At 41.4% G+C, this 101,197-nt stretch overlaps 1 protein-coding gene and 1 non-coding gene across 2 annotated transcripts; one reads left to right on the forward strand and one right to left on the reverse strand.

Annotated features, from left to right (window-relative positions):
* Positions 1-4,288: 4,288 nt before the first annotated feature.
* Positions 4,289-83,702, reverse strand: nkain2 (sodium/potassium transporting ATPase interacting 2). Its single transcript, XM_034580940.1, has 7 exons — positions 82,309-83,702; positions 45,030-45,167; positions 43,785-43,865; positions 23,845-24,045; positions 13,594-13,654; positions 9,002-9,083; positions 4,289-5,645 (listed from the first exon to the last, which is right to left on the reverse strand). The coding sequence occupies exons 1-7, from the start codon at positions 82,360-82,362 to the stop codon at positions 5,636-5,638; spliced, it is 627 nt and encodes a 208-aa protein (XP_034436831.1). The 5' UTR covers positions 82,363-83,702; the 3' UTR covers positions 4,289-5,635.
* On the forward strand, positions 30,064-30,136 carry trnat-agu. Its single transcript has one exon. It is a non-coding gene; the product is annotated as a tRNA-Thr (tRNA).
* Positions 83,703-101,197: the final 17,495 nt, after the last annotated feature.

Below are 101,197 nucleotides of genomic sequence, written 5' to 3' on the forward strand. Positions count from 1 at the left end.
GTGAGTCCACAAAACACTTTTGGAGTTTCAGGGGTAAACAGCGTTTCAGCCAAATCCAATACAATTGAAGTAAATGGTGACCGACGTAAAAATTAAACAGTGGGTCAGAAAGTTAGGATCTTACTCTGTGAGGTCTGGGCTCAAAATGGTCCCTTTACAGATATCTGTGCACTCACAAACAGTAGTGTTTCCCTGACCTCAGAGGCCATTTCATTGACTTACATCCATTTCCTGGAGACTCACTCTCAGCCTTAACCATATTACTTGCCTAACCCTAATCCTAACCTAAACCAAATTCTAACAAACTGGTGATTGTCATAGTCCTTAGTGTGGGTGTGTTTTGGCTGTAGGTGGAGTGGGTATGACTTGGACTGCAGTTCATAAATGGGTGATAATGTTTTTGATGATTCACATCAATGAAACCATACGTATGCCGTATGTGGCCCAGACATTAACCTTGAGCAATACATTGTGTTCCTCTATTTGAAGGACAATCACATTTTGTACCTATTATTTTAGCTGGTTTTATTATCACTAGTGGTAGTAGTAGCAGCTAGACAATCCTAGGATACACACAGTATTTGAAAGGCTGTTGAGGTATTACTTTCTATTGCATCACCCACTCGATTCTCATCTACTCTGTAACGTTCCCCTTTTAAACCAAATCCCATTTCATATTTGATGGAAAAGTGACACTTCAACAGAGAACAATGAAAGTAATTAGGACTGACACACTTTTAGCTGAGGCGCTGTTGGCACAGCTTTCAAATAAACCTTACCGGCGCGCCTGTAAAATGGGTTGTTAGGTCTGCTACAACTCCTAATTAACGCCATAGGCCACACAACCACAGTAATTAGTTTGCTTGTCCTGGCTGTCCCCACTTCGTTTTAGTGGAGAATGCCAGCAATGTTAAAAACAGCCTTTACAAGTGCGAGTCTCTGCTTATTACATAATAATCAAAAAAGCCATCAGACGTTCTCGGGAGTGTGTAGTTCCTCGCTAAGCAGATAAAAAAGTGGAGATGGTGTGCCGTCTACGAATAAATATTTAAACTACTTCCAACCGCGAGCGTTTACTCTTATCAGGAACACAGCAGAATGCATCTATATAGAGTTTTATACACACGCTCAAGAGGTTTTTAGTCTTAATTGGGTATTTGTGTCTTGTTTTATTTAAACACTCTATTCTCATAACAATGAATTTACCTCAGAGCACCGGTATATTTCCTCAGCAAAGGAACGAAAGTGCTTCCTGGCAATGATCTGGCTGTGTGTAGTAAAGGAGACACTGATGTCCTTGTCAGGATGTCTGCAATCAGGGTTTGGATTTTGCCTGCAGCAGTCTTTCAGGCTCTTGTTTCAGTGGGGGACAGGTTTGGCTTTATTTCAGTCATTTTAGAAAGTGCATTTTCCTCAGAACTGAAATACCTGGAAAACACTTGGCCGGACTACAAAGACCACCCCAACCACCCACAATAAATGCAAACAGTCAATACTTTAGTCATTTGCATGCATAATGTAGCAGGCATAAATCATTTGAGGACAAAATCTCTCTGCAAGGTGTCAGAAAACAGAGGACACAAGTGTAGACTTGACTTCTTCACTGTCTACTTTATTCCCAACTGTCTAGTTTATGTACAGTCAGTCACCTGTGGGAAACCATCAGAAAAAGATGAGGTAAATCAACGTAAATGGTTCTCGTCAGTGGTGAACGTTAACAAATCAACCCAGAGTCACAGAGGAAGATTGGAGTTTTTTTCCACTGGTAGTTCGTACTAGCAGCATAATCCTGCATTAGAGCACTGACAGTGGGGTTGTTTCTTAATGTATCAGGATTATGTGTTATTGCATTCTGAGAGCTGATTTATATTAATCGCAGATTAAATGAAAGCAAATGCACTTTTACAAAGCGTGAAACGAATGCTTTTATACTCTCTACAATTAGCACCAGGTTGCTAAATTAAGAAGCTAAGCTGGTTGGAGTACCTCAGGGTTCATTCGTGGGTCCCAAACAATTATTTTTCTTGTGCGTAGTCATGTAGTGCAAATTATTGACTTAATACCCCTTTTCCATTTACATCTGTATTCCCATAGTAAACCACTTGAACAAGCACCATTGGCAATACTTTGAGACCCTAAAAATTCAGCTTCTTTAATTAGTGATAGGGATGATGATAGCTAACAATTCTGAATTCAATTCATAAAATGCAAATTTAGTTTTCAGACTAGCAAAATACATAGTTTTCCATTCCAAATATTATTAATACATTTACTCCATACTAAAATGCACTGTAGGTCACAACTGTCAAGCTTCAGAATGGAGTAGTTAGATATGGATAAGATAAATAAGAACAATGGTTTGAGTAAATGTTTTTAACAAAATAATAGTTTGGTTTCATGTTCTTGAATTTTTTTTTTTGCTCTATGAACAGAAGTGTATTTTTTTCTTTCGACAGACAAAAGCTGTATAGATAGTGCACAATGTAGATTATAGCTTTATCATCACTTATGTTGTTATTGCTCCTCAATGAGTTCTTCCTCTAGTTGAAATGTGTGTTGAGTTCAGAGCAGGTCATTACTCAGGAGGTTCTGGGTTAAGAGTCGTTGAGTTCACCAAGACACAATAAACAATATCCCGTGGTCTCACACACACACACGCACACACAGACACACACACAGTTGGGTCACATCATAAATCTGAAATGCTTTCTGTTTAGGTCGATATTCCACAGTGCCAGGTAATTTTAAATTGATCTAACCACATTAAGACTAATAAATTCACTAATAAATTCACTTTCAATTCAAATAGTGTAATTTGCTAATGACTTAAACAACCATCTTTTTCAATGAAGCCTCTTAATAACAGACCCTTTTCACAGTTGCTGATTTGAAATTTCCAGAAAGACATTACCGTTGCAGTGATTTAGTTTATTAAAAAGTAATGTGTGTTTAACAATTTTTATATAAATTAATAAATGTTAATTATGGGCTGAAGTGACAGAACGTTTAATGAAAATATCATAGACTATAGTGCAACTAATTCTCTTACCTCCCATTCTCCTCTTACTCTCTCCTTTCAAATAACTGTACAATTAGAAGAAATTAAACATAGTAGTCCCACTTGTACACAACATCATACATTAGTAGTCAACTAGAAAAAACAGTAAACACGGCCACATGTTATTAAAAAACGTCTAGAAGTTCAAAGTTACATTTTGTGTTTGTTTTACACTGTCGTAGCTATTTTCCTCCGTTACTCGACGGACATTTTGCGACTGTTATTTATAGAAAAAAATCACAAAGTTCACATTTAGGACTCTTTGAAGAGAGCTGAGGAGCATTCAACAAACCAAACAGTTCCCATTTTTAAGTAGCTAGTTAGTCACACGCAGCATGAGATTAAATACGCGACAGTTTTGGAAACACCTCATGCAAACACACAACATGTTGTTTCTGTCCTCCAGAGCGACCGTCAGTGGAGCCTCGCGGGGCAGCGGCTCAGATAAAACTGTTCAAGATAACTGGCAGAGGAAGGTGGACGGTGGACTTTGATATCAGTTGGAAAAGGGAAATGCTCTGTTATTCTGTCCTGTCAAGAGCAGCCGCTGTTTTCCCCACAAAAAAATGTTCCTCTGTTGATGAAGAAGGCCTCAAATGTTTGGTCCAGTTATCGCAACACAAATGCAACATGTTTAGCCTCCTTTCCAGAAGGACTCGGTTGATTTTCAGAATAGAACAAAACAGAAACAGAGGATCTACTTGAATGGAAAATTTTAGATATCCTCGTTTTTTTGGGGGACCAGAGAAAAAAAATGAACTCGAGACCCATTATTTTAGGACCCAGTCTGTGATGTTCAGAATCCAGGCGTCACAGATGTCCATGTGGCGTTTCAGTTGGCACTTTCGACATTATAATATGAGTGGAGAGGGGAACAGGGGTGGAGCCGCCACGTCTCTGACATTTCTCTGGTATCGTTTTTGTCCTTGTGAGTCTGCGGGCGAGGGTGGATCGTTACAGCCTCTGTCTTTTCCCTTTCCTTCACCAGGGGTTTGAGTTGCATTATATATAAACAATGATAAATAAACAATTGAATAATTGTCAAAGTTGGAGGCGTCTGTTCCCACATGACGACGACAATACTCTTCAGCTTTTTCGTTCAATTTTTTAAGATAGAATTTCAAATCCTTGACGAAACTCAGGCCGCTTTGACTGTGATTGTCATTTGTGTAGAAGGTGTGTTTTTCTCTATATGTGAGCATTGCCTGTGGATGATTTGGGCTGTGTTTGAGCTATTTCTGTTATTCAAAAGAGCTGGATGCTGCAGATGATAAGGCTGAACAGTTTTATCTGGCTTCCAGCATTTTTATGGGGAAAATGCTGCTGAAAGAGCTGGTTGAGATGTCTCCAAGAGGGCCGAGGTGGACGGGGAAACTACTGCCTGACCTTGGTTGCTCTTCAGCGGCTGTCACGGTTTGTCTCTATGTACCTCTACCCGTCTGTCTTGGATGGAAGACAAAATATTAAGACAGTGAAGAAACACGTCTGGAACAACGGTCCTGTCCTAAACTACTGTGAGAGAAAACACCCACTGGCCTTTTTGGGATGCTGCAGCTAAAAAGTGTCTCTTCACCTCCTGCCTGTCTCTCAGTCGTTCTGTCTGTTGTAAACATTAAGATTCACATTAAAAAAGTTAAGTGGTTGTATGTTATAAGCGTGTGTGTGTGTGTGTGTCTTCATGCATGTGTGTATTCACATATGCATTTCTTAAGGTCTATCTGTGTGTATGTGTCTGCTGTACACATGCACATACTGTATGTGATGATATTTAACATTCAGAGGAAAATGTGTGGTGTGTACTGACGATCGTGACTCCAGCCGATTCTCACATCAAGCCTCCATCTTCGCTGAAAATCTTCTCCAAATGCACCGTGAAGTAATCATAGAAAAATGAAGTCTGACATTCCTTGATCGGTCGATCTTTTGACAGAGATGCTCAGCCAGTGGAGTTGAAGTCCTGCAGTGTCTAATCTATGAGGCACAAAGAGTTCCAGAGACGGTTAAACAGGCTCTTTTGTGCACACAGGGATGTTTCTCTGGGTGTTTTACTCTTTGGTGACGCATATCTGCACTTGAGAGCTGCTAAGATATCCCAATAGTAGTGTGAAGGAACAGGGCTCCATGTTAACGATTCTCTGACTGCAGAAATTCTCACTGGAAGCCTGAGGAAAACACGTCACCGGAGAGCTGCGCCCTCTTTGCATCCCTTTGGTTGTGCAGATATCCAGCGGCACAAGAGGAGAGACTAGTCATTGGCTCCACATTGTGTCACCCAGAGTAAGGAAAACAACTGAAAAAAACATACATCCTGCAGTTACCACGTCCAACCACACGAGGCCAGTGTATCATCAGGAACCTAACTGCAATTAAAAACAACAGGCAGGCAGATGAGGGAAGCCTTACTACGGGGGGGGGGGGGGGGGGGGGGGGGGGGGGGGGTCATTGAGTGTCATTGTATCCCGTCTACCGGAGTGTGTCTCACTCTTAAAAACAGTTGGAGTAGTAAAAGCAGTAGTAAAAGCAGGATGTTGAGCGGTGGTGGTTGGTAAGGCAGCACTCCTGGAGTGTATCCTGGGTTTACTTTGACCTGGAGAGGAGGAGAAGAGAGGAGAGGAGGGGAAGAGAGGACATTGTTGAGTATTGACAGAAAGCCTTTTATTGCTTTAGTATAGATTCATGATAAAATTTATGTTAACCTCTTAAAGTGCAACTGTTCCTATCCTGCTGGTAAGTCACACATCTGTGTATGTGTGACCAGATCCTATAATTCCAGGTCTTCTATGTGTATGTCACCTCGTTTTCATTCTGAGATATCTGTATTCTTGCAGTTTCTGTGTTTAAAAACGTCATCAACGCTGGTTTGATTTCAGTGTGTGTCTGAAAGCAGCTTATGTGAAGTTGTGACGTTGTTGTACGATACAACATGAGAAATATATTTGATCTAACTTTAAAGGTACTTGAGATTGTTGATGTATAATTGAAACCACTGAAGGTTCAGGAGTTTTGGATGAAATGTGAAGCCGTGCTTTGCTCAGAATTGTCCTTGATAAAGTCACTGTGAAACACATAATAACACTTGTCCTGTGTATTTTATGGAACAAAATATCACTCAATAGGCCGATTAACACTCTGTCAATATACTGGCTCTCTGATACCTTCCATCCAAAATGATACAGCTGAATACTACACAAGAAGAATATAGCTTTGTCTGTTTGTTCGCCAAACAACCATAATCGGTGTTGACACAGTGTAAATGACAGAGCTTTACAGACACTCTCTGTACCTTTATTGTGAGGATATTGTTTATTGTTCTTCTTACGAATGAAAAGTATGTTCAAGAGGGATAAAACACTTAACAGTATTTCGTTTATTTATTTAAGTGTGTCATGAGATGGCGGCATTTACTGCAATTGTGATAATAGAAATATAAATGTCAATAATAGGGTTAGTTAGTTAAATGATAATACTGTGAAAATAATCCAGTGCCTCTTAAATGATTACTACTACTGCTGTTGATAAAAAATAAAACAATAATAACAATGATAATAATAATAATCATCATCATCATCATCATCATCATCATCATCATCATCATCATCATCTCTATTAGAATAAAGTGTTTCATCTCTGAATTGTTAATATTGTTTTATTATCAGTTATTATTATTATTATTATTATTAGTAGTAGTATTATTAGTAGTCGTAGACTATTTTATTGTTTTCCTGCTTTGTTTAGTATATATAATAGCAGAAGACAATGTATGTGTTTGTAAATTAGGGGTGTTTTACTATCACAAAAAAAGGATGGGGCCTAGGAATTGGCATGACACAGAAATAAAAAAATGATTTGTATGTGCTATGAATTATGCTTCACTGCAAAGAAATGCATATCTCTACAATAATCTGGATGTGGTGATTGCTGTGGCATTATTTATGTGATTTGTGTGTGTGAGAGAGGTGAGGTGGGAACACAGCTGATGCCCTTTTATTGGTCCCTGTGGCCGCAGCCAATAAACACCAAAGTAGGGACAACAGCTGGAGAACAATGATAGCGTATTGATGATCTTTGTGTTGGTGAGTGTGTGTGTGTGTGTGCGCATATTCATGTGTGTGTACATTAATGTGCCTATAAGCACAACCCGTCTGTGTGTGTGTGTGCATACTGTAGACATGTATATCCGTACTCCAGCTCTTGTGTGAGTGTGTGTTTGTGTTGGCAGCCATTATCTTGGGGGTCGATGATTTATGATCTATGTTATAGCTTCCACTGGGGACGTATAAAAGTACAGAATGGCCCTTTATTGCCTTTCTCCTTTGGTTAGTCCTACGGTTCATCCATCACTCTGTGTTTCCCATCATCCTGTCTCCCCTCTTTCTCCTTCTCCCTCCCTCTTTCTGCTATTATTTCTTGACCATCTTGATCTCAATTGCTCTTTGTCCGTCTCTCTCTCTCTCTCTTTCTCCACGTTCAACCATATCTCTCTCTCTAATTCGCCCCGGCTTTTCTTTCTAATAAAAACAGGTATCGATGACCTGTCGGCCGCACATCAATGGAATCACCATTATTCTGCCGTGTTGTTTGTTACAGTGGGGAAGCTTTTCTCCGTATTGTTTGCTCTCCACAGGACAAAGCGAGATTGAGAGATTGATGCAGGGCCGTCGGAGCCCAGACTCAGACTGATTTCGTGTTGTCCTACTGGATCTTTGGGCTTAGAGTAACTGCGGATCTTGTCGAAACTGGCATCCGAGGTTTGACCGTCAGGAAATCCCCATATTGGATACAAAATAAAACCCATCTGAACCACAATCCATTTCACAACGCAACACTTAATCCTCTGGAGGATACCTCTCCATTCACTGTGGGGTAAAGAAGTTAACGGCTGATTCTGAAAAACAGCTTGAGCGAGATCGAGGATACAACGGTTTTCCTTACACACCCCACCATTATTGGCGACGTGTGAGGGGAGTGATAAAAGCGCTACAGCAGTGATAAGTGATGAGACCTTGGGCTGATAAATGGTGAGACCTTGTGCTGACGCAGTGAAAATGTGCTTATATCATTTTATGCAGACCTCAAGGTATCAAACACTGATGAAAATTAGTCCCCAAACACAGTTCGCTGTTGATGGTGGGGTTGGATTTAAGAGCGAGAGATATGTCAGCCTCCCACACTTCAAAAACTAAAGTCAACTTCTTTGCTCAGCAGGATTACAACTGGATTTTGTTGCACTCAAAGCAAAAAGGTTCCCTGTTTGGAAAGATCGGATTAGATCGAGTTTGCATCCTCGTGTCTGATGGGGTTTTCTCTGGATACTACACCTTCATACACACAGTCCAAGACATGCAGATTGGGGTTAGGTTAATTGGAGACTCAGACACAAAGTGTGTTTTTCGAATAGATATTTTCTCATTCCACACGACCTTCGTTTTACAAAATATCTCCAGTCCAGGCGGGAACTGCAAAAATGGCTGTGAACAAGCATACCAGTAGGTGGAGATAAAGTCTACATCAACGATCAGTCAAATACCAGAGAAGAACATTGTGAGTGGGCTCAGTGAGCTTTTTATTTGTTTATTTATTATAATATAATATTTTTCTGGGGCATTTTTGCCTTTATTTAATAATTGAGGGGGAAAGGGAGAGAGAGAGGGTAAGTACAAAGTACTTATAAGGACTTGTAAAAGTCTTAAAACACTGTTAGACAATAGTAAGTGAAAATGGTTGTTTGTCTCTGTATGTTGGCCCTGTGAGGATGACCAGGGTGAACCCCACCTCTCACCCACTGTCAGCTGGGATTGACTCCAGCTCCCCCCACGCCCCTCAAGAGGATAAGCGGTATATATAATGAATGTAAGGCTAATGTGTTCATGTATTACAACCACCAGTGAAGTATTTACACTGAGCACTTACACAGACATGCTGATGGAGAGTAACCAAACTTACATGTACATGGGCTGTAGCTGGAGGTGGGAGGTCTTCTGAGGCCCCTGGTAACCGTACGAGTCGAACCCGCCTATAAAATCAACTTCACGAAACAAACAAACAGAACAAACAAACAAACTTAATTAGAGAGGATGTATGCTCATGTGGGAACCTCCCACCACAGATGATTCACTGCATTAGGCCTCCCACACCTACACAGATCTCAACAGTTGTTTGTACAAGAATCACCGCCTCTGCCTATGTGCTAATCAGAGTTGTCGGCATGAAACGGCTTCCAGTGAAAAATCTGGCTTCATCTTCATACAAATCCCGCACTGAAAATCTGATTCCATTTAAAAGGAGGAAGACTAAGACTGATGCAGCTGTATATTTATGTCTCGAGAATACGCTTAACTCCTAAATTATCCAGGATAGCGGCACATATTTCCCGCGCTGTGGAGCTGCCAGCAGGTGGTTGCCTCCCACCGACTGAGGCTGAGAGTCTGGACTTTTGAAGAGAGGAAGCCGTGATATGATTTTTTTTTTATAACTTTGATGTTGTACAGCTCAGAAAAGGGCACTTCCTCGCCTTGATCAGCAGCATCCACTGGCTGCCACTGCAGGGATGAGAGTCACTGTTAATGCAATGTAAATGTAAAAAGGTGCACAGATTACCCAGATTAGTTTGAATAAGCCTATATTGAAAACATCATAACTTATATAAATTAAAAATATGTAAAATGTATCCTTTTAAAGGGATAGTTTAACATTTTGGGAAACATTTGTTTTCTTTTGAAGATTTAGATGAGAAGATCAATAACACTCTATTTACTTTTCAGCAAGACAGCAAACAAACATGTTTACCAGAAGAGAAAAAATGCAAACAAGTACATTTTTAATCATACGAAGAATCATACGACTGAAGAAACATTTCAAAAAAATGTATTTAGAAATTTTGCATAAAGATAGTTTGTCTTGTTTTATCAAAGTGTTGGAGGTGTCGCTACTGTCATACTTTACTTTTTCTTTGAATTCTGTTGGATTTATTAAGATAACTTTCTAATATAAGTGTCAAAATCGTATCTGTTTGATTTCACACAAAACAAAAGATCTTTGTCTATTAGCAGTTTTTCTGCACTGCTGCAGTAGAGTGATAGTTTATGATCACGACGCTAATAATTGTTGTTCAGACAGACAGTGCAGAGCTATTGTCGTCTTTACGTATTGCTTCTTTGTGCTGTGACAACCTTGATTTGACCTGTTTCTGCTTCCCTCCTTCAGGTTCCTCCTGATCACCTGACTTCCTCCCACCTCTCTGAAGGACCTCACCTGTTTGGAGCCTAAATAAACCATGTTGGTTAAAGATGGCTCCTTTACTTTCTTAACTTATACCACTACTGGCCAAAAGTCCTCTGCACTAACATTGGGTTAGTTCTCCTGTGGTTATTGCCCTTGCATAGTTTCAGATCTGGTTTGTAGTGAATTAGAAATTGTGTGTCTGTTGCTTGCTGGCAATTCAAAGTGAACAAATTATCCTGGGAAATGACTTGGCTGCGGCGAGGGTTTGGAAAAGACGCTCCATCGCTGTTGGATGTGAGTTCACCTTAACTGGAATGTGAAGAACCAGATGAAAGTGCCAAACGGCCCCCTGAAGTACAAGGAGCAAAGCTAGGTGGGAAGAGTTTCATGTCTCGGAACAGAGTCAGATGCATCAGACAGAAAACTTCTAAGTGAAAGGAGCATTTTTAATTGTTTTCAATCCTGCTCACTTTCTCGAAGAGTGTACTAAAGAACAGGCTGTGGATCCTTCATTGATATCCTGACTAATAAGTGAATGTTATATTTCTTATGTGGTGTTATCCTTAGTATTTTCTCGTTTACTCAACTGGTTGTTGTGTGGACCGCCCTTCTTTGTTATGTTCCTGAACGAGTCGGGCGTAACTGTGTGAATACCTGGGAGGAAGAAATTACCCGGTGTGAACGGTAATTGTTTCCTGCTGAGTCATGCTGTTGTGAAATAGTCTCAGCAGAGTTTCTGCCACACATGACCCTTTGAACACAATCGGAAAGAAAGTCCCTTTACCTTTTACCTTTTCTGTGTGTGATTGTGTCCAAAACAACTCATCTACGAAAGGACAGATTTTCACCAAACTTGGAAGGAATATTAAATTGGAGGGTATCTCCTGATGATTAACTTTTGGAGCTGATTAGTCAAAGGTCAAGGTCATAGGCCAACCAAAAAAATTATCCAAAAACACATTCTCCAAGATATCTCAGCAAATAAAAGGGTTACAGAGACAATCTGAAGCTTATGGAGATCAGAAAATGGTTCCTCATGAAATTATGTGATATAATAAGTGACGTCATAAAGAAGTCACAAAGAAGATGATGTCATGCATGGTTCAAATATGCAATTTTCGAGGTATCTCTGCATTCTATAGGATTATAGACACGGCCTACACCTTCTATAGATTGAGAAATACTGTCTGATTATATGGTAGTAATGACATCATCATGGCATCACTATGATATCAGAATTTTTTTAGCACTGCCCCATTCGATGCCTTTTCATTTTTAAATTGTGAATTTTTGCTATTGACTAAAGATCCCAAACACATCTGTTTACACAAGGATTGATTGCTTTAGTAATCTTAGGGTGAGCGTGTGTCGGTTATGTGCTCACGAGAGTGTGTGAGACTGTCTGACACATTTGAATAGCTGTGAGACATAAGATTGAATATAATGATTAATCTCCCCACACAGACGGACTCACACTTGCACATGCTCAGAATAATTATCAGAGTAATTAGCTTTCTCAGCAACTTAAAGTCTTCATCGGTCCTCAGCGAGTACTTGCTTCTTCGCCCAAGGCACTTTTCCCTACTGAGCTCCCTGCTTATTGTTTAGTCTCCCACACTGCATTATTGCTCGGCCACTTTCCACGGCCACATTCAGAGGGTAACACTCGGCAGCATGAAGTTTACAATGGATCACAAAATTATTCGGGAGAAAATGATCCTTATCATTATGTGAAAATGACGCGTCTGACATGATGCTACCATTGTGTGTGTATTCATTAAGCCTCATTAGTGGCCCAAAACCTCAATTTGAGTCCTGATTCCTTTTGATAACATTTGTCCCATGAGGGGAGGAAGGAAAATGACTCATGTAGCTTATTATCGCTCATCAGTGTGTGAATGTTTTCCCCAAGTCTCACTGTGTGGTCTTGGTTACTCCCATTGTCTGTTTGTAAAGATGGATGACATGACAGTGAAGCAAAATATTTCTTGATCGCCCCCTAGTGGCTGGCTGCAGTCTAGGGCATACATTCTGCCTCCTCCATGTTAGTGGATGGGACATGGACCAACCTAAAAGTCAAATACAATTCTCTCAAAGATGTCATATGAAATAACAAAAATACATCCATTAAAGAGAATAACATAATAATAACTGTTAGTTAGTAATTATTTAGACAAGTGGCAGTTGAGGTTTTTTGTCATCACAAAGCCCATTCAAATGTGTTCAGTGTTCAAAATCTCTCCATCTACCCTGAATCTCAATAAGTCATAAATAACTGATAAAAGTGGAATACATTTAGTGTTGTGAACTGCTCTTTAACTTTAATGATCATAAACTTTAATACTTTACTGTGACCTGGATGAACACGGAGGTTGTTTGTCACATAAAGAGCCTTTAGAAAGTAGCTGCTCTTCCAGTGTAGTTTTACACTTCCATAACAGCTGCTGCTCAGGAAATAAATTAAAATCCTTCGACAGACTCAACCCTCCATTTGCTTTAAGCAGGATAACTTGTCTACTCTCGGTCTGCTTTTATTACCGTATCAATATTTCTGTGTTCGTTAAGAGCATCTTCAATCCGGTGTTGAATGAGACATGCTTAGCTATTGATTCCCCTGCAGAATAGCTGCAAGTACTTAAGTGGAATAACTAACTGGCTCAGGTAAAGGGGCTTATTCAAGACCTCACAAACACACACGCACACACACACTGCGACTGCATCACAGAAACAACGTGTTGATTTGCCTCATTTTCCTCATTTGTTACTGGTAGGTGCACTTCAAATGCGATTCATTTAGACTGTCAAAATGCCTCCAATTAACTCAATGATTCCTTTCACTACAAAAACTGCACACTTCCCATTCCACACGCTCCAGTTGATGAACTGATGCACTGATAAAAGGCTGAATAAAGGTAAATGATGAGTGTATAGGTGTGTGAATATCTGTTATTGCTCTTTGAGGCTCTATTCTATGTTTGATGGTAGTTGAACGTTTGTGGGAGAGACGTACAGATGAAAGGAAACTTTGTTTGAGCGTGAATCTACGCAGCTCTAATCGTCCTCCACTCTCACATTCTTGTCTTTTATGCCTCCGTTTATTTCTGAAAATGAATGAGCGCAGCTGTGAAACCTGGAGGCTGTAAGTGTAACATTGAATTGAAGTATCTGTAAAGGCTGTCAGTCCAGGACGGCTTCATTCAAACCTGCTGCACTATTACAAAGAGAATAAAGAACAGGGCGAGCCAGGGTGGAGAGAAAGAGGAGCTGCAGATTAATTGTTAGTGAATTGTCCATGTTTATGACTGTGTACTTACAGCTATCCTCTTCTTCAGAAATGAGCTTGACCACATAGCAGGCGTAGATGAACCCCACCAACTAGAAACAACACAGAGAGCAGAGGAAACAAGCCATTATTTTGGATAATGGATGGATGGATGGATGGAGAGAGAGAGAGAGAGAGAGAGAGAGAGAGAGAGAGAGAGAGAGAGAGAGAGAGAGAGAGAGAGAGAGAGAGAGCATGGATACTGAACAATTACTTGGAACACACAGAGAAAACAGGTGTTGGTGTAAGCGGAGCAGAACAACACAGTGGTATTCTGAGCACTTGAATCAGTGGCTACACACATACACACACAAAAACACACACACTTGGACGCTAATCATGTCTACTACTTGCCTCTTTTAAACCCAACCTTGGACCTATGGACCAAACTTCAGGACTTGAGGATTTAGATCTAGGGAACTTTCTTTGTGGCCTCATAAGGATGACAAGTCCCCATAATGTCCCTACAACATGAGTAATAGCTAAACACACACACTCTGGCGTCATCAAAGACAAACACAAGGTTACGGTTTTCAGGCTGCACTGACAAATACACATCTTACAAGAAATAAGAGAGAGAATCGTCGAAACCTCCTCTCTGTTGTGGCGCTGTGGGTAAACACGAGTGAGATTGTGATCACTGAAATTCAATTTTCATCTCCCTCTGTTGCTTTGGTATTTCGATGTCAGGGCGAGATAGTTCCATGTTCGCCGCTGTTGTCGAGACCAAAAGCCTCGCACACCGCCACCCACTCCGAGAGGGCTTTGTTGTGTCGGCCTCACATTGTTCTACCTCATGGTCTCACATCTGTTTGAGGCCACTGACAAACCTGAGAGCAATGCTGGCTGCGGAGTGAACTATCAAAGAGGAGGGTACAGTGCTGCGATTCTGTGTGCAGTACTTGTTACCAAAAAATACCACATTCAACACGTGTGTGTGTGTGTGTTTGTTATTTAGACAGTGATGTAGCAGTCCACATTAGCTGAACACCTTTGCTCTCTGATCCACTCTATCATTGGCTGTCTGTTACCAGGGCAACGGATAAGAGGCAGCTGATTGGAGCAAAGATGCAGGAAGGTGCAGTCAACTTAGGGTAAGCATTTTGAGGACTTTATTACCCCGCATTGATACAGGAGGAAAGAGAGGGAAAGCAATGTGGGAAGAGAGGAGGATACGGGCAGAAAGTGATGGAGTTAATGGTGTGTGTGTGTGTGTGTGTGTGTGTGTGTGTGTGTGTGTGTATGTGTGTGTGTGTGTGTGTGTGTGTGTGTGTTAACATGTTATACTGAATAAATAAAGCCTTATTGCTGCTTAAGTGTAGGAAAAATGACATTGACTTTGTTGGTATTCTATTGACTACATGGACACGCACACACACACACACACCAGCACGGAAATGCACAGCGAGCCGCGAATGCAGCATTTGAGATTCAGTGTATATCTCAAGGTCTTGACCTCATTTAGTCTAAATAATGTTCCGCTCCCGAAGCACATCTCTCCTCCATCCTTTTCTCCTACTCTCTCCCTCGCCCACTTCCAGCTTCCTACATTTCTTCCGTTCTCTTTTTCCCCCCCTATACATCACTGATTTCCTTCCTGCACCTTTTCTTTTCATTTCTCTTGATCTCTTCTCTCTAGTCCCTGACAAGTAAATGAGTCACAGAAATATAGTGCTTTTCTTAGTGGGGGGATGAATTTACCTTAAGCTGAGCCAAATGCTCTGAGCCGACAATGCTGCCAGCAGCACGGTGATCGGCGGTGATGAGAAAATCAATTTGGATAAAACAGGAGACTTTATGTTGCCGAAATGCCTTTGAGAAATTACCAGTGGTCAAAGATGGCGATAAACCTCCCAGGCTACAAAATCTTTGATGTCAGAACTGTTGAGAGGAATTTAGCAGAACACATTCATTGTGAAACGTTAAAGGAGACGTATTAGGCTTTTCAGTTTTTTTTCTCCTCTAGTGTGTTGTTTGTGTATAAAACCCCATAGTCCGCGGTAGAGGGAGCTCCTCCTTCCCACAGAAAACTCTGCTTCTGACATCACAATGCTCCACATTTGCATAATGCACAGCTAGCAGCTAGTCTTACATGCCCTCTAACAAAGCCAGGTAAAGCGAGAGCCGAGTCCCACCATAGGCTGTGATGGATGACACGACTCCACGTCCTCCAACTATCCAGAAATGAAGCTTAAATACCCGGGATACGAGCACCACCATTTTGCACATTTGGAGCCGGAGCCTGCGCAGTAGGGGCCGCAGCAGTGAGGTCCCAGCGATCCACGCACTCGACCAATCATGAGTCAGTCTCACCTGTCAATCATGATGTTTCAACTCGTTTTTATTGCATCAAATAACTTTTTGAAGAAAGATACGACACACGTCCCATTCATTTATATAGAAGGGGCATCAAGACGCTTTGGCTTACTTTTTGGGGGGCTCTCATGTCGTCTAACTTTATCTTTTATGAGTGGGCCAGCTGGCCAATCGGAGCAGAATGAAATTCTTCAGGAGAGGGGTCTTGAAGAGACAGGAGCTAAAACCAAGCGTTTCAGACAGAGGATGAAAAGAGGAGCTGCAGCAATGGACAGTATGAGTGAGTGAAAATTAGAGCCTTTAACATTAGAGTGCAAGTCTTTTCAAGTAATAACCTAAATCAAAATTATGAGCCTGAACATGTCTCCTTAAAGATGGCCTCACTCAAGCTTCAGAGTGCCTCCCCTTGTCCACTGCCACTCCAGCTAAAATGAGTACGACCATTCATTATGAAGGAGACTTTAACAGGTACAAAGTCAAAACATTGTTTAAAGGACTTTCAAGAGTTGGGAGACTTTTCAGTCACACGGAGTCAAAGTGGATCCAGAGCTCATTCTGTCTTCAGCAGGCTCATTGCCCCTGAAAATGGCTTTTGGGTGCAGTTTCACTAGCACCACTGAACAGAGAGCAGAGAGCAGGGAGCCGTGCCCACACTGCAATAGAGAACATCTGATCAGCTGTGACAGAGCGTGTTCCTCTGCACATCAATATCCTGTTAATATTCAGGATAGTCAGGAATTCAGTTTTGGTGTCGATGCATGTAAACGTAATATCCTGTTTACAATAACCCTGATTACATCTTCTCCCGATAACTAGGCTGCACCAATATTAGCTATGACGTGTGTGCTCTGTCCCGTGCTTATTGCTGGAGTTCCGGGTCTGGGTTGTTTTGGCTCCTGCACTCATATCTGGACAATCACGCTCATGACAGACCGTGAAAAGCATTTAGCATTCTGAGCAAAAAAGTTCCCCAAAACATATCTCATATCTAAACGACATAACACCGTCTCCAGGAACAAGTGCTGATACAAATAAGATTTAGATCAAAATACATCCAAACAACCATCCGCAGCTCTTTGCCCACAGCGCTGTTTTCAGACGACATTGACATTCTCCTTGAAGGTAACTTAATTTATTTCTTTTCGTGTCTATTTTACTCACAGTGACTCACACATTGAAGCTCGCAGCATTCAGACCTTTATATTGCTGCAGAGTGAAATAAGAAAACAACAAAGAGGTGGAGTGAAGGTTTTATCAGGTTTTATGCTCGGGGAAAAAAAATGCAGCAGTGAGAATTAACTGAAAGGCTCATCCTCTTTAAAATAATATGCTTCAGCTTTGGGTGTATTTGAACTTCGGCTGCTGCAAACTTCCTTTTAGTCTCAAACTATTTCTGTCGAGTAAACGAGCAATTGACGACTACAGAGTGCTAACAATGGCGACTGACTGACAGTAAAAGGGGTTTGTTGTTACAAACATTTCCTCGCTGGTTTGCACAATCAGACAGACGGAATTAAAGTTTCTCAGAGAGACACTGGTCCTTTTTCACATTTTGTCCTTGGGTTAGGGTTACCTAGTCAACGCTGAATAAACGAAGGATGTTTGGTGCGAAGAGCGGGAATGAAAATAGCACAACTTCAGCATGAACTCAGACAGGATCCCTGACCCGACGGGCCTGACCAAGCAATAACTTGTATAAGTTCACCACTTCACCTCACAGACGCATGTACCTAATTCACAGCGGGAACTGTTTTTATAGGGTTTTATGTGCACAGTGTCACACTCTATTCCAGGAGGCAGGAAGACCGTCTTTATCCCATTTCTTTAATACCCTGTACAGCCGTTGCTTGTTGCCATGGTAAACACAGCAAATGTAGATAGTTATGCAACAACAATCCAGCAGAACCAAGTGACATTTTCTTAAGGCAACAGGAGAGTAATGGTATGGAAAATCATCCGTCAAGTGTTCATGTTCGTGCCTCTCCACAACAGACTGCAACATATTTCCCATTCAGAGCTTCAGAACAGAATGTTCCGGGCAAATGTTTGCAGGGATGATGGCTGCAAATTGGCCTTCCTGCACTTCAGTTACACTTTATCAATGTCTTCACACTGTCTTCTTCAATTATATACTGAGGCATAGTCCCTGTTTTCAGCCTCCACCAAATGGCAACTCACTGTGACGTGACCCATTTATTTACCCTGAATTTTGTATTTTGGGCAGCACCATCTTGGAGCTCAAGGATAATGCAAACCCACCTGGACCAGCACCCATTGGACGTTACTAGCTGTCAATCACACAATATCCACTCCCCAATGCCCACGGTGCTTTAGTGTCTGTTTTACTCTTAATGGGACCATAATGTAAAAAAAATAACATCATGCTGTATTAAAGAGGACTTGAAACTAGGGCTTGAGACCTTAAACTCCATATGAAAACATTTACTGATGTTGTATATATCAGACAATGCAGGTTTCAGGCACTCCCTCATTGGCTTCACTTTCCAGAAACGGAGTCTACAACCATTTTTATAAGCAATTTATGGTGCCACCCCCCAAAGTCCATATATAGCTAGTTAGGAATGGCTCCCATTTGCTTTAATTCCCCTTTTTGTCTGCTATAACGGTAATTTGATAAAGTGAGTGTATATATACAAAATCAAAGATAAGGATTTAGGCTATAGTGACAGGATACTTGCACAGATTTATTACTAGATTTTCCTACCATCTTGCAGGTACAAACTCTCCTAAAAAAACCTTACAGATAACAAGGTGCCCAAAATGATCAAGAGGCCCATAAAAGCGTAGGGCTACATTACCCAAGTAGAAAGGGAATGTCATTAAAGTAGAAAAAGATAACTGAATCATCATTCTCTCCTACAATAATCAAGTCCCAAATGCTCCCTGAGCAGAGATCCCGAGAACACCTGGAAGTTTGGAAAAAAGGAGCTGAGGGAGAAATTAGTTGAATGTCAAACAGCTGGTGTTTGATAAGGAAGGGAAAACCTGCGCTCTGTGCTCTGCATAGCCTCAGACCAATGAACCCGGGGAACACACCAGGGGAGGAGACCTTTCAGAAGAGCAAGGACAGATGCCAGGGGAAGGCAGCTATAGGTCAGTCACCCAGTGACGCAGTTTGTCCTTCGCCGAGGAGGAAGGTGAGGTTGCATTTTGCCAAAACAATCATGGTGCAAAGTGCTGACGCCGCAGCAATCGTCTCCCTCAAGGTCTGTAAAACTTGTAAAACTTAATCAGCTCCCAGGTTGATCTACGACGAACATTTCCGTAGATCGTGACGTTATTTAGATCCATAATTAATTCTGTCCCATGTCCTTCCTTCTTTCTCCAGGAAATGTAGACTTCTTGTCTTTCTGTATGACAATCTTGCTTTGTATGGAATGCATTGTTTTCATCTGAAGTGAAAGAATCCATTACTGCTGCATCATTCTGCACCAAATTGTGCAGTGATGAAGGTGTCACCTCCATTAGATCAGAACTGTTCGTGCTGATGACGCCCAGTTAAAGGACCAGTATGTGGGATTTAGGGGATTTATCAGAAATGGAATACAATATTCATAATGATGTTGTAATTACCGTATAATCACCCAAAACTAAGAATCATTGTGTTTCATATCTACATGAGGAGTTGACCCTCTTCTATGACATTTGCCATGTTGCACCACCATGTTTCTACTGTAGCCCAGAACAGATAAACCCAACACTGATTCTAGAGAGGCACTTTTGCATTTTTATGCAACCTGCAGGCCCCTGTGGGTTCTCCCACACACTTGAAAAAGGAGAGGTGAGGGGAGGGGTATCAATTGGTTGCAGTCAACAACTAGAACAAACTAGAACCCAACCCACTTATCGTTTGGCCGATAATAATCACAGACATATCCGTATCTGTATTTAATGTTTGCCGATATGCTCAGAGATGAACTACTTTACAAAATAAACAATGCAGAACAGATGTATGTTTACAATTTTCATAAAAAAATCTTGACTAAACTTGTATATAATTTGTAATATTTGTGTTTATATCTGAGTTTATGCCATTGGAGGCAAGTACACACATATTACAGCAACAAGTATCAACCTCACTCACCCGCGAAGGATGTTTATTTTCAAACTATGTCACAGCGCTAATGTACAACAATTTCGCAGCTGACATGTACCCTCCCTGGTTGCACTCCTCTGTTTAATTGATTTAAGAATTGCAGTGTTACCTGTCTTAATTTAGAAAAGAAACACACAAACAAAGGAGAGGTTTTACTTATTCAGCAGATATGGGATTAGTGCTGTAGAGCACAGCGGTGGCCTCGGCTGACTGACATTCAATTCTCATACATTGTTCTTTTCCCTGAGCAACAACAGCTATGAAAACCAATCTGGTCCCAGTGCTGCCTCCCTGAATACAATTTGAACCTTGCATGACATCACTGTCTGGTGTCAATGACAACAATGTCACATTCAATTCAGGCAATAAAAATGATAATAGAAACAACGCTTCATATGCTAATGACTCAATTTCTAACTTCACCGATGATGAATGAGAAAAATATAGAAACGGTTTCAGTCACCTTTTCTCTAGATTTAAAAAAAATGACAATTTATGAAAAGATTATCTGTTGATATAATTTGAGATGGATTAACTGACTGAATGATCAGAATGCGGAGTGTGTTTCCTTTTCGTTCAGGACCTGAGAAACCACTGCCACCACAGACCTCAGGTTGTCTACAGCTTTTCCCTGGATTCTTCTAAATGAGCGTCACACCTGATGCTTCATAGTTGCCTGAGAAATTAAATCATTAAATGAACAATGTAAGTGTGAAACTTTTTTTTTTTTTTATCTCCAGAGAATAGAGAAGAAAAGAGACCTAATAAAGTTTTTACTGACAGCTGGTTACAGCCTATTCTGACAGAACTATCTCGACATTTTGGATTTGACACCAGAAATATGTCAAGGACGTGAGCCAATTTGGAGCACAATGTATGTGATGATGGATGTTGAAATTGTAAAGTAGTTCACAGTCACTGTAATCGGTGCTTGTTCTCTGAGCCAGTCAGCTCGCTCGGTGTGGATAAAAGGTGTAGCATGCAAACAAGCAGCCGTAGCTAATGATAATTTTCTTCATGTGAACCCGTAGCGTTTCAGCTACAAGGTTATGTGGACTGCATGCTTTAGAGGGCTGAGTGTATCCAGGTTTTCCTTCCTACCAAAAACAACAGTAGGTGATTTCACTGATTAGTTTTTCCACTCGAGTTGAAGTTATGTAAATTACTGTAATTACTTGCTGCCATGCACTCTAGACCACTGGGCCAGCAGGAAGCCTAATCATTGATGTTTTTTGTGAAATACCATTTAATTATCAGTCGATCTGAGCTATTAGCAGGTAGAATAAATCTGAAAAAACTGTAATCGCAGAAATAATTGTGCATTCCCCCACATTCCTACAGCCTGACAGAGGATTCTGTATCTCTACGCTTGGCTTGAGCTTAGATAATCATACTGTGCACCAAACTGAAAACAGCAGAGATTGTATATAAAGCTGGATGAAGCATCTCCACTTCATCCCACTATCAAGAAATGAAGCCAAAATAATATAATTGGGGATGTAGCTCTGGTATCGAGGCCCCGCCAATACATGCGCTCAACCAATCGTTAGTCAGTCTCTGCTGTCAATCATGACATTTGACCCTGTTTTCAGGTAGTTCTTATCACATATATCAGTGTGATAATAACAACCTTAAAAGTTCATTTGACTTGTAGTTTGACCTTTTTCGTTTTTTGGTCCATATGCCATTCCGATTTTTGAGATTTGAGATTCATGACCTATGCTGCCAGTCACCAGGGGGTGATCAAGATGATTTGGCTTTACTTTTGGGGAGCTGTCATGGCATACATCTATGTCCATGGTTTGGACTAAATTTCATATAATCTATCCATTTAGTTGTCATGTACTTTGACTTTATGGTTTGGTCCATGTCCCACTGAGGAGACAGGGTTTATGACCTACAGTGGAGCCAGCCACTAGGGGGCAATCTAGATTCTTTGGCTTCACTTTTGGGTTGTCCATATTTACATACAGTCTGTGGTAGAGTCAGTTAACTCTTGTTACAGTAAGAGCACAGCTCTGTCATTACAAGTCAATCAATCAGCTAACAATTCAACATGTATCCCGTATGAAATACACCAACCATACCTATTGTCTGTAGAACCTAAGTGTGATCTCCTCTTCAGATAGATGTTCTTATCTCATGCAAAAATAAGAAAAGATTTGGTTCGTAGTCAGAGCTGTGCTCCTGCAACACAATAATTTGTAAATCAGTCAAGCAGAAACACAATCACACAGTCAGTGACCCAGTTAGACAGACAAACCAGTCCATCACATACACAACTGACCACCCAGCCAAACAAAACCATGCTCTGCTGAGGACTTTGACAGCTGAGGCGCCTCAGAGCCTGTTTTGATCTTCATTTGAGATTTTTCTTTTTGATCCTGCCCATCCAAAACAGATTTATCCTAAGTAACTACCCCACCAGTCAGAACTGAGTGATTACCCCTCATTTCTTCACTACAGGAAGCAGTTAACCAAAAAAAAAACATAAAACCAGTCACTTTACATCCCAACCCACCCAAACCCTCATTTAGTCAGCCAGTTGCCTGGCTGGACGACGTATGTTATTAAGCACCCTGACAGTGTTTCCACCAATTACAGTAAACCAGGCAGCCAGTCAGCCAGTGAACCAGTCAGACTGCCGGAGTGTGTGCTCATGGAGCATGACAGTGTTTCCACACACCAATTACAGCGAGACAGTGGTACAGCTGTGTGGTGGCTTGGCACTACGCCACACTAGAAGTACCAGTATCGATTGACAGAGAGACGCAGCGAGTGGATGAGGAGAGGGGGTGAGAGAATGCTAAGTGTGGAGGGGAAGATGCAGAATGAACAATAAAGGAGGCAGGCAGACAAAAACTACCAAAATCTTTTCTCTCTGTTTTCTGTAATGGTATAATGATGCATGCAGTCACATATAAGTGTCAGTTTGTTTATCGCGTCTGTATTCTATGTGTAAATCTGGAAAAAACTACAGTGCAGAGACGACTGGGATGAAAGTGACAGGCCTCCCTCACTCCGGCTCTTTATTTCCCCCTCCGCTGTCGCTCTCTGATCCTGCTAATTATCGCAGTTTGACAGTGCAGTGGAGGAGGAAATTCGAGGGCGAGGGTAAAAGACAGGCTGAGGAAAACAGAGAGAACGAAATATTGTTTGCAACAATGAAATAAGACGAAGAGAGAAAGAGAGAGACACAGAGAAAATACTGAGATATGCGAGGGAGAGTCTCCGACCCATTCCGTGTAAATGAGGGTATGAAGTCATGATGCTTTGTTCTACTCTTAAACAGATCCTGCAAAGTCGCACAATCAGCCAACATTACCTGACCAGTTGCAGGAGACAAAGAAGTTGGCGTTGGTTGTGTTACACATTACAGAATACATTAAACTAGTGAGTGTAACTGTACAGAGCATCAAAGTGCATTCATTCGAAAGCACTATGTCACACGAAGAGTGGAATTTAACTCTAAATTAAGTTAATTAAGTGGAATCTTTATCAATAGCAAACTTTAGAAACACTAAAGCTAAAGTTCCTTTTTTTGCTTTGTTCCTGAATATTAGATTATGTCATTATTTATGAATCATCACTCATAATGTCAAATATGAGTGAAAAAGCAAAAAAGAGTATATTTAAAAAGTTGCAACTGCAACATACGTTGTATTAACAATGGCAGCGACTGTGACTAACAGGCATTCCGATTCGTTAGAAGGACATTTAAAGCCGTGAGCCGATTCTTTCTACATTCGGCTACTTGAGTTTCAAATTACAGTGCATACCAGAAAGTACTCATTCAGGTCAAGTACTTACAGCCAGGAGTATCTGCAGCGAGGAGTGGGCCACCTCTATGAACTGGAAATCCATCAGACAGCCAGCTATTGATATATATCGGTGGTCCTCAGGTGCCCAGGATGGCGGAGGGGTGATGGGAGTCACCCTGCACCCGGGGCCGTTCTCCATCCACCAGGAGCGATGCATGGAGAGGTTAAAAGTCAGCACAAGGTCAGAGTCCTGGCAAGAGAGAAAAAGAGAGAGAGAGAGACAGAGTGAGTTAATTTACGTCATCTGAGGAACAAGGCCGGGGGTTGAATATCAGGGCGGCTTCTAACCAAGTTTTAATTAAAACCAAACTGTTTGTCATACCCAGATCTGAGAGCGAGAGAGAAGGCTAGAGCCAGAACTAAATATAGATCTTAGATTTATGATCCCAGTGATCTGGGATTCCTCAGATTAGATCTGAATCATACACATGCAGGGTAATGATGAGGACAACGAGGGGGGGAGAGAGAGGAGGCTAGACAAAGAAAGGAACAGAGCGAAAGAAAGGATTGGGAGACGTATTTTGTACGATGCTTCCCGCCTGAGAAAGAGAGAGATTTGTGTTGTGGTGTCATGGAAGGGTCAGTAACTAAAGTGTTGATGTTGCGGTTTTAGGCCACATAATTATAATTTGTTCTTCTTTATTTCTCATTAAGCAGGAAAACCACAAAACTATGGGAGCTCTAAAAAAAGACTGGGAGGTAACATTAGGAACGGGGTTTAGAACCAACTCAGTTAATCTACCTCCTTGGAGATTGAGATTTAAAGAAATTCAAGAAATAAATTACCATAGAATCTTGTGAAGTAAGTGACTGGTCCCAGAAGATAAATCTTTGTTAATCCCTCCACTTTTACTTTAATGCTGACGTGATGCTGACATTTCCGGTTTAGAGTGACAACTATTCTCAGTCTATTACACGCTAGTTAACATTTAGTTTCGACTATAGAATGTATATAAACAAGGACGACATTTAACGGCTCCCCAAAAGTGGAGCCAAATCATCCTGATCACCCCCTCGTGGGTGGCTGCAATATAGGTCAAATATCCCTCCTCCTCCATGCTCGTGGATGGGACATGGACTAAACTAAAAAGTCTAAAGAAAAATTCCAGGTATCACACTGATGTTTGTTCAAGTGTTCATTTTGCTGCTTTAAATTATATATTTGATGCTATCAAAATGGGGTGAAACATCATGACTGACGGCTGACTCATGATTGGACGATTGCTTTTTTGGCGGGACCTCGATAGAGCGGCTCCACACCACCATCAACGTAGACTTTGAGTTCTCCTTAAAAACTTTGCTGTTGTATACTTTTATACAATTATGAAGACATTTTATTTGCTCATATTGGCCATCACAGCATGAACAACCCCGTCACAGAGAGAGACAACTTCAAATTACAACCAGAGACTGCAAAAACTAGCACAACTGACAACCAGTAAATAAATCAACACTTTCTGTTCCTCAGTGTTTGAGTTGTACTTCACAGCAGCACAGAGAGACCCCATACAGTAGCAAGGGCCCCTGCAGTTACAGTGTCTGCTTTGGTTCCTCCTCAATCTTTTTAATTCTCAAAGATGAGAGATGCACAGTAAATCAGTTATGACAGTCGTCCTGGTTTCAATAATGCACATATTAACGACTCCACTTAGCAAGGAGAGACACAGATCGTTCATCAGACGTCCATGCAAACCACCATGGCAGTAAATACACGCCTAAATACACAGGTCCCCTCCTATGTTGCTTTGGAATGTGTCAACAGAAGAAACTCTTTTAACGTGGGCAGAATGAAGAAAGTAGTTTTTACAGTACAAAAGTATTTGTAAATGTTTGATTTTCCTGGGTTTGTCCATCGAAATTAGGTCCGAACATTTTCCGCAGTCTGTCTTTTACATATGAAGAACAAAGCAGGAGATTGTCCGGGTCAGACGGAGGACAACATCTGGGTAGAACATGCAGGAGGCAGGACATGTAATTTCTAAAATCAAGTTTTTGTTTACAGCACATCGACACGTCACGGCCGACCAAAAGCTTTCAAATCTTGATTTTCGGATTTGACATCTTTGTTGGTGCTTCTAAGTGTATGGCATGTCTTCTCCATCCTGAGATATTTGTTGTGTTTTTTCAGTTGTACGTCCGTCACACGTTACAAATGTCATTAATATGCCCACTCGTTCGATGTGATTTTTCCTACTGTACTCTCACATGGCCACTGGCAGTTAAAGATCCCTAAAATGTGAAAAAAGGGTACAGGCCTTCTGGAGAATTTCAGGAAAATGTAAGGGCTCCAGTGCGCGTCTGAAAGCAGCTTTACTGAAACTTAATTGAAGAAAGCACCTTTTTAATGGGAGTGACTCGTAACTACTACAGCATACTAGGATTAATGGGCAAATAGTCCCTTAAATGCAGGGCAGATCACTTATTTTCATCCGGAACCACGTTGTCAGTGTTTAACTTAATCAAGTGACGGACACAAATCTTTAAATAGAGCTTTATATAGAGACGCTACTCTTCCATCAACACTGAGTCAATACGGTCTGTTTCCACACTGTATATCCCGCTTCATCTTTGTCTTTACCTTATCCTCCCACCACATCCACCCTGCACTCTGTCACCTCCTTCCACATTGCTGGTTAATTCCCCCTCCCTGTTCTCCTCTGTTAATTTATATTGTGCTCTCTCTCTCTCTCTCTCTCCCCCCCCTCTTATTCTCCCCTCTTTTTCTTCCTTGGCCTCTCTCTATTCCAGCGTAATGAGTAAATGCCTCATTAGCACAGAGCTCTGATTAATGCCATCTCCCCTTGTTGTGCTCCTCGTTTTAATGAGTGAAATCTCCTTAAATTTCTCTCTCGCTCCCTCTCTGCCATCACTCTCCCGCCGTCTGCCTCGTACCGTTACTCTCTTACTCTCTCTCTCTTTTTTATTATATTTCTTTCCTTAACCTCTTTTCTTTATCGCTCTTGTTTCTCCGCAGTCTTTCACCGCTCTTGCCATATGATCGGGAGAGGGGTAATAATTATTTCGGTGCAGTGTGTATCAGTACTTTACTAATGAGGCTCTGGAACAAACATAGTTTTGGTGAGTTTTCTGTTCCGAATGCTAATCCGAGCTTCGTGTCTCCTCTCAACTTTATTGTACCTGCACTGAAACAACGTCAAGGTGATGTCAAACTGTCTTTGTGGTTACACTGATCAACGTCAATAAAAAACCCACCGTATCTAACAACAGATGAGACATATAAAAGCAAGACAGAAGATTTTCTTTTCCATTCCACTGTCTGTGAAGAGTTCGCTGAGGTTACAGGGTCTGTTATATAGCTCCGAAATAGACTGGTGCTAATTTGAAGAAAACGCTTATCTCCTTTCTATTCATCCAGCGGCAGCACAATAAGCCTCCACCAGCACAGATAGAGACAATGTGATAAAAAAAAAAAACACACACACACACATTGGAAATTAAACCTATTTTTCTAAAAAGCACAAGTGTTTAGAGGAAGTTGTTTTCGTAACAACAAATAACCCAAATACAGGGAGTTGTAGGATTTGGGGGCCAAACTGAAATTACTCACCAGTGGAATGAAAAAACATGAATTAAATTGCTGCTGTGAGGAGGAGTTGATGCATGATTTTAAATCGCAGGGTTTCTTTAGCATTGCAGAATCGAACCCACCAGGATGATGAAGCCATAGCGCCAAAATAACTTTGAGATATTAATCTGCCTGGTGATGAATGGCCTGATTGGCTTGTAGCCTTAAATAAAAACGGTCAGCGAGACTTGTGTTCTAACTCTGACTGTGTGTGTGTTTTGTAAGTTTTGACTCTCTCCACATCTTTCCTTCATATATTTCCTCTCCTTTTGCCTCCTTTTACCTTACTTGCTCTCTCTTTGTCCCCCCCCCCCCCTCTCTCTCTCTCTCTCTCTCACACACACACACACACACACACACACACACACACACACAGTGTAATTTCGAGTGTGCTAGTTGAGGATCATGCACTCATGCTCTCAGGTCTTTGTCTCTGGCTGTGGGCTAGTGACGCTTCACTGAACCACGTCTGCTTTTCCTCTGCCTCTCCCTCCTCCTCTGTCTCTCCCTCTCCTTCTGCTTCCACCCTTCTCTCTCTCTCTCTCTCTCTCTCTCTCTCTCTCTCTCTCTCTCTCTCTCTCTCTCTCTCAATTTCCCACATCTCTATTTTCCTTTGTCTTCCCCTCCCAAGAGATGCAGGGATGGAAGGAAGGGAAAGGACCACTCCTCTGATGCTATCATCAGCACAGGAGGAGTTGATGCCCTTGTGAAGCTACCTGAAGCTAAATTAGAGACTAATTTAACAGTTACAAAATACACAGACTATTTGGGGAAAAGTTGTTTAAAGCAAAAAATAAATAAAGCTATAAACCTCTGCTGTATAAGAAAAGGGGCACTGGGAAATAAACGATTAAGCTACATGGTGTTCGAATTATATATATATTTGTGTCTGTTTGTGTGTGTGTGTGTGTGTGTTAAAACAGTCCAGTCTAGTCTGAAGTAATACTTGTATTACTTAAGCAACAATGTTCAAGTCAATTATAAAGGAAGGGAATTTTCTTTTTTGTCTCCAAGGAAGGATGGATGGATGGATGGATGCTCGGATGGATGCATGGATGAATGCATGGTTGGATGGATGGATGGATGGATGGATGGATGGATGAATGCATGGGTGGATGGATGGATGGACGGATGGATGCATGATTTTCCCCATGAGTAGCTTCAGCATCTGCTCCCTGGACACACAATGCCCACAATTTATAACACAAAGACTAGCAGCTTTTTACCCACAACCCAAGCTCCGTCAGTCATTTAGTGAAACAAACAGACAGCATATTCAACATACAGACTGACATGCAGACAGACAACAGCGGTTTCGGTCCATCCAATTGGCTCCCACAGAGATCATCAAACTAAAAGGCAGAGAATCAGTGAGGGGACAATATTAGCTTTATTCTCTCTAAAGTCAGTTTTTCACTCTATTTAACTAAACCTCTATCTGTGTCTTCACCTCCTTTTCTATTACTTTCTCTCTCTCTGGCCCCTTTCTCTGTGTCACTCTGTCTGTGTTATTTCACACCAATATCATCAGTCACGGTGCATCTCCCTACATTGTTTTGCTGTGATTTCCCATGGGTGTTAGATGAGGCCTTAACCCATAATGCCTAAAGCACTTTTCTCCTATCAGATTGGTTGGGGGTATGTTAGGGAATTGCCTGTCTGTGTGTGTGTGTGTGTGTGTGTGTGTGTGTGTGTGTGTGTGTGTGTGTGTGTGTATGTGTGTGTGTGTGTGTGTGTGAGTGTGTGTGTGTGTGTGTGTCCGTGGTGCATAGAGATGAAGTCCACATCCTAACCCTGACCGTAACCACACTAAACCCATTACCAATTCTAAGCAAATGCCTCCGCACAACATTTTAACCCCTACGATCTTGCGGTTGGCAATTACAAGGTTTCTCCCCACAACCCAGGTTGGATGCACAAATTGCATATGGGGGGGGGGGGGGGGACTACTTCAAGCTTTCAATTGGTTAAATGTTTTTTTGTAAACCCTGCAGCCACACCATATGCAGTAAATCAGATCCCTAGTGCACTGGTGTATATTTGGTACATTGAAAAATTAAAAAGACACACACACACAAAATATCTTTACATTTACAAGTCCTCATATAACAGTGTGTCATGTGAAAAACAAGAAGTTCAACCTTTCAGAGCATTTTAGTGTCTTTCAGCTGGTTGTATTTGTTTTACAACCTGTAATGTTACTGTTTTTGTCCACTTCATAGACTGTAAATAATGATGGACGGCATGATTGCTCCAATAAAGTGAAGTGTCTCGATTGCCCCCTGGTGGCTGGCTGTAGTATAGCTCATAAACCCTGCCTCTTCTATGTTAGTGGATGCGACAAGATTAAAAAGTCACAATACATGTCAAATATTTTTTCTCTCGAAGATCACCATCTGGTGGCTGACAGCATAAAGGTCTTTAATCCTGCTTCCTAAATGTGGGTGGTTGGTAAAAGGGCCAAACTAAAAAGACGATTTCCGCCATTTTATGTATAGCTCTAATCTCTTAATGTTCAAATGTTCACCCGTACCAAGGGTATTTTGTCTTTATATACTCTCATGAGTGTATTTTTGATACACTCATGTTTGACTCCAAAATGCCTACACCACATTGATATCAGGTGCTGTGGCTTAGTTGGTAAAGCGCCTGTCTAGTAAACAGGAGATCCTGGGTTCAAATCCCAGCGGTGCCTCAAAACTGAATTACCCCAGTATGTTTTTTAACAAGTTGTATCTTACCCCAGTGTGTTTTTTTAGCAAGTTTTATCTTATCTTAAATGTTCACCCTTCATGTTCTCCTCAAAAATTGCTATTTCGTTGACCAATGAAATGTGAAACCTCACGGCTGACAGCTGAGGCTGGCTCACAATTGGTCATGGGTGTGTATCATCAGCAGGACATATTGCTACATACTTTGGCTTCAACTGCATAAGGTGGGAGCGTTCGTATCTGGGATATTTTGGCTTCGTATGTGGATAGTGTGAGGAAGTTCTTTATATACAGTTTATGGTTCACCCTTTCCGCTATCATCAAATGTGTCTGCAGCCAAAGCAGGCAGCTCTAACAAACCAGTTTTAAACCAGTTGTGCTACATCTCCTTCTTGTGTAGAATGAGATAAAACTGTGCCGCCACTTGTCTAGATTCCAGCAAAGCAACGATGCCAATGATGGATTAAAACTTTAAAAAGGGAGCCACATTGTAATGAATCAGAATTATCCTCTAATGTTTCAATCAAAGACTCTTTTCCTCCTCAGCTCTGAGGAAGCTCATTCGACCCAAATCCTCCGAAAATACACATTAAACAGGTTTTATTGTATCAGCAGTTCAGCAGTTTCCTCTGGCTTGTACAATAAAAAACATTACTGTGATCACAGCCAGGCTAAATCATCGCAATCAAGCCTTGAAATTAATACCAGCTATCATCCAAAAAACCTGGAGCAAGTTTATAACTGTAGCAGTCAAGTCAATCAAATCTATTATCTACTGCGGCAACACAGACAATCTCTGTTAAATCACCTTGTTCCATTTTGGACAAGTAAAAAAGTAGAAACCTCTGCTCGTTGCACATGAAACTATAAATGATAACAATGAAAAATCCAAAACGACTTATCAGTAATAACAGCTCAAGGCTAATGTGATCAAATTGGCTGATGGGAATGTCCCACTAGAGACGTGTTGATGGGAAAAAAAAGACAATTTCATGCCATGATTTCAACAAATGCATCCATTGATCAAACACAGCCAGAGTTGATGCATTAACTCTGAGAATCGGGGCGGAGGTTTAAACCGGAGCTTCTATGATTAAATGTGTGGGATCCTCTCATTCATCGTCTCAATCGTTGGTGGATGAATAGTGAGGGGAGTCAAATTAAGTGACTATTAGCATTCAGACTGGCCCCGGCAATCTGTTTTTGTTTTTGCTCTCTTTGGGGATGAATTGGGTGGTTTGCCGTTTGATTTACTGTCATATTTCTCCTACAATTTATCCCGCGGTAAAAGCTCGCCCTGCGTTGACATCAGCGACTATTGATGTTGATGTGAAGTTGATATGAAAGGGATTTTTTTTTTCTCCGTCAGATAAGCAATCCTATCTTCCCGCAAGGCTTTGTCATTCTAACTTTCTCTGTTTCTTCCACTTCTTTCTTTTTCCCTTGTCCCCTCTCCCCCTCTCTTCTCTCTTCCCTCTGTTGAAAGCAACACTGATTCACATGTGGCTCCATCCCACGGCACATCATCCTCTGTAGCTGCTATCATACCTTTACCTGTAGAAACCTCTCTCTCTCCTCTCCCTGTCCGCCCCTGATGCCTCATTCTCTACCTCCAATCTTTCACTATTCTAAAGTTTCTCCCTCTTTCCTCTTTCCTTTTTTCTGTTCTGTCGCGGTTCCATTGTGGATGTGCGGAGTGAGATGAGATGCATGGACAGACGTGGGAATTGTTTTGAGACTGTCTAGATTTGGTGCGTGTATATATTTCAGCATGTGTAGGTTCTCTTGTCACAAATATCATGATTGACAGGTGCTCTAACTTCCGACAGAGCAAACAGACACCAACGCAAGCACACTCACACTTACAGACACACATTTTCACACATACAGTATGCCAAACGGCATTCGGGATCTCCCGCGCCGCACACCCCGCAATAAATGACTGACGTTAGTGTGTATCTATGTGTCTGTATCTGTGCGTCATCCGACGCCCAGGAGGTGGGTTGCATCTTTTATATGACACAGTGGACTCCCGACAGATAGCTGTCTAAGACTGTGAGAGAGTTGATGTGAATATCCAAGTGTGTTTGTGTGTTTGCGTGTGTGTGTGTGTGTGTGTGTGTGTGTGTGTCTGTGTGTTTTGCACCATAGTGACAGTTCTCTCTCCACAGGCTCCTCTCCAGATCTGTCAGGAATGGCACATCAGAAATCTTTTTAAAGATTCATTCTATGGCATCGCTGCTGCATTAGATAGCAGCGGCAGCGACTGACAGGGAGGTTGGGAGTGTGACAGACTGATGCTATATGGTATAAATCTTGGGCCTAAACTCAAATTACTGTCAAAAAAGTATGTACACCTTATCTTGCCTCCGTGGCTCTACAGGAGCTGTATGGAAGGCAAAGATACACATTTGATAGAAAATGTCTACTAAACAGAAACGAATGGGAAGACAAACACATCACAACAAGACTGATGTTGACAGAATTTAGCAAACACTTGTTTGGGAGAAAATCTGTATTTCAGTATCAGTATTTTTCAATTCTTTTAATTAGTTGACTCACAGATAAAGACGGACCATGAATGTCCACTTTCCCCCACTATCAAGAAATGAACCCAAAATATCCCAGATCAAAAACGCTGCCATGAGTCTGTGCAGTAGCGATCGGGGGATGGAGCCTCGGTATTGAAGTCCCGCTGTAACTCCACCAATCCGCAGTCAATCGTAGCTGTCAATCAGGGCGTTTCATCCTTTGTTATAGTATCAAATATCTACTTTAATCCAAACTTACCAGAAAAAATTAACACATTTATTTGACATGTACTTTGACCTTTTTAGTTTGTCCCTCTTGTGAAAGAGCTCCTGCACACTGTCTAACACTGATGAAGGTCTAGTACCAAAACGTTGCATAAAACATTTCTGATTGCAAGTTAGACAGTGTTCAGGAGCTCTTTCACAAGTTTTGATCTACTTGGCCTCACTTTTGGGGAGGTCTCATGTCTTCCATATTTAAATACAGTCGATGGTTAAACTCTTGAAATTCCTAAAATAGGTAAAAGCTTCAAACACAAAGAAATTATTTTATTCTGTCATCATAAAAGCTGTTTTTGTCGCTGGTCTACACCACATTAGCAATTCTAATGGATTATGAGTTATGCTGGAAACAAACTAGTTCTTACATCGTGTAGTCTGAAAATAACTGCTCTGAGGGGTGGGATTCAAAGGCACGGTGAAAAGCTTTGACTTTCAAATGAGGATTCGCAGTGCACAGCTGTGGTCTCTTCTCAACCACAAAAAGTTGTCATATGAGAATGGAACAATAAAAGTTCAGGTCCAGCGTAATGTCACACCTCCATACACCGGGTCAATCTCTGCCTGGAGTGGGCGTTCGTGTTGTACTGTCACTTTCGAAAAGATTTTCAGACTCCAGAGCCAACGCTGGTAGGCTGGAGGGGGTTTTATAAGCTTTCTGACAGTAGATTTCATTCCTTTCTTATACTGTGTACATTTCAAGCAGATAGTATGAGATTCTTAAGATGTATGATAATACATACAATAAGTACAGTGATAAGTACTGCATAGATATTCTTAAGATGGGAGGGTTTATGTTTGATGTTTCATGTGTTGTACTGTCCTACCTGAAATGTGTCACTTGTGTTTCTCTGTGTTGAACTGGCTGAGAAAACAAATTTCCCCTCTGGGACTATAGAGTCTCAAGTCTTAAGCTAAGATTAGTGCTGCGATTAACGATTACTTCCATGACGGAGTAATCTGTTGATTACTGTCTTGAGTAATCGATTAGTTGTTTGGTCCATAAAATGTCAGAAAATGGTAAAAAAAAACACCATTCTGTGTTTTTCCAAACCCCAAGATGGCCTCTTCAAATGTGTCGTCCAAAAACCAAAGATATTAAAATTACTGTCATTAAAGGAGCCAAGAAATCAGAAAATATTAAATATTGTTGATGATGAATTACTGATTGATATATCAGGTTATTGCTGCAGCAGTAGTTAAGATCTCTATAATGCTGGTCTATATATCTTGTATTTTGTCATTTTTATACCCAAATAACTCACAATACAATGCAATGGAATTTATGAATGTGAAAATTGAATTCGTCTCATACTTCAGCTTTCAGAGAAGATATAAAGTGTTGGAGATGTAAAATGGCCGCCGCTGTCGATCGAGTGTCTGTTATAGACGGAGCAGTGAATTAGTGAATGAGGGAGTATTGTTGGAGACAGATGCTCAGAATTATGGACGGTCTGGACATCTGCATGTCTGTGGCAAGTGACAGACGCAATCTGCTGAAGAGAACAATGAGATATGGTGAGAGCGGACCTCGAGATGAGGTCCTCGTCAACTGCTGCTTCTAATCTCAACAACAACCTGTCAAGCTCAAAATAATTGACGAGTGAAAAAAGTGAGTTACACATCAAACTTTCAGCCCGAGCCCCTCTGCATGCGTGGGACACTGTCAGTGACTCATCGCTGACATGCAACACGCTCCTCGCTGCGTCTCGTTACCTCAGTGTCACAATGTCTCATCGAACCATTATCTTAACCGCCAGCATACGTCCATCTGCTCCACTCTGACGTCTGGACTTCAAACAGCGCTGACAAACTCTGACACATATTCCCCCACCTTCCTCGCTGCCTCCGCCAACTTTCCTCTCGCCGTCTGGGATTTACTTTCTTTATCAAGAAGAAATGTTAAAGTTGAAGTGTTTGGCAAACCTTTACAACCCTAATCTTTCTGGATTTCCCGCTGCTGTGGCGCTCGCAGTGCTCAGCACACTTAAATTGATGCATTGCACCACAAACACGTCTGCCACCACGTATTAAATTGGATGGATTTGTTGTCTTTGCCTGCAAAATGTCTGCGTCTTTAATACAATACAAATGTTATCGCATTGATTTTTAGTCCGAGCCTCCACTTACTAGCCTGACAGTGTGATCATTGTTCTAATGAACGTATACTGCTGGCAGTTGGGATGCACAGTGTGGATATCATGTCTATTCATGGATAAAACAGGACTGGAAAATCCTATCAAAGCTGCAGAACAAATCCAAATCACAGATAAAAAGTAAATAAATCAAATGAGGGTGATTTTCTGCCTCTTTCACAGAATGACATATGTAAATTTCTTCCCTGTGACCCCAGAGTAAATTGCCAGAGAGTGTAAAGTAATGTATTGAACTGGCCCACAGCCCTCCACTATGAATTCCTATTGACTATAAATACAGCAGTGCCTTCTCAACAGGGACACATTTCCTCAAGTCCTCACATTGAAAGTATTGAGGAAGTGAGTGAATGGAAAAGGAGGCGAGAAGGTGAAGAAGAGCGCGGGACGGATTCGCGCGGCACTTTGCAGAGCAACATAAAAAAATACTTGATTATAGGCTGAGCAGAGGGAAAGGAGGGATGAATTACATGGATATGAAGAGGGTGAGACACCGGGGGGAGGGAGGGAGGGTGAGGGACCAGAGAAAGAGTAAGGCAGCAACAGGAAGCAACAGAGAGGGAGACGTGAGAAATTTCTATCACAGTTATTCTTGAAGCGGAGAGCACACCATCATCTCCCTTATGAACGACAGCGAGTTATTCTGATCCAGGGAGGAAGATACACAGGAAGAGGAGAGACAGGAAAAACATGCCACTGTGGTCATGGTTAAAAAGCAGCACCTGCCACTTGTCAAATAAAAGTGAAATTATTCTCCATCGGCAGGTTGATGAAATAGACGTTACAACAAAGCTGTAGCTCGAGACGTGACGATGTGAAAGTGTCATTTCTGGGACTGGGGGTTAGCAGCGAGCGCTAATCCGTAAGAGGGTTCACAATTATGTGGCAGCACATTACCAGTCTCTCATCACAGTTAACATTTGTCCATGATACTCGGCAGGGCAAAACCTTAGGAAATCAATCAAGCCAATCGATGCCTTGCCCAAGCAGGCGTTTAGTTCAGTGGGAGGTGACGACACGTCTCTCTCCTCGGCCTCTCAGGGTTAGCTTAGCTCTTATCCCGGATTTATTCCCCTTCAGTCACAACTCAACAACCACCTGAGCTAATCTACACACTTTACGGCTGACTGAAGTAACGTAGTAATGGGATCAACGTGCGGGTACTTCACTCACAGCTACTGAATCGCATAGATGCGATTGCAGAGATGCAGTGAGACTGTTGCTATGTTGTTGAGTGAAGCAGTGGAGACAATGGTCATACCTATCCTATATTCATTCATATAATATATACCTCCATAGACAGAGGCAGATTAGGGACTGAAGATGAATCTTGAGAATGAAAAGATGAGGAGAGAGACGAGAGGAGACAAGGAGAGCAGAAGAGATGGGAGAAAGATAAGACAAAAAGAAAAGCTCAAAATATAGAAGCTATGGATGGGGCCCGGATAGACGATTTTGTTTATGACAACTGTTTAAGTTGGCTAACATTACTGGCAGCTACGTAATGTTGACAAGATTTAAATGGAAAACAATATTACGACTATTGACCTTATTCTAGATAAGATATTATTTCGATCATGATATTTACATGAGTTACTAATTGAATATTTCATTCATATTCCTGTTCACGTTGAAGAGCAAGGTCTGATTATGACTCAGGTCAACACTAAGACCTACTACTTGTTTACACTTGGAATCAGGTCATGTGTGGTCAGGCAGATGGTAATTGCCATATGTCGATTTTGTAAATTGCTGTGAAAAAAAAGCATACATGTCTACATAATGCGCCTAAGGTCAGAATACTCCACATGTCTTAATTTGATTATTGCTTATTGTGGGTATGACTTTATTCGGGTTAATCAGAAAATGCTGTTTAGATGGTAGCGGTAGCAGATGTTTTTCTTATTATTGTAATTATTAGAATATTAGTGTCCTTGTAAATGTGTCAAGTCCTGGAATAAAATGCTTTTTATTATTACATAAATCCTATCAACCCTAATTTTCAAAGTATTATTTATTTATTCATCTGGTTTTGAACTCGTAATAATTTTGATTCTTGTTTTCGGAGGAGACTTTTGTTGACTTTAATCTTGTTTTTGTTGCAAACAAGTATTTCAATTTATTTTTTTCATCATAAAATTAACACTGCAATAGTAAAATGGTGCCAAACTGAACACAGGCACAAAACTAACAGCAGCAAAGCAACCTTTCTAATTTGCAGCAGAGTGTAAATCTGGTTTTGTCATATTTTGCAGGGAATTTTTGTTGTTGATTTTGAGTTGAGTGACAGGCACGCTTGTTTTACATGTGGTCCAGAGTAAAAAAAAAGCCCCACGAAAGGCAGGTGACGGATTTGTATCTTTACATCAGCTGGAGAGAGAGAGAGAGAGAGAGAGAGAGGGGAGGGGGCATTCGTGGCTCACGTCTCCCTCAGTAACTGGGTCAAGGTTGATTTGCCCTTGAGCGAGGAGCACACTAACTGTTCCGGTCATAAAACAAGCTGTTCAGCATCTGGTTTGAGCTGGCTCCTCTCTGATTGGCCGGCAGTTAATTGATAATGGTGTTGTTAATTAACTGGCCGAAAACCAGATGTGTTGAATTCGGTTGGGGAAAAATGAGACCTTCAACAGCAAATGAGGAGAAATATTACACTGAAATTGTTTTATAATGAGATTTGATTTCTGATTGTGGCGATATTATTAATGCCATTCTGTTTAATTAACCTGTGACCAATCGTTAAGCTGCTTTTCCAGATGTTGCCGGCTTGTTCGCCGACTTCCTCCCAAAAATGGCAGACAGTTGTATTGTCAGTGTGAAAGAGATAAAAACCCAAACAGCACTTTCCAGCTGTGGCGGCTGCTGTAACTGCTAACGCTCGTCCTCAGGGGCAGTGAAATATGGAGATGTATCATTCAAATGAGATTTCAGTGAAGGTGGAGAGTGGTAAACAGAAGGTGGATGGGTTTTTATATATGAAATATGACTGTTGACTTGCTGTAAAACTTGCGGCGATAGCTTGTACGGCAACAAAACTTTAACAAGGCTCACCGTCAGTGTGTGTGTGTGTGTGTGTGTGTGCATGCAAAGAGCATCAACAGCCTGTACCCGAGGAAACAGAGAATCTAGCTGAAGATTATGCACCAATTACGCTTCAGTCCAAACTAGCGCTGATGAAGATTGAAAAGCTGGTGATACCAATGAGAGGAGGATAAGTAGTGATGATATGTGGTGCTGTTACTGTTGTGAAATGGATAGAAGGTATGTTACATAACTGTCCAATAGAAGGAGTAATTACCAGCAAACTGTGGTGGGAAAACACGACGCCACAGACTGTAATCATCCACAATCAGCTCCCCCGTCAACTGATTTCTTCTGTTTATAATAGCACTGATTGGCCCTGATTAATTTTCCAAGTTGATATAATCGACAAAGTTGACTTTAGAATAAGCCACACTTCTGCAGAGACTTTAACAGACTTTGATATGTTGTGTCTCATGTCGTATGTTAATGTATAACGCCAATGCAAAGTACTGACATGCTTACTGTATATACATCAGTGCAAATCCGATGGTGCCACACTAAAGCTGCTTACAGGCACGTTCTGCACTCCGGATAATCTCCTGACATTCTCCGTAGGGGCTGGAGGTTAGAACACAAATGCCAGATAAAGTCCAGATCCTCCAGAGGATTCATTGCGAGCAAGTGGATGTGTTGATGACGTTTTTAACACGAAGATGAAGAATAAGCCTTAGATGTTGAAGACACCTTTGAAGCTGTCAGAAGAGTTTTTGATGGTAAAGGCCGACGCCAGTGTTGATGTGCAGTAAACAAAAACACGTGATCTCCGCAGTGGAATTAATACGTTACGTCCTGCCTCCTGCGACAACCCCTCACCTAAACGCTTAGAATTCTGTGTTGTTGTGAACACGTCTGAGCAGAGAATCTTCTGCTTTATTGTTCATATGTGAAAGGCAAACAAAGTTGGACATTCTCTGGAGTTTGAATCGCACTGCCTTCTGGTGGCAAAAAAAGCCAAGAGTAAATCCAAATAACACCGGCGAAGGGCAGCAATCAAACTGCTCAAATTACCAGATTTCCACTAGATGCTGCAGATGCTTAAAGGGATCCATCTTTCCGAGCTGCACACCTCGTCCTCACTCCTCTCTTATGTAACCATGTCAGCGAGTGGTCTGTGGAAGTCGCCCCTGACAGGGTCTTGCTCCCATGATTATAGTCGCTGAAGTCACACTAAAATTGCTCTGGTATTATGTGACCCTCACTGTCAGAAGAGACAGGAAGAAAAGTCGTTTCAGAGATTTCAGCACTCGCGGTCAAAGTAGGGACATCACGCCACAGTCTTATATACAGAGAGGTCTGTGAATGACAGGAACACACACCTTGCACGTGCAATTGTTGTGCAAGTGAGAGTAGGTGAAGACACTTCCCTTGCAAAAATTACATTGCACAAAGGCGTAATGTGTCAGTAGAGCGCATCACTCTGCTAAGGCCTTAGACACTCATAGATATCAGCAAACTATTGATGCCAAAAGATCCTTAAATTATCCCAAATATGAATGTAAAAAAAAAAAAGCACATCTCACAAAATGTCACAATGTTAAACAAAGTGAAATAAATTCCCTGGATTCGCCCCTTTCTTTGAGTCCTTGCAAAAACGTCATGGGTTCCTCCTTGACCCATCCTTGATCCTTCCGACATGTCACCGGGTAATGAAACTCATGACAACCCCGGTGTTACCGATTACATTGGACATTTTACAAGAGAAGATTGTATTAGATTTCGCTGCGGGCAGCTTCACTCTTCTGTTATACCGGATTTCCCATTAACTTTCTAGACTGTGCAAGTCGACTTGATAATATCTCTAAGAAGTTTTGCTCTGTTGCTTCGTTGAAGAGTGTGCGGCGCTCTGCACCGCTGTCTCTTGCTCACTCACTTGCTCGCTCTCACTCTTTCTCTTACACTCTCCAACCCGTTGACCCGTCTGTCTGTGAGCCGGTGGACCTTTAAAACGTCCATAACATATTTACCTTCTTTCATCACTAAATCCTTCCCCATAATCATCCTTGTCATGTCGGGAAATACACAACGTGAAACTTTTAATAGAAAAAATATTTTGTGATTTGCATCTTAGCAAGTGGATCAATACATAGGCTAGCTTATATTGAGGGAACGGATTTGGTGCACTGACTGCATTCAAACTTTATATAAGATAGAAAAAAACTTAATCATACAGTCACATAAATGCCACAACCGTCAACTTTGCCAGCCCGCCCACCTAACGTTAGCTCGCTGATCACTGCAGAGATGGGATGGTAACACGTCTGTTTCCTCACGCAGTGAAAAAAAAAGAATTTCATTACTGATAATGTTGCTGTGTGAAAAGAGGATGCTGACAGCGCGTGGACAGACAACAGAGCAGCGCAGCCCTACAGCCGCCAGTTATTGAGACCATCGGGGGAAAGTTAGAAATATCAACAAATGTGTTAAATTGTAATTTCTTCCTGTACATGCAGCTCAGAGAGCGGTCAGCAGCGCCTCACTCCCTCACTCGCTCACAGGCAGGTGTGTGAGTCAGTTACTATGGTTACTGGGATGCTCGTCATTCCCAATAACAGATTACAGAACAAAGAAATGAATGATTGTGACTGTTTTTCATTAATCTCGTTATAGATAAGATAAGATAACACAACACAACAGATTAACATATCTTACATATGTATAAAATAATTAGAAAACACAACATGACAAGACATAGCTGAGCATAACGCAAGACAACATGAAATAAAATAGTATAACACAACAGAACATACCATGGCATGGCATAGCATAGCATAGCATAGCATAACATAGCATAACATAAAATTACATAACATGGCAGCTTGATTAGCTTATTTGGGACCTATGACACTAGAAACGCAATCAAAAATTTGAAGTTGCATTTAGCATTTAGTGTCAGAAGATGAGTTACCTACCTATAATCTAATCAGTGAATATGTGTGACAGCTCAGATAGAATCAATACCCATTCAGCTAGGACCTCTTCTTATCTATTTCTAGGCCGGCTTTCCAGTTTAATAAAATCTAGTTTGGTTGCCAAAACTGTCCAGTGGGATCCACTGTCTTCAAATAATGTTCAGAAAATGCAACAAGGCAGAGGGCAGAGGTCCATTGAAATTTCACAAAACCTATTGTCCTTGTTATATTCAATCAAGCGAGAGAGACAGGAGGAGCCGCAGAGAGGGAGGTGAGGGCAGAGAACAGCGAAAATATGAACAAATGCAACTGGGTGATATTTGAAAAAGCTGCCATATTGCCCTGAAAAACATCAAGACCACCACACAGTGACCGAAAGCCTTTGTTTTCAAACGCTCGGAGTCAACCTGCGTTATAAGATCTTGATTCTTCACACTCCAGAGATCTCCATGCACATCAGCCCCTGTTGCTTTCAATACATCGAAGACGACAGCAGAGCAGAGCGGGGAGTCAAATGAGATGCTGCTGTTAAGTGCAGGGTAACTGCATTGAGGCTTGAGGCGGAAGCTTCAGGCTCATTCCTACACCTAGTTTAAAGTACGATTTCTCTACCTCTCTCTCGCGCTCTCTCTCTCTTACTGCATGAGTTCATTACACACAGTGCTGTTGCGGATGATGTAGAAACGTTGCCTCGAAATGCCCCAGTAGCTTTATACTGTGTTATAACAGCTCAACAGTTCATTATTGAAGGCATCTCTGTGTTCCTCAACACTGTTGCATTCACTACATGCACCACAGCGGAGGAGGGAGAGTTAAGGGCCAAGTGTTTCATTTTAAAGCACATTCACTGTGGCGGGAGAAGGAGCTACTGACTCAGCCCCAAATAATTGGAGCATTTGGACGCATCTGCAGAATCAACAAGAGTCGTGAGTGATCTGCAGGCAAGCAGAAAGGAGTAAGAGCAGCGACACTATGTGCAAACGTTGCATGTTAGAAATGTCATCAACAAACCTACTTGTGTGCTGTGAACTTTTCCTGGATTCTCATAAGGTCTCACTCAGACAAAAGTTTGCGTTGTCACATACAGCCCCTCAGGGACATTGCATGAAAGTGTCTGTACTTCAGTGGATGCCTGAAAGCAACTTAGTGCAGACTTAAGTGTATGGATGCTTGGTTTTAATTGGTTTTCATAGCTCCCTTAATCTTTCCAATCTAGAGGAGTGACTGATTCTTATCTCAATCCAAGAGGCTTGGAGGTGTAAAAATGTAGGATATTCGTATCTTTTCCCTATTTCAAAACATATCCAGGTGCCAATGTGTGGGCTGGTCTACATTGTGAATGGAAAAATCTACACAGACACTGTACGATTTGTCATCTGGCTGAGGAAGGAAGCAAAGTTGTGGATGAATGTAAATAAAAGCAGATTTAAAGGGATAGTTCACCGAAAAATGAAAATTCATTCATTATCTACTTACCACTATGCCGATGGAGGGGTGGGTGAAGTGTTTGAGTCCACAAAACACTTCTAGAGTCTCAGGGGTAAACAGTGTTTTTCAGCCCAGGCGACCTCTTCTTCAGACGTAATAAAACAACAGAAAAAACATAAAATGTCTCCATACTGCTCCTGTGGTGTCATCTAAGTGTTCGCAAGCCCCGATAATCATATTCGACTCAAAACAAGGTCATTTAAACCGTCTTTTAAGCATAAATGTCCTCTGTGGGAAGTGGTGATGCGATCGGACGTAGCCACACGATGGCGTGCCCGAGGGTCCGTGAACGCACCATGGTGTAAATGACGCCGTTTCGAGTCAAATTTGAATGTCGGGTTTTGCGGACAATTGGATGACACCACACGAGCAGTATGGGGGCATGTTTGGTTTTGTTGTTGTTTTATTATGTCTTAAGAAGAGGTCACAATTGACTTCAATTGTATTGGATTCAGCTGCAACACTGTTTACCCCTGAGTGTTTTGTGGACTCAAACACTTCACCCACCCCTCCATCAGCATAGTGGTGAGTGCACGGATAATGAGTGAATTTTCATTTTTTGGTGAACCATCCCTTTAATGATTTGGCTTTTTTAACTGTCAATAAATCCTTTTAGAAGGAGAAAAATAAACATTTATGGAAGATGTGACTCTTAAAAAAGATATCATCTAACAGGCTGAAGCAGCTGGGCCCCGTAGCTTTTAATAAATATTATTCAAACAGCAGTGAATGCATGAGTGCACTTTTGGGTTACTATTTTTCGCTGCAGATTAATACACATCAGACTCGCTAATGAGTATTAATGACAGCAGGACAGCGAATGTGGGATCGACTCAAAATACACTGCAGTTCCCACATTCATAGTAATGAGGGGACGAGTCACTAGGTGCAACCGTTTGCCTCACTGGAGAGTTTTTAATAGTTTTTGGACTATAATTGGGGGGATAGTAACCTATATTAGGCTTTAGCTGCAATGTTTTGCTCAGTTTTGGGACTTATAAAGGGATTTGTGGACCAGAGAGACAATATAGATTGTTCCCAGCCTGGATTTAGACACTTGGAATGCAGGTGTAAATGACAGCCTCAGAGATCGAAAACACCTAAACTCCTGCCAGAGGTTGTGTTTACTCTTGACATGCACAGCAGAAAAGTTGACAAGGATGCAGAAATTGCAAGAAAATGTTTTCTTACTCTGGACAGATCCCCAACCTCCAGGTAAAAACAGATGATGAAAACATTCCAGGTCATCCACGCTACGAGCCAGGCTGCGTACTGCCGAGAGACACAGGGAGAGAGAGAGGGGGGGGGGAAGTGAGAGGCAGACAAGGTTTGACAGGCTTTTGCTGGAGAATTATAAAAGCATGTTCATGTCTTGCATTCGGAGCGAGAGAGACGGAGAGGAGAGACAAAGGGAGGCTTCACTTTTGATGTTGTTACGATGTAGGGAAACAAAAACAACGGCGGGGAGAGCAACCAATCACCAGAATCAAACCAGACAGGGAGAGAAAATGGAACGAGTGTGTACGGGCGTCAAAAAGGCAGGAAAGGATGAATGAATGATGTAAGGAAGGAGGCAAGGCAGAGTTTATAAGCTATAGAACTTTCATTATCTGAAGATCCTCACTTAATATTCAATGTATGCGCACGTGTGTGCATGTGAGGGTCTTCAGCAGGGGTCTTTGGACTGCATGAAGCCCTGCAGCCACTATGGGAACTTAAGTTTTCTGAAACATAAATTATTTTATCGACGAGCCTCAGAAACAGAAAAGTGAAACCCATAACTCCCCTCGGTAAAATATTCCTACTCCCACTCTGTATCGCTGCTCTTTTATATTCAAATTGACATTGTCTTCTTTCAAAACTTGGACCCACCAGTCGGAAAGAAATCAATAATTAATGAAGACAGGCTCGTATTCCTTGTTATGTATGAACAGCTTTGCTCTAGGTATGAATGAAGTGTTTCCAACATTGAGGAGAGGATCAGTTGTTTAGCTGTTGCACTGTATAAAATTGTTCTATACACACAGTGCAGTTAAAGATATGAGAATGATACAGGTTTCATGAAAGCGATGAAAACGACAGATTCACACTAATGCATATATTTTGCAAAGATCATTTTTTTCGCGAAAGACGTTTCAAGTCACTAAAATATATATATATTTTTATTATAAACACTTTCCAAACTGTAGATTTAAAAAAATGGAGCATTTAAGAATCGATGACACTATTCGTTGCTTTGTGTCATAAGCATGCACCAGAAACAGCAACAATGCCGGGTACACACAGTTGCTTAACACTGGATAAGTCTAATTAAAAGTTTGCAGATAAATTAATTCTCTGATATTTGATGGATATGGAAAATGTCTGTGACCGCAGAGAGAGAGCGAGAGAGTGTGTGTGTATTTTAGTGTGTGTGTGTGTGTGGGTTCAACTCACCCCAGTGACATATCTCGGCCTGAACTGAATCGTGCCGAACAGGCCCAGGATGACGACGATGATGTGGAGGAAGTTGGTCAGGATGGGAGCCCACTGGTAGCCCAGGAAGTCTATCACCTGACGCTCCAACACGCTGACCTGAGAGGAGAAGAGGTGGTGGGGGAGGAGGAGGAGGAGGAGGAGGAGAGGAGATCAGTGGCAAGAAAACATCAAGTTCCTTTCAACAGTTGTGGGTTGCCAGGGCAAAAACATCAATTCTAATAGAAATAATAAAGGTTTGGTTGAACAAAACATGCACTATGAAGATCACATAGGCTTTGCAGTACATATTATATAAACACACATAAATCTAAATATTATGTAATGTCATTTAATTGGTTGTCATTGATTTTAGATTTTGTATTATATCATTTACTATACTTTATTAATAATAATATTAATAAAAACATGAGAATATACACATTTCGCCAGTTGAAGACAACCCTGTTCCCAACAAAATATATTCATTTATTATTTTAAACCTATTTTAGATTTTCAGAAACCTCAGGGTTAATTAGAATTCACATAACATGATAAGTATATTCTACAGCAGTAGACTTAGTAAAGAGTATGTGAGGTTAAAGAGGATGTATTTACAATTAGCCCGTTAATCATAATGAAGTAAGATGTAATCAGTTATCTATGCATTTGTGTCAAGATCCCAGTGCTCTGTATGTGTGTGTGTGTGTGTGTGTGTGTGTGTGTGTGTGTGTGTGTGTGTGTGTGTGTGTGTGTGTGTGTGTGTGTGTGTGTGTGTGTGTGTGAGAGATCATTATCATTCAGGCTCTGGCGCTTCATGCTGAGATGGTTAATGAAGTCAGTGCAGCATATGATATGGCACTGCTAAATATATTAACACCAGGGCTGACCCAAATGCGTCCAAGCCTCCATCGTTGCTATGGTGATAGCTGTCCGATTCAGTGCTCGAATTATGCATTATTGGTATATTAAGGAAGGAAGGAAAAAGACATTTACATTTAGAGATATTAACTGTTCACAAGTAGAAATGTTTAAAGACCAACAGCTCAAATCAAGGCCTTTGTTTCCTGTTAGTCTTACTGCTTCACTCTCTCACACACACGCGCGGCTAAGTTTTGAGTGTCCTAATGTGAGACCATATGGCAACACTACAGCCCTTCGCAGCCAGATACAAATACAAGGTACACACACATAAAGACACACACTGACTAACACAGGAAACACACACATTACCGGTAACCTTGTATTTAACTCTACTAGACTTATGCAACATTAACTTTTAAAAGAGGAAGCTGAAAGAAAGGGTATGAGGTATGATGACATATGTGCATGCATGCATGTGTGTGTTTGTGTGTGTGTGTGTTTCCGTGTCATGGCAGGTCGGCTGGGCGTGCACTTGACAGCACCTGCTGTTATTGGACACACATGGGCTCAGCTGGCACCACAATGTTCGAGTGTGAGACACACATTGTGTTTCTTTGTGTTTGATAGGCTCCATCTCTCTCCCTCGCTCTGTGTGTGTGTATTTCTTTGTTTCTTTCAGTTTATTATGTAAAAGTGTGTCCTCCTTTTGAGAATTACATAGTGCCGCAATTGTGCCGCTCTCACAAACACACACACACACGCACTCACATACAGAAGCCATTATAAGAAGTCAGAGGCCTCCCAGTCCATTACTAAGGCCCCTGGGGGCCCCTTTTCCATCACCAATAATATAAACAGTCTTCACTCCAGCTGGGACACACACACACACACACACACACTACCCCCACAAATACACAATAAATCACATGAACACAATTGGAGGAAAGAAAATGTGATAGGAAGGATAAAGAAGTAGTTTGTGCAGTACAGGTAATAACCATATTGATTTCTCCAGGTCGTTACAACACACATCCTTAATGATCAGTCAGCAAAAATCTCTTTTTTGCTGGAGTGTGAGTTCAAACTTGAGTTAATATGGAGGCCAATAAAGAGCAATATCCAAAGCCAGACCATCTGTTCCTTCACACCACTCTCAGGTTTTGATGCGAAATTCTCATTACATGGCTCAGCTGCAAAACAACTAACCTCAGCTGCTTCAGTACATCACCCCTGCTAATTAAGTCACTGAGTTCTCCTGACATACAGAACACAGAGCATGTGTGCAGCCCCCACTGCCGTGAACCCAGCATCCTCTGCACGGGTCAAACTTGGAATAAAGGTGTGAAATCGCCCAGCCTTTCAACGGCTATGACTCTTGGGGGAGAGAGATGGAGAGGTGCGCGCTGGGAAAAGTTGCGAGCAGCAGCTATGTTAGCAGAAATGGCAGTTTTGTGATATGTGCGGCTGATGAAAGCCTCAGCGTCGTACAGGTGGAGCTTCAAGCTGGCGAGCCGGGTCCTCTGGGATCTGCAGCGACAGGCTTTGATGCTGCTGACAGAGACGTTCATTTCAGTTCCGCTGCTTAGAGCACAAGAGCAGAGGGATGTTCACATGCAGCTCGTCGATCTTGGTATATACTGTGCTGTGCATCCACCTGTGGACACAGTGGGGCTTCTTTTTTTTTTTTTTATCCATCACGAAGTTGGCGAGGCTGCGGTGGCAAGATAGAACTATATTAGAGATAAACAAATACTGAATTTCACCATGAATGTCTTTAAAGCATCTAGCGCGCCCACTCTGTCGAACACACTCCCTGAGGAGATCAGACTGACTGGCTCCTTATCTTCTTTTTAAATCGTGCTGAAAAACACATTTTTGTAAAAGTGCTTTAACTGTGCCTGTGGTCGTTAATCTTATTTGATTATTGTATATTATTCTCTTTTCTCCCTTTCTTTCTTTTTACATTTGACATTTAAACTATTGTTAAATAGCTTGTATCACTATTTCTTGTAAAGCACTTTGTACATTTGTTTTTAAAAGTCTGATATAAATTAAGTGTTTTACTATTATTATTGTTATTATTATTAATAATAAAGATGACATGATAACAACTATGAATTATCTATGAATTCATGTAGTGCAGTATGGAGGCCTCTGTGTGTGTGTGTATACGCTTTATAAAAACACAGAAGAGGTTTGCAGCCTTCTGTCAATCTGTCTAATGCCAGAACAGAATCCCTCTGGGGACCTGTGTTTGTTCCTCCCACGGCTTTGTTAGCATGCACTGATGCTACCGCTCGTGTTAGCATGGGTTTCTAAAATGCAGTAGTTAGCTGAGGGACTGACTGAAGAGCTACAGTGGATCCATCCCTGTATCGTCACCTGCTGTGTTGTCCATTTTCACAGCCAACCCCCTGAATTGGTCTAGTTTGTATCAAGTTTAATTGCAATAAAGAAGAAAAAAATCCATGCTTTAAAGGGCAAAAGAGCAATAATCATTTATTTATTTTTACCATTAGTTTCAGCTACATCTGACTAATGATTATTTTCTCATCACAAGAGCTACAACTGTATTTACATAATTAAAAGTGTGTTAACAAACTGTAGGTGGAAGGTTTGGTCATTAACAATGTTTCCGTCGATGTAATGACATATTTAGCCATCTGCTGCTAATTTGATTGTATTGTTCTAAGATAATCACCTTAAAAGCTCTGAATCAAGACATCAACAGTTCAGGGCTATGACAGAGTAAGAGAATGTGAGCTTCAGCAGCAGAGCCAGCAGTCTCTCTGTCATTGTTATCTCGGCTCAAACTGAATATATAAGGATGGACAACGCTTCTCCACTTTCTCCCACTATCCAGAAATGAAGCCAAAATAAACTGGATACAAAAGCTGCCATCCTGTGCCAGAGTCTGCAATCACCAGTGAGTCTCAGTTGTCAATCATGATGTTTGAACTTGTTTGTATAATATCAAATAACTAATTGAAAACCAATTTTCCAGAAATATGAACACTTGAAATTGAATGCCATGGAATTGGAGGTGTTAGTGGAAGAGGCAAACAAACATATTGTTGAGCTACAGCAAAGAAATATTAATACAACTCAAAGAAACGCGATATGGGAGAGTATCTGCGAGAAAGTAAATGCTGTGGGTAAAACAATAAGAGCACCCGATGAAATTAAGAGAAGATGGCAGGAAAAAATAGCCCATAATAAAACCTCGGCAAATAAAACAGGTGGGGGGCCGGTGGAAGAGATGCCTCTGACCAATATTGAGCAGCAGGTGCAGTTCAATTTCTGCGATGAGCAAAAAAAAACACGTTCTCTCCGTCTTCTTCCATGCCGTCTCCTCCTCACCACAATAACTGCAGCCATCTGTGATTAGCACCTACCTTTCAAACGCATTAAATATAGACACAGTCACAATCCCTGCAATTATCTTCAGGCTTTGTGAATCACAATGCGTGTGCTAAATTTAAGTATTTGCATCTACTCTTTCCAACATTTTGCGCACTCGAGAAACGCCCGGTAATGTATTTTCATTAAGGCAAACGTAATAAAAGGACAGGGCGTGTTAAATCAAGATTGCAAACGTTTTTACAGTCGCAAACCTTTAGAACATCAGGCCCTAAGATACGATAAAAAAATACACCTGTAGCCTGGAGTGCACATCTACATCACTGCATCAAGGTAAAGCAGGAGAGGACCAAAAAACCTTTGAAACTTATAAAGGTTTCATATGAAAATCGAAATAAAAAATGCAAAGAGAGACAGGGATTGGTCGTTTATAGCGTAGAAGCAATGGAGCGTGAGCCAACACATTCACACATACACCGACACATTCAGACAGACATAGAGCTGAAGTGATAAAATAAGACACTCAAACACTTAGGGAACAGATTGGCAGCAGAGAGTTGAGGGTGATGAAAGGGACAGTGCAGCGAGCCGGAGGAGACGGAGTTTGGGAAAGATTTTGATCTATTTGATAATGAAAGCTCAAATGATATCAAAGAGATATTATTGGAGATATTATCGCTGCGGACAGGGGGACAGCTGCACTGTGTGACCATTACGAGACACTGCAGAGTGATAAAAGTGTCTTTTTATCTTAAACAGGACAAGTGGACAGAGAAGGGGGGGGGGGGGAGACGGAGAGAGAGAGACGGGCCAAGAGATCTGATGAGAGAGATGGAGAGGTGATTATGATCTGACTGTTACTCAGCAGAGTGAAGAAGATGACAGAGAGACAGTGGCGGAGAGAAGTGAAAATGTCTCATCTTCCTGTCCCGCTGTCACTCCATTCCTCCCTCCTTACCTTCTCCCCTCTCCTCCTCCCACGCTTTCCTACTCACTCTACTAATCTTCTCACATCTTCTCATTTCCTCCCTACTACTCCCTTCTCCCCTCCTCTTCATCGTCACCCCCTGTTCCCCGTCCTCCCCTCCCTATTTGATATGCATGCATTTGTCACCAAATCTGTTGTGTCATAAAAAAGCAAATTACCTCATCTTCCTCCCCCTCATCTTTACTGCACTTCCCTGTCACGTCTTTTATTTCCTCTTCTTCTTCTCTGTCACCACCATCTCCATCCTCCACCTCCTGCTTCCCTCTCCCCTTCCCTCTCCTCCCTCGACTCGGTCGGACTGATATCTCTCTCCGGCGTGCCTCCTCCCTTCCTCAATCTCATCCTTCCCTCCCTCGTTCCCTCGGCTCTGTGGCTGCGACTTTTCGCTTGGTTCTGTGACCTTTAAAAAACTGCTGATCAAATTCTGCTGCTCATCCCATTATAGACGACAGGGAGGGAGGGATGAAGGGGAGGAGACGGAGGTCAGATGGGGTAGGGTGAGATAGACAGTGAGGAGAAGTGAGGAGAAAGAGTTGGTGGAGGAGAGGAGGGAAGCAGCAGGGATGGCGCGGAGAGAGAGAAAACAGGCAGAGGAAGTGAGCAAACATTCAACAAACCCTTTCACTCAGATGAGGAGCACGACGAGTGAGTAGCGACAACAGGCAAATCACACATCGACGTAAATATGAACATATTTTCCCTCCTTGGAGTTCATTCTGAAGCCATATTTGTTTCTGTCTCTGTAATCGTCATAAACTTTATTGTCCCAATAAAACTCAGAAGCGATCGTGGTTTACTGTTAACTTAATTAAGGCCACCTGCCTGTGCAGTATCCCACTGTGTACAGCAAAAGCAATCTCCTATCGATTCAGTTCGCACAACGATCAATTCATCTCCATTGGAGGCTATTAGGGACCATTTGTGGCTACTTAGGGCTCGGAGAAAGAGGAAAGACGGCGGGGAAGATGGGGCGAGCGAAGCAAGAGGGGGGCAAAGATAAAAGGATGTAGGGAAGAGAAGACGTGGGAGGGAGAGCGAAGGAGGGGAAGCAAATGGCGGAGAAGGAAAGGGGGAGATGGAAGAAGGGCTGAGATGGAAAGAGACAATGATGATCAAGGGTGAAAATCTCTCCATTAAATATCCAATTTCCTCCATCCAGGCCCACTCATCGTCATCGCAACTGTTCAGTCATATCTGTAATAGCCATAATGTCCTAAGTCACTCTGCTATAGATAGACTGCACAACTCCCAGTGAGAGTCTGACTTATTAAATTAACATCACAGGATGGCCATTAGGCTGGTATACGCTTGCTTGTGGTAATAAACCTTAAAACAGTGCTTTCACTGGAACTGGCACTGGTATAATACCTGTGACTCATACAGCGGATGAGTTACCTTTGCATGAGTTTGCTGAACTTTTCAGAAAGTTGTGTTAAGCTCCCTCTGAACCCGGTGGTGCACACATTTCAAATTCCTTATCTCAAGGGCTTCCTGGGCTGGTGAAGGAGATTGTTAGGATACAGCTTAACATTTTGTTCTGCGCTTGCATTTCATCGTATATAGCTCGACATGCTAAAAAAACATACCCACACTACTATGGGTGTTTACAAGCACCAATGTTTCATGGCAGGAACAAAATGAAGTACAAATTTGATCAGAGGACCAAAGAGATCTACCGTCATATGGCTGAGGGGAAATTGCTGTTTATACCATTAAACTATTCACAAGAAGATTTAAGAGATGTCTTAATTTGATGGGAAGACAATGTAAAAGCATCAAGATCAGTGTGACATGAGCTGGTTAACTAAGATTAATTTGTTTGCCAAGAATTCTGAAACACCAAAGATTTGATTTTGTCTTAAAATATTTTTTTAAAGTGTTTAATGCTTAGCTAAGGTAGAACAGTTGTGTTGATAAAAGGAAAATGCAAGGGAATTTGGTCAAAGGCTTTGGAGTAGCATCTTTGATCACTTGCAAACAAGGAGGCCTGGAAGTGAAAAGGGATTTAAAGGTGTACAGATGGGATACAATAAGCAAGTATAAGTAAGCAAAATACTCAGGCTGCACATGCTGGTCAAGAGAGAGTACCGGATCAAAGATGAAACTGAAGAGGGAATCACACCTTAAGCTCTTTGTTTGCTGGAAACAATCTACTCTTGATCTACCTTGCAAATAATCTGATAATGGCTCACACCACTAGTTAGAAAATGAACAGAAACAAAGTGTTATTATCATGCAACAATGTCTAGTTTTCTTTCCCCCATAATAAACGTATCAAAGTTTCTATATGTGAACTTCTCTGATGGTCTGAACTGAAGCTGGACATCATCTATTAAATGATGTGTTAACATAGAGGTTCAATTTATCTTACAACTTCTCACAAAACTAAATTTAATATACAAAAAAACTGATGTGATTAGCTCAAGAGGTCAAACGTTGCCTGGTATGATCTGTTTAAGAGTGAAGTTCAAGCATGTGTTAGTCAACATGTGTGAAAGGTGGAAACAACAAGCAGCACAGTCCATAGGAGGAGTTTCAAGACCAGTGACCAGAGTCCAAATGGTCACTGGTCTTGAAATTCCCTAAACAAAGACTTGTCATGTGGAACAGCTGAGACGGATGGAGGTGGGCGTCTGGTACTGAGAGCTGTGTTAGGTTGTAGGTCACATCATTGTGGTCCCTCATCTCAATACTATGGATTTACTTGGAAATATAATAAGCAACTGCTGGCCCACAGGCAAAACCCAGTTTCTCCTCTCATTCCCAATACCAAGCTCAGGCACCTGAACAAATTGTAATTACAATTTAAGTCCCACAGACATTCAACATTCTCAAAGGGGCATTACGACTACTTGGAAAAAGCCATAAAATAAATGGTATTTCCGATGTATTGCTGGTCCTGTCCTGGTTTCCCGAACACCAGTGGGTTATGAGGATCAACAAAGGAGGATGAGACTTAGAGGATAGTGATTCAAAAGTCAACTAACATCTCAAAATACTGTAGTTCCTATATTATTTTGACATTGCCGTTAACTCCAATACCACACCACACTTCCAATGCCAAGAGCACCATGGATTCATCTCACATCTCCTTCTGAATTAACTGTAATGATTAATATTCCCAGGAAACATTCCTTTATGTAAACGTGGCATTTAAATGTCAGAAACACTGGCTAATCAGTTTGGTATTTCGACAGATCTTCCCTCTCTGTCTGTGACTGTCCACCCCTCTGTCTCTATCTATTTCTGCCACTTTTGTTCTGTGTCAGCTGGATGCTGCTCTCTATGCTGGGAGACAACAATGAAAAGGAAGTCTGGCTGGAATGTGATTCTTTAACTTTAAATAATGGTCGTGTCATTTGAATTTCTTTCTCTTCAACTAATTTCGTCTTTTACTGGGCAAGAGTTGCATTTGGATAGGATTGACATTTGTCACGTCAAGTTCCCCAGGAGTTGAGCAAAATGCTTTGTAGAAGGAAATTTTTAATACAGTAAAAAAAATATATAAAAAAAATTAATGATACTAAAATTAAAGGGGACTAAAAGAGCAATTTTTTAAAGGTTAGTCTTTTGTCAGAATTTTGAGAGGGAAAGAAAAGCTTTATATCAACTGTATGTTGGATTGGTAACTATTGGAGGGAAGCCAGTACAGAGGAGATATGGTGCCGTGTCAAAACTTATAATTTGGTGCTATATAAAAAAAAAGGACTTCTCTTAACTTGACAAGACAGGGAGGACTCACAGGCTCCCGTGAAAAAGGAGTTGCAGTTGTCGAGCTAAGAGTTGATAAAAGCATGTGAAACAGTTTTCAAGATCTCAAAAAGAAGGAAAAAGTTCTATCTTTGCCGCGGAGACAGAAAGAAAAAAGACCTCCTGCTAATTTAATTGTCTGTTGAATTCTAACACAGTGTCAAAGAATTATAGTACGTGAGACCCCAGAGAATTTTTAGGAAAATTGTCAGAACTAATGAGAAAATGTTTTTTTTGTTTAGCTGAAGGAGATTTTGGCCATCCAGAATTAAATATCCCTGATTTAAGATTAACTGAAAAGTTAATGAAGGTTAGGCATATCAGTGTCAATGAGAAGTACAAGTTCATGTCATCAGTGAAGAAGGGATAAGGAATATTGAATTTCATAAAGACAGACCATAGTTGAAATATATATAATACACAATAGAGTTGTTAAAGTTTTGAAGGATAATTGAATTATAATGATACTAAAGCTTTGTGCAATTTTTATAGAATAAAACCTTATTTTGGACATATCTTAAGTCAGAGTTGCATTTGTATATGTCGGTGTGGGTGTGTTTATGTTGATGGGCTAAAATTATCGGACCAATCATATTTTCAGTAGAGGGTATCATAACAGACTTAAAGTTCATCAATCCATTCCAATTAGCTGTAGCTTGTCAAATTAGAACTGAGTAAACCCTCAAACTCTGAAACACAAATAATGACACGTCCCTTTCCCAAATTACAAATATAACAGTTTCATCTGAATGGTGCACACACAATAGTACACACATGTTCACACAAATCCAAATGCACACAGTTGAGCATGCACTCCAAACAAAACTTGAATACGTAGGAAGACACACTCGCACAGGGCTGGAGGACATCCTTTCTCTGCAGACTATCAATCAGACGAGAGGGTGAGCGTGTGTGTGTTTGTGTGCGTGTGCAGACACCGAGCTGAATGTGTCATTAGTAATAATTGCGGGTTGCAGCAGAAGCTCTTCACAGTTATTTAGCATGATTGACTAACTGATGATGATTAATATCATACGCACCATTCAAAGGAATGCACCTGCCCTCCTCACACCGTCTCTCTTTTCACGCCACTTCCCTCCTATCTTCCTCTTTTTCCATTTCTTTGTCTCCCTTGCCCGGTCATCCTCTTTCTGACGCTCTGTCTCTGCCTTGTTAATCAAACTATGCGGCAGCAAATTTATGTCTTTGATGGAAAGCTTGTCCATCTGTTTGTCTCCCCACTGCTGCCTTTGATAGCTTCCTCCGTCTGTCTGTCAGATTAGCTTTTTTTTTCTCCATCCGCGATCCGACCAAAGAATCGCTGACATTATCACAGGAAAGCGGAGAGAGTGAAATGCTCGGCTTTGTCTCGATATGTTTTATCTGCTGTGCTGCTTTGAAGTGAACTGGACTGAAAGCACTTATGCTCGGAGAAGACAGCAGAGATGGACAAGTTGTTGTTTATGTTGTTTTTTTCCTGTCTTTATTTAAGAGCATGCACAGTTTGAGAGCAGTGCTTATTGATTTCACGTTCAGATTTTGTAATGCTTTAACTCAAATCCCTACGCTCACACTCAAATATACCCTACTTAGATCGCCAACTGTTCTCGTGCTCACACTGCACCTGTGCGCAAATGAAAACACTTGCTCTTGGATTTTTCCTTTGCTCCCGCATTTTTTCTTCTGCATCAAGTCCGTCGACATTCCCCAACCAATAGGATGCCATGTGTAGAGATGACGAATGAAATTGTTCGCAAAGAAGCAGCGCGAGCGCAAGGGGAAGAGCTGAAGCTGGATCCCAGGAAATCTAAGCACAAGCAGGGGATATTTGAGTGCGAGCGCAGGGTTTTGGGTGAGAGCATTACCTTACGCTCTTAAATGCAGATAGAAAAAAAAAAGCACATTTTGTCCGAATGAGATAACTTTCTAATCATGTTTCTAAAACAAAAATGAAAAACCTTGTGATAGACTTCTGAGCTCTTAAGGGTGAATACTTGTGGTTGTATATTAAAGAATTTGCAGTAAAGCCACAGTGAATTCAAACAGGAGTTGTGCAAACGGCTTTGTTCTTTTGCTTTTCCTTTGCCAGCTCCTTAATGGCTCAGGCTCCCTCTGCTTGTTGCCTTTTCCCTCCGTTTTTATCTCCCAACCCTCCAGTGGCGCTCCCTTTCTCTCCTCTCACTCCTTTTTTCTTCCCTTCATCAAAACCTCTCCCTCATCTTGCTTCTTGCTTGTCTTTCTTTTTCCTTTATCCCTCTCTTCTTGTGCCATAATTTCTCCTCTTCCTCCTCCTTTTCTGTTGCTATCATTCCGTTTCTTCCCCTCTCTCCTTCTGGCCCCCACTTCCATTATCTCTCCTTCCTTGTCTCCTCCCACCCCACGCTTCCATTCTTCCCTCACTCACTTAATCAGTTTCTGTGTTACTATTCGCCACACACACACAGAGACACACACACACACACACACACACACACACACACACACACACACACACACACACACACACACACACACACACACACACACACACCTCTATGAGTGAGTTTTCTGTGTATACACAGTCTGTTTGATAGAGAGAGAGCGAGTGAGGGAGAGGGTGTGTGTGTGTGTGTTAGAATAAGTGGGGTTCAACTGCTGCATGATAGATAATAAGTATTAGGAGGCACCTCTATTGTACCCAGGGGCTCTTGTTTTGTGTTGAGCAACTGTGTCTGTGTGAGCGGGTGTGCATTAATTTATGTGTGTGTGTGTTTGATTAGTGGTTCTAAGTGTATGTGTGTGTGTGTTTACTCGTTTGTGGTAGGACCTTTTCCAGCATAAACACTGACCTTGACAGGACCGGGACATAGCCCAGTCCTAATGAAACAAAACATCATGTTGGAGGTCCTGGTTAAGGTTCGGGGTAAGATTTGATTTGTGGTTAGGTTACGGTTAGTAATGGAAATCAATGCAAAGTCCTGATAAGAATAGTTGCGCAAACGTGTGTGCGTGTGTGTGTGTGTGTTTGTGTGTGTGTGTGACCACAGCACTTCACAGTGTGTGAAGTAGTGGGACATGAAGAGTGGAAATGACACCAGACAAACCCACAGATGGAGGCCCAGCAGGCTAAGAAACATTACGGCAGCACAAACACATTAACACAAATTAATACACACACACACACTGACACACACTGACACACACACATACACACACACAGAAAATGGTAAGTAGACACTGGCCTCTCCCTCTCCCTTAACAACCTCATGGGAGCCAAATGAAATCAAGCACATCATTGGTGGTTGTGGTGTGTGCTGCTGCGTCTATGTACAAGAGCAGAATGAAAGTGAGTTGTGTGGTGAATAATGTGAGCGTTTCGTTGGGATTACTTTGAAAACATGTACGGGTGCGTCTCACATGGAGGTTTGTTGGGTGAGGACCGACTGCAGCCTGGAAACAACACAAGCTGCTTTCCCAAAAAACGTTTCATCTCCTTCAGTGAGTCGGAAGACAATGGAGTTATTGTGTCTGATTCCCGGGCCAAGCTTAAATTAACTTTGTGTCCCGGGCTGAATGGGAGACATGAAAAGAACCTGTGGTGCTGACAATAAACTGCCAGCCAACTTTGTCACCTCATTTAAATGAGCTCCATTGTGCCTGCACTGCTCATAGCATCAATGGGCGCCGGGCACTTTATTTCCTCCTGCCAACTGTTGTGAAGCAGAAAATGTGGCCATATTTCCATAATATTACTCTGGGTGCTATCACTGAGACCACATTGCTGATAGTGGAGTACATGCAGCCAGCACTTGCTCCCCGTGCATGTGGACAGAAAGGCCCGTCTGTGTGTTTACTGTACAAAACACCCACGAACAAATTGCACTTAAGTCAATAATGAGGGCGTAAATCTGGAAGCCTCTGCATCTTTCCCATCGGCAGGCTACCTGCTACTACACCACCAAACAAACAGCCCTTTCCAATAAGGCCAAACATGTCCTCAGTTCAGTGCTGAGCTCAACCCGCCTGATCTCTGCTTCCTTGACACATTTGGCCTGGTTTCCAGGGCATGGGCCAAAGTGGGTCACCCGGAGCTCAACCCATTATGTCTGCAAATCCTTAATTTACCTCTGATTTATTTTGTACATGGTTGCAAGCATATATTCACAGAAACTGATTTATAGTACTTGTAGGACCGAGTAAGGCTGGGTGCTTACTGAGCCATGACTAAAGACTGTATACAAAATGGATGTGGCCTCCAGGTCTGGAAAGTGAAGCCAATGCGGAAATGCCTGAAATCTGTAGTCTCTCAAAGGGCGACTTCACTTGTTGGCAAAAATAAGTATTTTTCTTTAGTAGTGTCAGATAAAATGACCCGGCATCTCACTTCTTCACAGAGTTTATGGTCGCAATCGCTAGGTTCAAGTTCTTATCAATACAGCATGATGTTCATTTTATAAATTATGAGTACAGTATGCATTGGATTAGGATATCGTGTGATTAACAGCTAGTGTGGTCCATTAGGTGAAGGTGAGCAGTGTCCTCGAGCTTTCAGTGAGGCTCCACCCCCATGCCCCTCCAAATATGCTTACCTGTTGTTTCAAAAACCCAAGATGGCTCTGGACAATATGCCAAATGCTGGGTTGTGTCACAGTGGGTTGCCACTTGGTCATGACAAAATAAAATGAAAGCGCTAATAAAAAAATGTAATTGACCAATAACTTTTTTACTGTTGGTTAGTGATTTGATTTACTGAATGTCATTTAGGTAATAAAATGCTTGAACAACAGCCAAACACAACTGTTCCACAGCTCAAGGTGACGTCTTTATGTTGCTTGATTTGTCTAACCAACAGTTCAAAACACTAAAGTATTCAATTTCATTTACAAAAATATACAATGGAAAGACGCCAGTACAAAGAGAACAGGTGTGACCTTTTTCCAAATAAATTACTATCAATTGTTAATATTGTTACTTTTCTCTCAGTTGACTGAATAAATTAATTTATGTGTGTGTGAGAGTATGTGGCTTCATGCACATGATGCCAGAGCTGCTTGTGTGGTCCTCCAAATGTAATGAGATTTAACAGCCAATTCAATCCATCAAGTGTGTGTGCGTGTGTGTGTGTGTGTGTGTGTGTGTGTGTGTGTGTGTTTCAGCATCTGTGCCCGTGTTCATCCTTCCAAAGCCAACGTGCCACTCCGACTCTCACACTACTTACAGATATTGCAAAGACAAAAATCTCAGCTTCAGCATCGTCCGCCTGCACCAAACAAAAGCTCTTACAAATTCTCTTCTCCTTTTTTTCCCCCTCTAAGAAACAGAGAAAAAACTGAAATGACAAAGTGTATACGTCAGCATTTGTGTATGTGTGTGTGTGTGTGTGTCTGTGTTTGTTTTTCATTAAGTTAATGGCATGACAGCACTTCCGCTTGGTGGCCTTTGGGGATAAGAACAATATGGGAGTGATGTGATATTAAACTTTACCGATTTAAAATTAATGCGGTTATCATGATTAAATTCTCTGCTTTTTGAGGGGACTTTGGCACCAGTCTTTGTTTCCACTCTCACTGCTATCTCTGCCATCGCACAGATCACTGCGCCCGCTAACTGCTCGGTTTCCTCTATAGCCGATCATAACGAGGCTAAATCACTAATGTGTAATACCACTCAGGATGTTTATCAAGGAAATGTCATGCGTATGGGTGGAACATGCATCTGAGGCTTGTAATAAGCTCAGTGGAAATCTTTAAGTCCTCCATTAGACTGTTTGTTGTGCTCGTTTTTTCCCTTCCACTATCTAATTAAAATAAAACAATCACAGCCGATATAAACTCACACCAGCTTGCAGCCATTACAAGGAGTCGGAAGGACAATCTTTAGCCTGATTGCTGCATGAATATTTAGGTACATAAATTACATACAATATACACAAATCACTTTCCCGTAATGGGCACGTGTCGTGTTGAGCTGTGGATTGTGTGCCAGCACTGGGCCACTGGTTCTTAATGTTAAATGTTTCCCACATCAGTAATGATAGAGAAAAACTGCACAGCAACGCAAACTTCAGCAAAGTCAGTTCGGTATGAATATTTAATTTAAGGGTGCAGAATCTGGGGCTCGACTTTTGAGAAAAGTTTCAAAAAGATCTCATTTCATCTCCTGAAAATTGGAAGCTGAAAAAGTAGTGAAATGAATCCTGCCTGAGCCCTGACACACTGATATAAAATAAAAGAGGAAAGAAAATTGTGCAATGTTTTTCTCCCCAATATGCAAATGTGTTGCTTCTGGAGCACCAACAAGAAGTGGAGCTGCTAAAGACCTCGGACCTTTCACGATGACAGATTTCGGAGCGCATTGAGAATGGTGAGGATGCAATGTTGTTGTTTTTTTCTTAGCTTTTAGATAAATGTGTATTTCCTTAAAAATGGGGAATGGTATGAGATATTTACAAGAAAAATAACTTAATTTGAATGCGGAAACATTCACAATAGTTATAATTCTTCTTTAGTTCAAAATGTATTTATTATTAATGTCTTTATACGTTTTTTGGGGGGGCTCTGCATTTTTATTAGCAGATGTATTTTTTATATTATATCTTGATAAGCAAAATGCTTCATAGCACAGTTTTGCTATTCACACACACACACACATTCATACAGTGCATCGTTCTCTGTCACATATCACTCAAACACTGACGGTAGAGCCATCAGGGGCAATTTGGGGTTAGGTATCTTTCCTAATAACTCTTCGGCATGCAGAATGAGGGAGCCTGGGATCGAACCACTAACCTTTCAATTAGTGGACGACCCTGTTCTTCCTGAGCCACAGCCGCCCTACAATATGGTAGTGACACTGAATATGATCCACTGAATCCTAACTGATATTTAAAGTGTTGATTAACACACTGGAATAAGACAGCTGTGGACAAGTTAATCTCACAGAGTTTAGATATTTACATTGTGATCCAAATACTGAAGGTCATGGTTCAAATGTAGAACATTTTTACTGATATGACATGAATGAAAGTTCACCCTGATGTACAAAAGTACAATTCTCTCTCACAAACTATGACAAGTACTTACAATGGCGTACAGAGACACACAAACCACCCAGTTTAATTAGTTCATTAGTTAGTTTTAACCAATAACGCTTTGAAGCAGCTGAAATGTTTTCCACTGATCCAGCATGGATTATCTCTCATTGGAACGAAGTGAACCTGTGGATCTTTCCTGAACCCAGTCAGTCAATGCTACAGCCAAATATTTTACATTTGCTCATTTCAACTTATGCAGCAGGATGCAGCACTGTATACAAGAGTATAAACTGCATGAACACCACTATGACAAAAGAGCTATTCCTAGTTCTAGATGCCACAAATCTTGTCACTGTGTCAACAAACTTGGAGAAACAAATATTTCAATGGGTGCAGATTAATTTCGCCGCATCCCTTTCTGGTGTTTCCAGACCTTGAGTGGTTTTTGCCTGGTTGTCTGCTCTGTGTTTGCTCAGTTACAAACAGGGGAAAAAAATAGCAGCACACCCATAACTGCAATGTACATCATCAATAACTCGTTTATCAGAACAGAGCTGCAGAAGGGTTTTGTCCCTTGGTTTGAACGCAGATGGCGCTGGGACCCGGGACGACACTCACTTACCCGCTCACACACACACACACCCACACACACACACACACACACACACACACACACACACACTAGTTAAGTGGCATCTCACCTATCCTGCTGTGTCCTCTTGACTCTGCTGAAAACCATACCACACACACACACACGCACACACACACACACACACACACACACACACACACACACACACACACACACACACACACACACACACACACACACACACACACACACACACACACACACACAACGGCCTTCATTAGCCTTGTGTTTTCCCTGTCACATACCCTCTATCTGAAACCACAGTCGGGGACGAACCCACCCACACACACACACACACACACACACACACACACACACACACACACACACACACACACACACACACACACACACACACACACACACGCAAAGTATCTGAGGAATTAATGCACATACACAATCACTTTGAGGGTTAAAATTTGCATTTTTTTATAATACAAAAAGAGAATCTAACAAACGTTGTGAGCTTGAGAGTTTAAAGTCAGTAATTATTCCATAATTTTTCAAGGAAACATCTGTAATGACACAAAACAACAAAGTGAGTGTAACTTTATAAAAACAGAATGTGGACCCTTTATTGTTAAATATGCTCAACAGTCTCACATTAATGAAGTTCAAGAAAAGGTGTATTTTGGACTTCAAATAAAACTCATTAGTCATTAGAGATGTTACATACAAGGAACTTTTTGGTTGAGACATATTGTGATTTATCTTGCTTTTGTTAGATCCCGACAGTAGAGAGAGACGGAGAACACTGTGAGAAACAGGAGTTGGATGAGATGCAGGTGGTGGTTCGCCCGCCAGGCGCCTGCGCCAGGCCATTGGGCATTAACAACGGAATCTGTTGGCAGGTTGAGCCCTTAGATACAATACTAGGGCATTCACAAAGTCTTTTGTAAAGACATTGTTTAAAACAAAAGAGTTATAGTTTCAAGTATTGAAGTTGCGAGTGGGCGAATTCTTTACCGCACTTTAGCAGCTATACGGTGGTGTGAATAAATGGGTCACCAAAACATAGCACAAGAGACCAGTGTTTGTTGTTTCAAACTAACATGTTTTTTTTTGTTATTCCATAATCTCAACTTTGAATTTATTGCTGTAACCATGGCAACACTAGCTCTAAATGGACTTATTTTACCCCACACTATGAAATCCTGAACCAAACTAAGTTGTTTTAGAGCCTCAAAAATCAAATCTTATCCAGAGCATTTGCACTAGAGCTAAACTAAGGGAGTAAAAAAATTCAGATACAGATATATTGGCAGAGGCTTGATACTTAACAGCTTAACAATAAACTTAAATATAAATAAATACACAAAAGAATTCATATATTGCACTTGAATAAACATTTTTTCCGTACAATATAAACCTAAATGTGTATCTTTTCTGCATTGTTTATTCTGTAAAATAAAAGTTGTCGTATCAGCGCATATCAGCAAATATGCACATGACCAATAACAAATTGGTCATGCTCTACTTGTCATATCATAAATCATATGTATGTCTCTACAGTGGTTTGTAATTTGTTTTGGTGGCACATATGCAGATAATAATAAACCATTACCAAAACTGAAAAACCCCCCACATCTAAAAATGTGGTTTTCTCATTTCAGCAGAAATGTCATTCACTCACTTTTTGTGTGACAAAACAGGAGGTTAACTACACCAGTGGCAGTAAAGGCAGCTCTGACGCTTCCCACCCATGAGCACATATCCCATCTCCTCCCCTCCCTTTCTCAATCTCAACTTCTTACTCCCTTCTGCCACTCCTTAATGTGTCCTTCACTCCTTCCTGTACATTCATTCCACCTCCCTCTGTGACCCATCTCTGCTCCAACATTACTCCTTCCCTCTCTTTCCTTCCTCCCCGTACACTTCTGTCCTTATCCCATTTGTTCTATCTTCCTCCCCTTCACACCACCTTGTCTCTCTTTCACCATCTGCTGCAGCTTTATTTAACCATCCATCCATCTCCCACACCTTCCATTTCTTCTTCGGATTCGCGCGCTTCTTTTCCCTCAGTCCCTGACTTGCTCCTCCCTCCATCATCACTATAGCACTCAGGTTTCCACAGCAACACACACACACACATGGACAGACTGCACCATCACCTTTACACACACGCTCACCACCATAATCAACCCCTCACTTTCAGACTCACACACACAAACACTGTTGCTCGATTCCTCTTGTTCCTACGTCTCTCGTACACACTCGCTCTGACACACACACACATGCACAATCACTCTCAGATGTAATCACAGTGAGTGCTGAGAGTGCAGTGCAGAGGTGTGAGACTTCTAAATGCTACTGCCTGCCATCAATCATAAAATCCTTTCTGGGGATTCGGACAGCTGACAGTGTCAGCATTACACATCGTCTCCCTTTATTTCAATCCATCATGTCGCCCGCGCTGCAAACGGCCTACAGATTGCAAAATGATATTGGCTTGCTTTCGTCAGACTCAGTGAATGATTAGGTCGGATTCAGAGGAAAGACCCGCTTTGTGTTAATGTTTGTTCAGATTCTGTCTTTTCATTTGAAAGTTTTTAGATCGGCTGCCTCTGTCATGCAGTGTCATTACGACTGCTCCCGCTGCGATATGGATTCAACTGCACAGTTTGTGTCAGTATAGGATGGATTTCAAATGTCACACCGCAAACTGCTGCTGCTAATGTAATCAACTTCACTGATAAGTCAATAAAAACAGGCAGTGATACACACACACACACACACACACACACACACACACACACACACTGTGGTCTTGTATCGCCCATGTATCTGCAGAGTAGGCAGACAGTTATTACGATGCAACAGCACAACCAAGATGAAAATTAAACATTGCTGAGAGTAAGAGGGGAGTTTAATAAAGCTCCAGCACATTTGAAAAGGTGAAAAAAAAAAAATCCAGGCATTGCCGTCTGAGCCACTGATTAGTTGCTGCCCTTATGTCCCCAAGAAATACCAGGATGAGCGAAGGTATTTGTGTTTTTAATTTCAAATGCTATAATTTGAGACGTTTCAAATGGTTTTCTCCTGAATTCTAGCGGTCTGACGGCGACCTGAGTCTCTGCAGGTCTTCTTATGAAAGCTGACATTTGGCAATAATTGAGGTGGACGCACAAAATAACTCTCCCACTTGCACCTCAATGACATCATGTCATCATCCCTGTCATCAACTTTGTCGTCTCAGCGGCAAGGTTGGAACGTAGAATTACACTGTCACCAGCAAAAGTCTTCAGAAGATGGACGACATGACAGCTCCCCAAAAGTAAAGCCAAATCATCGTAATTGGTAGGTCATAAACCCAGACTCCTCCATGTTAGTGGTTGGGTTATGCACAAAACGAAAGAGTCAAAGTGGACATCAAAGATGGTTTCTGTCGTTTTAGGGTAATCATTTCAAAATGTTTTTTGCTATAAAAATGGGTGAATCATCACGATTGAATTTTGAACAGGAGGAAGTAGAGACACGTTATCCATCAATATATACAGTCTATGGTCAACACCAGTATCTTGCTTTAATGTAGTGGTTGATCAGTGTATATTCATATACAGCACATCGTCATTTATGGTATTTTTGCCTTGAGCGTTTCTCCACGATGCCATGGATGTGCCAGTTTTTAAACAGGTGGCGCTGTGGGAGTTAAAGCTCCAAGTCTGTCACTGTTAATGGCATGGAGCACAGTGTTGTTCTATACATAAGACAATGTGTGGACACACCCACACACACACAAACAGAAAAAAAACCCTGATGCTACCACCGTCTCTCCCACATTCCAAAACATTCTGTGCTTCTATTTTGGTTTGACGTGACTGCAGTTTGGATGATATGCTGATACCGAGCAGAGCTGAAAGCTGAGACTGTATCTGTATCTCACTTTAGCTGCCGTATTCAAAAATACAAGAGATTGCCAGATCTGATTACTGTGTCTGTGTGTGTGTGTTTGTATTTGTGTGAGTGTGACAGAGGGAGCAGGGGAAGAAAATAGAAGGTGGTAGTATGTGTGTGTGTGTGTGTGTGTGTGTGTGTGTGTGTGTGTGTGTGTGTGTTTGTCTATGTAAAAGAGGGAGAAAAGAGTGGAGCCAAACCAGAGAGCAGGTGTGTAAGGTAATAAGACTGAATCAATTCATACGGAGAGGAGAGGAGAGGAGAGGAGGATGAGTGGTGGAGGGAAACTGATTACAGGTTAACATGAATGTATAATGTTGAACTCTTGAGTCTCTAGTCCTTAAAGCTTCCTCCATGCAAGGATATGTCAGTGTGCCTGGAAAATAAATTGTGGATTGCATGACAATGTGTGTTCATTTTTGTGTGTGTGCGTGTCAGAGAACAAATACCCAAGTCATGTATTTTTGGATCAAAATATTAATGGTAGCGTTTGGCAAAGCGACAGGAGACCACCGCAGGAAACAGCAATTTTTTTTTTTTAAAAAGACCCACCAAAAAAAGCATCTGTCAAATCACTGTTGTGTCATTATTTTATTTTTGTATTTTTATAGATCTATTTTGGGGATTTTTTAGAACTAAATCCAACAAAACAATGAGTGATTGCCATTTTAAACTAATCCCTGACACTTAGATCCAACTATTTCATTTGTCAGTCAGAAGAAACAAACATAGGTACAAGTAACTAGATGTAGAAAACCAGAAAAATGTAGTAAAATAAATCAATTAGTTTATTCTATTAGCTTAGCTTAGCATAAAGACTGGAAGAGGAGGGGAATATGCCTCTACCAGTAGAAAGTCCAAATCTGTTGATCGGTTGGTTGATTGGTTCTAGTCAGTTTCTAGTCAATTTGAACATTAATTTGAACGTAGGGGAAAGTTCTTAGTTTTAAGAGCAGCTGTTGGAATTCAAAATCTACAGCGCATTGGACCATCTGGAGTTGTTTGTCCCGTCTAGCAGAGGCCGTTGATTATCAGCTTGACCTATTGCACACCTTCTTGACCCATCAGCGAAAAATAAGCCAGTAATGTTTTGCTACGAAAATGGAGGACGCTAGCGAGCAAAGCCGTCCTGAGCAGACATTCAGGACGCCAAAGCATCTGATAAGAGGCGTGTGGAAGTGTTTGGGTTTTTATACTGTAGAAGGCAAAGAGACTAACAAAGGTAAGGCCGTGTGTCGACTTTATAACATGCAGCTGCCTTAATCTTCGATGACAGCAAAACTTTACACCCAAGTGATGCAGCGGAGGAGGCAGCACAACTTCAGATGTTCAACCTTGTCTGACTGCATGCATAAACGAATTGTGTCATGTCAAATTCATTTGAACTAGACTTTTGGAAAAAGTGACAGCCCTGTAATAGGTATGTGGGCATCAATCTTTTCATCTAACTCTCTAAAAGGTGAATAATAATTGCGCTGTACTATACTATTCACTTTAAAGGTCCAGTGTGTACGATTTTGGTGAAATTTTATATTAAAATAATCCTAGCGATGTTTTCACTAGTGTGTTTCATCTAAATTGTATAAATTGTTGTTTTTCTTTACCCCGGAATTGGCCATTTATATTTAAATACTTTATATTTACATCGGGAGCTGGTCCTCTCTACAGAGGCCACCATTTTTTTTTACAGTAGTCCAGACTGGACAAACTAGACACCTTTTGAAGTTTTTATGACAACTGAAGGCTACCACAGGTTCTCTGTCATGTTTGGAAGGGGAGGGTGAGGTGAGGGGTATTCAGCTGCAACACACAACTTCACCACTAGATGTCCCTAAATCCTACACACTGAACCTTTAAACCTGGCTACTTAACTACTGGTATAGCTTGAAACACAAGCAATTACACTGCACACACAGGGGACAGTGTGGTCGACAGACAGAGCAAGGAGAAAAACATTAATGGGAGGGATGATGACCCGGCTCCGGGCGAAGAGCACACATTCTGATCCCTCATAGAAGAGTCAAGGCAAAAGTGTACAGTTAAAAAAAGGACATGTTTTCACAGGGAAAGTCTTTATGTGTTTCATGCAGCTTGTCTCTCTGTGGATGTTCCTGTAAACATGTTGAGTCGGCCATTTATTGTGCCAGCGGACCAAAATGTGTTGGACACACACAGTCTCAGCATTCATTATTTATTCTAGTCCCACTTGAGGGTGTTTTTGGCCTAGTTAAGAAAAGTTTATTTGTATAATGACAACTCCAACTCACTCTGGTCCAGATGTTTGAGGCGCTCTGGCCAGAAACATGTGACATAGATAGGAAGCAAGCGTGGGAACTGGAGAAACTCTGTGAGGTGCATTTTATCATTGAGATACAGAGGCTTATTAAACCTCCCATATTCGCAAGTTGAAGGTTCTGTGCAGAATGTAATTGTGCCATAATGAACCCATCTGAGAAAAATGTTTCCACTTAAATGCTCCTTCTCACCGCTGCTTCACACACAAATTGAAATTAGAGGGCAGTCCAATTCCCTGACTGCAGCTGCCATTAATATGATCTTTACAGCCACAATATGACGTAATAAGCATGAGAAGCATCCGATTTTAAATTATCCTGCAAAGTAAACTCATGATTATGACTTTTTAAGCATTCATTGTTTTAAAAAAAGATGTATGAGGTACAAAGAGAGAGTGATGGGTAATACAACATTAGGGGGTGTTGCTACACTACCTTGGGATTACATGCAAACCATCTGTTGTGCTGCTGCACTGAAGCCCAAAGAAGTGCCAAAGATAACCAAGACACTGAAACATCTTGACGTTTAAAGTAACACGAGGAGGAATAGGATTTTATTGTGTTAAATTGCATCTCAAGAGAGCAAATTTTCAACATAACACACATGCATGGATGGTGCATCTTCACCAGATAGAAAGGGTCGGTCTCCCTGAATCATATGATGGATAACACTTAATACTAAAATATAGAACTAAGCCCAGGACAAGGACGTATCAGAGTGTGTAGTTTCTTCAACAGCCTGGGGATGGATGTAGTCGAGGCTCAAAATGAGATCTTTGATCCTTGTGTGAATCGTTCGATCCTCTGAACCTGAGGAAGAGTCCGTATTGACCAACTGCGGGTAAATCTTTAGTAGGTAAAAATCAATAAAGGTCACGCACACCATTCTAGCCAGTAACTTTTTCAGACAATAACGCTCGGTCTTGGCCCGCTCTCAAAACTTTGTCACTTTTTCTGGCTTCCATCCACTGCCTCTGACTGTCAGACAATCACATCAAAGCAAAGGGAAAGGCTTCACATCAGATGGGAGAGAGTTTTTGAGCGATGGAGACGAGAGAGTGGTGTGAATAAATAAACAGCTGAAGGCATCAAGAGGATACATCCTGTGGTCTGGCTCAGTGGTTCTTAACCTCTTTTAAGGCGTGACCCACCGGCAGAATCAGGCCGTTGCACAAAGTCACGCAGTAATTCTTAAACTGAAGATCAACTTTGACTATTTTATGATTGTTTTTTTGAGTGTTATCTTGTTTGTCAGTATTAATGTAAACCATTCCTAGTGTAAAATGTTTATGTATATGTTTAATTTGATTTTGAATTAGCAGGTACAGATTTCGTGTGACTCCTTTCCCGTTGCCAGTGGTGAGTTACATATCACAAATGCGCCGGAAACTGAGAATCTCTCTTACCTCTCTGTCTTGCATAATATGAAGAAAACAAAATCACTATTGCACATTATTCCCAAGATGTAAAAAACTATACATAAACAAACATTAATGGTTATTTACGCCCAGAAGTACAATGCACATCCTATAACTGGAAAAAAACAGAAACAGCTAGACTAAACTGCCAAAATAAAGAAGACAAAGAAAAAAGGGCAATTGAATCCATTCCCATTGCAGACAAAAGCCAGATGTTACAGTGTGCTACTGGGGTTTTTGGCCAGTGGAAAGAGGCCTTTGGATCATAAGGGTCAGTGGGTTCAATTTCTGGCTCCTCCAGTCCACATGTCGAAGTATCCTTGGGCAAAACAGTGAATCTTTGACAGCTGTGATAAAAACTATATATAGAGGCACAGCATGAATGTGTGTGTGAATTTGACTCGTAGTGTAAAAGTGCTTTGAGTGGTCGTTAAGACTGGAAAAAGCACTATATGGATGCAGTCCATCCATCAGTGATGAAGTACTTAACGTATCTGTCTCTGCAAAATCAGCACCGCTCTCCACAGCGGAGGGTAAAATGAGGTAAAGCTTGTTAATCAACCAGATGTGTTTCTCCTCTCTTTCACCTCTATTCAGTTTGGCAACTGTAAAAAACCCCGTCACTGTCATTTCAGCAATATAAGCAACACTTTCCAAATGTATTAATATGATTAGAAAACAAACCATCCCTTCAATGTAAGTTAGTCACCAATTTATTACAGTCTGTTACCCAGCAATATACTTCCAAGAGCTCTATTCATCTGCCTGGAGAGAAATCTGAATATGAAGAGGTCATTTTCAAATAAAATCTCATCATGAAACATTTTCAAACCCACGGTGTAAATCTATTAAGGCTATAAAATCAGATAAAATAAAAAAGATGTGGCTTGAAGCTTTGCCGAGGCAGAGTGATTGCACAGCCACAGTGGTAAAGAAGTTTGGGTTTGTGCACACCATTGTGGAAATGGGTAGTGGACAAAGTTAGCAGCATGCACAACCTTTAAGCCATGTGGATATGCTTACCCTAATAATAACAACAAGAATAATTAGGACTTGCATCTAGATAGCACCTTTCAAGGGCCACTTTGCAAAGTTAGGGGAAATGAGAAATGAAACAAACGAAGGACAGATAATTAAAGTAGAAATACCCGCTGGGGATAATGAAACAAGTGGTGACATGAACAGGTTTATGAACAGGTGGGTTTTGAGAAGACTTTTAAAGGTAAAGAAGAAAAAAAGAAAAAGAAGAAGGAATGGGACATTGCAGATCTTTGAATGGAGAGTTCCAGAGGGTGAGGGCGACCACACTGGAGGCCCTGGCAATTTAGATTCTCAGGCTGGTACAGTGGACGGTGAGCAGACTCATATCTGACAATGGTATGTTTCGGTGTATAGCGGTGGAGGAGAGGGGGCCAGGGCATGGAGGGATATATAAGTCTGTTTTCATGTCAATTTGTATTTCCCTTGACTTTAACCCAAACCCAAACATATCCTACGTCCAACCACCACTGTCACAAAGCCAACACCCGACTCACCCATTGGCTCTTACCACTGCCAGCCATCCATCCCCATTTCTGAAAACTTTGCGGTGTTCAACGACCCATTCGTCTATTAATCATCTGTTCATCCATACATCTTCAGTATCTATCTGTCATCGATCCATCCTCTCTCGTTATCCTCTGTTCCTCCTCTGCTTCCCCAAATCATCTTCCCCAGACATCTTCTCTCCATTGATTCGTCCAAACTCTCGATCCCTCCATCCCAATATCGATCCACGCACAGACATTCATTTATCCTCTTAGAGAACATCTATCCGACCATCCTTTCTTCCCTTCCTCCCTTGGCTCCTCATCCCAGTTGAAGGGCTTCTACAGCAAGACTTACCACGCTCCACTACCTTCGCTGTCGCAGACACACAGACACAAAGGCACTCCCAACAGGATTCAGACGCAAAGACACACAGACATCGTTTTCACGGCTCTTCACAGCTCCCTGACCAACTCAAATGGCCCGGGAGAGACTGTGCACAGCAGCGAAAGAGAGAATAAAAGAGAGCGCTAGCCCGTGAGAAAGATTGAGAGACACAGAAAGAAAAATTACAAAGCAACAATGATAGAGAAAGAAGACGGCACAGTGGAACAGCAGAAGAAAGACGATGCATAGAATATAACAATACATAAGAGACATTTACAAGTTTCTGACCATGTTTATCTAACTGTGGACAATGTGATGATCTTTATAGAATGTCTATGAGGACAAGAATATTCAACTTAATGGGAGCATAACTCCATTGTTTGAATATAATTCCTTTCTGTAACGAAAAAAGCGAGACAAGTGAAATTGAAAGAAATGAAAAATATTATCACTGCTCCCACATGACAACCCTGTTACTCACTTCTCTTGCTTTTTCAGCTAAATTTAAAGTGTCAGTTATGTCATTCTGTGCTGAGCAACTTTTCCCCCACCCCCGAAAACCTGCTCAACAAAACATCAGTGTCATTCAGAAAACGCAGTTGTTTTCGCTCCAGATCGCAGGTTATCATCTGACACCAGTCATTTCTCCGTCTCGTGATTATGTGTAATGAAGCTCGAGGCATTGCCTTGCAGTCGCTCGTCATTATAATTCAAGCACCCCTTTGATGTAATAAGATCAAAATGTCTGCGCAGGCGGGATATCAGAATTCGCAGCAAAAACAACAACGGCAACAACTACATCAACAGGATATGAGTTCTCTGAGAACAATAGAGGAGTGTTTCACCTTGAGGGGTAAATAACAATACAGGAGCCAGCAAGGAACAGGAAGTCAGCACCGCAGCAGCTGAAAGTGCATTAAAATAAAACAGAGGGTGTCTGTCGATATGTCTATCTGTCCACCCTTTTTGTCAGACCGCCTGTCAGCCTGTGTGTAAATATTGAGGCAGCAGTCTTTGGCCAAACATCATCCCAGCTCATCCATCAGCAGTGGTCACGCACAAGGTCGGCTTCCAGCGCCGCTGATGCACAATTTAGCAGCTCGGCGGGAACATACACACACTCCCTGATGTGACCTTTGTTGCATGTCATCACCTCACTTTCCTCTCGCTCGCTGCTGCCGAGTGTCGATACGAAGCCGGCGGCGATTTTCAAAGATGGGGTCGGGACTCGGGGAATATGATGCAGGAAGATTGAAATAGGCCACCAGATTGCTCTGAAGCAACAAGCCAACGAGAATAAGACCGGCTGCAAAAGTGAAGTCAGTCTCCCCCACAGCTGCAGCTTAAGATGAAAGCATCTGAAGATTTTGGGGACGTCGTGAACATTACTTTGAAAATTTACATCTATAAAAACGCTCATTAATGACATGAAATAAAGGCTTTGAAGGATTCAAAACATTTTTTATTTCCAATGCTTCAATGCTTGGTTGTTTTTTCCTCTTTAGAAAAACACATACATTGATGTGTTTGCTGCCTCTTTGTTTTTTGTATTACAGATAAAATAAAGATGAACTTGCTGCATCTGAAGTGCAGAATCGTGGGAGACGGTAAACACTAATGAACTGCTACTCATTTTTGGAAAGTCTCATTCATTTTCTAGACAATAAGAGATGACTCGCAGTAGGAAAACATTAAACTCTCCCAGTTCATCAATAGCATAGACATGACTGCTCCCCGAAAAGTGAGACCAAAGCATCTCACTTGACACCTGGTCATAAACCTTATCCACGTTACTGGACGGGACATAGACCAAACCAAAAACTGAAAATACATGTTGAATGAATTTTTCTCATAGATGGTTTCTGTCATTTTCTTATCACACTGATAAGAAATCATGAAACCACGACTGACTGACTCAAGATTGGTCGAGCACGTTTATCGGCAGGACCTAAATATCGCGGCTCCATTCCTCTTTCAGGATCTGGCTCCAAATAACATCAATGGCGCAAGATGGCAGCGTTCATATCGAGGATATCCTTGCTAGATTTCTGGAAGATGGGGGGAAATGTAGATGCATCGTCCATCTTCATTTATGGTTTATGATCAATTCAAAATAAGAACCTAGGAAACTTTGATAACAAGGTTTCTGTAACTGCAAACATAATGTGAGTTAACTACAACTCCCAAGGTGCATGTTCCTTTTTTATCATTAAACAAATCTTTAACCAAACCTTATATCTTTTCTAAAAACAATTATCAGCAGAGGAATTGAAAACATCGAACAGTAAAATGAATGACATCACTGGTGGAGGATTAGATCAGTCATAGCTTATAAACGTTACCTCTGTAATATACGAAAATGAAAGGTTTGGTTGTTCTCTGGTTGAAGTACTCTCTGCAGCTGGTGTCTGTATCTGAAGAATGTTTGTAATAAAAACGATACCTCAGAGTGGAACACCACTGCATGAACTGGAGCAGGGAAAAATATTTTCAGAAACTGCTGCAATACTGATTTGTACTTCGTAGGAAGAAACTGCAGCAACTGAGGTTTGAAAGAATATAGTTAAAGTCCAGCCTGCCCTAAATGAAAGCCTGAACTAAGACTGCATCCACACTACTTAGTGATAACTAACCGTATTTGCTGTTAGATAACATTGTGTGCTACAGTCCAGATTCGTGCCACTGCCACATAGAGTCACAACAGTGGTCTGCACAGTGGATGTGATTTCACACCATGTGTGTCAGTATCACTGAGACTACACAACAAATAATCCAACTGTGTAAGGGTTTCGGTTTACAGCCTCCACTGAGCTGTGGAGGAGTGTAGATTGAGTCAGCTTCTCCAACTCAAATAAAAAAGATTTCATTTTTTACCGATTCCACTCTTCCACACACTGTTTTCACAATGACAGTGTGAGTTGATACAGTATCATGGTTTTGCACCCTCTCTGTGAGCCTGAATGCTTTAACAACACATCCCACAATCTCAACCGAGAGAAAAAACTGATGTTGTTTTTTCAATAAAAACATCTAGAGTGGAAAATTGGAGTTTATGAGAAAACTTTCAACAATACTAGTAAAGTGGTGAGTCTGGTGCTGGTGATCCCATCTTGTGCTAAGAGTTCTTCAACTTTTGAACGCAACAGAGACATTCATCACACAACCACATCTCACAAACTCTCCTTTTCATGCTGCAGCTAAGACCACAAGACTCCAGAGAATACGAACCGGCACTCCAACAAGAATTGCCACTCACATTGCGGTATTTGTGCTTCTGCCAAGAAATTACCTATTTGCTATCTCGTTGAGTTTACAGCTCCTTTATGGCTCCAAAGTAACTCGTACAGTAAATTATTGCAATCAAAATGAGAATTGCACAATTTCAGCCATATAGCAGTAACAGATTGTCTTGATAAAATGTATTGGCATTCATGACTCCTACTGACATGGGTGGTCCTTTTACTTTTACTCTAGTGCTGTGAGCTTTATGAAGCCATTGGATAAACAGTCATTAAATCTCTTACAGCTGCTAGCTTAACTGATGACAACGGATGTAAATTAGCATTCTTGCTATACTCTGAGCATTCTTACTTTTTTTTTTATATTACCGTTATTAATGTGCTCTGTCCTTATCAAGTTAACATATTAATACATAGTCTAGTAATGCATTATATCCTTAAGGCCTTGTTCTGAGGAACCCACACTGAAAATGACTTTCTTGACAAACCTGTTTTCCTGAAATTTCATGACCTTGGCAAATATTTAAATTGAAATAATGTTCATGTAAAAAAGATATTATGTTAAATAGACAGAAACCGCAGGGACATGTTTAAGTCTTTAAGATAAGGCAAATGTAAGGAAATCTCTATACGTTAAAAGATATTGAACAACAGATGCTAATGGAACACACACTAAGACATGTGAAGGGTCTGCAGCTCTCAGTGGCACAAGCGACCAATTGACTTAAATATGACACCAGGAGCTAAGAGTAGACGCACAAACACTGGACAACCACACACTTCCGTTACTCTATCTGAGCCATCAGAGATCAATTGGTGAAGGGTCATGGGAGAGAAGCTCTGTCACCTCCAGATGTTCTGTGATGCACCTTGTCATCAGGCTGCTGCAGTCAAACATCCAGGCTGGGACGCTCTAACTGTCCTCTGCACGTCCCTTGGACACATTCCAGCACAGAAAAAATACTCTTTACCACATATTTTCCATTTCAAAAGTTGGTCTTTTCCAAACCCTAATGTATTGACTGAATTTAAGGAGTCCAGGTTGTGAAGAAGTGTGCGTTGTTTGCTGACAGCTTTATGATGGATTTCCTTAGGCTGATTGATTTTTTTTTTCCAGCACAACAAAGTATGGTATTACATTTACAACACAAACAGCATGAGTACTGCCGGCAAGATTTCACATTGTACAGCATTATTTGCTCACTATGTGTCACAACTCCCGACTTTCTAGATGTAAGAAGTTTTCATTTTTGACAGCTTTTCAACAGTCAATTTTTGACAACGTGATACAGCCTAGAAAGGTTTTCCAGACACAGTCACTTTTGATTATGCCAAACTCAAACTTTAGTTTAAAGCAAGTTTGGTGCGCCGCATAATTTTTTGTTTTAGTCTTTTCAAATCCAAAAATATAAGAGCGAAGGTGTGAACTGCCACCATTATCATTCACAGTTACCTGAAGGAGTTTGCTTAAGCTTACTATCCGTAACTGATAAAAAATCAGCAAGCAACGGCCTAAATTTCCGCCACCAAAGGCATACACCTACTTTGGTCTGATTCTATGTGAAATGAAGGTCTCAATGTTTAAAATTACATTGCTTTTTGTTAAAAGTTGAAAGGCTTTTAAGTCTAATACCCCTTATTCACCAAGAACAACCTGGACAACACGACTGCAGCTTGTGCGGATCTGTCTCAGGTCTGATGTTGGACTAAGTTGGCGAAATGGAACCACCTGAACAGGACCAGTAGGTGAAAGCTTGTTTTGTGCACAGACTCTATTGAACACGTTGAATGAATTGCTAAACAAGTCTGTGTTGCCAAGGTGTGATGACTGCATTTCCTCTGAGCAAAAACATAAAGAAACAAGAAGTGGATCCGATTAAGAACTGAAAAAGGCCGAAAAAAGACATACACAGAGAAAAGGGGGCATACATAAAAAAAGAAAGAGACCTGGGGGTAGAGAGACTGACAAATTAGAGACTGCGTAAAAGACAGCGCGACAGAAAATCTATAGACGCGGAGCCGAGATTGTGTGTGTCCCTCGTTGAACGCGGCATTTTCTATAAAGGATAGCAAAGCCTTTTTATCTCACAGAGTTGAGCTGATGAGGACGGAGGTCTGAAGATTATGTTTGCTGTCAGAGTGCAGGAGCCGCCTTTGCTTTTAACTGAAACTACCCCCACATGGATTTGCTTCAAAACTCTGAAAAAACGACAGCAAGTGATGGAAGCGTATTGCAAAAATAACAGAGACTGAACATTGCTAATAAAATGATATGGGGGCTGAGCAAGAATCAGACAGCGAGGGAGACATTTTTTTTGCAAAACAGCAATGATAATGGAGAATTTATGCCAGTGGAAACTGATTCAACATATATTATTAAACCAGTGTCACCAGTGGATGTTTTTAATTTCATATTTTGATTTGGAAATTGACGAGTTGTGGATTATTTCCGAGTCAAAATAACTTTTAACTGTGTTTCTTGAAAATCCAACATGTCTTCATCGATTGATTCTGCCCCCCCCGAAACGCCATCATGATCGGTATTGACTTCTGGGTGTCAATGTCTGCACAGTCACTGTTTTGCAATCAGGTACCACACGGCACACATGCAGAGGTACGATTTCTGCATTCATGGCACAGCCTCCATGTGGTAAATTATTCATTATGTCCCTCAGTGGTGGAAATGTCACAGGAACGTACTGCCACAGACAGACAAACACTGTGTCTCAGATAGCCTATGGCTGCTGTATGGTCAACCTGTTCGGTCAAACTTGTTTCATGTAAACAACCTTTGCCTTCGACACTTGTACTAAGATCGGTATTTTAAACAATTTGTCTCATGATAGATGTTTCTGAAAATGTCCTTTTGGAAAATTACCAAAATTGTATTTTTACTCCACTGGATAATTGATTATCATCTCACCATGATTGTACGCCACATTGAATCATGAGGCTTTACTTCTGCTCCAATCTATTCAATTAACTTACACACCAACAACATAATTAACATTGCATCAACATTAACACCCACCTACCGTCTGCACAGGCTCCTCTGAACCAGCCAATGGAGCGAGGACACCAGTTGCCATCCTGTTACCTATCACGCCATTGGATTATTTAGTCATCATCTTTGTGACAGCAGCCAGTGGGTGTGCGGACTGATATAGCAACAAGGACCACAACCATTGCCACAGCAAGTGAGTCACCAGTGACATATGTGTATCTATCTGTGTGTGTGTGTGTGTGTTCAAAGGTGTTGGTAAAAACAACATCTAACATGCTGCCATCATCATGCTCTCGTCTTTTCTGTGCCTGTTCCAACTTTATAACCTCCCCCTCTGTTCTGCTCACCGCACCATGACACACTTTGACATGACACCCTGGGTATGTGTTTCATCTTTCTCCCCATAATATCACTGTTGCTGCCTTGGAGGTTGAACTGAAGTAAAATTAGTATTGAAGAAAATTGCCACTGCTATTTTCCAACTCATGCTGACTTCAATATCCCCTTTTTCATAAATAGGACTTTTTGAGAAAATGTTCAAAATTTTGGGACCCACCCTTATTGACTTGGTTGTCAAGACTGACTGTAAACAACAATATGGATACCACTCATTTCTGTATCATATCTTTTTGGTTCAACTGTTTGGGACTATTTCTTGGCCAGATACAGGGACTTACTGGAATTTTTCACTGGTTGCCTGGTAACCTCACATTGACAAAAAGACTGATGTCATTGCCAAAAAATATTAAACTGGCTGTCAAACTCCAACTTGTCATTTTAAACGAACTAGACATATTGTGTATGTAAGCTTTAGAGGTTTTGTTTCCAGTTTTCATGCTACACTAAGCTAACTGGCAGTAACTTTGTATTTGCAGTAGCATACAGATACGAGAGTGGTATTGATCCTCTCATCTAACTCTTGACAAGAAAGCAAATAAGTGCATTTCTCACAATGTCAACAATTTTCTTTCCGTGTATGATTTTTTTAATATTTGGTCAACATGTCCTTTGAGATACTGACATTGAGGTCTCTATTTTTACAATCTGAGTGCATGGGCTGAAATGCATTAAGAGCGTGTACAAATTCACTATTGCTTGTTAAATGGCAGAAAACACCAAGCTCGTGGTTCTGCAGGGTTATAATTGTTCATGAGTGCGTTTGGGATGTAACATGCAATAAACCAATCAAAGTGTCATCTGCTATTGCCTTTAAAAGCCAGGTATGCTCGCACCTTGACAGATTGCAATTAAAATGGAAGATTTCCCAGATGGGAAAGGGAATTTGTTCTTTAACATGGTCACTGGACGGGAAAATTACAAATGCGTCAGTGTGAAACTAGCAAAGATACTTGCATCAGATCCATAGGGCCTAAGTCAAATTGTCATGAACTACGTAAATTCATAAACTTTAAACATCAATGTAAAGCATTAGACTTAAATACATATATTTTGTTTAACGATGAAGACAAAAATCATTCATTGTTTTTAAATATTTAAAGCAACAAGGGGGTAAATCCAAGCCTGTAAATAACCAACACCAATAGCTATTGTAGCAAAGCAGACACAAGTCTTTAAAATTGACTGGTGAACTAATAAATTGAACTCATGCACATCATACATGGGAATACACAACATTTGATCTAATTTGAATTACAACCCAGCATAATTTCCTCTGGTGGGACTAATTGACTTGGCACATGGTGACGTCAGCTAGGAAGTAGACGTACTTTTTCTCCAACCTGGATCATTGATCCCTGCTCAGCTATGGTGACATCAGATATCTCTGCAATTAACTCGGCTAATGAAGCAGGAGAAAAACTGCTGTTAGAAGTGACATTAGATATCAGTTCCGCTACATAAGACGCCGCACTGACCTGCATTGTTTTCTACACTGTGAGGTCAACTATTAATGTGGAAGCTCACGTGGCAAAACCAGTCACCTCCAACTGGGGGTCTCCAGCAGAGAAAAGGGCTGAATTATAAATTGTGGTGAAAATTGTCTGACTGTTCGACTGGGGGCCGGGTGGTTTCCTGTGAGTAATAACAGCAATGACAGACCTAGATCTTGCGTAAACAATTTAACAATATCTGTAAAATTGCATCTTCACAGTCTGCAGAATTTGTGCGTCTTGTGAAGACACCATCAGGAGGCCTGTGTCTAAATGGTTTCAGCTATAACCGAGCTAACTGTGCATGGCCAAACTGTAAAATACAGTAGTGTTAGACCTCCGGCTCAGCCAGCGGTGGTATCAGCTGGCTTAGCTATTACAACAGTTAGCAGAGCAAAACATGTTGTTGACTATGGCATAGCATTAGTTCCACCACATTAGACACAATGACTATCACTATGACAGCATCTCATTCACAAGCACAGACACACACAAACACAGACACACAAACACACTCCCTCTATTTCGCTCATGGAAAAACCCAGCATCTCCATTTACAGCACAATGGTGTGTTTCATGCCTGTACACACATGTGGAAAATCTCATTGGCATTGGGAATGTGGACATGTTGACTTAAACAGCCGTTGTTCCATTTTTACTTTTTATGATAATGTGCGCAGCAATGTCCCATTTCAAAGCACAATGGGCCTTCCTCAACCGTACACTTCCACAGAAAGGGTCATTCACAGCAAATTAGGTGCCTTTCATGTATCTGTTGCACTGAATGCAAACACACATGCGTGCAGACACACACAGGGTATTGTGTCAGCTACAGTGCCCTATTCAACATGACAATAGGTCTTAAGTTTGCACACACTTACTGTACATGACTCCATGAGCTGAGAATGCTACGGCATAAGCACTCTCATGAATAATAGTCAGTGCACATGCATGGTGTAGTCCCAATCTATTTTCTAAAACACCATCCGTTGTTGCTGTGCACACTTGGTTTGAAGAAATTCAGGATATATTTTGACATGAGTAGTCCCTCTCTGACAAAACCTCTTTCCTCTTCTTCCAATTGAGGCAGCGATTTCCTTTATTTCCCAGGGCATCCTCCAGAGAATCCTGCCTGGACTGATTGCTCTACAGTCGCAGTTATTGGTCTCGGTCAATGTTCAGCAATAATGCTAATTTGTTAACAGGTATTCAAGGAGAAGAGCTTCGCCGTGATCGAAGAAGCAACAGCAAGCAAGCAACTTTTCACAGCCGGGAAACAAGCAGTAGTCGTGTATCTTAATCTAAATGTCTTGTGTGTCCTAGATATTTTTGGTTTATTAAAGCTGCACTGACTAAAATATTTATATGAATAATGGGGCAAATTACTGCATGTAATGTGAAAGCTGTTGCTCATAGTGACAAGCCCGAACAAATGTATAACCCAACCCAACAGAGGCAGCGTTCTGAGCCAGTGAACGCTACCTGCCCAGCAGCCGATGACGGAAAGTCAAAGTTCGCATTTAGCCTGTGAACATAAGGGAGAATTTCGCAGTTGAAAAGCTGGATTTTTTTTAGTAGATGATGGAGACCAAAAACAAAGTTAAACAGAGCAAACACTGGTGCTTGAGTTCTAAATCCTAAAGTGTATGCAAAAATGGATGTAGACTTTGAGTCTGTAAAGTCAAACCTGCTTTCTCTTGAATGGCCAGCAGAGGGTTTCTATTGACGTCTACTCTACTTCTCACTTGATTCACGACGTCAGTAAACATTTTCCTACGGAGTTTATGGTCTTAATCACTAGTTTAAAGTTTTATTCAATACAGCATGATTTTCATTCATTAAATTATGGTGCCATTTAGAGTAAAATAGACAATAAAGGACAGTATGCTGTGGGGCATGGATATCATGTGACTAACTGACGGCTAGTACCGTGCAATGGCTGCAGGTCGCACGTGGCATCTGCTCCTCCAGATAGGATTACTTATGATTTCAAAAGACCGAGATGGCGTTGGACAAAACACCAAACTTGAGGCTTTCAAATGACAAATGAAAGCAACTCAGCGACTGCTAGTAGATGTGTCTATATTTGAATATCAACTTTATTCGGCCATAATATGTTAGGGTTGTTTTTTTTTCCACGTAGCCTAACCACAAATATCTACTTAGGCTGCTGAACACAGATGAAGAGTTCTCCGTTACTCACATCCACTGAACTACATCTGTCCTTGAAAATGACTAACCTGCCACAAGATCACCTACATTTGGTCACTTTTCTTCGAGAAAGCAAAAAGGGACTCGCCATCGATTATTGAGAATTTACAGGACTGAATAATCGTGAAATAATTGTCGTTCGATCTCGCCCATCCTCACATGCACCTACAGACCCATCCCTCCCTCCCTGTTGTCTTGCCTGGCACCAGTTGCCATTGACACAGATGGTGAAGGGAGACGGAGAGATACAAAGGGAGACAGGCACACAGAGAGAATGGCAGCAGTTGATACCATCAGTAAATATCAAGTCTATTCCTCCTGTTCGCTTAATCCATACATTTCTATCCATAAATCACATGTACCCGCTCCGTACATCTATCTGCCATCCATCCAACCATACCTCTTTTTTCTCCAGTGTCTCCATTCATCACTCCATGCCTCCTCCATCTATCTTAGAGCTCCCACCAACAGCCATTCATCCGTTCACTTCACCTATTCGTCAATCTATCCCTCAACGCAGACCCTACCTGGTATCATGACTTTTTACACGCCTATTAAGTTCTGAAATCTGACCTCTCACTCATCCATTTTTTCCACTCCATCCACCCGCCCCCTCCTTCGTGTCAAGTCACCGGGGTTAAGATGTCTCTTTGTTGTTTTTTTTCTGTTGAATTCTTACAAGATTTCTTTAAAAAAAAAACTTTTCTTTCTCTTGATCGATTTTCCTGAATAGCTACCCTCCTGAAGGATCAATAGCAATCTTAACACTTACCAGCTGCATGCCACAGATGAAGGCCAAGGTACACCTGCCACTACAGCACCCCATGGTGTCCGCCTCCTTCTTCTCTCCCGTGGCCCACGTGGTGAGGAAACTCTGGGTAACTCCCAAATCTCCAGCAGGACGTTCGAAATCCAAGCCCCCGGAGGGCCGTCTGGTTGGCCGGCAGCCCAGGCAAGAGGCGCAGAGCAGAGCACAGCCCCTGTACTCTCGCTGGAGCTCAGGGGAACAAAATGCTACTACTTCATTCAAACGGAGGAGCCGCTTGACAGGTTAACAGGCTGAAATGTGGTCCCCTGGATTTCCAACACCCATGGGGTCAGTGATCAAAGATGGAAGGTGGGGTGATTCGAGTGCACAAATTGTTCCACGCTGCAAATCTACAGAGATTGGCTCTGTGGGCAAACCCTTCCCAAGCCTCTGCAACTGAAGGCGGTTTAGCAGCCAGATGAATCAGGTGGCGTGGTGCATTTCCACTGATTGGTCTAAGCACTTAATTAATTCAGATTTCTGATAATGTGGGTCTCGAATAGAACTGCCTTGGATTAGGAAAGGACTCCGGCATCGAACAAAGGTTACAGTGACTCGGTTACGTCCACAAAGGCTCCACTTGTCCAGGCATCACCTAGTGGACTACAAAGTCCGGTCGACGGTGACCTCCATGAGTAGCATCCTTGGCACGGTCCTGGACAGAGGCCACTTAACGAAAGACAGAAAACAACAGGCAGAGACGGTGAGATTAGACGGACGTGTTAACCAGATTATATAATCTCTTCTTCAGTAATCCGATTGAGCATCACTTGGACTGAAAGAGCCTCATCGGTCTCAGGGTGGAGAAAACAAGTGAAAGTGGCCCCTGCCTCCTTTCAAGAACCAGATCCTGTCCTCTCCTGGGAAGTCATGAAGACATGATCATCTACTGTTCATTCACACCGGCGGGTTTTTCTTTCTTAACCTCCAAACCTGCTGCTGCAATCCAGTATCTCTCTGGGAGACGATGGGTCAAATTGTTGCTGGGATGTTGAGTCAACAGCCCCTGGAAGCTGATCTCTGTGTCTCAGCGGGGTGATAAGTCCTCCTCCTCCGGACGATCTCCCCCCATCAGCTCCACAACACAGCCGCCGTTGTGTCAGCCGTCGCTCGGTTCATTCGCCGCCTCTCCTCCGGTCCATCCCTCTACAATGTTGGACAAGAAAGCGGAGACAGAGAAGCGTGTCCACGGGGACAGGCTGTGGTCTGAGTCTCTGGATGTGACGCACAGGCGGAGACAGGCAGCGGAGAAAAACGAGGGCTAAGTTTAGTTTGTCTTCAAGGAGCGAGAGAGGGAGACAATGGGAACCGGGATGGACAGAGAGAGGGAGCGAGAGAGAGAGCGAGGGAGAGGGAGAGAGAGGAGCGTCTCTCCCGCCTGCCAGCTGTCAAGTCAACACCGCGTAAACACGTGGCTTCTCCGGTTGGGATTTTCAAAATAAAACGCTGTGATTTTTTTTTCTCACAATCACAATCTAACAAGCTAAAAATAATAATAAATAATACTCTTTATTTATAAAGCACCTTACGTTTACAAAGTGCTTTGACAACAAAGCAAGAAAAGTAAATTAAAACTTGAAAACGGAAACAAGCATTAAAATGACAATAAAAAATAAGTGAACAAGTCAAATAAAAGGGTAAAAAAAGAAATCAATAGAATCACATGAAAGCAAGTCTATAAAAGTGGGTTGTAAGAAGTGATTTAAAAGAAGTCACTGACTCTGCGAGCCTTATCTCCTCAGGTAGGCCGTTCAAAAGCCGAGGGGCCCTGATGGCGAAGGCACGGTCACCTTTCGCTTTCAACCTCGAATTTGGAGCAGCAAGAAGGGCTCCACCTGAGGATCTAAGGCTGCGAGCAGGCACATAAAGGGGTTAGTTATTCTGTGATGGGAGCCAATAAAGATTTGCAAGGATCGTAGCGACAAGGACGCCCCTCTAAAATAATGGCTAATTCCATTCAAAGAAAACTCAACGAACAACAGTGAAAATCGGAGTCGACTGTGTGAAAGCACGGTATAATACTTGATCAAAATTCAAAAACCCGGGAGTGGAAAGGGTGAGGAGTGTCACCTGAAATGGGCCCCAATGGCAGGTTAATACGTCAGACTACAGGTGAAGTACTTCTTCTTATTCTGCTTCTTCTTCTTGGTATTTTATGCTGTTCTGCAAAGGTAAATCCCAACAATAGTGCCTCTCAAGTCCCCAGTTGAACTTCTAATTGTACAATTAAAAAAAAATCAATATTGAATTACCTACTGTGTATGAATATCTTTATTGTGGCTATTTAGCTATTTGTTAGTTTATTGTTACAGATGGGGGAAATTCACTTTAGTCAGGAAGCATGTGCAGCATAGAAGGTTAAGTAGATAGCTGCAGCCAACATAACCGAACCCGACCCAAACCTGAACATTGTGTCAAATTGTTTGTCTGAACCCGGCCTGACTCATCCTGGCGAGTACTGGGGGGTCCTGACAGGATAACTCTTTTTACTTGGCCTGTGGTGATGCTGGTTGCAGCTTTCTCTCTGAAACTGTAAAAATGACCTGCAGTAATTGAACCGCGGTGAGTAAAGACCGGCTGCAGGACTCATCACCCTGAAGCCACCACTGATGCTCCAATCGGTACGCAGAACCCCGAATTGGAAAATCAGTAGTCGCTGCCATGAACACACCGGTTCTCGGGACTGATAACGTTACAGACAGACAGAGACTGAGAGAGAGAGACAGAGAGAGACGACAGAGAGAAACAGACAGACAGAGACACAAACAGACAGAGATAGATACAGACAAACAGAGAGAGAGACAGACAGACAGACATACAGAGAGAGAGACGGACAGACAGATAGAAACAGAGACACAAAAAGACAGAGATAGACACAGACAGATAGACAGACAGACAGATAGACAGCTAGATAGATTTGAACAGAGGCATGTTCCGTGCTTTTATTCTGAAGGCGGTTGGTCCTGACTTCCATCCCTGCCCTAGCTGCCTCTGGCTGCCTTGATGAGGCTGATGTTCCGCTCGGCAGGGGAGCGACGAGGCTCTTTTCACTCTCAGAGACACACAAACACACAGACGCAGGGAGATGGAGCTTTTGGTCGGGGTGCAGCTGCTCCAGAACACGGCCTTCAACCATCCAGCATCATAATGAATGAGACCATGTGCTCTCCCTCCCTCCCTCCCTCCCTCCCTCCCTCTCTCTCTCTCCTTCTGTCTGACTTGTCAAGATGATCATTGTATCCTCATTTCTCATGCACTTAATTGAAGGCTAAGGGTTCCCTGATAACCTGCTATTAAGAGTGAATATTAAAAAGGGAGTGGGGTGGGGGGTGCAGTGTGTTTCCATGTGGCGTTTTAAAATGAGTCACAACTATCCACCAGTTATTGGAAGGAGCCTTGGGGTTAACACTTCAGAGGGTGATTGCCTCGTTTGTGAATGACACCTAATTCATCTCGGTGTATTTCCCACCGTGGCCTGAGTTCAGCGGCGGATTAAGCAACAAAATGCTCCTGAAAAACAAGTCCCTCCAATTAAAGGTGGAGTAATTTGTGTGTTGTGGGGGTCAGCGGGGCCACGCCTTTTGGAGGGCCGGCAGTTTAAACAGACATGGATGTGCAGAGGCTATCGCTGCTTCGGCTCTGCAATGTAATGGCCTGCTTTCCCCCAAACATCAATCTCTGTCAGAGATTACTCCTCCCACACACACACACACACACAAACACACACAGGCCCAAGAAAACAACACACAGATTCACACTCACACGCACACACACACACATTCGAACCACATGCAGTGCAGTTAATTATGCCGCTAATCTTGAGTGACAGTTGCATGTATAATGGCTGATTCCCCGGGGCCATGTGTCAAAGCATCCACCCATTCATCCATCCATCCCGCCTTCTATTTATCATCTCACCTACTTAGCCATCCACCCATTGCCCCGTCCATATTTCCACTCTTTATTTTCTATCGTCAACATCCTCCATCTTTTGTTTTGCGTCACTCCCTTCTTCTCTCCTTCCTTTCAGCCACCGCCTTTGTCATTCATGTGGCCTTTTTCTAATAGTCGCTCAAAAACCCAACCTCTCTAATTTTACCTTTGTCATACATCATCTGCTCTTTCACGAAAGGTCACTGACGGGGTCAGTGGGGCCTGTGCCCGCAGGGGTTTTCTGACCATTTGGACCCGGGCCTTGGTTCACCTTAGGGTGAGGCCCCCAGGGGTCAGAGGCTTATTGGCTTGAAGGTGAATATTACAAATATTAACTGTGTGTAGCCTACATGTGAATCTGAGTGAGCATATGAGCTAATAGCTGGATATACTGTAAAAAAAACTGAATCAACCCAAAATTCACTGGTTCAAATTTCTTACATGTGAATATTATATCATCTGGTTTTGTCTGTTCTCTACATGATGGTTAACTGAATACTGCTCGAGCAAAACAAGCCATTTGATGTTGTCGCCATTAATTATTAATGAAAGTAACCATTAGCCGCTGCCTTAGGAGTAAGTAAAATAAAAAGATCACAATGTGCCTACTGTATAAAATCACACCAAGCAAAACTGATGAGTCCAGAATGCAGATCAGTCAGAAAAGTGTCTTTGCTTTTTTCAATTTGGTGAATCCTTTGTTCTGCCTGATGCACTTGTGATTATACATTATATATCATTTAATAATTTATAGTTTGTAACCATTATATCCCTTTTAACCCCCGGGGAGGTTATGTTTTCATCCGTTTGTTTGTTTGTTCGTTAGCAAGATGAGAGCAAAGAAGCCATTAAATGTTAGTGTGGGTCCAGATCAGGGGGCCCCATCCAAAATCTATTTTTTTCACTACCTTCTTTTTGTACATTTTCCTTGATTTCTAAGAGAATAATTGATGAAAAACATCAGGCGTGTTTAGGGTACTGATATTTATGAGTGTGAGAAATTAGGTGCAGCTTGACTGAAGGGGACTTTTGGGCCTTGGCAAAGTTATGCTCTCAACTTAGAGCTGTTCAAATCTTAAAAAGTATTTGTGTGCTGACCTTAACAATTTGGGTTCCCTATTGTACCACATAGATTCAATTGAACAATTTGGTGCAGATCCAGTACAAATCCCGGAAAGGGGATTTTTGGATATGAATTCCTTTTTAGTTCTAAATTTCTACTTTCCACACAAATGTTACCACCCATCACCAGCACTGTGCCACATTGCATATCACTGCGGATAATTTGGTATGTGTCAAAAGAACCTTTAAATACTTAAAATAGGCTTAACACAGGAGTAATGTGAAGCATCAAGTATAACAAATGATGAATAATCAAGAGCAGCAAGTATAATTTATTATGCTAATTCTTGGCAAAAGCAGTTGACAAAAAAATCTTGCGGGGCAAAAAGCACTGGAGTTTTTAGCTGTTTGACGTAATCTTCCCTGGCAGAAGTTGTCCTGGCAACTTTGAAAAATATACACTCAAATTTCAGTTCAGTGAAATACAAACTACATTCAGTAGAAAATACAAATTGCATTGGACTGCGAAAGAAAGAAAAGGAAACTGTGAAGACCAAAGGAAGGAGGGAAATAAGGGAAACAACACATTGGAAAGACGTGAGGACAAAGGAGGGAAAATTACTGTGTTGTTCTAAATATATGTTAGGTCAGTATTTATCCATTGATACTAGTTATTTGTTACAGTCACTTATCTCATCTGAGGCTTTGTGCTGCTTTATCAACGTACGCTGCTTTCCTGTCATGTCAACGACAGAGATAAAAGGCATATTTGAATTTTGAGAGAAAAAATGTGACAGAGAGAGCGACAGAGTGACTGACAGATAGAACGAGAGAGAGAGAGGCTGAAAGAGAAAAAGAGTAAGAGATAGGGTACACCTCCTTCCAGATAGTGAGATAGTACGTGTTTGTTACTTTATCTGTCTGGACCAGATGTCACCAGATGCCGGCGTCTGCCAGCCTATCTCAGCCCACACACGCACACACAAGCACGCACGCATGCACACACACACGCACACACACGCGCACACACACAAAATAGGAAAACACGCCAACCTTCTGCCACTCTGACGTTCTATACCTCCCACACCTTGTCCTATCTGAAACAATCTAACTGAGCAGCCGGATTGTTGAAAATAACTTATAGCAAAGCAGAATATCAGGTAGACTGACTGAACCACTGAAGACTCATATACCGTGTGTAGAACTGAGGGAAAGTAAGACGCTGAACGAAATGAAAGACAGAGAGAGAAGAAGGGTATGCAGGGCGAGTGAAACACAGCGGGATAATGTGCTGTTGAGCCTCCATGTTAAAAGGTTCTGTCGTGAAAAATACAGATCATAGCAGCAAAAACATGAAGGTATAGACGGAGTCATATTCTAGTGACTGAGAGGTTTTGTGAAGACAACTGCGGAAAACAGAAAAAGATAAAACCTTAAGTGAAGAATGTCACTCACACACAAGTAATGAAAATTATGATGAGCATATCAGACCTAACTAGATGTACTTTGTTTGACTTCTACAACAATACTATAAATAAATATATATATATATATATATATATATATATATAAAATACTATAAGATTAGATGTTGATGACTTTAAATGAGACATATTATTCTCATATTCATGATTTTGATTTAGGTCGTTACTTGAAAATGTTTACATCCTCTAATGTTCAGAGAACTTTTCTCATACTGTGCATTGCTGCAGCTCTTCTTTTCAGCCTCTGTCTGAAACACTTGTTTTCTAATTAGTTATTTGATGCTGTAAAAACAGCTTGAATGGTCATGATTGACAGCTGATACTGACTCACGATTGGTTAAGCTTTGTATCAGCGGGACCTTGCTACTACGGCTCCATGGCTCTAAATGCACAAAATGCCAGCATTCATATCCACAATATTTTGGCTTCATTTCTGAATAGTGGGAGGAAGTGGAGACATGTTGTCAATATTTATGTCCAGTCTATTGTTTGACCCAATGCTGAATATGCTTATTACATGTTGTCAATATTTATGTCCAGTCTATTGTTTGACCCAATGCTGAATATGCTTATTTGTTGGTTGATGAGATCAATACCACTCACACGTCACTGCTTTTATTCGTATATAAAAAACAATATAACGATATAACCGGTTAATTAGCTTGAGCTTTAAAGCTAGACTACACAGGTATGCTTACCTAAGCTAACTGGCTGCTTGTGGTAGCTTCATATTTCAGAGTGGTATCGATCTTCACATCCAACTCTCGGCAACAAAGCTAATGAGCTCGTTTCCCAAAATGTCAAACTATTTATTGGTGCAGAGGTTGTTTGACTTGATAAATAGGTGCCAGCGCAGTTGATGCAATAGTTTTGCGGGATGTGTAAATACGATGTTGATGTCACCTGTTGCTGCAGCTTTCACCTTTTCCACATTTTCAAACTATTTGAACATTTTTGCGGTGAACTCTTAGTGACCTTTAATGTTTTTCATAAGGAGGACTTTGAGGGCAAAAAGTTGGGAAGTCGGGTAGAGAGCTTCATTGTCTGGTTAAAGCCAAACCATGTGTCAACAAGACGAGATTTTACTAAGAGCTGCAGACACCTGTCACCCACCCAGGCTGAGGAGGTGGAGATGGCACAGACTCCCATTTTAGATTGATACCCACAGCATGGCAGGTCTGACAATGTAAATTCACAGGTAAGTATTCAATGCGTGCAACAAATAATAATCTCAAGTGGAGGCTTGTTCACTGTTCTGCTGCTGCAAACTTCAATATCAAGCCTCATATGACTTACGTAAATGTAGCTGTCTTATGACTGAGCTTTGACTAATGTGTAAATGGTGGTCGAGGGGAGAATGAGGTCCAATCTGAGTCACATCTTGGCAAACATCTGTTAATCTCTTGATGTGCTTGTGCAGCCTGAGAGCAGCTTTTAGCTGCTGGCTCAGCACCTCCAAAGTGGTTTGAAAAAAAGTCTTCTTTCAGACAGAGTCATTGGCACTGACAGAATCACGCACTTTAAAAGGTCATCTTGCTTTACAACAGAAGATACAAGCACCTTAACTTTCATTCTATGAAAAACAGTTCATTCCATAGCTATGGTTAAGTCAGATGTTTATTAAGCATGTGTGGATTCACACTAGAATATTTTGAGTTTGGTCTTAGTCCCATCCACGAACATGGAGGGGGCAGGATTTATGAACTATACTGCCTCCAGCCACCAGGGGGTGGTCGAAAACACTTGAGAGGAGCAGTCGTGTCATCTATTACAGGGTTTCCCAAACTTTCCAACATCTGACCCAAAAACTAGCCATGCCAGAGACTCACGACCCCCATTTTTAGCCTTTTTTAAAAATATGTTTTTTATCTTCTTTTATCTTTATGCTAATTATGGTTAAAATCACTATTGGAAAAGATCTTGCGACCCACCCTCAGTGTCTTATGACCCTCTACAGGCTTTATGGCTGTGTTTGGCCTTGAGATTGAAGATCGTTCAGTGCCTGATAAATACTATATTCACTTCTATTATTTTCCTTGAACAGAAAATTTGTTCTGTTCCCAGAAGATTTTTCAATGCCACCCATTGAATATAAAAGGTCCGATTAATCCCCTCAAAGTCTAAACACACTTTTGTTTTCTCAGTCATGCATTTATTAAAACCTACAATGAATCTACTGAATCATTCTGAACCCGTAAAGAAGTTCACGAGTAACTAAAGATCCATGTTAACTAAAGGTTTCCAGACAACAACAGCGATGACAGTAGCTGTGACCTCACAGATAAAAGACGGATATATTCTCTGAGGACATGTTTTGATCCGACTTGTACCAAAAAAGACTTAGTTGTCGTTTTTTTTGCGCTCGGTAGGAAACACAGATGCTACAAGCAGATAATTATACGTGTAGGAACATCCTGTGCATCTGTGTGTTTATAATTAAACATGTCGGTTGATTCCTGCAAACAACGCCGTGAACAGTTGTGTTAACCAACAGGAGAAAAATAGAAAACAGCTGTCTAGTGCTGTAATGTAACACAATTTCCATAAAAACCCTTTGTAATACCAGCAGCACATTTGACATCCATACCTCTTCAGGTAAAGAAACATGGGGAATAAATATTAATAATCCCTATATTAGATTTACACACTTGAAATGCAATCTGGTTAACATCCTATTTAAAGCGTCAAGGAATTTAATCTTCAGCCATGGTAAAGCATTGCTCCAGGTTTTGCGACATGATTATCAGTAATTTCACAATTAGAATTATTTAATTTGCCCTCAAGCGATTTCCTGAGCGATCCAACAGTCAAGGCATGTTTACCCCTGTAATTATTACAGCAAGGAGATTACAGTATGAGCATCCCTCCATTTTCCTTTCCCCCCCAAATGTGCTTTTCTTTCCAGCAATCAAATAAGTCATTTATTTCTCTTTGACTTTGATACATGAGCGAAATAATTTTGTCCACTTACACAACGGCCCTCAATATCTTCTTCAGTTTACCTTGGCAAAGGACGTTGAAATAACAGAACCGACCTCACAAAACACAACAAGATGTCTCCTTGAGAAATCCGTTTTTAATCATTTTACAAGACACCAACACAGAGTATTTTGGAAGAAAAAAAAAATCAGGGCCTGTAAAATGCTCCCACAGGTTACCATTCAAAGACAACCTTAGTGTGTGTGTGTGTGTGTGTGTTTGTGTGTAAGTGTGTGTTTCTCTGTTGTGTGGATATAGACAGTTACACCATGAATCACACACTAATTCAGTTTTATTTTGGTTCCTTGTCTGAGAAAACATTTTACCTTCTTAAGAGCCTGTGTGTGTGTGTGTGTGTGTGCCTGCAGGCGGAACTGTAAGTGCCATTAGACGTGGATATTGCAGCAGTAGCTCACAGCAGCTCAATAAAATTCAACGCATTTGTCATTTTTATCAAGAGCGGAGTCCAAATGTATAATGTAAATCACAACAAGCTTTAAGTCCCATTATCAAATTAAGCCCCAAGTCTATTTCTATTCAGTATATTTAAATCTACAACTTCTGCATATTTTTTCTTTGAGACAGAAAATGTTGTCAAGGACAGACTCCCCGTCACATCCATATTTGTTACCTGCTGTTTCTCCACTTAAAAGCAAAGTAGAAATACCTTTAAGAACATGTTCTACTTTGTTAGTTCTTTTTCCTCAAAAATATTTTCCCCAAATGGATATTGCTTTGTGTTCAGTGAATCAAAGGGTGTGTGGTTTTGTGTGTGTGTGTGTGTGTGCACTTACCGAGGTCCACATGATATTTTGTCAACACGACTGTAAGATGGATGACATGAAGGCTCCTCCAAAAGTGAAGCCAAAGCATCCTGATCGCCGCCTGGTGGCTGGCTGCAGTATTTGTCATGAGCCTTGTCTCCTCCGTGTTAGCGGATGGGACATGGGCCAGACTAAAAAGATTACACGTCAAAAACATTTTTCTTTTCACATTGATGTGTTTTCTTTTGTATTCGTTTTTTAGTCTTATGCTATAAAAACGCAGTGAAACATCACGATTGACATCTGACACTGACTTATGCAGCAGTGGGACCTCAATCTGTAGCAAGATCCCCCGATCGCTGACTCTTGTTCCAAGTGATGTCATTGGCACACATTGGTAGTAATGTTTATAGTGGGAGGAAATGGAGACACATCTGTATTTACATCTTTATGTCAAACTGACAGTGCTGGAGGGGGCTCTCTCTTTATGTAGGCAATCCTAAGGTAAAATAAAAATAAGGTCTCACAAACAAGAATACCATAATTATATCATAATTAATTTTTTCATTAAGACGGTGGAGAGTGAGATCTGTATAATTACATGTTTTAATATTTTCTTTTCAGGGGAGGCTGCATGAGCCTCTGCCTGCCTCTGCACCCTGGCTCTTATTCTAACTGAAACCCAGTAAACAGGGACAGATAATTTCCAAAGTTAGTCAAATGGAGAAGGTGTTTACAGCCCCAGTTTTAAATCACTACAGTGAAAGAGAGCAACAAGAGAGGAGAGAGAGAAAGAGGGAGAGAGAGAGCAGAGAGAGAGAGAGAGAGAGAGAGAGAGAGAGAGAGAGAGAGCAGAGAAAGGACAACAGACTGAGATGAGAAAGATAGCGTGGCCCGAGATGGACTGAGAGATCAGACGGGGTGAGATGAGAGAGACGAGACAAATTAATAAACTTTGCAGCCGTTCAAGGAGAAAAGGTAACAGGGAGAGAAAGGAAATGACAGCTACAGTACACAGAACACAACAGAGGGGGGGACAGAAAGCAAAGGACAGAGAGAGGCAGAGAAAAAGGGAGAGAGAGAGAAAGAGACGTAGAAAAGCGGATATTGATTGGTTAAAAATGCATGAGGTGTCTGGTGTGCAGCTCCTCATTTCTAATGCCTTCTGACCAGACAGTCTGAGGCTTAATGGTGTCTCCCCGAAAATCTGGGTTTAATAGCTGCTTCTATATAATTTCCTGCTGAATAAAGTCAGTCAGTCAGACGGAAACATGATGAGTCATTTAATTAGTGTAGTTTTCGGTCCCTAATATAATCAGTCAGTAAATATGTTTGTCACTCCCTAATCTATGAGGCTAACATTATAACAATGTAATATGATACTATTAATTAAAATGCTTCGACTACAGCTGTCAGTTAACAATCCATGGCTAAGCAACTTCTTCTTTTTAAATCAAACACATGAGAAAAGTGACAACAATGGCCGCCTTTCTCTCCATATCTCAGCTCAGGGTTTAAAACAATGTGGATACCGTTTAAACAGTGACTGAAGGACAATCAGTAAATAGAATAGGTCGCCTGAGTAAAGATGTATGTCTCCGTATAGAGGAACTGAAAGGTATTGAACCACCAGATTGGTTCATCATCTTTTCAGGCAGCAGTCGGTAAATGTTTTCTTTAAACAGATGTTAAATTAGATGCTTTGAGACGTGGTTTTGTCTCTTAGCTTTGGTTTTATTCAGCCCTGCTCACGTAAGCTACTTTATGACTTGTGACCTATATTTCTAGTCTCTGAAAAGGTCTTTGCAGCCTATAGCGCCTCAGTGAGGCTGTACTCTACATAGCATTGCTTTGAGCTAATTGCTATGCTAACATAGATAGCATCACACCAAGTACTTTTTTAAAACCGTCCAGCTATTTACCGTAATTGAAGAATTACAATTTTGATAAAGAAACCTGATTATTTGGTTTGTTATTCCACATATGGTAATAAATTACACCGAATAGAATATTTGCCAACCTGCTGGTGTCACTGGATAAAAATGTCAAGGAAATCAACAAAGTCATTCGGCTTCATCCTCTGGAAATCACGAAAGTTCAATATTTTCTGCCAGTTTAGTCATTTTAATATTTCAGTCTGTGCCAACATGTGCACCGATCATCATAATAAATCCACAGAAAATGACATAATATTTTTAGAATGATAAATAACATTCAGTCAGCCAGTCTATGAAATATTCGCTCTAATTGTTCTTCCTGACACTGTGACTTTAATTTCCACTTCCCCCCTGCTCTCTGCCGTCTCTCCATCTGTCCGCTCTGCGTCTGCCAGCACACTGTTTGATAGTGTGTGCGTGCACGTGCGTGCATGTGTGTTTACTGTTTACTCTCCGATGCATTTCCGTGTGTGTTAACTGCTATCAAAACACAGCGTGATCTGGCAACTGTGACCGGCGAGTGTCAGTTTGATGGAGAGAACCGCAGGGCCAGCAGATCAGAGCGAAGATGAGAGGACTCTCACTTCCTGGCCGAGCCACAGAGACAAGAATTAGTCCAGGAGTTTGGAGGCCATTCAGGTACTTGCTGGGTACAACTACCTGGCCTGCTCCTCCATCAGTCTGGTGCCTGTGAAGAGCTGTTCACAGACAAATGTGTTCTTTAAAGCTGGCATAGATGACATCGTGAAGAGCCAACGGAAATATTAAAGGATTTTTTTATTTTTGTAAATATTCTATTAGATTTGGGCAAGCAGGAGTCAAACGTTTTTTTTTCTTGCAATGAAATGTTCCTGACTCTACACACTCTTCACTGTCAGATATATGTTTTCACTCCTGTCCGTTTGTATGTTTGTATATTAGCAAGGTTACACAAAAACTACATGATGGATTACCACGTAACTTGGTAGAAGGATGTGTCGGGGGTCAGAGTAGATTCCATTAAATTCTTGCACAGATACGAATCAAGGGGCCGATCCAGGATTATTCTTCACTTTCTTTGATGATGTGACAAGGTTCTTCAACATTTTTGCTAATTTCTCAGAGAGTAGTTGATGGCTCTTAATGAAAAAGGCATATTTGGGGAACTATATTATTTATGAAATGTGGTTTCATAAGGAGACTTGCCAGAGGAATGCACTCTACTGTGGGGTATGGGCCAAGCAAGAACCCATTAACCTTTGGAGCAGATTCAATTAATATTCCTTTTTTTTTTTCATTCTCAAGAAATGGCATATGAAGAGTGCGAATATATATGAAGAGGTAAAATTTGCTGTGGCCTAACAGCCTTCATGGAGGTATCCGCTCTCCTAGTTTTAAAAATCCTTATAAAGTATAATGATCTCATTAAAATAACAAGAAATTGACTGAATTTAGTTTCATGACATCACATTTATTTACCAAATGCTTTTTTTCTCCCACATTCATTTGGAAATTAGTTTGATGCCTAAGGACAGTTTGACATTTGGACAAGACAGGGCGGGTTTCAAAACACCAACTTTTCAGTCCCAGGTCATGTCAATAAATCGTTTTTTTACCAATTTCTATTCTTTTCTATCACAGCATCACTCCGAGGCACCGGATACAAGGCGCCCCAGGCCCATTGGATTTAGCAGATTCCCTGCTAATATACACGTCAACTCCACTGGTTGACATAATTATCTGAAACAGCAAGATTTTTTTCCTGGCCAACACACTCAGCCAACAAACACTGTGTGTGTGTATGTGTGTGTCTTATCCCATCAGCAGTATAGCTTTCGGCTGGTTTACATTTGCATAATGAAGTCAATAACACTGGCCTCATGGGAGAGAGCATGGTGACATTATTACTAATTTAATAAGAGTTTGTGTGTGTGTGTGTGTGTGTGTGTGTGTGTGTGTGTGTGTGTGTGCGTGTGTATATTTGTGGAGAGAGAGAAACAAAGATGATGAGTGACAGAGCGAGGTGTAGAGAGAGATAGAGGTATGGAAGTGGTGAAAAGAGAAAGAGAGATGAAAGCGAGGGAAGAAAGTTCAAGAGCAGAGGAGAGGAGAGGAGAGGAGAGGGGAGGGAAGGGGAGGGGAGGGGAGGGGTGTAATGCAGGCTGGATGAAAGGAACGAAAGGAGCACAGAGAGGGTGATGGAGGGTAAGGAAGAGGAGGAGAGAGAAGCCAGGGAGGTGAGGGTGAAAGGAGGACATAAAGTTAGAGTGAGGAAGAGGAGAAAGGCACAGGAAAGAGAAGAAGAGAAAGTATGAGGGTTGGTGCAGGAGTCAGACAGTGCAGCAGCAGAGAGTGTCATGGAGAGACTGAGATGTATAGTTGATGTGTGACTTTTTAATCACAGACTGGCCGTCCTGTGCCGGTTAAAGGCCTCCAGCCATCTGCGAGCTGAAAACCATGATTTCAGGCTTTCACCCTGCGGCAGCGTCAATAACCAGCCTGTAGTACCAAAGATGTTTAACGTCACATCACAATTATGAATCTTTAGCCTTTGCCAGCACATCCTATAATATTTGTCTAAATTATAAAAGTGAAGACAGATATAGGTGCTATTGCCTTAAGTGACACAACAGGAAATTATTTATTTTCACATAACTAATGATGTGCATAACTTATTCTCAGAGTAAGTACAGGTGTTATGAATAATATCAGTTATAGTTATTAATGTCGGTTCTAAACCTGCCTGTTTGAAATGGGCTGTTTGTTTGTCCTGTGGTGGTGTTGGTTGCAGTCTTCTTTCTGAAACTGTAAAAGCGACCTGCAGTAATTGAGCTGCGGTGAGAAAAGACCTGCTATGGGACTGTGTACAGAGCCCTGTAGAGAGACGAATTAATAAAGAAAGCTTGATCAAATTCATTCAATCGATATTCACAAATTACAATTTGCCTTATAGGGCCTGACAAACATCCTCTGCTCTTAATCCTTGACTAGAGTGAGGAGAAACATCCACAAACCCTTTTAACAGGGGAAGATATCATGTTTAACAAAACTAGGATATTTACAACATTCATGAGAAAACACGTTAAAAGGGTTGTATCAATGTTTCAAGTATTTAAAAAAAGAAAAAGTCTGACAGAGATGAATGGAGCAGCAGTGACGATTGTAATGATAAAGGTAATGGTAGAACATGCGAGTTGACATATTGTATATCTAAGCAGTACAATAGCAATGGTTGTTATCATAATTTTCGATCAACTGCCACCACGGTCCATGACCACGGTCCATGACCACGATCGCAATCCACAATGTAGCCGCAGCCGTGATCCTGGATCTGCAACGGTAAGGCACAAGGACTCGGGGGAAGACGTCAAGTCAGTAACATGTACTAATGAGAAATGAATGTGATAAAGAGGAAGAGGAGGAAAGAGAAACTCCATGTGTCATGTGTCCCTCGACAACATAGGCCCATTTCACTATTCCAGTTTGCACTACTCACACCCTATCTACCCTCTGCCTTTTATGTTGTGTTCTTTTCTTGAGATCTTAATATGTTGCGTACTTGTATGTTCTGTTAGTTTATATGTTTACATCTGGGATTAGAGAGAAATGGCATTTTAATCACGTCTTTGTCTTGTACGTATGGAATAATTGACAATAATATTGACTTTGATAAGAGCTGTTCAAAGACGGACCTGAACCGGCTCTTACTATAGGCTTCATCACAAAGGAAGGTGTTAAGCCAACTCTTCAACATAAAACTGTAACTGGGAGATGATTCCACAGGGGAGGAGCTTGTCTGCTGAAGTTCCAATCAGCTCCAATGTTCTTTAAGGGTTAAGCCACATAATAAATATCTACCGTTGACCTTGTTTTGATTTGTAGTCTCAATTTCAGTTATTTCTGTCATTTCAATATTTTCTGTCAGATAGCTGCTGTGCTGAATGCATAACATGCTCAAACCCATGAGGAATAACCTGATGAAACCAACCAGCCACAGTAAATCTGATGAAACTAACAGCAATCAACAAGCACTGCGATCATGTTGGCGCCACAGTTCAATGCGTCAGAGTGTGTGAGTGTGTGTGTGTGTTGGTTTGACAGAGAGATGCAATGATGTACCTTGAAAAAGTCGTCATTCTGAGTGTAAATCGAGACATTAAAGAGTTATACACGTCCTGAGAGTTTTTCTGAGACTTTTCTTCTTAGCATCGCACACAGATATTTTTGGCATTAAAGAAATTCCCAGGGACGACGCCTGAAGAACGTCACAGGTTCTCGAGGTCTGCTGAGGTTTCAGAACCGCGGACAGCGACGAAGGTGTCACACTGCTGCCGGCCCCAGTTCAGAACCTTGGACAGTGATGGAGTACAGAGTCAAACCTCTGGCTGCTGGGAGACACATCTGGAGCTGATCACGACTGACAAGTTGTTTCAACACCACAAAAGGTGAAGTGTTGCACATCCAGCACCACTTCACCTCACACAGTCTCAAACCTCTGAGGCTCTGCATAGTGTTACTGTAAGTTCCTGCTCAATTTATCTCTTTCAGCCGGGTTAAATTGGAAGGTTTTAAACACCTGTCCTGCATATCCCCACTAGCATGACCTGAAACAATTTTTTTAACACTTCTGTTAGTTAGAAATCAGAATATCTCTTTTGAAAAACTGTTACTCTCCAAAAGGCCAGGACCGAATTTGATTTCCGACATGTTTTGTTTACATGTGACCCCTCGAGAACTTTTATTTCTTCTGACTGGAGGCTGCTGCCTCTTCGGGGTCAACAAAAAACACAGAGCTGCTTTTATGCTGCACGTACCTGGAACAACCTCCTCAGAAATATTAGGTACTGTCTAAGATGTCTAACTGTAACCATTTGTAAGAATATAAAGGTTCACTCCTTCCTATAACTAAACTTCTGTAATTCTTATTTCCTATTAATCTTTCAAGTGTGTCTTTTATGTCTTATGTTTCGTATTTTATACAACTAGTAAAATACTTTGAACTGCCTCTGTTTAAGAAATGTGTACAGAGCCCCCGAAGGGTCAGCAAGAATTTTTTGAGGATAACATTTGAGTTTCCTCGCAATATGTTTTGCCCTTTCTCTAAATACTTTTGTGTTACCTCCCAATACTGCTTCTCTCCCTTCTGAGCAAAATGTAGCAGAGTGTCATATTTTTCTGTTTGAACCTGAGAGAAAACGAACCGAGCCTGACCCGAACCTGACATTTAGTTTTTTTTTTTCTGTCCCAACCCAACCAGGGCCGATGTAGTTAATGTAAACTGCACTGTTTGTGTTGACATGTCGCTGACACACATGGTTATTGCTTGTGAAGAGTAAAAGAATCAGCCCAACTAACGTGACTGACCCCAACCTAAATATATTACCAAATTTTTGTCCATACCTGGCTCGGCCTCTTGGGTCCCAACTGGTTCCAGCCGGCTCAGGTTTTATATCCACAAGAGTTTGAAACTATATCTCCCTGTATGTGAGTCACACCGAGGGCAACGTCCATAACAACAACCAAAAACAGAATGAGAACTGCCTGAATATGTAGCCTTTTCAAAATTAGTTACAAATATTTAGCCTAAAGAGGCATACTTATTTCCTAAAGTAGATTAACTCTGTAGTGTTTGGTAAATGGTAGTTAAAGTTAAGTAATTGTGTATTTGCTTCACATGTTTAATACACGTTTGGTGTAATAGTGAATATTTAGAGCAGCAGGATGGAGTATGGGGGTTTGACTCAGAGTAAGCTACAAAGGCCATGTTCATAGTGATTAGGGAATATGTCACTCAGTGTGGCTCAGTGTTTGGACAATAATGGGGCGACACGGCTCAGACGAGGGTTTGCAGAACCTTTAAATGGAGCAGAGCCATCGTTAAGATTATTAAGTAATATCAATCTAATTCCAGAAATCTCTGTGTGTCTGTCTGTGGCTCTCGTGTTTCAAGAACCGTGCATCGTATTGGCTTCACACTTGATATGTGCATTGTTAAGGGAAAGTCAAAATTTGGTGCGATTTGGACGAACGGTCAATATTGATAAACTTTGAATAAGCAGACAACCAGCGCTCTGTAGCTGCAGTGCGAGACAAACAGATGGAGGAGGAGGAGGAGGAGGAGGAGGAGCACAGGGACTACATACACAAGGGAGTCGGTGGTAGTTGGTGAAACATATTAAGTAGGTGCAGATAGAGGAGGGGGAGACGTGACAAAAAACAGAAAGTAAAACAGGCCAAAGGTGAGTGACTACAAAGTAAAACAGGAAATAAGTTTTAAGGTCATTTTAGAGTCCCTACATTACATTACATGAAGTCCAGCATAACTTGTTTCCAGCTGTTTATAATGAATACATCTTAATATCTTAAATTTTTTATGTTTTTTTCCAAATAGAATATTAATAACAATAGTGGGGCACTTGCTATTTTAATAAGTTGAACATAAATGACCCAATGTCTCTTATACATACTCTCTTGGAGAATAGAATAGGACCTGAATTGTGTGTGTGTGTGTGTGTGTGTGTGTACGTGTTGTGTCCCCCGGCCCTCAGCCCCCTCTGTCCGCCCTACATATGAAGCAGTCCAGTCCTATGTTAACACCAGCTGCTGTCTGTACCTCTAATTATAGCCTCTGCAGCGCAGGCTCCCAGGGCAAGACTGGGGGGTCAGGTTACTCCTTCTCATTGCTCTGTCACATAGACACACACACACACACACA

This window comes from Hippoglossus hippoglossus, chromosome 24 (assembly GCF_009819705.1).
Source record: "Hippoglossus hippoglossus isolate fHipHip1 chromosome 24, fHipHip1.pri, whole genome shotgun sequence".
NCBI classification, from domain to species: domain Eukaryota; kingdom Metazoa; phylum Chordata; class Actinopteri; order Pleuronectiformes; family Pleuronectidae; genus Hippoglossus; species Hippoglossus hippoglossus.

Bases quoted from the DNA above. Each gene is read 5' to 3' on its own strand.
- nkain2 (XM_034580940.1), bottom strand. From the start codon at position 82,362: ATGGGGTGCTGTAGTGGCAGGTGTACCTTGGCCTTCATCTGTGGCATG. The intron at 43,866-45,029 runs GTGAGTTGAACC...GTCTCTCGGCAG, and splicing joins GGCCGAGATATGTCACTGGG to TACGCAGCCTGGCTCGTAGC. The intron at 9,084-13,593 runs GTAAGTACACAG...TGTTTCGTGAAG, and splicing joins TTCTGAAGAAGAGGATAGCT to TTGATTTTATAGGCGGGTTC.